This window comes from Phaeoacremonium minimum (assembly GCF_000392275.1).
Source record: "Phaeoacremonium minimum UCRPA7 unplaced genomic scaffold PA7_03_scaffold_371, whole genome shotgun sequence".
Taxonomy (NCBI): Eukaryota; Fungi; Ascomycota; class Sordariomycetes; order Togniniales; family Togniniaceae; genus Phaeoacremonium; species Phaeoacremonium minimum.
Window position 1 is genome coordinate 40,263 of NW_006921275.1, and position 116,868 is coordinate 157,130.

A 116,868-nucleotide genomic window follows, 5' to 3' on the forward strand; every position below is an offset into this window, starting at 1 on the left:
CTCAGCCTTCGGAGCAGGCAAATAGAGCTTGGATATACTGGGCGTACTGGTGGGATGTGGTTGGAGGATTCCTGGGAGGGAGGAGGGCAACTAACAGCCCCCCTAACTTGTCTGTTTAGCACCCCATCAGACCTGTTAATTACAGCAGCTGCGGCCCCTATAACGCTAACCCGACCCTTAATGTAGCACCACCACCACCACCTTCCCCCAACTTGCACTTGACCGACATGATGTTAAATTGACTGCAGCCCAGCATCCATATTGCTGATAAGTGCCCTGCCACAGGCCTGCTGATTGATGACATGGCAATATACAGTCATGCAGTTAGTTTATGTGTGCTTGATAGGAGAGGCGAGGAGATCACGAGATGGCTTGTGAATTGATCGTGCTTCCGGGCTGGGCAACTCCCAAGTGTCCCTCCCGCCCCAACGAGTTGTTGTCCGTCTCTCTACCAACGAGCCCAAATCTCGAGGCACAGTGGACTGTAGTGTAGCATTGAAAACAAGGACTGGACGACTGCCTGTAAGCAAAGTCCATTAATCGTTCCGGCAGCCGAGCCAAGCCTAAGAGCGCCTTGGATGCATTTCCTCTAACAATCCATGTCCCTGGCGCTCATTTGCCAGGGGCTAGCGATACGAAAGAGGGTGCAAGGAATAAGAATATTCAAGAATAATAAGAATTAAATTCAGTAAAGTTTTATTTTCTGATTTTCGCTGGGATTGCTAACCCCTGTCACAAGGCGACAGGGGTAGGTGTACATGGCCTTCCGCAACGATTAGCAGGGGCCACATGTTCCTTAAAGCAGCGCTTGCTTCTGGAAGGCCTACACCTTCAAGTATTGACAAAGTCACCGAAAAGCACCCCCCCCCCCCTCCTCCCCCAATGAGAGTGATGCAGGAGATCCCTGCTCTCTCATCGTATTCCCCCTTTCGGTTCTCTCTGTCCTCTATGTCACTCGCACGGGCGACAGAGATTGACAACGCACACAGCACAGTACTCGTACTATGACCGCGAAAATGCTGCACGCTGCACGCTGCAGTAGCCTGGCGCCTGCATTGCGTTTCCAGCTTCAATGGATCGGTTTTATTGCGACCTGGACACGGCCGTCGGATGCTGTGGGATACGGCCATCCAAAAACAGCGCCTAGCTGTCTTACCGCAGAGATCCTCCAACACGTCGTGGCGATTCGCAGAGCATTGAGAGCTGTAACGAGTGTATAGACACTAGCAATTACTTCCTCGCTCTTCACCAGTAGAGTGAGTGTTAGCCCCGCGCTATGAGGTATTATCACTGTTGATCACTTCACTTTCTTTAGCCGCTACTGTAGTTACTCAGGAGCTCCAACAAAAAAAGAACGCGATGGGATTTTGACATTGGCAGTGATGGACTTCTGTGAAAATCCAGCCTCGGCCGCTGGACAGTATCTTCCATCAGAGAGACGAAGGCCGGTGGGGTTCGCTCGTCCACGAGTCTTGAGGACCCGTCGTTCTCGTCAATCTTCTCAGAAATTGGCATAGCGCCAGGAGCTGCCCAGGCCACGCCTTGTGAGCCTACGCTTAGTACACTAGGCTAGAAGGCTGAGAATGATGATTGCGGGCTCGGTCCAGGGACAGATGACCCACGCCGTTGGGATTTGGCTCATAGCGCCAAGTTATCAATCAGCTCACTGTATGTGAGTCTAGACAGAATTATCTAAGCAGGCAGGATCGATCTCAATGTTAGGACACGAGCTCTTCAGATACTGCTCTGTATCTTGGCTCGTCCTCTCACGAGCATCGAGACTAACATGACTTGTCAAGCATGTCAATCAGCCTGTCAGAAGACTGCCGTACCAGGAACCAAGCACAGTGCAAATGCCGTGCATCACTTGGACAGTTCATCTTGACGTCAAACTCAAACATCTCGGTGAGGTCTGCACAATCTAGAGCTGCCAACACATCAGACATGTGATCCTTCAACAAGTTTCTCAGGTGAAGTTGTCCAAACTATCTCGCCACCCAAAGCAGCCATAATCTAAATTCCTGATATGGTTCTCGGGCGGCCAAGGCAAGCGTTGACATAAGTGGGCATAAGTGCACCATCGCCTATCGCACTTATGCGCGGCCATGCACAATATCGCAAACCCTCCAACGCTGAGTGGCCGCGTCCCCTTCCGGGCCAACGTTGAACGGGCAAGGCTCGTCTCCTGACGCACAGCGCACAAGCAGTAGCAGCCGCACAAACGAGGGGGAGGCTGTGCTATTTTTAAGAATGAGAGAGTGCTTGCAGGCCATCCACCCATCCATCCCATCCCTCGGAGGCGGGCACCAGTTGGGGTTAAGCAAATTGCACTCGAGCCGCATGAGGCCTGTCCGTTTTCTCGTATTCTTCATTTACCCAAAAGGTCGCGTATCTGGTCCTTGCATCCAGGCGACAGGCCGTTTTTCGCGTCTGAGCCAATCCGTCGACACGAACCAAGATTTCGACCGCAGATGCACCACCAGCAGAGCTTGAGCCGATGCAGGAAAAACTTGATAGCCCACAGATTCTGAAACATCGTGAAGGTCGCGCTGTCCACTGTTGGCCCCAGCGACCGCGACCATCTTTCAAAGAGTCGCCACTCTGGAAACCAGCGTGAATTCATGATGGCACGATGGGCTACTTTTCCGCCGTACCAAGTTGCACATGGCATAGATCTGTCCCACTTGCGGGAGCAAGGCCGGATTTACAGCGGGTTTTCCAACTTTTGTAGAAACGACTCGCCAGAGTTAAGCGATGCCGAAGTAGTGACATGGCTTCAAAGGTGCCATTCTTTGTAGAATAATACCGAGATGCATCTGCAAGATGCCTTTTACCATCTCGAGTCTTGTCGTAGCAGCCTCATCTCGGCGATCACCAGAAAAGAGGCGTCCCCATGCTAATTGTTAGAGACCGAACTGAACCGTACATCCTCCGGGAAGTACCATCTCCATTTTTGCAGTCTACCGAAGAGAATTCTCCGGCGCATCCGCAAGCCGGACAAGCTTGTCCCATGCCATGTCACCGAATGGTATCATTTCAATGATACAAGGCAAGGAATACCGGTAGGGCATCAGAGAATTGCGAGCTGCCAAGTCAGGCCAAATACCCGCGAGTACCGTAACGTTCTCGCTGATGAGGATTCCGGTATTATCGGCACGGAGATTTCCACAGAAAAACCGTTGCCAGGAGCTAACATTAACGGTCGCCTCGATGGATCTCACATGGCCGGTCCGGCGTGAGAAAGTGATTCGATGAACGGCCGATTGCAACTGTGATCTGTGATCGTGACGGTGACACGATAACGGCCCTGCAGCATTGCCCATCACGGCCAATTCCCTCCGTCGATTCTGACCAGGAGTGCCCAGCCATCCAGGCAATGGCAAGGGCTCCTGGGAGATCTCATTTTACTCATCTGCCGGGGCTCAATGTCGGCCGCTTATCGATTAGAAAGGGGCCCGGAAATTACACTGCGGTGCCGCCTCTCGTACCTAGATAAGATCGACATAAAACCCCCTGAAGCGATGTTTAAGCTTATCGCTGTATCATTTCCATTGCATATCACCGCTGTTGTTCTCGAGTCGCGAATATGGGCATTTCCTATGGCATTTGGAAACCCTTCTCTTAACAACCGTTTTGCCGTCTTTTGAAGGATCGCACTGTCATGGAATTGGCCGATATCGATCAAGCACGTGGATCGGCCTCCCATCAAAAATTTCGACACAAAAAATGGCCCAATTTCTACCGGCGCAGGGGGAGATTACCAAAGGAAGCGGTAGCTCGTGGGGGGCCTTCGCGTAGTCTCACTTTCTAAAGCCGCGAACTTCTGTGTTCTTGGGCCTTCCCCCACAGGTTCCTAGGTACCACTGGCTTAGTTAGCAGTTTTCCCACGAGGTCATCGCCCCATTGAGCGTTGCGCGAGTCACCTCGTGGCTTCTGGGCCATGTGAAAATGGGGCCGGAGAAAGTCGCATCCGAACAACATGTCTCCACGGCCGACTCGGAAGTGCTCTAAAGGCCATAGCTCTCTTGCCGGAGCTTCTTAGGAGCGACAAAGAAGCTCTAGAATTGCACTATCTGGGGGGGAAAGGAAACCGTCGTGCACCGAGGACGTGGTTGCGACCGTTGTTAGTGGCCCATAATTATCTTTCTGTTTCTGCGTTCGCGTTCTTTCGAGAAAAGGAGCTCGCGTCTTGGCCGCCACCACCCCTCTTTCAGCAAAATCAAGCGACTGAAGAGGGCATGAACCCATCGACGACTCATGACAAGGCTGAAATCGGCTCACCGGAAGCGACAGTCTTCTCAAGAAGTCTTGCTTGTACCACCATGAGAACTGTACCTGCGTGATACTTTCTCCGTTGAACCATCCCCTCGGTAATGCGTGATGTTAGCAATTAACGACGCTACACTTAGTTGACTTCATGATGTGACTAGACGAGTAGGCTTAGACGCTTGAACGGCACGTGCCGTGCATAAGTGGGAAGCTCTCATGGCATACCTCCGTTCGGCATCAAGAATGAACGAACGAAGAGCAGGAAGGAAGCGCAGTGATGCTCTGCTCGGACACAGTGGTACGAGCAATGAATAGTTCATGTGCTCAACTTCTATAGCCGACCATACTTCGAAGCCTATAGACTTGAAGAATTGTATAATCAAAGTCAACTCCTTTGGTTCAAAATTTGACTATCATCAACAGACGAATGTAATCAATTTGCATCTCTAATGATAAGATCAATCGAATACTACATATAACTCATAGAACAAGGGCACCAAGTTGCATGTCTATTGATTGATCCGGTGAAACGTGGCATTCGAAGTTCTTTGTGATGTTTAAACTCATATTATGGTGATAGAAGCAATATTGACATGCCCAATGCCGCGAGAAACACAATACTTGGCAGGGTCCGTTTCCTATCCAGAGACATGGATCCGAGGTCGCCTAGATAGGGGCAAGAGACTGTTCTGCAGGCTCTATATCGTATATTGCTATTCTACCGAGCCACGCGGATCGACTGTTCTGAGTTTTGCCTCAATACGACGCTCATGGGTTATATGCACCATATGCACTCGATCGCTTGGCCGTACCGTATCCAAGACGTTTGAAACGGCGCATAAGAAAGCAACCGGGGCATCAGGTTGCAGAATGGGCCCGGTAGTTGCCTTTGCTAGAACGTTGGGCTCAAGGTCGGTGAGGTCTCGCGCGGCTGAAGAAGCTACGCTGATCATCCGGCAAAAGGCATTCTTGGGTTTGATAAGGCGCGAGAGAATCTAGCCGGATTCATGCGCTCCACAAGCCGCGAGGCCCAGGATCGCAGCCAAGGGAACCCTGGCCAGCGATGATAATTCTGCCGTGCTTACTTGGCTCCTCGCCGACATTTCGCTGTTCCCGGATCCTGCTGGTCTGGTGGATATCGGACCGGATCGTGAAAGGAAACGGAACGCCCGTAAGCACAATTCACTAAGGTAAATAAGTAATAGATGATTAGCTAGATAGATAGCGGCGGGACTTGAGAGTCTGAAAGCCTGCAGCAGCGCGGATGCGAGCGACGATTTAGCAAGGCCGCCTATCGCTCAATAGCTGTCATGACGTTACATCGCACGTCTGAAAAGGGGACCCTGTCTCCTGTCTCTGGCCTTCAACTGCATGAAGCCCAACAACATGACACTGGACCACCGCAGACCACCGCCGCTAGGCGCAGAGAATGCCTGTTTCGAACTTTCGGGGGTCCCCAACAGCTGCAATAGAGTCTCGACATCCAGAATTATTGATTCCGGGCAAGAAAGAAGAGGCTGGCAACTTGGCGGGAGGCGAGACCCTCCTTCGAACGCAACCCCCACTCCAAAATGGGCAATAAGCCGATGCCGTGCTTCCGCAGTCTGTGGAATTACTGGCCTTCGCCGCACAGTCGCTTGCGCAAATGTTTCGATAGCGGCTTGTATCCGCATCTTCGACCCTGGCAGTCAGTCAGCCTCACGATATTTCCTTCAGATGGCGGCGTGCAGTGCGATATCGTCAACCCAGACTTCCACGGACTTGGCTATGCAGGTGGAGCTCGCTTGCATGCCTGTATCGTCCGACACAGTCAGCACCTCTCGCTGTCAAGCAAGTGGTGCTTAGTCTGCGACATCGTGAGTTTCGATCAGTATTGACAATGACTGAGGCCTCTTCCCACATTCACACAGTGTGAGCTCTGCGGAAGGTGGTCCAGCATCGCAACCGCAATTCTTGTGCTGTTGGCCCCAGTGCTGTGCCTTCTGTTCCGCCGTCCGACCAAAGGAGCATCGTAGACATTCCATTCGTTTCAGTCCGGGGGCCTGAGTGTATTCCTCGCAGCATCGCTCTAAGTCATTTGCACATTTTCCACGATGGTGTTGCTACCCACTCACTGTTCCGTCCCGCCGAACAATGCTGCAACCGAGTAGACGAGGACGATCTTCAATGCCGCCTTTCCCTTCGGCGACCCTTCCATCAGGCCAAAACGGGTTGAATCTGAATCTCGTTTTCTCAAACCAGGAGCCTTGTCGGATAAATAGGAACCTTGGTAAGAGCGCGCCATGTTGTCGTTCCGACTTCTCATAAGTGACTTCTCGATGCGAAACGTTTCAACAGCGCCGCTTTTGCAACCCAAGAAGAGGTTTCGCCATGGCTGATGCTCTGACCTTGTCTTCGAAATTGCTTTCTGCGCTGTATTCGCAACCGTTGGACGGACAGCTTTGTACCTCGTTCCGACACATTTCGAGGGTTGATATCTGACTGAAATTTGAATTTGCAATCATGAAGCATCCTAACTTCACACAATGGAATAAAACAAGAATAGAAAGCGAAATGCGTCAACAAATGCCCTCGAAAATATCCGTACTCTCGAGTGTAGGTATGGCCGGACGTCCGATGTGGCGAAGGCACGAAGCCGCGCTGACTAGACCCCGTGAGGATGGCTGTGATGTTGTCCTATTGGCTGCAGACTACACACCCATTGTTGTATAAGGGTTTGTAAGATGATAACATCACAACAGAGACACAGATATGGTCTCCAAATGCATGGATTGCAAAACTGTGCTAGAGTGACGTAGAATCTTTGTCGTTCAACCCGAGGAGCAGAGCCTCAAATTTGGTGTCAAAGATATTAGCGGTGGCCTCGTTACTGTGGCTGAATACGTGTCAAGGGAGGACCGAGAAACCAGAATTGGAAAGCGTGACACAAAGTGCGCAGCTGAGGTAGCCTTCATTCCAACGGCCACAGTCAAGAGGAAGTCAAGAACATTTAGAGCTTGAGTCAAATTTCGTCTATGTATCAATATTCATTAGATCCCCTGAACACCTCGATATCCGCAACACTCGTCATGCCAAATAGGTAGGACAAAAGAAGAATTAAGTTGCCTTGCATGTTTTCCGACAAGGAAAATAGTGCAACACACCACTGTGTCGCCATATCCGATGAGTGTTCGGCTTGAAAACCCCCTCATCACAAGAAAATCTCTCTTCGCCATTGGTAATCCGTTCAACCAATCCATCCATTCCAGGCTCTATGTATCCTCTCCCTGCATCCCAACAATAAGATAGTACCCAAACAGCAAGATAAAATGACCAGTCTATATCATAAGGTATATTTATGTCCCCAAATGCTTCGAACTTTGCGCCAACATTTACAGCTCCTCATTGCCATCGCATTGCTGCTGGATGAGGACTCGGCTAATCTCCATGGCAGGTTGCGTCCAAGTGGGATACCAGCTGTCGCGAGCTTGCCAGAAGTCCTTCTTGGCATTGTCGCTCCCATCCAGCCATGGCTTGCCACTCTTGCCATCCTCGAACCAACCGTTGGTTCCGCCGACGGCGACGTTGAGGATCAAGTAAAATTGCTCGTCAAATGGCGTATTGTCTCGGCCGGTCTGTGACCAGAGACTAGTTACGTTGTTGGTGGATAGAGGGAAATCGCCGCGCTTCCACAGAGGCTTGTCGAAGTTGGTGTACAGAACTTGAAGCAGGCGGGAGTTGATATATGTGAAAAGGTATTTCTGCGACCACTCGACGCCAAAGGTGTTGAAACCAGCAGAGTACGTGGTGTGGAGAGCGGAGCGCTTGACATTGGTCTTCCACCACGCATCGTTGGCTGGGTTAGGACCCCAGTGAAGAGCGGATGATGCAATGTTGTTGCCGCCTTGGGCATAAGTCCAGTTGTTACCACGGGACTCCATGATGTCGATCTCGCCAGACGCGGGCCATGCACCATAAGTATCCTTGACGGGCATCATCCAGATAGCGGGCCACAGCCAGTCACCTACGGGCAGCTTGGCAGTGACCTCGACACGGCCATACTTGATGGTGGCTCCATTCTTGGTGGTGATGCGACCCGACTTGGTCGGCGGGACAATGGTAGCATTACCAGACGTGGTATTAGTGACAGCAATGCAGTCGCTGGCGGTAGTACCCGTGCAGCCTTGCTTCGTCAGATCGATGACGCTGTCCTTCTCGATGAGAGCAGAATCCTGCAGAGTGGGCTTGATGAACAGGTGACCATTCTCAACATAGACGTTCTCCTCCGAGTTAGTGGTCTGCTCGAACTCGCCATTGCTACAAACAATTGGTTAGGTAACTTGCGCAGTTATTTATATGGAAAAGGTCTGTGTGTGCATACCCGAAGCCGCCAACCTGGATCTCGTGCGTCCAAACCGACGTGTCGAGACCATTGCCAAAGGAATCATCGAGGACCAGACAATATTTGTGCTTGACGACACTGCTGATACCGTCCCAGACAAGGAAGCCGGACAGGCCCAGACCAATGAAGATACCAATAATGGGCAGGATCGTGACCCACTTCTCCTTGGGGTCTCTCCTCTTCAACCACGGCTTCTCTACCTCACCCTTACGCACTCGGCGAGAGTGGAAATACCGTTGTCCCCGCTCTTCGTAGCGTTGGCCGACAGCTGAGGAAGAGCCGAAGCTAGAAGCAGGGCGAGATGCCGAGGGAGAGGCGAAGGGATTCGGTCCTGTGTTGCCAGTTCGGTGCGAGGCTTGGGACTCGACACCGTCGCTGAAGGGATTGCGGCCAACATCGTTGGGTGTGCTAGGCCGGTGGGTGGGAGTTGGCACTGCGGTGCTCGCAGCAGAGGGCATGTGCCGGCCACCACCGTAGTAGCCTTGTTGGTAAGAGTCGTTCTCCATTGCGGTGGATGTGAGACGGGGTTGTGTGGTGGAAGCCGGAGGATTGGAGCGGCGCACCGGTAGCGAGGACCGCGAGATGGCGGTTCTTGCTGTGAGGGCGATTACGGATTAAGGTATTATGCCACGCAGGACAGGATCCGTGGAGGGATTGTCGCTGTGGGAAGAGAGAATGCGGTTGTCGACAACACGGTCAGGCGACTGTGGTTGCTGTCTCTGGCGATCTCGAGGAAGAGAGTTGCGTCGAGGGTTCGACTTACACGAAGAGGCCGGAGACGGAAGCGAATGGAGGGAAGAAAACGATTGTAGGATGACCTGATGGAGAGAAAGGCACGTCAAGACCAGGCCAATTTGGGACGAGAGTCAGTCAGGCCAGAGAAGCGAGAGTCTGTCTGGTCTGTCTGCTTGTCTTCAGTCTCCAAAGCAGAACGAGGGTAGAGAGTAGTAGTAATGGCGGCGAAGGTGGTGGTGGGAGAAAGTGGGCGGATTTGAACGAACTGGTTAAAGTGGATGGATGCACGCCGCCAGCAAGCACCAAGCAGGAATAGAATACCTAGATACATACACACATACATACATACTCACATACAACTGACAACCCGTAAATTGATTGATGACTTACCTAAAGCAGGGGTGTGTTGTTGGGCTAGTCGCTACTTCCTTCTGGGCTCCCCTCGGCTGCTCCAGGTCGGGCAAGTACCTCCAATTGCTCTGTTACAAGATTGTACCTTCCTCGGCTGAGGTACTTCCCTCTCACTTCCAGGGGGTAACCTAATGTTCCAATCCAGGCCAGACCAGGCTGCTGCTGGTTCCGGGGATCCGCTGGAGACCAGTGCGGCAACCAGCCTGCTTTGGGAGCCCATTTGAATTTAGCGCCTATTTTCAGGCTTTGTTAGGCCACTGGCCATGCTGCTTTGCAGCCACTATCTCTGCTTTTCGTCGCTGCCATTTCCACCATCTGTGCAACCCGTCATTCAGCTGCTCAATAGTCGCCCATGACGTGAAAAAGAGCTTCCAGATGTCCGTGACGCATCAATATTGTCTGTCTATTTTGCAAATCGGAACGGGAATCGGAACAGCCGTTGGCCGCCCAGGACCTAGGCAAACAGCTCTGGCCCTATCTCTTTGTCTGCGACGATGGACCTCCCCGAGCTGAGGCTGATCGACGGCCGGCCTGTCGTCACAGCATGGCGATAACTCAACTTTTCCTTGTGGAGCTCATCGATAAGTCAATTGCTCGACACGACTAAGAGTGTCTTAGGCCGGGCCTTTCCCGTCGATCATGAGCGGACCACGAGAGACCCAGACCTACCCAGCTGGGCGGTTCAGTACACGGCTGAATCCACAGTAGGCGACAAGCCGAAGCACGGCGCAATTTCCACATATCTCAAATCGGTCATGGTTGAAGCGCCCGGCTAGAGGACCTCTTTGTGTGCCAAACCCGTCCTATCGCGACACCATCGCCCGCACGCACTCTGGTCGTCAATCAATGCAGCTGTGGCCAAAAGGAGAGTTTCAGCCACAGCTCGATTGACTGATTGGGGATGGAGTCTAGTCCTCAATACATACCTGGACGGATGGGACAGGCTGGAAAGAGCGCTGCACAAGTCTGCAAATCCTCTGCCTACAGTGCGAATGATACTTCGACTTGCAGCATCTCAACGCAGTCATCGTCGTTGGTCTTTACGACGGCGGGGTTACCTGAGTGAGCATAGCGAGGACTGAGCAGCAACTTTGCCATTATTGACGCATGGGAATCGCAGGTGCAGACACGAGGAAAAGCTGGCCGGAGCGCAACCTTGCAACCCCACTGTGACGGCTCTGTCAATAGTGTCCTGGATGGTGCTGGCCCCCTGCCTTAGTCCAGAATACCCATCAATGGCCATCCATGTAGGCTCTTTAATGGGGCTTCAATCGGTACTTTACACACTGGCCGTTCTTCCTAGCAGGCACGCATTGTGGCAATCAGCGCCTGAAAAGTTGGAGAGACTGCAATTTACTCCGATCAACGACCTGCCGCACTGCCGAGATCTCGATGTCGACAAAGGGGTTGGGACTTGGTGAGAGGGTTACCCTTCTGCTGAATCTGACCTCAGCAAAGGCTACTTCCACGGAATGCAGAGACTGGCCGAATGCCGTGGCCGGCTTATTCGATGACTTTGTTACATGGGGGATGCAAAGTTCTCGAAGCTTACAACGCCGTGCTCTAGAAAGACTGGTCTCCGGTCATTAAGGTGCTTACAGCTTACACTTTTTTCTGCCCCTTGCCCAGTGCGCTCCTGTGCTCACAACTGCTGAGAGAAGCAATTGACCAACAATATTACAGTTGAGCACTGTGGGGGCATACGGCACAGTGCGATCGGATGATAGCATCCGCCACGACACACTGCATTGTGCTGCGATTCCTGAGCATACAACGTGACAGCACAGTTCGAGCAGCGTATTCTGCTACAGAGAGGGCCTGCGAGGAAATGAAAAAGCAGCGAGGGGCGCCATTACCCAGATTAGGATGGTGTTAGTGGCTGGCATCCCGTTCAACGGTCGGCCCCTGTTCCTGCAGGAGAGCTCCATCGCTGTGCACCACTAGCGAACGTGCACTTGGTCGAATTGGGCATTAATTGATGCAATGGCGTGGCGAGACAGTTCTGATTGGATTTTGAGGTACTGCTCTTCACGGTTAGCCGAGAAACAACAACTTAACCCAAAGAGGCAGTGGCTTCCAATGTTGATCCCAGAAGTACCGGCCAGACAAAAACGTGGGTGGTGGTGCGTGCGGCCATTTTGACGCTTGGAGACCTCTTTAAGATCCGTAATTTCCACATTGACCGGATAGCGTGTTTTTGGCGCGCGCTGGGATGGCCAGGAGTCGAGGTTTGAGCGCGCGCCTTTCCAAGTTTCTGTGTGCCAAATCAGGGAGCTGGTCCCAGTGCGAAAGGACTCCATTACCAGATCTGCCACGGCGTTCAGGCCATGGTCCAGCCGCAAAAGGGGTCAATACGAGCACCAGAAACATCCACTGAAGCAGACATCACCGCCAAGACCTCGTGATCCTGCCCCTGATGCGAACCTGGACGCGGGATCCCGAAAACACAGGACCACAGACCGTAGATGGTAACTTACGGCGCAAGAACAGCAAGACGGGAAAGAATGGAGACGTGTAGGGCCTGTACTGTATGATTCCGGATGGGGCTTGGTCACCAGCAGGGGCAGGCCTTACACCCAAACTACCCAGTCCACTCCCTAAAGAGTTCGCCGTATCTTTCCACTACCGTGCCGATTCTCCTTCGCCACGCCTTGGCCAGTTCATGTCCGTTCAGTTCCATGTCCATCTGTATGTACCCACTTGCGGCTGTCCCTGATCACCTCCGGAGCGGGTCTGATAGCATTTATCAATCTTGGATTTGCCTCATTGGATATCTCCAACATCTCAGCTCTTTAGTCCGGCCGAGCTTCTTGCCGGTTCTCGCAGTGGAGAATCAAAAAATTTTCTCCGTCGAGATCTTGCAAGTTGTTGTTCATCAACAAGTCATTGGGTTTAGTGAGAAGAAGGCCTGGTTATTCGACAGAAGTACCTGTTCCACATACAACGGGCTATTCATCGGGTCGAGAAAAGTACCGGCAGCGGACCGTCCTGGACTGGAGTATTGACCAGGCTGACCTTGTCATAGAAACCTACCTGCTCTGGGTTGGGTAAATTCTCGCTCTATCTAGTTGTCCTTCCAGCGTTGCTGGCCATGGCACTTTCAGCCACGGCATGGGACCAGTCCTAGTGGGCTTTCGGCCAGCATGCCACTCGAAGCTGTCATGGCGTGAGGTCCTAAGCAGATCCTGCAAGTGGTTGTTGTCGTTGATGGCTGGCGGGATAGACTCACCGCGCTTTTGTGAACAGGTTTGTCAGACAGTCAGCTCTGCAAGCTTCCTTGATATCCATCGAGTTTGGCACTATGGCGTATTATTGCTTTCTTATCAGTGATAAGCACTGCATATCAAGCTCTTACAGGTCTGCATGGTGTTCTGACGGCCGCAAGCGGTGAACGACGTCAAGCTATTGCCAGCCTGCAGCCTGGCCATGCGGGTCATACAGAAGGCGAGATCCTTCATGCTTCTTGGCTCTCGAAGGGACACCACCACGATATTGTCCAACAAGTGTTGGGTTTGTCTTACACCGACATATACCCAATTGTGCCTCCAGTGATTAGTACAACCACTTGCAGTCTTTATTGCATACTCAGCTTGTCCCACGATGCGACATGAGTCGGGAACCCACCGTCTTGGTAGCCATCTGCGTCTTATATGCATCTAGGATGCCAAGTGCTAAGTACCCTTCAGGGTCCAGTATTCCCGTGTTAGCCTGGATTTGCTTCTCCAGATGCATTCGGACTGAGTGGTTCTGGTGTCACAGGTTACTCCTGCACACCTCGGGCTGTGTTACCATTACCTGAAGAAAGCGGTCGGAATGAGTTGTCGCCCCATAATGAGTATAATGACAGACACGCAAAAGCTGTGGTCCCAGATTGCGGGTTAGTACCTAGCTCAGATGTTGTGTAGCCCATTGCCCGAGGCGGTCGGCATCAGGCAAGACCTTCCGGCAGAAGATGGTGTCCAGCTGGTCAGAACCCTGATTTTCTGCATGCCACAGTGCCTTACACCGATCTAGTTCTCGAAGTCATCCCACCGTGGGGGTACGCAGGCATTGCAATCGGCGCCCACGATAACATTGGCTCGCTACTTTGCGATGGTGCAGAAGCTGCCCTATCAATGTCGTTGCGCATCGACTACTCCATCAGCCCGCTGAACGCATGTCAGCCATCGGATTAATCTATTGACGGCGAGAACGGCCACAATGAGTCTATCAGGAGCCACCATCGTGCAAACGCAGGTCGGTGAATGTCGCCGGCGCTCCGAAAACCGAGACTTCTGCGTCCTCCTTCTATGTGTTCTGGCCCTGCAGTGATCTCATGCAGCCAGCGCCTTCACTTCCAGGTTTTTCCGATACCAGAGCGTTGGCTTCCGGGCGCGCGACAGCCAATACTCGACTCCCCAACAGACCACCCAAGCTTTGCGGCTTGCCCATCCGGCCCAACCACCGCTTCCGCAACGCCATCAGAACTATTTTTAAAGGCCTTCTGTGCAGGCTGCTAGGCTAGCTCCCGCCCAACGGGCTCGACCAACTGGCGGCCAACCATCCACGTCACTGTCCACTAGGGACATGTGCTTGCAGAAAGCCCAGCAGTAGTGCCGAAATGTGGCGTCAATACGATGCAATGCGATACACACGACATGCCTACAGTACGGCCGACAGGTTCAGGATTTCAAAAGCAAAAATGGCGTATCGAGTATCTCCATCTGCAGAACGCCAATCGACCTCTCGCAAGCTAGAACGCCTTGGCCGCGAGGATGCTCGCTGGCGGTACATGGTTTCGCCCTACTAACTCAGCTGATGTGCCCCGATCTCGACATCCAGGCATAGATCTGGCGCAAAAGCGGCGGGTGTACTGTGGTCTGGAAGCTGCACACTCCCAATGTTCCTTAACGGCTTGCGTGCGCCTCTACCATGCTCGCGTGACCGGAAGATCCTGGCGTATCGTCCTCAGCTCCTGTGATGCCCTGTCAGCCATATCGGCCAACTTTATACGCCGTCATTGCGTGCGTATCAAGATACCTGCACCGACTCTGCATGCAAGAAAAAGGAAGTTTCCATAGTGTGCGCCAACTGACCGTCCAATACGTGTAGTGGGAAGGTCACGCAAAGTTCTCCTATGTCCCACAACCGCTGCCGTCTTGCTTGGATTGCATGTCCCTGGCGGGCTCTGTGCAAGCGGGCAATGTCACGAACTCCTGTTGCACGACGGAAGTACGGGATGTCTCTTCTTTCGTAAGTACAGTCCTTTTGCTGTAGGAGGTGTTTGTCTGCATTCAGTCTCTTGAGTGTTACCTTACTGCTAGTATTGCGACGCTCGTTGCCAGCGTTCTGCGCCGTGTCCATAGTTATAACCTGCAAGATAGCACGAGCACAGGTACCGAGACTCTGTAGCTTAGTGGTATTGTTGTTATTTTTGTTCAACTGTGTTGGTGTAATAAATGCTTTTACTGTGCGAATTGGGCCTTCTCCTGAAGGCTTTCCGGCAAGTAAACGTCGTGTAGATGGTAAGCCAGAGCACGAAGCGAAGACAAAGTGGACTGTCCGTGATCCAAACCTATGAAGCCTATTGCGGCGCTTACGGCAAGGAGCTTCCCTCAAAATGATCCTTTATTAGAGTGAAAAGTATGTCACGATAGTTTGTGCAGTGACATGTTGGTCCGGGCGGGAAAACCGGCGCCGGCTCCGTGAGCGGACGACAACCGGACTGTAACGTTCCGGGATACGGGATTGTCGCCGGAAACCAGAAGTCTACTTACTTAAAGTCCCCAGGGCAAACATTCCCATGTTCCGGTTGAGTTCGGCAGTGACGATACACCTGCTATGGCGCCATTACCGATCTCTCTGATCTCCGTATGCCCTGCTCTTCCTTTTCTCTCAACACGTTGGCGAGCCGCGGTGATGTGGATAGACTACAAGTCTACCTCTTCACGTACAGATTACTTATGCATCAATCCCCACGATATAGCTGTGATCACTAATCTGTAGGTGAAGTAAACGCCAATCATCAGGAAATGGGCCCCTATCTGACCGGGGAATCCAGCGCTGCCAGGTCTCCGTACCTTGCAGAAGGAATATTGCATACAGAGTGACAGCGAAACGTAGCTCAAATGACTCCTTGAAGTGCAGTAAATACAGTCAGTATATCGTTCGTGTCAAGCGCCCGGTGGTGCTAAGCAGTAGATAACATCTTCTCAAAGTGACTCGGGGCGTCGTCTCAAAGAGTGTTGAAATATACGAACCACGGCCTTCGCACAACAGTCTAATTGATACAGATGTAGTCATGTATCTCTAATACCACGAGCTTGGCAATCGCTACTTTGAGGCCATGCACGATGTAAGTGAGATGTAGTCCAGGCACACAGCCTGCACACACTGCGTGCATGACAATTCAGGGGTATGGGTGAGAACCCTGTACAGCCTACATACATTCTGCAGATGCACTGGAGATCCGCAAAGTAGCCATCGGAACGATCCGAGTGAAGTGAACAATTGTATATTACCCTCCTCTTCCACTCCCCGTAATAGTCTATACTCAATACTTGGAGCAGTGGAGCCTCGAGTGTTCTCAAGGTATGACGCCAACATCCATTATCGCGAGAAGAGAGATGCAAAGTCACTTTCTACCACAATCGTTGCGACTGAGAGTTTGACTATAATGTTTTGTCATAACATTACTCCCGTGGACAATGTTGGATCAGACGGATTCCCTAAACAAGCACTCAGATACTAGACAAACATTTGCATAGCGGCCGATCAACAAGACGACCCTTCTAGATTCCCAGTCCCGTAACGCCTTGATGCATATTCCTCATCATATTTATGGGATTACGTGGTGAATCCTCGTTCAACAAACTATATGGAGTCTCTGGGTAGGCTTCAGGCTTAAGAAAGGAAGTCATATATCACGAAGTATCGAAACGCTCCTTCGATGACGTCCACCGCATAGGTTTTGGGACGCAAGGCAGTATTGAATCGGACATTTGTTAGATCTCACCTCTGCTGTTCGATGCCGTGATTCATAGTAATGTTTGCATGTCATGTTGCATATTGTTCAAGATGTGGATTACACAGATTCATTAAGGACAAGCTGGAAGAATGGCAGAGAGATCGAATCAGATCTTTCACAAAAATGTAATCAAATTCAACACTATGATGGCACAAGACACTTCCGCATCTCATTGCTTCAACAACTAGACTCATAAGTTGTATAATGTATAATGGTATAGAGTGTCTGGCACCAGTTCTGAAATTTGCTGTTTTCGTACTCAATTTGCTTGCGATTTAGCTGTAGATGACGATCTCAGACAAATTGCCTGAGGAGAGGAGTTTCCCGCCGTGCAAGCTGGTATATCGTCAACAAATAGTTCAGACTTTCCTCATCTGAGTTCCAGATCCGCCAAGACCTTGGAAAGATGTTATCTTGATCCCTGGCGCGAGAGCCCTGTCGCGATGTTGAAGCCGGCGCTCTGCCGCACCGGGATGTTGCTGCCGAGGCGATTTCCGAGGCGCAAAGCCGGCCAGTCCCATACATGGGAGAGCAGCCCGCAGGGTTGCACTCTTCCTAGAGACCCTTGGCCCTGCAGGTTACCACGCAACGTCGATCGTTATTCTCGTATTTCACGTCTCCTATCACCTTAGCTCATGCACTCGCTCCCTGAGGCGTCGTCAAAGCGACGATTATGCCTGTCTGCTCTCCTCTCTTAATGGCATGTTCCGAGTACTCAGCGGTACAGTGCCTATCTGGGCTACCTAATCTGCCGCATGGCATGATATTCTCAATGGCCTTTTTCTCGGCGATATAGGCCATTTGTTGGAGTGACTCCTTCCTTATCCTTGGCTCCTTGAGCTCAAATATCGCCAAGATGGGGACATGCAGGAGATTACTCTTGTATTTACTATTTACAGGGGAAGAGTTTCCGCACGCTCGGTGCAGGCTGATTGATGGTGATCCTCTCCCGATGCATTTGTGCTCTTGTCACTCTATTGAAAGTGCGGTAATAAGATAGAATGATATGGGCCGGCCAGCTCTGCTATACAGCGGCAATAAAGATGTCTCAATCTCCACAACGCCCATCCGTCATGCCGAAAACGTTGAAGCCACCGGGCGTTTTTTTTCTTCTCGTAGTGCATCACAGCCTAAACCCGCCTCATCGTATTTTCCCTAAGTGCTCGATATGGGCTTTATTCCGCGCTCCATCCCCACTCTCTGTCTCAGTTTCTCTCTCCATTCACCGCTAAGATAGACCTAAATCACTAAGAGTCACTAAGATACTGGGAACCTTGCTCTGCTTGCCTGCGGCGTAACTCCACTGTGCCGAGTCCCGCGTGCTGGTGTCTCAAGACACAAGAATTGGATGCATTGGCTCGTCTCCAATCAACGTGCTCTTGACTCTTGACTCTTGACTCTTGCGCCGTCGTTCCCAGGCGAGAGGGCCCAGTGGCGGTCGCCAAGCCGTTCCACTAGCAGCCACGAGAAAGCCCGCTATCTTGGTGCCAACGAGAACAGTTGATGATCTACATCAGGGGTCCTGGTCCTGCCGTGTCCCCTGTAGTCGGCCGGTGGCCTACGTGTACAGCATCCGAATTGACCTGACTTGTGCTGGACGACTGGCTATGGTGTGCTAAGGTGAGATTCTGGAGACCTTGGAACTTGCAGCTGTGCGCGCGCGCGGGTCAATTCACCCATCCACTGCACTGATCCATCCTCCTATACCACTGCCGTTGTCTGGGTGGCCGGCCGGCACTGTACCGTATAATGCAAGGCACCTCGTAATCTTTTCTTGTCTGCATCTGGCGCATCGTTCTCGCGTTTTACTCTCTCCCCTTCTCTTCAGAATTCTGAGCCCGTTCAGACTCCAGGACGCTCATCGTCTTTCGTTTTCTGAGGAGTGGAGGAAGAGAAGTGAAGAGAGTTGAAGACTGTCGGACTGTCACTCGCTTGAGTCCGTCTCCAACTTTTACGCTCGCTGCTCGACCCGCAATTGACGCGGGAGCTTGAACCTTGAAAAGTGGTGATCGGCGGAAGGATCTCAACACCGGAAAAAAATCTCACGATGTTTGCTTTGAAGTCTCTTGGCCTGCCTGCGGCGTTGCTGGGTTTGCTCGCCGTCTTGGCGAGCGTTCCTGTCTTTGCTGCGACCGATTCCAAGGACCTGGGAGAAATCTTGGCGTCCAATAAGAACTTGTCAACCTACTACGATCTGATCCAGGTATGTCTACGCCCCGAGAGACCTTCAGATCGCAATTGATTGATGGACTAACATGGCTTGCAGAAATACCCCGAGATTCTGCTTCAATTGCCGAACTACGCTGGCGTCACGGTGAGCTTATTCCACTTATACGTCTTACATTGCACATCGTGGCCAAACTACCGCAGTGGCGGCCCACCAAGCGAGACTGGGGGCGGCCGCTCGTCAACCCTGGGTGCCATGTGCGCCACCGTTGTCGCGCATCTGATAGCCTTCTTGAACGAATTAGTAATCGCCTTGAGCTGTGCTGACTATGAGGTTAGATCGTCGCGCCTAGCAATGAGGCATTCGACAAGTATCAGGGTTGGTCGAACGACAACAAGACGCTCGTCACCAACATCCTCGAGTATCACATCCTGCAGGGGACCGTGGCCGCCGGCGCCATCCAGGAGGGCGTCCCGGTCTTTCCCTCTACCCTGCTGAAGGATACCAAGTTCACGAATGTGACCGGCGGCCAGAAGCTGCGCATTGACAAGCAGGCCGGGGATGTGGTAGTCTTCACATCTGGAGAGGGCTCGCGCAGCACCTTGCTGGAGCCCGACATCACCTTCACTGGCGGTCTGGTGCAGATGGTCGACACGCTGCTCGTTCCGCCTGCTCGCCTCGAGCCCACTGCTCGCGACTCTTACCAGGACCTGCGCGCCTTTCTCGGCGCTCTCTACGCCGCCGATCTGGTGCCCGAGTTCGCCAACTCGCCTAATGTCACAATCTTCGCGCCGCGGAACGCCGCCTTCCAGCTTCTGTCAGGCACGCTCTCCGGGCTGACCGACGACGAGCTCAAGCGCGTGCTCTCCTACCATCTCGTGCCCGACCTCCTGGTGGTTTCGACCGACCTGAAGAACGGGACCAACCTCACGAGCGCCGCGACCGACGCCGCCGGCAGCGCCATCGACATCCACGTCACGTCCGCCGGCAACAACCGGTACATCGACTCGGCGCAGCTGCTGGTGCCGGACATCCTCGTTGCCAACGGCGTCGTGCACATGATCGACAATGTGCTGAACCCAGACGCGGCCGCCGTCAAGCCCAACCCGGACATTGGCACGCAGCCACCTGTCTTCCCCCTGACCGGCGCCACGGCCACGGGCTCGCGCGTCGCCGTCCCCTTCACCACCGACCTGCCGTGCACGCAGGACTGCCCCGTCACGACGAGCGCCAGCAACAACGCAACTGAGGAGGCCACCGCGACCTCGACGAGCAGTCTGCGGAGCAGCTCGAGCCGCGGCGGGGGCGCGGGCCTGCCGCGCTGCACGGGGCTGGTGGGCGCCGCCGCAGGTGCGATCGGGATGGGTGTGTTGGGCATGGCTGCTGTGATCTGATCAGATCTGAGCTGCAATATTTTTGCTGCTGGGAGTTTCAGAGGATCTGCTGGCCGTGGAAAACGAGCCCCCGAGTCGCACAGGAGGACAGGCATACACACACACACACACACACACACACGGAATCAACGGATATACCCTGGATTATTTTGCATATAGCCTCGCGCTGTCCGAAACAAGACCCAGCACAGGCGGGCGCGGCCTCTGAACGGCATTCATGACCTGCAATTCGTGTATTTACTTGGCCCAAATATACTGTTATGATAATCTTTACGAACTAGATAGATAAATTAGGGGGCAATACGGCAAACCCAAGGGTGGGAACTAATCACATACGTACGTACATAGAGATGTGGCAATCATATGCTTTCGAATTGCCTATCGATCAATGCTTGCCCCCCGTTCGTGTAATGAAAATGACTTGTGTGTGAGAGTAAGTCCGTGACGCAAGCTCGGGTATCCAAAGACGATAAACGAAGATGGCTGGTTCTAGGTCTGTGGCTCGCACTCTCTCCCGCGCGGTCAAGAGTCATACGCAAAGAGAAGTGTGTCAAATCACGAATCGGTGCTGTGGCTGACGACGATTCGCAGGAAGCACTGCCACGCAGAGGCGGCCGCTGTGCGTGGGTGAGGCGTTGGTGGTTTTTGTGGGGTTTCATGGTTTTGGTTTTGACAATTGTTGGCGGTACGGTACGGACAGTTACGTGTGTAACACATTGGCGAGCGGCTAAGATAGATAAGGTAGGTAAGGCAGGCAAGGTAAGCGGGCGAAAGACGGTCGATCAGTCGGTATAGCCGCTTGTTGGTCCCAGCCCTCCAGCGGATTTATGGTTCGTTCACATCGGCGATTTGTACGACGCGTCATTTTACGGACTGCCGACTCCGTCCCAAATGTCCGGTTTGCATTCTTTTTCCTGTTTTCGGTGTAGATTTGCAAGTCGAATGTCTTCTCTGCTCGTACATCCTTCACAAGGTACACCGATGCCGAGAAAACCGCAGGCATCAACGGGGGGCGTGTAAGTGGAGAATTCCAACCGCGGTTCTGCGTTTAGCGACGTCGAGTTACGATGTTGAACTCATCCTGTATGCAACCAGGTGACACAATGAGAGATGGGGAACTAATTCCAATGCTTCTCCTGTGCCGCACGTTGTTTACTTGACACGGGAAGGTCAACGTTACCAAAAGCACTCCGAAGGATTTCAATGTCACATATATGCCTAAGGAATAGATTATAAACGACTATACGAGGCCAGCCCGGGGACCAACCACAGCCAAGAACGGAGTAGTATAGAATCTTGTCCTACATCTTTATCATGGCATTTCTACCCATATCTCGATCTACATGCACACACAACACTAGATACTGTACGCCCCCTATAGCAGAAAGGGGTCATCTGCCTCAATGACTTGTGGAAAAGACATGTATTAAAAAGACCGTGGTACCAGCCAACCGGCGAATGAAATGGAGTAGAGTACAGATAGGAGAAGAAACAACAAGCCTTGACTCACTCCAACCGTGTCCTTTCTATGCTGCCATCATTCCCCCTTGCACACCTGCGGTTCCGCGAGGAACATCATACTCTAAGTCCGGAATGCTATAATGGAGCCCACCACGCTATGCTCGCTTTAGGAAACAAGAAATCGTAAAGAAATCCTCTTTCCTGACCTGCAGGAAAGTCACCTATCGAACACACCTGTCAACACCTCTAGATGATCATCCATATACCCTCCCCAGTCAGCCCTACGACACCCATCACAGCCCTAAACCCCGGGAAGAAAATGTGACGACTTGTCATCCACATTGCCACTCTGATTGATCGGTTCGGACGTATAGTCGGCCAACTTTTCCAATTCCATCAGACCTCAGTTCATTGGTCCGAGCGGATCGCTTTCCGAAAGCTATCTAGTGCAAGCCGTATTTGATGTCGCCAATGAAAAACCCTAACCGTCTAGAACAAGTCAACGCTCAAACAGCACTGACAACGGCCCTTGAGAACAGTTCAGAGTCATTGATGGCCACGTATCCGGGAGTTGATTGCGTAGGCAGCGGCGTGGCATGACGCTAAGTCGGAGTCAATGGCCACCGGACCAAGAGCGGTGGCTGTCCGTCTTAAGAGGAACTATAGCGCACCGAGGCTTCCGAGTAGACTGAGAGAAAGGAAATGTGGAATTAATATAATAGCCAATGGAGGTTTCCAGCTCATGAGTGGTCCCAATGAGTTTGCAGGGGTTGATGACCATGTGGCGATGGGTCGAGAACCGGCTTCAGCTCTCCAGGGAACTTTGCCGTACTGCTGCGGACAAAGGCAACAGGTGCGTATCGATGCTATCCGTCGGGTCCGCCTCGAAGGCATGGGGGCGTAGTTGCTAGTTCCGGGCCGGAGGGATCAGGTGGGTCTCCGGTGTGGCGGAGGGTGCCTGAGTTGGGGGCCGCAGGAAGGGGTTGAGCTGGGACATTCCAATTTACCGCCAGGCACGAAGATTCGCTTAAAACAGCTTCCCACACTTCTGGATAGGTCTTCGAGGCGTTTGTGGGGGAGTGGGAACATCCGGAGGCGGGCGAGGTACAGGCCCTGGGCGAGGACGCGGGCCGGGACTAGGTGGAGGCTGGGGACGTGGACAGGCATTTGGAGTGACTAACACGTCTCCAAGGAGATTGAGAACAGGCGAATGTTGCAACAATCTCTTGTTGAGAGGCAAGTTGTGCAATTTGTAAGAACCGTGTGGCTTGCATGGCGAAACTTCATGAACTTCAGAAGGAACAGGAGCCACGAGAACAAAGTTGTAGATACCCATGGCTAGATGTTCCGTAGCAAGGGAAAAGAAGAATAATAGGCTTGCAGGGGAAACAAGGTAGTATTTTGTGGTATTTCAAAATCACGTTGGAAAGAGAGAGAGTTGCTTATATGCTTGCTACAGATTCAAAGGAGAGTGAATCTGAAAGAGACTGAGAGAACGGGTAGACAGCAGATGAGGCCCTCAACCCTCCTGGAGGATTCTGAAGCTTTATAGTGTCTGTCTCGATCAGGGAAACAGGTAGCCAAGTAGACTACTCTGTTTGAACTCTGAAGTTGGTCTTGGACTTTGGCAACACCAGGACAACGCTTGTGTCACCACGTCCAAAGCTTGTGTAACCGCCAACAAGCGCGGGCCATTTTGGACTGTCACCATGCCTCAGCCCAGCGTGAGGCAGACGCGAAGTCTATTCATCCCACAGGATCAAGCGCAAACTTCAGTCACAGTACCTTGAAGGGTGCTGCCCGCGGGCAAGAGTTGACGGAAGGAGCCACTTAGCTGGTCGCCAAGTAAGGAAGCACTAGCGTCCTTTGAGATGCAGACGTCAACCCGGTGAGTCGGGTCTGTTTACTGGAAAGACATTCGTTACGCGAGATACCGGCCGGGACATCCAATTGTTACAGCGCGGAGTGACAATGACGTCTCCGTCGTTGAAACAAGCCGCACCCACGAACTTGTGATGCCAATGCAGCCCTATCGAAAGCTGAAGATAGATTGGGATGCGGCGCAAACATGAGGCTTAGATGCCGTTTCGATCTGGGCTGTTGCCTATCCTTATGTCATGTGAAACGAGCCAGAGCGGTCGTGGAGGGTTCACCTGCCGCGCCCGGCTTGGGCTGATTCAAAATGCGGGACGGTATAAGCGAACTAACACGTGGAGTTGACGGCCGTCAGCATGGGGGCCCAAAGCTCTGGCAAGCGGGCGGGTATGGATTGGGCTTTTGGTGTTCGTGTATGTATTGTCACGAAGAACAGATTCAAGGAAACTTAGATTAACCGCTTCGCCGGCCGAGTCGTCGCCGATGGGCCTCTGGGGGGTTTCCAGGCTTCACTTTTCTGTGTGGCAAAGTCGGGAACGGCTCAGCCCTCGTAATGGGACCCAATCTCAACTTTGAGAGGCACGGCGTGCTCCACGCGGCCGGAAAAGCCATCTCACCGAATTCGTCTCCGATCTCACTTGCATCAGATCTGAAACGAAACCTCCGTGCAATTCGCCGGAACCGACGAGTTTAACATGATGATTTGCAGCAAAGATCACGAAATGCGGCTCATGAGGGCAGGCTTGGCACAGCGGCCGAGATGTGGGAGTCAATATAATTGACGTTTGCCTTTTTCCAATCCCCGCGTACTTTGACGGTGCTTGATAGGTAACACAGCATGCCAGCTCGGCCTTATGGAAAAATTAAGAGTACTGCTATTACTGCAGCCACGATTCTTCGAGCAGTCTCGTCTCTGATTTCCCCTCGACAACTGCTCGTGACGGGCTTGCTCCCAGAACAACACAAAGGAGGCGGACCCACGACTCGGTCCGATTCGCCCACCTGCAAGCAAGTCAATTAGAATCGCTCAACGCACTGGATTTGGACTAGGCTACCATGGTAGCGAAGTGGGCAGAGTCGGTGGTGACTTCGGTGAACCAGGGGCCAAACGTACGCGTGCATTGCTCCTCGCTGAACAACAACATCACCTTGGCGGCAAAGCGTCTCGGCGGCCTCGGCATACGTGCCCTTGCCATCGACAACATCGAAAGGAGCCGGTGGCGTCAAGACCGTCAAAACTCCTTCCAATACAATCACATAATCGGTCGACGACGTACGATGCTATTAAATTAATGTCAGCAGAGCTGCAGGACAGCGCAGGATTAAACGATTATGCACCCAACTAGCACTAACAGGATAAAAGCTGGGAAAGTTATCAGAGGTGCAACAACGTACCATTGGAACTTGACTACCCGGAGCAAAGTCAAGGTAGTAGATATTGGCACCTCCGGGAAGGACAATGCCGGACCCAGGGACCGCATCCAACTGAATCCTGCCGCTGACCGGCGGTTAGCTACATGACTGCGACCAAAGATAACCGCCCGTTCCGCCTAACCGCGCCGCTACAGAGAGGACACAGGCGACATGTTAAGCCGGAAAGGAGAATATAATAATTAGACTTACGGTCCATCGTTCGACGTGGGTATCGAAATGTGATTGGCAATTGGCGCTCTATCTAGGATTCCTTCCATGATCGTTGCCGGCTTCAATGGATCGACAATGACCTCCACCGCAGGTTCCATACTGTCCTTGCCACTAGGGGAAGACGGTATGGAGTGGTTAGATACCACAACTCGGCTTGGAGGAGGCAGGGGCGATGCCATCGTTGCGATGAATGACTCCGGAATTGGGCTAGTGAGGAATGTGTGATAGAGACCAGTGTGATCCAGAGTGCTGGGAAGGGCTAGAGGATGCAATAGCCTTCCAATGAGGCCTCGAGACGCGGGTTTCCAGCATTTTATGCGAAGGAGAGCTGAATCTCCAAGTACGGGACGAGGTTGCACGTGATATAGAATTGGGTGTGGTCGACACGGGAAAGAAGCTTATTATGTGAGCAGCGATGACAAATGAGAGGCTTGGTCAGCTCCGTGGGGCAACTGGAGGATCGCAGCTTGCCTATAATGGTCAAGCTTTAGAAGGTGATTGGAGCTTTCCAAATCGAAGGAATTAGCGTTAAACCGGCTTGGGCATGGTAACAGTGTATTGGAATCGATCCCATACATTGGATGACCGGAGACGACATCAACGGACTTGGTGATTGGATATTGTTGAGTTGCCCTCTGTCAAGCCCACATTGTGAGCGATGAGATGTCACAAAAGCGAAGTCGCGAGATGCCTGGCGAAGGATGTAGTGTAATCAAGGAAACAAAGCAGTGCAAAGTGGGCCAAGGCACAATTTTCACCAAAGCCCACTCACTCAAGAGATGCTCAGAACATGGCGTTTAGCACCGGTGGAGTATTTGATCGCATACATCATAGAATTCATGTCTATTTCGGGTGGTTGAACGTCTGAGCCCAAGAGGCGCATTGCACGCCTCAATGACCGATGAGCGCAGATTCCTGAGGTTCATCAGCCGGGCGTTCACACGCGGGTAGGGCTGAGATGGAGTGGTGGTGGTCAGCAGTGCTGACGTACATGCTCCTGACTTCCTATTCTTACCAGTCTTTCCTGGCACGACGTCCCGTTTTGGGGTATCATTTCCCTCGCTAACCGTTCACATAGAGTTATTGCTTCGTCGCAGGGCATGGCTGTCGGACGTGTCTCATCGTCTCAGAATTCGTGAGGTGAGGATTAAGTGGTAGTACGGGTTGTGAGCCACTGACGCCTTCAGCGATATCCACGACCACGACTCCGACTGCGACTGCGATAACTGTTATAGCTCTCGCGGCTCGGGCTGCGGCGTCTCGTGTCGTAATCGTCGTCGTTGCGTGCCGCGACCCGGCCGCCCCGTGCTCTGAAGGGAGGAGACCGTGATCGACTGGAATACGAAGCTGAGCGGCTGCGATATCTTCCCCTAGCCGCAGATGCGACGGGTGACCGAGATCTGGACCTGGATACTGACCGCGGGCGATAAGTATCTGATCTAGGACCATACCGGCCTGCGCCTGGTGGAGGCAGAGGGGATCGCCGGCCCCTGGGCCCGCCCATCCCGCCACCGAAGCCAGCTCCGGGAGGACCGCGTCCACGGAAGTTGGGAGGAGGATTCGTAGGGTCGAAGTTGGCGCCGCGGCGAGCAACAGGTGGAGAGGGTGAGAACTTCCGGCGCGGCAGTACAATAGATACGTTGATGACCGCCCCATCCAACTGAGCCTCGTGCATGTGCGCAATAGCCGACTCGGCATCCGTTTCATTGACGTAAAGTATGTAGGCAGTACCGCGGTTTGTGTTGACTGCAAAACACACTGGTTAGTGCTGGACAAGAATAGTCGCAAGGGTAGAGGGGCTGACATACACTGACGGTTCATCGGCAAATCCAAATCTCTGATTGTGCCATACTGGCCGAAGATTTCACGTAGATGATCCTCGTTCACATTCTTTGTGAGTCTCTCGACAACAATCTGGATACAAAATTCAGTCACTTGTTCGTAAATTCGCTGTCAATGGCCACTCACCTTGGTGCTCCTCAAGGGAGTCTCGCTCCTGCTCCTGCTCCTGCTGCGAGCTCTGCTTTCTCGATCACGGCTCCAGCTGCGACTGTCCCGATATCTACCATTTCGACGTGGGGACAGCGATCGAGAATCCCGAGAGTGACTACGACTCAAAGACCGGCGGCCGCGCGAAGGAGATCGAGAGTACTCAGAGCGCGCCGCAGCGGGGAATTGAGGATCCCGCGAGCGCGATCGAGAGGCCATCGGGGCAAGCTGTACTCGAGAGCAAAGCTGTTAGAGAGAGAACCAAGGTCAAATGAATGGGAGGATTGGTCGCTCAATTGCGGCTCTGTTGTTGCCTCGGACAGATGACGAATTTGTTCTCGGTGTTGAGGGAGGGCAAGAGTGAACGAAGCTTGAAAGCTGGGGTACACCTGCAGTGCGGCTCGGCTGAGATAAACGCGGGTCAGAAAAGGCTGCAGCGCGCTAGACAGTACCGACTTACCACTGTGAGAGCTAAATTTCTAGCATATGAGCACGTGATAGCATTCACCAGAAAGAGCTATGAATTTTCTCTACCTCAAGTAAAAAAAGGTGAAGCATTCATATCTGACAGGCAGGTCCTTCCTTCGCTTACCTTATATACTACAAAGCCAACAGAGCGACATGGTTTATTCGGACAGGAGTTCACGAAGGCCACAAGTCTTCCCAGACTCTTCGTGTCAACACTAAAGTACCTGCAGACTTCGCTTTGGTAAGGCGACAATGACGAACAGCCTTTCTGAAGCTATGTTCAGCTTTGAAGTTGATTTAGACAATCTGGAAACACCTGGTTTGTCATTGTGTTAAGGCTTTATCATAACATGGCGTTGGCATGAATGCCATAAGACATTCTCATCTGCGATAAAAGCCACTGTCTTATACCAAAGTGATCAGGCGTCGAAGACTTGTCCTCTGGGGGTTTTTGGGTCCAGAAACGTCACCTGTTCATTTAGGAAAATGCATCATATAGCAGTGCTCAATTGAACAGATTTTGATATTTCCATTACTGTAAATGTTGTATCAAGTATGGCCAATGACTGTCAACTGTTAAAGTGTTGAGGCGGGGGCTGCCGGGCCCGGTGTGTCAAGGTGAGAGCTGTCAAGTCTGGGACTCGAGCAAGTAAGCTTTCTTCGGCGGCCCTTACCGACGACGGCACAGCTCAAAGAACCTTGGAATACTCCTGACAGCAAAACCACAGGCGGAGCAAGGCAAACCTAACCTTAAAAATAGCCTAGGCAGGGGCTATGTGGAAACCCCAAGTCACCCAAGTAGTCCTTCTGTTGCGCAAGTCATCCTCGCAAACTACACCTTCTTGCCTTCGAGTGATGGGCGCGAAGGATGTTGTACTGCGGGCCACTTCAAAGTCCATTCGTGACAATCCCATGCAATATCGTCGTATTGCTGAGCATTTGATCTCAGGTCTTTCCCTGCTGCCTGCGTCTCGGCACTTACTGTCGGCCATCTGCCATCTGCCATCTGTATCCCACACTGCGCATCTCGTTCTCTTTCTGGGTAAAAGTGGCAACTGCTCAGCCCTGCCCGTGTCCTCGCAATCTAACAACCGCCCTACCAGACGCTCTTGGCACTTCAATCATCTGCTCGCATTGGGTTTGGCTGGAGAGCTTCAGTGTATTGTAAATTGCCTCTTTTGTAGGGGAAGCGAGACTAGCCCGCCGCCAGAAGCAGGTACGCCTACGAGGCCTAGCAAAAAATCTATCTAGGTATCTCGTGGCATGTTGATCGTGGCTCGAAACAGCCATGTCTCTCCCTTTGGTCCCTTAATACCTCTATCTTCCATAGGCACCTTGACTTTGACACTTGCAAGCGTAACGCGTTCGGGCAACGGTGGCCATGGCCTGGCCTTTCCAGCAACGCCAATACAATAAACCGACGCAAGGGCGGACATCGCCTAGCCAGTGAGCCCTTGCACGTAGGACGGCGCTCCGAACCGCGTTCTACCACAGCGCATCGCCTCCTCACGCATCATTGCCCCCATTACGGTCCATGGACTTTCACTACACTGGCACTGCAGCCCATCCATGGATGTGTGTTTCTGGCGCCGATCTCTCAAGACCCTGCGGTGAGGTGCGTTGGGTCTTGGGGCTGGGACGAGGTGCTGTCCACGGTATTCAGAGACCTCGAAGTAGGTATTATTTGCGCACGTTCTGTCGTGCCTACCTCATTCGTTCGGGATGGCTTGAACTTGACCCAATGGATCCATGCATGTCAGGAACACTCTGGGGAAGGCACGCCGGCACACCTGCTCATCGTTGCTTCCCAATTCCTCTCTTCAGGTATTTGCGGGGGCGAGTCTTAGTATATCTGCTCTGGCTCCCCAGAGTTGAAGATTCCATACATGCTCCCTTCTGCATTCCCTTTCAGGACCATCACCAGTCTAGTTGCTGGGTTCCCTCCCTTTTGTGACGTTTTCCATGTGGCCCTCCTAATATTCTCCGTTTCTCGTCCCTGTCTCGAGTCTCTCCTTCACCTCGGGGTACTCCCTGTCACTCATTACTGCCATTTTCTGATATTCAGTCCCATCTCGTTCCAAGTTCCTTCTGGTTCTTCTTCCTGTTCTCTTTCAGTCTCGTCACTCGATCAATCATCGTCGACATGCATGCCCCGGCCCTTCTTCTGGGAGTGGCCTCGGCCGTCCACACAGCTGCTGCCTTCTGGATGGGAGATATCGCACACCAAGGACTGTCTCCATTCAACACCGACGCGAGTTACACCGTCTTCCGAAACGTGAAGGATTTTGGTGCAAAAGGAGATGGAGGTATGCTCGTAGAGACTGGTACAATCGATCTGGACCTGTTTGACTGATGTGCTCCTGGCTGGTAGTTACCGACGATACTGCTGCCATCAATGCGGCCATTAGCCAAGGAAACCGCTGTGCTATGGGCACCTGCAAAGGTTCAACAACGACGCCTGCCGTGGTTTACTTTCCTGCCGGGTAAGTGTTGCGTACTGGATACTTGTACAAAGCCACAACAACGTCTGACAAATTTATAAAGAACATACATCGTCTCGGACTCGATTCTCCAGTTCTATTACACACAATTAATCGGCGACCCTACTGCAATGCCCGTCATCAAAGGCTCCCCGTCCTTTCCCGCAGAGGGCAGGCTGGGCCTAGTGGATGCTGATCAGTACCAGTCCTCAGGGGCTCTTGCCTACCAGGCCACGAACGTTTTCTTCCGCCAAATTCGTAATCTTGTCCTTGACACCACGAGTATGCCTGGCAAGGCTACTGCCCTTCATTGGCCGTCGTCACAGGCAACCACAATTCAGAATTGTGTATTCAAGCTTGGCAATGGGCATACAGGAATATTTATGGAGGAGGGCAGCGGTGGTTTCATTGGCGACCTCGTCTTCTACGGCGGTCAGTATGGTGCCCAATTCGGCAACCAACAGTACACGGCGCGCAACCTGACATTTTACAATGCGGATACTGCTATCTTGCAGGTAAGTCCAGTTTGACCAAGACGAGTCTCGGTGCCTCGATAACACATGACTTGTAGCTGTGGGACTGGGGATGGACTTATAAGACTATCAATGTGGTCAACTGTCGAGTTGGAATCAACATGAGCGCCACTACTGTTGGGTCTGTTACCCTTCTAGACAGCCTTATGATTGACACCACTGTCGGTGTCGTTACTGGCCGTGATCCTGACACCACACGTCTGCCTGGTCAAGGCTCTTTTGTAATGGAAAATGTGATCTTCAAGAATGTGGGGACAGTCTACCAGGGAATTGACGGTGTTATTATCGAAGGGAACAGCGGTGGCTCTATAATTCAAAGAGGCTATGTTATGGTGAGTCAGCTAATGCCTTGCGGTCACATCTGGTTTACTAAATCGCCTCAAGGGCAATGTGTATGTGCCAGATGGCCCCACCTTCTTCCAAGGCTCGAATATCGATTATTTCCCTGTTCCGACGACTCTCCTGCTGGGCAACAAATATTATGAGCAGTCGAAGCCACAGTATGAGAAGACGCCCGTAGAGTCGTTCTTATCGGCACGATCACAGGGGGCGAGGGGAGATGGACAGACCGATGATACCGCAGCACTCAATGCTCTGTTCCAGGCCGCATCTGATGGCTATGACAGCGGCGTCGTTGCTTTCGTGGACGCTGGCTATTACAAAGTCACTGATACCATTTTTATCCCGCCCAACACTCGCATTGTTGGCGAAGCTCTATCGTCTGTCATCATGGGCGCTGGGTCAAAATTCTCCAACATAGACTCTCCTTACCCCGTTGTGCAAGTTGGCAAGGCGGGTGATGAAGGCCGGATTGAATGGAGTGACATGATAGTCTCGACGCAAGGTGCCACTGCCGGTGCGGTTCTGATCGAATATAATCTCGCAACGCCACGCGGCACCAAATGCGGCACTGGAAATTACCCTTCAGGCATGTGGGATGTCCATGTCAGAGTTGGTGGCTTTGCCGGCTCCGATTTGCAGGTTGCACAGTGTTTGAAGACGCCCCAGAGGCAGGATTATGTGAACCCGAACTGCATTTGCGCCTATATGAGTATGCACATTACCTCAAGTGCTGGTAATTTGTACATGGAGAACAATTGGCTCTGGGTCGCCGAGTAAGTCTACCAAACTATGTTTACACGTGGAAAGGGCGGATGGAGAATATGTGCTAAAATCGCTCTAGTCATGACATTGAAGACTGGAACAACACCCAGATCTCCCTTTTTGCCGGACGAGGTCTGCTAGTAGAGTCGACCGCCGGTCCCCTCTGGCTACTTGGCACAGGGGTTGAGCATCACGTTTTGTACCAGTACCAATTTGTCAACACCGCAAATGTGTTCATGACCCAGATTCAGACAGAGTCTCCCTACTATCAACCTAACCCGCCTGCTCCTATTCCATTCACCACTGTCAACGCCGAATTGTACGATCCAGACTTCGCTGGCGACTGCGCGAATGTTAATGGTCATACCATTGGGGGGACTAATGAGACTGCCCCTTGCGAGATGGCATGGGGCTTGCGCATCATCAACAGCAAGAATATCAAAGCCTTCGGTGCCGGCCACTACAGCTTCTTCAACAATTATTCCACGGACTGTAGCGCCCAAGGCAACGGGGAGGTTTGCCAGGCCCGTATTGTCTCGGTCCAGGGTGCTCAAGGTGTAGAGATCTACAATCTTGACACAATTGGCAGTGTTTCGATGATCACGCGAGAAGGCGCAGATGTCGCCGTCTATGAGGACAATGTTGCTGGCTTCGCTGATACGGCAGCTCTATTCAAATACTAATGTTGCAAGCGGGTGTTGAACGATTTGGTAGATGTTCTTTTTATTTCTGAAGCGAGCCCTATTACCATGTTGATGATACCTTTGGACGTTATAATAGTTGGAGCTTGAGCCAAATCAGCGGAGGGCTTTCTCACGAGGAGATTGGGAGCATCTTAAGCAACCTTGGTCAAAGAAGACTAATTACACCTAATATAAAAAAATCAATGATAAAGCCATCTCATAACCTTAGTGGAACCTCAGTCCGTGCACCTACAAGACTGACTTGTCATTCATATCATGAGCTCTGCTAACCAGTCACCAAGTAGCAATTGTATGGGCAAGTCTTCGTTTTCACTTCTGTCATACTCTGTCGATGGAGGAAACTCCGTGTATTTATAGCCCTGATCGACGATTCCGATCTAAGGGGGTATTATGCTGTTCCCGATATCCCCGTCTATAGAAACAAAGAAAAAACAACCCATGAAGATGACCTCTAAATAAGATATGGCCTCTGCTATTCGATGAGAAGGCGCACTCTATCGAGGATTCTTGGCCGTGCTCTCCCTCTGGTCTCAACCGTCTCGGCCTCAGACGAAGGGCCGCATCAAAACTTTTTGGGTAACGGGCCAGTCGCTGAGGTCGCGCCATCCCCCCTTCTATCGGGGTCTCGTGTATGTGGATGTGTCTCCTGCAGCACCGTTCCCGAATTTCCTCGTACGAGACGCCAATTCTGTAGATCTAAAGTGGTGCGAAATGCCCGCCCTCCTGAGGGGGGAGCTAGCGAAACACCAAGTGACCCAAGAGGCCTCGAGGCTACACTGCGCTGCGCTCACTCGACCTGTTTCTCGCATCCAATGCGCCCGAGCAACTCCTTGCGGTCGCTGTGGCCCGGCAGGCTGACGCCGCTGGTCGACGCCTGCCTCTTGACGCCGGTCCTCCGCTCCCAGTTCTTCAGGTCGATCTCCTCGACGCCGACCTCCTCCTCGAGCGGCTGCGCCTCCTCGTAGATGAACTCCTCCTCGTCCTCCGAGTCGCCCGCCTCGTCGTCGCTGCGGACGTCGTCGGCGCCGGTGCCGTTGATGACGCGCACGGCGACCTTGACGATCATGAAGAACCAGACGATCATGATCAGCTGCAGGGAGACGAGGCAGGCGAGGAAGCCCTTCATGACCTTGTCGTCGTAGCAGAGCAGGCCGTCGGAGCGCCGGATCGCCTCGCTCAGGTAGGAGCGTGTGCCCTCGGGGATCTCGAAGGGCCCGGTCAGGTTGTTGTAGGCGCCCCTGAAGCAGCCGGTGGGCATGATCTTCGGGGTGTCCTCCCACACCGACCAGCAGATCAGGTTGTAGATGATGTGGCGGTTCACGAACCACGAGAGCATGAACAGCCCGAAGAGGGCATCGCACACTCTGGTGAAGCCGAGGTATTTGGTGCACTTGGCGACCTTAGGACGTGTTTGTTAGTGTATAATCCAAATGGGAATAGGGGACCAATAGATGACGTACAACAAGGACCACGTCAACGGTATCCATGAGCACCAGGATGACATTCCCGACGCGGGTGTGTCCAAAGCGGTATGAGCCGTAGATCAGAACAATGGTGATGAGGTGGTGCGAGAACATCTGCCAATGGTCCTTGCGCCGCTCCTCAATGTTGAGAATGAGGCACTGCTGCGTGTAGTACACCAACTCCCACAGCAGGTAGGCCTTCATAAGACCACCAAGCTCCCTGTTCGGCCAATCGGTCCAAAGCTCCTTCATATTCAACCAGTATGGCGAAGTGTAGTAGAGATACTGAAGTGCAGTGTTAGCAGATAGCACTATGCGGGCAATGACACCCCATCCCGGTGCTCTGGAGCGCTGAACTTACAACCCCAAGTGCGGATGAACCTCCGTACCAGACAATGTTCCATGCCTGCTCACTGAACCGGGTGACCTCTTTCTTCTTGGAGATGCCCCATCTCTTCGCGAGGGGAGCGAACATGTACTCCATGGTGACAGCCCTCAGGCCGGTGAGAAGGACAATGAAGAAGGCGATGAAGTAGCCATCATCGCTGCCAATGCCATATTTGCCCGTGTCTGCGTGGTAGTAGGACAATGTGAAATACTTGACGGTATGCGACTGAGCCTTGGGCAGGAGGAAGTGTGTGCAGAACAGAAGGGCGAGAATGTTGAAGCAAAAGCCTGGGGACGTCGATAGTTAGCGCGAGGACCTGCGACAATTCAAATGGCAATTAATCCATGTGTTGGGGCTGAAACCAAGTTGGTGGTACAGGAGATGCCGTGGAATGTCCTCCCAGTCAGGCATGCGAGATGTGATAAATCTGGGCAGACATGCCCCATGGATTAAAGGTCAGAGGAAGAGCATACCGATCTGATTCTCAATGAACCACCGAGCCAATTGCTTCATGGGGCCATCGCCCTTTCGTTTTAGACGGCGGACGAGGACTGTGTTGTTGGCTGTCTGCATGTACAGAGGGCCGTTCATCGACTCCTTCTTGCTGGAATACTGCCGGTGCGCGGCCGGTCTAGGAGACGCATTCTGAGCTCTTTGATTGGTGTAATTCACGCCGCCATCGCTGCTGGAGCTGGCCATGTTCGCCTGCAAACCGCCGATATGTCCGTCAATTGGAAGCTGCGAGGGGGGTTTAATCGTCGGCGACGTCGTCGACAGAGAGGAAAAGCGAGGGAGAGAGGCAGGCTGGCCGCCAAGGAGGAGAGGGGGAGGAGATTGCGACCGTTCGACTTTTGGTATTGTGAAGTAGGTAGATATCGCCGGGGGCCGAGGGTGTTTCAGCGGTGCACCGAAGGAAAGCTCAAGCTCGTTGTTCTAGATTCTAGGGCTGAAACAAAGACGACCTCGAGGGCGCGACTGGTCTCCTGGACTGGAGAGACAAACGAGCGACTGCGGAGAGAGTTGTGAAGCAGAAAAGAAGAAGGTCCCAAGTCCCAATCTTGCCTGAGGTCTGCTCGGTCCCTTTTTCGAGGTGATGGGCAGGTTGAGATTGATCTGGGGTGGGTCACCCTGTGGACTGTGGACTGTGGGCTTGGTTCCGTCCCAGCGCCCGCTCCAGGTAGTTTGCAGTGCGTACTGCGTAGTAGTGTCAGTAAAAGCCAAGCAAGAATACCTCCAAAGGTACAACACGCAGCAGCCGAACGGACGGGATGGCAAAGGCGGTGTGGTTTAGGGGCTTTTCCAGGGTTCTCCTACAGCGAATCGAGATGGCGGGGAAGGTCAGTGGAGGCAGGGATCTGCCACTTTAGCTTGTGACCTGCTGTTCCCCTTGCTTGCTTTGGTCTTGGGGACTCAACAGTCTCAGCTTCTTTTTTGCTGAGGGCTGGATGCTGGATGGAGCACTCCGTGTATCTCCAGCACTCCTTGAATGCCGTGAATAGATACAATATAGAAGGGGTAGAAACGGGCGCAATAAACCAAGTCAAGTCATCGACAGCATATAATTGGTTGTAAATAAGAACACGTAATACTTGTCCTTGTATCTTGTCTGTTTAAAAGAGAGAGAAACAGAGAAAGAGAGGCTCCGTGCATATGGGGCCAGAGAGTCAGAGACACATAGAGTACGCACACGGCAAGTTCCCCTCACTCCACCATGCAACATGCAACCAAGCTATCCATATTCCATTGTACTGCATAGTATCTCCTCTCTTTTTTCAGCGCTAGACCGCCAAAAGCGCGGCAGTAGGAGACTCAAGCGAGCCAAGCCACTCTGATGTACGTCAATACCAGTATGAGAGTTGACCAAAAACAGGCCAAGAGCGCGGGCGGGAAACTGAACGCGGTCTGGATCTTCAGCATCTGACTGCCCCGTCCATGTCCATTCTGAAGTGTCTGTGACTCTGTGCTGGCCTGGCTCGGTGCCCCGCGGGTTGCAGACTGCGAGGCTGGAGACTGGTGACAAGACACAGTTGGACAAGGAGGGGAACTCTTTGGGTCAGTTGCTAACGTTACCTGCAAAGAATATCGCATCCCAGCAAACAAACCAATCAAAGTCCTCAAATGAAACATGTCGCCCACACTTCTGCAGTTCTTTCACCACATGCTCGGCCAGATCACGCATGCAAAACATGTCGCTAACTGTCAAAAACTGAATAGTCAAAAAGCACCCGGCTGGAAAGGGGCATCATTGTAACGGCATGCTACAAACAATGCTACTGACCGTTTTTTCAATTCGACCCCCCAAGCCGAAGTCTCAAAAGAAACACACAAACACACGAACACCGACAACAGACTGCATTAGACCGCTTACTGACAAAAGATGCTGAACCACCAGCAGGAGAACGCTAATACAAATTAAGCTTTGAGCATCTGCCAGTATAGCAATCCGGGTAGATCCAGAAGAGAGCTGATAGTATAGCGAGATGTGTATGAGTGGGAGGGCACTTGTAATAGTGTATTGGTTGTCTGCTCAAAACTTCTCTTCACTTTTCTAGGTGAACCTCTAGGAGACTCTCCTTAGGCAATTGGAGCACTATCCTAACAAACGCTATTTAATCAATACATCTGATATGATCGCAATGTCTTCCAGTTGTCAACTTTAATATGTTTAACCATACAGACCACCACCGCCTTGTTAACAGTCCTGGAATTAATATGAAGAGTGTGTTGAAGAGACTCAAGCCACGAACCCAGTCAGGTGACCGGATGTGAGTTTACTGCTCTGGTGGCGCAGCATACGTTTGCCTGGGCTCCACCTTCCCCACATGCTCTCTCGGTGATGTGCTCATCCATCCGCCGACATCCTCACCCAGTCAGGTGTTCTATGATTCGACTGCTTTCTTTGCGCCTTCGACCTGTTTCCTCCGTGTCCTACCGGTATAAACACCTGCGCTTCCCCTGAACAGAAACATCGTCAACCTCAGCGCCCTACGACTTCCTACGTACGCCAGCAAAGATGTCCAACGCTAAGTATACTGCCGCTCCTCAGGAGGATCCCGAGGCCGCCACCTACAGCCAGGCGCCACCCGCATACCAGGAACCCAGTGCTGCCGACGACCAGGAGCGCCTCTTTGGAGCTCCACGAAGCAGCGAGGACAATGTGCCCGATGATTTCAAGGTAAGCGGGTCTATTGAGCGTCGCAGAGGCTGTATTACATAGGATGACTTGGCTGACTAAAATAACTACAGTTCGGCGGCTCTGTAGCTGAAGCCACCATCGACATCCGCAACCAATTTGTTCGCAAGGTTTACACCATCCTGACTGTCCAGCTCATTGCTACGGCTGCCGTGAGCGCCCTCAGCTTCTTCAGCGATGACTACAAGAGTTGGATCCAAGGCCATCCGGCACTCGTCTGGGTTTCGGTAAGTGACACTTCACCTTCCTCCCAACTGCTATTATCGCAATCATAGCTGGTGACATACATGCTGACTTGTTCCTCTCCTCCAGCTCTTCGGTTCCCTGGCTTTTATGATCCTGACCTTCTGGAAACGCCACTCCTACCCGACCAACCTGATCTTCCTCTCCGGCTTCACCCTCCTCGAGGCGTACACCATCTCCGTGATCGTCTCCTTCTACCAGACGCAGATCGTGCTCAACGCCGTCGTCCTGACCGCCGGCATCTTCGTCTTCCTGACCCTGTTCGCCTGCCAGACAAAGTACGACTTCACCTCGTGGATGCCCTACCTGTTCGGCGGGCTGTGGGCGCTGATCCTCTTCGGCTTCATGGCCGCCTTCCTCCCCTACAGCAGCACCGGCGAGCTCATCTACGGCGGCGCCGCCGCCCTCATCTTTAGCGCCTACATCCTCGTCGACACCCAGCTCGTCCTGCGCAAGCACCACGTCGAGGAGGAGATCGCCGCCGCCGTCAGCCTGTACCTCGACATCATCAACCTGTTCCTCGCCATCCTGCGCATCCTGAACAGCCAGCAGAACAACTAAGGGGCTTACGTGAGGAGAGTGGGATGGTCGTGAGGAGCTGAGGACATGGGAAATGTTGTGTCGGTGAAGTGCGATCTGCAGCATTGACTGGGAAGTTGATTGATGGGACGGGTTTGTGATGGATCACGAATTGGTATATCTTCTGGCTTCTCCGGGAAGCTTGTTTTAGGCTAGGGATGATTATGAGATTCACGGGAGTTTCTGCGTTGCTTGTACATCTAATTAGGAGTTTAAATAAACATGAATGATTTCCCCAGTCAAGATATGCCACTACGTGATGGAGAAATGCTACGCCACAATGTCAGCTCTGGGTCATGAGTTCGTTAGAAAACGACAGTTGATGAAGCGGGCTTCTGTCTTGCAACCAGAGGCCTAACACAAAGTCTCATCCGGTGTGAATCTCGAGGGTAGGATTATGGGTAAGACTCGATAACTACACAACGGTCACGCGAAAACACATAGCCCGGTGGTAGAAGCGTCGAATTTAGGTGATATCTGCATTAGAAGTTCACTAATAGAAATAAGGAAAAAAAGAGGCGTGAGAAAGGGGGCTTGACACAAGCTACAACCAACGGCCAGTAAAAAGAAGCCTATGACACGTTCCAGGGATTTTCTCTTCTCGGAATTCCTCCACCGACTCCTCTTTGGCGCCCCCCTTTTTGTGCCAGACATTAGCCCTCAAGCTGACTTTTCCGGGGGTAACTATGTTCTTTTCGTCGCAATTCATGTGCTCTTCCAGAGGATCGATTTCGTTCAAGTAGAAAAAGCAGTAGCAGCGGGGGAATATATCTCGACTTCAACAACAACTCGTAACAAGTCCAAACGCCTGGGGTGCAGGGACCTTGGGTCGTACTTTTCCAGTATCGGTACAATGGCCGTAGATAAGGCATATAATCAGTGGCGCAGCATGCGTGCCGCTTAGTTGCCGTCGTGCTCGCCGTTCGCCTCAGCGTGGCTGTTAAGCTGCTGTTGCTGAGCGGCGGCGGCGGCAGCTTCTCGTTGCATGCGGGCCTCGATCTCACGCAGCTGGGACTCGCGGGCAAGAAGCTCCTGTCGCTTCTCGTTGATCTCACGCTGCACCTTGACCTCAATCTCGCGAAGCTTCTCCTCCTCACGACGAAGCTGCTCCTCCTTGAGACGGACGGACTGGGATGCGAGGTCCTCAGGGTTCATGGACGAGTCACTATGAAAATTTCAGAGTCAGTTCTGCGTACCAACATTCAAGCAACAGAAATGGGTAGCAACTTACACTCCAGCACCACCCTCAACGCTCTTGCTAAGCTTCTCGGTACGGTAGTTCTCGTACAAGAAGTCGTGGGTAATCTCCTTCAAGTCGGCAAGATGGCTGTGTAGCAGGGCAGAGCGAATAGCCAAGAAATCGGAGTGGCGCGGGTTGTCAACCTCAACCACACCCCAAGGATACTGACGAGCGCGGACTTTGCGACCACCAATCTCAACGATGTCCTCCGATCCGACAATAGCGAATGGCATGAGGCCCCGCAGCTCAGCGTTTTCCTCGACGGTGTCCTCGTCATCCTCCTCGATGTCATACGGGAAGTTGTAAACGGGGATCCGGTAGTGCTCGATATCCTCCATAACCAGCTTCTTCGACTCAGCAAGCTCGGCGGGCGTGAGGGAGTCGGCGCGGCCGATGACGGGGATGACGTTGACACGGGGTGCAAGACGCTTCATGAGCTCAATGTCAAGCTCGCGGAGGCTACATGGCAGATCAGCGTATGTTTTTTTACGGACAAGCTATGGAGCTTCGACTTACCCGTGACCGGTTGGGGTGATAAAGTAGAGAAGGGCGTGAACACGGTTGTCCCTGAAGCGGGGGTTACGCTTGATACGGGACTCCTCGGCCAGAATATCATCGTATTGTCTCTCAAGGTACCCAACAATCTCTGAAAAGCTGCAGGATGAAAGGCATCAGTAAGGTTCGGATCAAAGGCGATGCAGCTGGGAACGCATACCTGGCCTCGTTGTCAACTTGGTCTCCGAAGCCCGGGGTGTCAACAATGGTCAGCGAGATACGAGTTCCCTCCTCGTCGAGCTCAAGCTCTGTTGCAAACCGTCAGTGACTTTCCATTTCCAATCGAGATCTCTATGTATCCATACCAACTGTGATGGGCTTGATCTTGACGCCTTCCTCGATGTGTGCGGCGTTTGCGTCGTCAGATTCCTTGTGAGCAAGAACGGACTTGCCGCAGAGCGTGTTCACGAAAGTGGTTCTACCTGCAAAGGGAGCGAGGACGCCATCAGCAAGCTTTTCTCTACCATGTCAAGATGCATAGTATGCCATTGACAGGGCGATGATAGCACTTACCAGTCCCTGATGCTCCGCAGACCATCAAGCAGAACTGGATACCCTTCTTGACATTCTTCTTCCGGCGGATCATCTTCTATTGAGACGAACAAGGTCAGTATCGGTCAGTAGATGGTGAGGAGGAGATACAATGGCGCATGCGACACGAGATGGGGGCGGTGGGTGAAGCTCGCGAGACCAGCTGGAAGCAGGTTACGGAAAGGAGGTGTAGCAGAGACGTACAGCAGGAGAAGACATGGCGGATCACGGAGTCGGGAAGAGGGAAATGAATGGATAGATGCGATCGATAATTAGAAGATGAAGGCAATTCTATCGCGGCGGTCGAGTGGGAAAAAAGAATACTCCCGATTGAGGTGCAATCGAGGTAAGATGAGGCTCGAAAATGTTTCGAAAGGAGGTGAGCGGAAGATTCCAAGGGTTCGGCTGCTGTTGACGGGGGATGTGCCAAAATGCAATTTCACACAAAATGTTGCGGTGACCTTCTGCTTGCTGGGCTTGCTGCAGGAGCAACTCAGGGGACGCACTTACCCTTCGGGGAGAGGACGGGGGTTCTTTCCACTGCCAGGGTGGAGAGACAGCAAGCCAGCAGGCGGGGCACGGGCCACTTCCCTCACCCAAAAGCTGCGCAACACGGCAGGACCGTTGCTGGCCAATCTGTCAATCTGTCCCTGTCTGTCAGGCTGGCCAACCCAATCGTCGCAAGCCTTTCTTCAGGGGCTGGGGCCACTCTGCTCTGCACTACCTCCATATCCCGACCTAATTCAGGGGCTTCCATTCACTTCACTTCCCGAACCACCTTGATTCACGCCTCCAGCCGGCCGGAAACTGGAAAAGGGAAAGTCCGACCCTCACTCACCAGAAACATCGTACTGGGCAGGCGGTGAACAGCTGCCACTGGATAAGAACAGGTCTGGCAGTGGCCTACCTTTTGCCGGGCTCTCCTTCCCCAGGTAAGGATTCGGTGGTCCGTGCACGGCAAGCTCTCAAGCGGAACAGGCAAGAGCTATGCGATTTACATCAAGCTAATAATAAGGTACCAAGACACACTGATCAGCTGCAGCCATCTGGCGGGGGTTTTACTGCCTTGGAGGTTCCAATTTCCAAGACTACCTACGTCAAACAACAGCTGAAGTATCTTGCGATGAGAACGTTGCGTCGCAGAACTTGAAGCTGGAATGACTTGTTTTGGCTCCGCTCAAAGAATCCAATTCGTTGCTTGTTTCAGGGCTCTTGGTGATAAGTTATGATTCAGGCAGGCTATCAGAGACAATCTTCTCTTTGCTTGCATCGGCTCACCACGGCAAGTTGAGAGCCGCGCAGCCACACCCACGAGCCCCCGTCCAACCCGGAGCACCATGATTCTATAACACATGCCGCAACTGTTCTATCTATCTGCCTGCGCGAGTTTCGTCTCAGAAACAGTGAATGACGTCGGCCGTTTACTCCCTTAACATCAACCTGGAGCTGCTAAAGCGCAGTTGTCCTTTCCTAACAGCTTCATCGGACTTAAGCTTACGCAGCGCCATCTCACCATGAATACACGGCCGCCCATCGAAAGCCCCAACACCACGGCGGTGTTGTCAGTTGCTTTCAACGATGACTGCAGCTATTTTACCGTGGCCCTTGACACTGGTTTCTGCAGTAAGTTATAAAAGCTCCAGGACATTCTCAGCTTATAAGTTGACACGTCTCCAGTATTCCTTTCAGAAGAGTGCCAGATGAAGACATCTCGGGGTAGGTCAGGCCTCCCTCCATTAAAATCCGCACACTAATGTTGTCAGAAGACTTTAATGGCGGAATTGGTCTTGTGCAGATGATGGGTAAGGCCAATATCATGGCATTAGTCGGGGGTGGGAGGCAGCCCAAGTTCGCACAGAACAAGGTATGAGGTGTCCATCCTAGTCCACTCCCTAGACTTACATAAAGATAGGTCATATTATGGGATGACTCGAAAAGTAAAGGTGTTTTGGAAATTACCGCGATGACAGCCGTTCGTGGTGCTCGACTCGCTCGAAACCGCATCGTGATCGTACTTCAAAACAGTGTGCGAGTCTATTCCTTCGCCAAGCCACCCGATCTCGTTGCGAGCTATGAGACAGCCGACAATCTTCTCGGCCTGTGTTGTCTATCCGAGAAGATGATTGCTTTCCCTGGGAGAACACCTGGCCAGGTCCAGCTCGTTGAGATCGCAACTGGTAATGTCAGCATTATCCCAGCCCATTCATCGGCTCTCAAAGCTATCACCTTTAGCCCAGACGGCGAGCTACTCGCCACAGCTAGCGAGACCGTAAGACCTTCCCATCTATTCATGTCTTGATAAATACTGATATAGATAGGGAACTCTCATCCGAGTGTTTAGCACAAGCAATACGGCCCGCGTGGCCGAACTTCGACGCGGTGTTGACCCAGCGACTATCTTTTCTCTCGGCTTCAGCCCATCGGGGACACTGCTTGCTTGTACATCAGATAAATCGACATTGCATATATTCGATGTTCCTCATCCAAAGAAACCCGCACGCCAGCCTGCTTCACCGAGAAGTCCCGGTTTCCCATCTGCTGGCGCAGACGGGGCGGGTAATACTCCGCCAGATGATGGCAAGGGGAAATGGGGTGTTTTGGGCAAGATCCCATTCATGCCGCGTGTCTTCTCAGACACTTACTCCTTTGCTACTGTTCCATTCGAGGCTGGTGAGGAGCCATTAGGTGCTCTGAACGAGAGCGCCACCATTGGAACTACTCGGCCGCCCAAGGGAGCCATCGGCTGGCTCAAAGAGGATATCCTCTTAGTGGTCGGCGCCGGCAGAGATGCTCGTTGGGAGAAGTTCCGAATTGTGGAGGGCGAGGATGGCCGCCGTATATGCTACAGGGAAGGTTGGAAGCGGTATCTTGGGAATAATTGAAGGATGATTCACTTGGAGGGTATCACATGTGGCGTTTTGGGCGTTGATGTATCGGTATACTCCCTTCTATGGATTACGACGCTTATGAGGAAGGCTTAGGCAATGTGATAGGACGACACCCACGCTCCAAGGAAGCATTTGGGACATAAATGAAGTATGACAATCATATGGGTATTTCAAATCCTAGTGTCTCAAGGCGATCTGCTGCGACTTCTCCGATACCAGCGGTCTCGATCGTCCGCGTCTCTATGACGCCCGTTGGCGTAATCGTCACTGCCTTCTCGGTGATGACGTCTCCGTTCCTTCTCATTGCCTCGTCTGCTGTCACGATCATTGCGATCTCTATCTCTCCCACTGTCGCGCTCACGGGAATCGTCGCGGCGCCTTGTTCTCCTAGAGTCATGATCTCCATCCTCTCTGTCACCGAGCACAGGAGTGTCCTCTCTTTGCGATCTCTTCCTGTCCTGATCACGCTCGTCACGGTCCCTCCTCCTATGGCCATGTCGATCCTCCGCCTCGCTGCCATCACGCCGCGACCGATGCGATCTCTCGTGCCTATGTCTATGTCTGTGTTCGCGCTTGAGCTTTTCTGACCTCTTCTTCTCCTTTCGCAGAGCTTCAGCGACCTCCCTCTCCTTCTCTTCAATCAAATATGCCTTCATCGGATCATCGTCGTCGTGATTCTGCTTCAGCAGAAGCAGCTCCCTCTCCTCCTTCAGCATTGGCCGACTGGGCTCATCCTCAGACTCCTCGTCGGTATCAGCTGCCTCTCCATCAGCAGCGCGCTGCGCCCGCTCTCTCTTTTGTATGTCCTCCCAGCCGACCTTGCCCTCCTCGGGATCGTCATCGTCGCGTGGCTTGTACCGCGCATGGTCCACGCTGATCATGCGGCCACTAATGGTGGCGCCGCCCAGGTTGTCGACAGCGAGGTCGGTGCTACGCTGGTCCTCGTACTTTAGCCAGCCGAAGCCGCGGCTCTTGCCCGTCTCCTTGTCACGCGCAAGCTTGAGGAATGTAGGCTCGCCGAACTGCGAAAATATCGTAATCACATCGCCCTCGGAGAGCTCGAATGGTAGGCCACCGAAGTAGACGAAGGCCGTGTCACGGTAGTCGACGTGCCATGAGGCGGAGGGAGATATGCCATTCTCTATCTCCCGCTTATTGAGCTCCTGGATTGCGCGGATCTTGTTCATTGTGGCTGTGATTTCATGGAGAAAAGTGGTCCTGGAGCACTCAGAAGAGCTGAGGCTGATGATGTTGGCTTGTGACGACTGCAAGGCTGAATCGCCTAAAACAAAATAAAATCTAGGCGGGCTGTTATACATCAACGCCCTATAGAGCGCAGCCACCAGTGTAATTCCCCATTAAGCTTGGACTGTTTGGCGGCACCTGGCTGCCATTATGCGGAAGAATTAGCGGGCCGCGTAGTAACATTAAGGTCGACGAATGGGTACCGATCCCTGCAGCAGCGGACATGAAGCGCCCCCTGCAGGGTTGCTGCACTGAAATGGGAGCCGCCCCAGACATTTTACGGCAGTGAGCACAAAGGATCAAACAGATCACCTACCTACTTACCTAACATGAGAGCTTCCTCCTGACTTCGTGATAAATCAACGCCAAACGGGCCTGTGATACTGGAAAATCTGAACGATAATCAACAAGCCAAAGCATGCAATCCACCCACCTTGCTCTCACGCGTCTGCCGTCATAAGTCCGTATCGTATCGCGTCACTGCGAACGCCCAACGACCGCGGAGACGTCACCAGGGATGCTTCGCAACCTGCGCCGAAGCTGATCCGTGCTATCGATGAAGACGAGGCAGAATGACGGCTAATACCAACCGATTCTCTACCTACACCTCCGCCTCAGGCGGCTCCGAGGGCAAGAATGGCGAGTCCAAGAAGGACATGTGGAGCTCCATGCTCGACTCCGTCGCCAGTGGGAAGCGCTTGCCGGAGAAGAACATCCTCGTTATGGGTATGCTGCATGGATACAGCTCCAGCATCTGCTAGGAATCAGTACTGATCTTGTCTCCAGGCGGGACTGTCGATTCTCAGCGTGACTTCTTAGAAGCGCTCTCAAACAACGAGCTGCGACGGAACCTCGATAGGCAGAATAAGATACCGCCTGTCGCCAACCAATTTGCGCTCGGCTATACCTACTACGACCTCCTCGACGCTGATCATGAAGGTCTGTGCCATCGCATGTTGATATGAGGGCTACTGATACTGATTTCCTATAGATATTCTTGCTCGAATCTCCCTTTACCTCCTTACAAGCCCGTCCCCGTCCTTCGCTTCCCTAATAAAACCACTTCTCACACCTCAGTCGATACCAAACACTCTATTAGTCGTGCTCTTGGATTGGTCAGAACCCTGGCTATGGCTAAGGCAGCTACGGGAATGGATGCTTCTCCTGCGGACTGTTCTAATGGCTTTACCTGACGAGAGCAAGGTCGTTATGGAAGAAGTCATAAGCCAATGGAAAGATAGGGGCCGAGGTGGCGGTACAAACCTGGATGGCACAATTGCGGTGACCTCGGGGGAAGGTGATGTTGCCTTACCGTTAGGTCCTGGAGAATGGGAAGACGCTCTAGGACTACCACTATGCGTTGTCTGCCAGAATGTGAGCTTTGTACCGACCAACATAATTTTTATTTTTACTGACAAGGGGCTCAGGCCGAGAAAATGGAGGTTCTGGAGAAGATGCAAAGCTGGAAAGAGGAGGAATTCGACCAAGTTCTTCAATACATGCGAACTATTCTGCTCAAGCGTATGGTTAGACCTCCCTATTACTGGCGTTTATGCTAATATATTGGATAAAGACGGCGCATCACTCATCTATACCACGCCCTCTTCACCATCGCAACTACCTACTCTCGTACATTCAAGTCTTGGAATCCACTCGCTTCTCAAAAAGCAGCCGCTCAAGCATAATACTATCGATAGGGACAGGGTGACGGTGCCGCCGAACTGGGACTCATGGGGCAAAATCCGGGTTTTGCGAGAAGGATTTGACGTCGAAGCTGTGAGCCAAGGATGGACTGTTGACCTAGCTTACCCCTTCCCTCCCCCCGGAAGGCAAGCAACTCTGGAGAATGGCGAAACTGTGCTGGGGGATAAGGATGTCGACGCGGACGGATATGAAGTGGTTGATAACTCAGCAGTCACAATGTTCGAAAATACGATCAGAAACCCCAGCATGGATGCTCTGCAAATGGCGGGGAGAGATACACATTCAACAAAGCTGGAGATCGAAACAGTCGATACGCAAGCATTCCTTGGGGGCCAAGTCAAGGTTCTTGAGGCCTACCGCCAAAAGTTCGAGGAGGAGAACAAGGAAGATGACCGGAAGATCCGGAGCAGGAAGCCAGCTGCAGACGAGTTGGACAATGGTCGCATCAACGGCACGGAAGGCAGAGTCAACGAGCACATCGGTCCGGTCCAATTCAACATGGGTGGCATCCAGGTGGATGCTGATGACATGCTGCAACGTCTGAAGGTGAGATCTGTTACCAGAATTGACATGGTTCCTTATGCTGACCCCCTGGTAGGACCGTCAAACATACGGGTCCTCCCCTGAGCCTACTAGTCCAGATCTTGAGCCCAGCGCGGAAGAAGCTCCTCAGGAGATGAATAACGAGAATCTGCAGGCGTTCTTCGCTGGTCTGATGAATCGCAAAGGAGGCGCAAAGGCCGGTGCCTCTTGAGAGCATTTGATCGAACAACCCCTGAGACCCTCACCTGCATCCTTTCAATCCTATCAAGATGCCCGAAATGAGTGCAGGTTGGGCATTCAAGGGGGGGGGGAAACGACTAGAGGTGGAGATTCGGAGTTCAACCGAGAGGCTTAGCTCCCACGAGCCATGTCACGTACGACTGTTTCATTTGTACAATAGTATCTGCCGACAACCATCTTAGCCCGTGATGGGCCAGACAGATTTGTTGAGACTGGTGAGAGCTCGTCCAGAGTGACGGCAAAGTATCTGGCAAACAGTGTAGATAAGATACCCAATGAGAGGAAAAGAAGAACAAATGACTGCTCCCTCTGTGTGCTCTGGCCATGCCTACGACCAGATGCTGTCAATTTTGCAAGACTGCTTGTCATGCCCAGTTCTCTGACACATGTTCATGAATCAGCAAGAGGCTCACCGTAGGTTGGCATCATAGGGATTTGCAAGTTGACAGAGGCCTGGTATGAATTGTCTTGAAGTTCTCGAGTGATACATAAGCTAATTTGACCTGATACAGATGACACTGGAAGCAAAAAATACCGATGGGCCCATCATCCACCTGTTCCAGGACCGAGAGCCACTCAGTCCATGACAAGATTCAGCTACTCTGAACAGGTATTGCTTTTGAAGAAGCGTGGTCCTCCAAACTCAAATGCATCAAGCCCTCGAGTGGAGGGATATTTGAGAAGCACAGACCCTATGGATGAGAGCATATTGTGTTCTTGGACTTGTTTCGCAAGATTCTGATCTGCTTCTGTCCATAGATGTCGAGAGTGTTTCAACCCAGTCCACAGTACTTGGACTCGACCCAGTGAACGTCGAATGAAATGCATCTTGAGTTTAGGTATATTAACCGTGGAAACGAGGCGAGCCCTAATCTCTTGACCGATGCGAAATTCCTGAAGCATTTCAGTCTCGTCAAAGCATGCGGGACAGCCTGTTAGACGACGCCCACATTCCCAGTATGATCTCAACTAAAGAAAGACCAGCTCGGGGCAAACATTAGCAAGAAATTCTCCAGTCCGTTGGCGTAAAAGCCGATTCTCGTCATCCATATCACCGGTTCCTAAGGGCTTCTCCATACATCTGTCGCGCGCCTGTTCATTCCAGGATATTCGTGCGCTGTCATCTGGATAGCCGGCTGGGATAGTAACAGACTTAAGTTTGGCAAGCTGCGATGGCGGGGCCACAAGACTCAGGTTGACATGTGAAGTCACCTCAAGATTATCCAGGCTGAAGTTGAAGTAGACATGGCTTTCATTGCCCCAGAGAGCAAAGGCTAACTGGTAATGCTTCAGGGTCTCAGTTCGGGCTTCTGAGTTGATGAACAGGGTAACCGGCAGCTTTGCTGTAGTGGAGGTGATAGTCTTGACAAGCTTGTACCCTTGGGGAGCCGCTTCAATAACCAAACCTCCTCCTTCCAATGTTGACAGTGCATCACGCTGAACTTGCTCCGAGAGGTCTTCTGCATACCGCTGAAGAAGGACCATGCTGGGTCGCTCGCCAACGATGGACCGGGTGATGCAGACACGTCGGTACTGCCATGTGGCGCGCCAGATTGCCAGGCGGATCTCAGCGGGAAGAGAGTTAATGGTAGTAGGCTTAGAGCTCTCCATGATTTGCCGTAGCTCTAGGATGATCTCATTTAGGGGTTACTGGTCATGCTGGTAAGCAGATGGTATGTGACAATGATCCAAGAACATACTCACCAGATTATTTGGTAGGATCAAAGAGTCACAACAATCTGCAACAATAGCAGAAAGAGACAAAAAACAGTTGTCTTCGTGTGGGCAAAGGGTGTAGAGGCAAAGAGGACATCGTTATTTCGAAAAGGGGTGACGTGTCCCGTGACCAGTTCTTTCCTATTGTGGTTGCAGCACACCTTTTCTAAGGTTCAAGAAAATCTCGAGAATGTCGGCGCTTTTTCTTTATTTCTTCATCTGGAAGTGGATTGAGGTAGCACATGAGGCCTTTGAATACCCACTGGATCCAGATGTTGAGGACAAGAGCACTATGGTGTTGGATGTGGAGGAGGATATTTGAGGCCACCTGTGTGGAGGCAGAAACTGGGCGTGATGCTGCTTCGATGGGTTCCATGCCAGCAGCTTTGCGCTGGGTATCTGATGCCATCATGGCTTGTAAGGTACTCTACCTAGCTTACCCAACCGCCTTCGCACTGTCTCTAATTGTCGATAGGCAGTGAGTGTACTCGATACCATCACCTTCTACACAATACCCTACCCGTTATCCGAATCCCTATATCAGCACCACCTGGTTCATGAGATGCTGGACGTCTGATGCCACCATGTTGATCCAGGACGCTATATAGCTGGCCCAATTCCATACACAACTTCACCTACTTGTACATTATTTGTATATATTTCAATACACCCAATCTCCCCTTGAAAACTTGAGCTTTATGACCAAGTGAATGGCGTGCCACAGAACATGCTTACTGGGAAGGACGCCACTGAGAAGAGTTTTTGTGATATAACCAAACACATTCCCATGTGGACATGCCTCGACGAACCGGCCAATAGAAGCACACAGCCAATGTAGTTGATCCAAGACTACCAGATAAACCAATCTTAGCACTACTATGGCCCAACTGTTCCACCATAGACTTTATGTTTTCTAAGACCGCCTTGGTCTAGATATTTCTGTTGACTTCTCCAATCATCCTGACGTACTTTATATCATGGCGACTTTGTCTGCTTGATATCTTCTATAGCAATGTCGTTGGACACTGCTCCTGTCGTACTCCCTGTGATACTTAATGATGTCATTGAGTTGTTTCTGATAATCGGTATAGTGTTCCTCAATGTCTACAACTCTGCTGCCGCTCTTCTAGAATACTTCTCAGAGACAGTCAGTCACGCTTGCTGAAGGCTGCATGGCGGTAGAGCTGATAAGCAATGCTGTGGGTCAGGTACCTACACCTCCGCCAGGGTATTTAATGTTAATTAGACGAGGGATCACAACTCTTCAAACAAGGGGATTGCTACTTTTGTCGAGATCAGTGGGGCTATAGAAATAAACAGAAGCTTCGAAACTCAATCAGGTATTCTCAACCTGGTTTTCTGGTATATTCAACTTGCTAAAATAACGTTTATTACCCTGGCGGAGGTGTAATAATCAAGCAACCAATGGTAGAGTGGCGCCCCTGAAGCCGCTATCCGGGGCAGCTACGAGTGCCGTCTTGGCGAGCCCCTAGGGTGAACCTAAGCGTAGAAACGTCAAAAGCCGAGATACCTTGCAACATCATGCTGATGGTCATGGCCTTTGCTTTTCAAAGGCTGTGGTGGAGCATCATGATCAGAGTATACCGATCGTAAGTGCCCATGTTCAAGTGATCTGCGCGCAACTGGTGGCAACCTGGTTAACTTTCCATGACAAGCAAATTCGAAGCGCACGAACCGCAGTGCAGGACACTTAGAGCTGCATCGGGGGGGATCAGGTCTGCTTTGATGGGCATTTAGCCATGATTTCTCCGTGAATGCCCGGCCGTCATTGGGGACATTGCCATTGTAGGTAGGTAGTATGAGCGACCCCTCTCATCCGCATTACTACCTCCCGATATCCTCAGAGCTCATCCCCGCCTCCTTCGGCACCGATCGCCCCGCCGGCCAGAGCGACCCCGTTATCAATGGAGCATCGCGAGTTGCGATGCGATCTTGGGCGCCAGACGGACTTTCGGGCCAAGGCTGTTCCGAGGGTCTTTGGCTTAACATGACATCGTCGTCGACGAGTATGGAGTATGGACTCTCGCCCAGACTGGTCTCTCGAAAAGCGCCGACGTGAAGATGTTGAAGCCAAATCTGGTGCTTGCCCTTATCTGGCTCTTCGTGCCCTTCAGTCTCGGCCAAGGAGACACTCTGGGACTTCGCAATGGCTATACCAAACTTCAAACCGCCAACTTCGACATACAATTAGTTCATGATGCTCAGGTGCTGGCATCATTACGACCCCTTGGGCAGACGTTCGACTTTCTGCCTTCGGATTACTTATCCCAACGAGCAGGAAATGGGCAGTATCACTGGGGAGACATCACCTTCCGGTACAGGTCCGCCGGCAGTACGGCTTGGATCAATGGCGACTCGGCGGCTTCTCGTCATGCAGTCAGCGCCGTACCAAGCAACGAGTCGCTGGCTGCATCAAATCTCAAGCCGACTCTTCCTTCGGGGATTGCCTTGAACGTAACTAGGGAGTGGCTCGATGTCGAAGGCGACCTCGGCCTCACCTTCACTGTCTTGAACTCGGGCACCACAGCATTGGAAATCGGCAGCCTCGGATTCCCCGCCGAGTTCAACAGCATCTTCACGAATCGTACAGCTGAAGAAGCTCAGGCGAAATGTTCACTCTCGGACCCGTACATTGGCATGCATGGAGGCTTCATTAGAGTATCCCGTCTTAATGGCGAAAATCCAGCTCTGGTGGTGACGCCGCTTGGAGATACGCCCCTGGAAGCCTACAGAAATCTTGACGAACCTTACTACGACGCCACGGCATACGAGAGTCAAACGTTTGAGGGCTTCTACGAATGGCAAATGCTCACTAAAGCCTGGGCGGAGAAAGAGTGGAACAATACAGATCCTTGGAATCAGCCGTCTTCTCGGATTTTACAGCCGGGAAAGTCTCTGAAGGCTGGTCTGAGGTTCTCTATTGCCAAGAACGGTATCCGAGCGATCGAAGACACAGTTCAAAGTACAGGGACACCATATGCTCGTTGTGTTCCTGGGTATATCATCCCTCAAGATATGCCTGCGCAGCTTCTAGTGCGACCTGGGCCTGGAGCAGAGGTAGCTGGATTTTCAGCCGAACCAGCTGGCTCTCTTAAGACATCCGAGGGCTCCAATGGTGTCTACAAGATCACTCCATCCGCTTCTTCCTTTGGCCGAGCACGTCTGACGATTACGTACTCGGACAACAAAATTCAGACTGTCCACTACTTCATCACCAAACCGGCCCCTGATACCATCAAAGGCCTCGGCCAGTTTCTCACGACCAAGCAATACTTCACCAACACTAGCGACCCATTTGGCCGAGCGCCCTCTGTCATGACCTACGATTATGATGTCAAAGCCATCGTGACTCAAGATGATCGCGTCTGGATAGCAGGGCTGAGTGACGAAGCTGGCGCGGGTTCATTTCTGGCTGCGGCGATGAAGCAGGCTGCCCAGCCTGATGCTGAGGAGATCACCAAGCTAGAAGCTTTTGTGAGCAAGGTGATGTGGGGACACATTCAGACATCAAACTACGCTGTACGCAAAAGCATCTTCTACTACGACCAGGCTGCGTTGCCAAACTACACGTACAGTCCCAGTATTGACTGGACAGGCTGGCAAAGCTGGAACAAGCAAGCGGCTTATAGCACGGATCGAGCGTATGATTACGTCCATGTAGCAGCCAGCTATTGGGCCATGTATCGCGCTGCACGGGCTTACCCGCAGCTTTTCAAAGAGCATGACTGGGCGTGGTATCTAAACCAATCATACAGCACGGTCATGGCATGCATGGCTACTGACTCGTCTGGCAATCCGACTGTGGGATATTCTCGTGTGGGTCTGATGGGCGAGACCGTCTTTGGAGAGCTTCTCAAGGACCTGGGACGAGAAGGACTGGCCGAGGAGGCAGAATCGTTAGAGGAGAAGATGCGTGTCCGCGCAGCTCTCTGGGATACCGAGCCTGTGCCCTTTGGGAGTGAAATGGCGTGGGATTCCACAGGACAGGAAGGTGTATACTACTGGTCGAAGTACTTTGGGTACAATGACACCGCATTGAAGGCATTGGGCACAGTCTTGGGTTTCCAACCTACCGTTCCTCACTGGGGATGGAACGGCAATGCGAGACGGTATTGGGACAATATGTTAGTGCTACCCGTGGGCTCCTAGATGCAACTTCCTGGTACATTTGCGCTGACACACATAGATACGGAGGCAAGCTCCGTCGAATCGAAAGACAGATCCATCATTACGGCTCAGGGCTCAATAGCCTCGTAGCTCTGTCAGCGTTCCGCAGTAACCCAGACGACCTATATCTCTTGCGCATCGGCTATGGAGGGATGAACGGACCACTCTCGAACATTAACGCTGAAGGTTTTGCGGCGGCATCCTTTCATTCGTGGCCTGAAACACTCGCCTGGGATGGCTATAGTGGTGACTACGGCCCTAACTTCTTGGGCCTTACGCTTGGCTCAGCTTCTTACTTGGTCGAGGACCCTGATATCGGCATGGTTGCATACGGCGGTGTCGTTACGTCAGCCACGGCCGATTCTGTGACCTTGGAGCCTCGGGACGCGATTCGCAAGAAGGTCTTCATTGGACCTGTCGCGGTCCTGATTGAAGTTGACGCAGGAAGAATCTTTGAGGTCACATATCAGCCTAAAGATGAGATTGTCTTAGTAAAGCTTGGTCAGGACATAGTCAGCCCACAGGAAGAGTCTGCATTGTTGTGGATTGAAACGGAAGGGCAGGATCTCGATTTCACGATAACACCTTATTCAGCTAGAGATACACGGGGCGGTTGGCAGATTGCTCTCAACGCCGATCCAGTTGTGATTAAGATAAACTGGACGAGGGTTGCAGGCTTCCACTAAGTTTTGTGCTATTCTACCGACGACCTTCATGCCTCTTTCCTCCAGCGTTCTTGATATTGACGTTCACTAGCTTTGAAGTATGGCAAATGAACCCAGGCATTCCAAGTGCTTTCCAGTTCCAAATTAAACAAGCCGTTGTCCTGGAGAGGAGTGTTCGTAGACAGTGGATCCTCCAAGTGCCAAGATAGTGTCATGATCCAGATGAACTCCTGCCATTCCTCGGCATCTCGCATCACGGTTCGACCGAGTTGCATCCAATCATCAAATGTCCCCTCGTCGGTTATTGTAGGGGTGATAACCGTCCAGCCTTCTTGGACAAGTGCTTGATGTACTTCATGCCTATCGATCCGAATCCTTGTGAGATCCCGCAGCTCACGAGTGTATTTATCAACCAATAAAGGACGTAGAAACTTGGACATGGCACGTCCTTCCTTCTCGTGCTGTCTTCGGTAGGCGTGCCCGTTGGAGGTGGAATATAGAAAATCATAGGTATTTATGAAATCATAGCCCTCCTGTAGACCAGGTTGTTCCACTTCGTACCAGTAAGTGTACTCATTGTAAATCTGGACAACCAGAAGCTCACGTAGTGATGGAAAGGCTAGAGCGATCTCCTGGAAAACACTGGGTCTGCCTAAGCATTTGAGAGACCAGGGACTAGCAGGGTGGAAGTTTTCATATCCCTCTATGTAGATTCCTAGAGGATGACGGGTAGCGACTGATTGAAGTCGCATGAGGTCCCGATGGTGGTACTGCAGTCGTACAGATATGTGCCTCACCTCTAAGGTGTCCAGGTCGAAGTTGAAGTAGATACGTGATTCGCCTCCGTCCAATCCCCAGCAGATCTCATAGCATTTGAGTGTTGCAGTTCTGGACTCCTGGCTGACCCAAAGAGTCACCGGAGACTTTGCCGCTGCTGCTGTGATTGTTTGGAAGGCCCCACGGTTTTCTTGAAGATCAGGGTCACGCTTGCTGTAGAGTATTTTGCCACTCTCATCGTGCACATCTCCCCAGTCGCTGAGGAATGCAGCTGTTTGACTGCGACGCAAACCCCAGCAGGGTTGACCATGCTTTACAAAACAGTGATCAAGCCGCAATGAGTGCTCACAGCATTTCTCTTTGAGTATTCGAAAAGGCTCGACAAGTCTGGGCTCCCAGGTGGACTTCCAGATCTTCAGGCGGAGTTCGGCTGGAAGTCGGGGGAACAGGTAGAATGATCCATGATTATCCTTATTCTGAACTCGGCTGGATGACATCTTCTGTATATTCAGTCCTGGGGCTTTTATTGGATGAGTATGACACTGGTAATCAAAGGCCAACGACGTGGGAGAGGGGAATGTAGGAGATATGTAAGGAATAAACAACGCGACTTTGTGATCGCAGTTGCGTATAAAAGGAAAACCAGTTGTGACTGACTACGTGAGCGTTCCGGAAGAAAGAAGGAAGAGCTCACGTGCAGGTCTTTGAGGATGAGTAATGGCTTGTCGTTCCTTCCTCACGGGTATGAGATTGTGGAATGTTGCCAGCTGGAGGGTAGAAAGGGTAAACACATCGACGAAGCTGTCCGGGAGGAAGGTGCAGCTTCAGCAACAGCTCCACAAAGCTGTCTGCATCTTTTGTTTCCTGTCCTATGTAAAGCAACCATATAATGCCAGATAGAAGCCAGACTGTAAATGAGACTTAATTCAATTTCTTTTTCATCTTAATTGATGAGCTTATACTGACCATTCGTCCTTATCTCCACCACAAGAAGGGGATCAACACCTACAAGCATTATGTATCATTGATACCAAGACAGGCTCATGATGAGTATACAAATCAGTTTTGACAAACCATAAGTAGTTGGAAGCGAACAAGTATCAGGGATCTTTTGATTCGGTCTTGAGAATCTATCGTGGCTCATTGTGTCTACTGCTTTCCGGTTACTTGTAGTAGCCTATTGCCGGCTCACATCCTATCACACCAAATGACCTATTGGTCTTTGGCAGGGAACGCATTAGCAATGCCACACTTTTGATCGCTTAATTCTATTTCTAGCTTCTCGGGTAATCGTATAAATTGTGTGAGACTGGATTGTGCCTGTCGGTTGGCGCCTGTTCCGCGAATAGCCTCACACCTGTCTAAGCCAAGCTGCCATGAACACACAGCCTCAATTATCTCTACCTCAACGTTCTCACAATGAAGGACTTTAATTCAGAGGTAAAAAGACCTCCGAGGTCTATCCCTTCAGTGAAATCTGAAATCGGGATCATTTCAAAGTACAAGATCATTGAGACAGACATCGCAAGTCTTTCGGTCACTGAAACAACACCACCTTTCGCCTCTCAATCCACAAAATGCTTATAAATCTTGCCATATTTATTCTCCTCGCTGGCTCTGCTATTGCCAGTGATGACATCTTAGATTTGGAGGAGAAGGAGGTCATAACCGATGGATACGACTTTGGTGCTATGGACAAACAACTCTTGGAGTATCTGCCGACGAAAAGTTACACTCAATATCAGCGGCACCCAGGATATATCCCAGGAGGTTGCAAAAACTCCACCAAAACCTACCACTATAACCCTCAGGATATCGAGGTCTACACGGTGACATACGAGGACTGCGAGGACCCATGGGTCATTTGCCGGCACAAGGACTCTCCTGTTGCAGCGGATGATATCTTCACTGTACGCTCTCTCCGGGTATTATAGATCACCCAGATGGCTAACTTCATTATCTAGATGGTATCACGAGTACCCGTTGGCATGCGTCAATACGTGAAGAATCTCGTAGCATACCCTAAACTATGTGACAACAACGGCAACAACTGCAACTACGCCATCACAACCGAAGGATCCATCGTCAACGTCTGGGACACACATTGGACAATCGGCATCCTCATCCACGAGATGTCACACGTGCTAGACTCACTTGCCCTGCGCCGCTTCACCCCGGCCTCGCTACCTTGGTTCAGCAACACGAGTCTGTGGCAGAACGCCGAGGGAAAGGACTTTGCCGTCCCAACCAACTATGCCAAGAGGAGCTGGCAGGAAGACATTGCGGAAATTGGCAGAGTGGCCATGTCTGACATGGTGGTCCCCGGGGGTCTGCCATCGATCAACAAGAACAGCCCCGAGATCAGCTGGCAAGTCAACACGTACAAGATGTACCTCCGCGACATCATTTTCCCCGACTCGGGACGCTGCAACGCGAAGAACCCGAGCGGGAATCCCGTACCAGTTCTTGATGGGGTGAAGTTCAACCCGGATTCGTTCGGCCCTGTTCCCAACACTACTCTGAGCGGCGCTGTGCCGGAGATTGTTGTGCCAGATGTCGTGGTCTCCGCAGTGTTGTTAGGCTATCATGAGCACTAATGTGCATACTTCGGGACTGTCCTTTACAAAGCGGGGGAGTACAGAGCGTATTTTGTATAGAGAGCTAATATTTGCATGTTTTGGAGTTGGTATGGGAAACTTGAACATGTCATAGCGGGTAGCGTTTGGGGGTGTTGCAATTCAAGAGTGCATGCTTTACTTCGATGTTACATAATGACGAATGGATTAAGTTTTGAGTATCTCATTGCTTTTAATATCATGTAGATGTACGTGTGTTTGAGAAAGTAAAATCTTTCCACTCCCGGGCACAAGAGGACTGGAAGTGAACTGCCAACTAGTAGTACTACAGTATCATCGAGCTGTGCAGTTTCTTCGCACAGATCAAGGCATGCAAGATCCTCATGACATTGTCTGGCGAGTCCGAGCATGAGAAATGACTCCTACAAAGACCAGTACTCGCTGATGCCATGTAAATGTCAAAGCATCTATCGAGGAACACAAGGGGACGGCCATGAATTCGTCGCGGGCGGTAGTTTGTATGGCGAAACGTCACGGCCGCCTGCTTAGCCTTGCCTGTCTAACGACCAATGGACTTGAGGTCTGTGTGAAGACAATTGATGGAAACAACCTCGCAATAATGAACATAAAGCGTTGAAGTAAGACTACCGAGACAACTTCTCTTTTGCATAAGAAGACTCTAAGCTTACGCTTAATAGTCACCTTCTCTCTCAAGACTACAATGGGAGAATCAATTGTGAGTAGTGTAGTCTCCAGTTGCAGAAACATACTAAAGACTTCAAGGCTGAAGAGCAGGTCCTTCCATGGATGGCTCAACAACCGAGGAAGATTCAAAAACAGGCGTCTCAACTGAGCCACTAATTTAGTCTGTCAGACAAGCCAGACAAGTGAGAATATGGGGGAATTGGGGAAGAGAGGGGGAGAGGAATTGAGTGGCTTCGGCCCACCGCGGTAAAGCATTTCCCCTTCCGTAGGAGCGATGCCAGACTCGGTTGAGTTGCCCCCACCAGAAATGCTGCAAAGCCGAGCTCCCCTGGCTGCAAGACGAATAAAACCATGGTCAGACCCTACTTAGCTGCTTGACGCTCCAAGCAACATCATTGTTCCTCGCCCGTTGATCGCGTGCATTCAGTCTTTCGTCTTTAGAACTCTGTATCAGCGGCTGAAGAAGAGCAGGATTGAAGAGCCTCGCCGGGGGATCGAATACTGCTCCCCAAGTTAGACGAGAAGAGACGAGACGAGAGAGAGAAAGATGTCGGCATCAGTCCATCGGGGTCTCCGAACCGCCTCCAAGTCGCTGCGTCTGCAACAGACCTGTCTCCAGGCTGCTCGCCCGCTGGTAGCTTCACGAGCTGCTGCACTCCTCGCTGCCCCTCGCTCTTCACCCTCCTCCTCCTCCTCCTCTTCCCACATCACCAACTTCCACACCATGGCCTCGCTACAGTCCAATGCGCCTGCTGCACCTTCTGAGGGCAGAGGCTACGATCCCGAGATCAAGGACATTGCCGATTACATCCACAACAAGCCAATTGACTCGGAGCTGGCTGTAAGTCCTTATCGACCCGCCCAAATCTTTTACCCCGCGCACTTTTTTTCAGTTTCTTGTGAGAACCGCGGCTAACCGAATGCCCCCCTTCAACTCCAACAGTTCGACACTGCACGATGGGTCTTTCTCGACACAATCGGCTGCGGTCTCGAGGGTCTGCGCTTCAAGGAGTGCACCAAGCTGCTGGGTCCCATTGTCGAGGGCACTGTAGTCCCCAATGGCACAAAGGTCTTCGGTACTCCCTTCCAGCTCGACCCCGTCAATGGCGCCTTTAACATTGGTGCCATGATCCGGTGGCTCGACTACAATGATTGCTGGCTGGCTGCCGAGTGGGGACATCCCTCCGACAACATGGGTGCCATCCTCGCCGTCGCCGACTGGATCAACCGGACCAACAAGGCCGGCGGCAACCTCGCGGGCGGCAAGACCTTCACCGTCCGCGATGTGCTCGAGGGCATGATCAAGGCCCACGAGATCCAGGGATGCCTGGCCCTGCTCAACTCTTACAACAAGGTCGGCCTGGACCACGTTGTGCTCGTCAAGGTCGCCAGCACAGCTGTGGTCTCCAAGATGCTCGGCCTGAACGAGAGGCAGACCGCCGATGCCGTTACCCAGGCCTGGGTGGATGGCCAGAGCCTGCGCACCTACAGACACTCCCCCAACACCATGTCCCGAAAGTCATGGGCTGCTGGTGATGCCTGCCAGCGTGCCGTCAACTTGGCCCTGAAGGTCCTCAAGGGCGAGCCCGGTGTGCCCACCGTTCTCTCTGCCCCCGTCTGGGGCTTCTACGATGTCCTGTTCAAGGGCAAGAAGTTCGAGTTCCAGCGCCCCTATGGCAGCTACGTCATGGAGAATGTTCTGTTCAAGGTCTCGTACCCAGGTAAGTCTCTTCAAGAAATTCTGGAGCTACTCAGAAGCACGGAACTAACGCTGCGCAGCCGAATTCCATTCCCAGACCGCCGTTGAGGCTTCCCAGAAGATCTTCAACCAGCTCAAGTCTATGGGCAAGAGCGCCGCCGACATCAAGGGTGTCACTTGCCGGACACACGAAGCCTGCATCCGCATCATCGACAAGCAGTTTAAGCCCATGGACAACTTCGCCGACCGTGACCACTGTATCCAGTACATGTGCTCGGTCATGCTGACCTTCGGCCGCCTGCAGGCCACCGACTACACTGATGGCTCGGAGGCAGCCACCTCGGAGCTGGTCGAGTCGCTTCGCAAGAAGATCAAGTGCGTCGAGGATCCCCAGTTCACCAAGGACTACCACAACCCCGAGCTGCGCACCATCTCCAACGCCCTGACCGTTGAGCTGAACGACGGCACTGTCCTCGAGGAGGTCGTTGTCGAGGCTCCTCTTGGCCACCGCCTTAGACGCGAGGAGGCCAAGCCTGAGATCCTCGCAAAGTACAAGAGGCATCTTGAGCCTCACTTCGACAGCTCCAAGGTTCAGCAGCTCGTCGACCTTGGTCTGGATGCCAAGAAGCTCGAGTCCACACCTGTGGATGAGTACGTCGACCTGTACGTAGTCAAGGAGAGCAAGTTCGTGTAGGTTTTGGTTAGTAGGGAAGCGAGCAGCGGAGGAAATAAGGATGCATAGACAACCATTTAGAAGTACGGTATAGCATGAATATTCTTTTTGAATAAAATTAGGAGTTCAAAACACACTTGAAGGTCTCTCGTGCGATTGTAAACTGTCAAGATATTCTCTATTTGCATTCCTTACTCGCCCAAGTTAACAGTGGGTGCTTACGGCGCATGATGCCTGTAAGAGCACACCGTAGTGACGAACACCTGGTGCCATGATTTTGCCCGCCAACGTCTGTCAGCGTGATAACAAGACATGTGAAGCCGTCGGCGAAGGAATTGAATATCCCTAGTGTAGAGCTTGACCGGTAGAGTGTTCCTGTAGTTTTGTTCGCCGTTATCGGTGCTCCGTTCGGTGATCGGAGGCCCGCCGAGCCCGTGTTGCCGGGACCTGGAGACCCTGAGCCAAAGCTGGGGACAGCCGCCAGTGGTCGTTCACTAGCCCCAGAACACCCCTCGGGATTTTTTTTAGGTTAATATAAGGGTGAGGTGTCAAGCACAGCCTCACTGCGCCACTGCTAACGCCTTAAGGTCCCTGGGCGGCCGCCCCTGCTCAGGTGTTAAACGACATCTCTATCACCAAATTCCTCGACGCTGATTAGGCAGCTCCAAGATACTCCTTCAACGACAATAACTGTATCTGATCCTCTCGATATCGAACTCTCTCGTCCGATCTTGTGCTGAGAGTTGTTCTGGCCCATTGCGACCATGGCTGAACGCCAGAAGATCATCGAGTCGAACCGGTCTCTCCGGCTCATTAAGAATGTGCGTATTGGGGACTATCACAGGATGTCCATCCTTCCCGGACGATCATTGCTAACGCCAGCCTCAGGAGCTGGAAAGCCTCCTAGAAAAGGGCGTCATCGGCGACGATGTGTTCGACAGCATCTCCCGCCTCCTGCCCGCCGAGTCCTCGCTCTCCAGCGCCGGCACGCCCGCTACACGCACCGCGGGTTTCCCTACCCCAGCATCCACCGCCAGCGCAACGCCGGCCTCGCCGCAGCCTCCCGCCGCCGGCTTTGCCAACCTCAACCTGAACAACAATAGCAGCAGCCACGAGCCCCCCTCCTACACCCAGTCCACCGGCACGCCGTCCGTCCAGGCCCAGGCCCAGGCCGCGCACCCGCCGCCGCCGCCTCCGCCCGCAGGCAAGCCGGTGATCGCGCACGCCCGCGCGCTGTACAAGTATGCCGCCTCGGACGCGCGCGACTGCTCGTTCGAGCGCGACGACCGCATCGCCGTGCACGAGTACATGAACGCGGACTGGTGGATGGGGCGCAACCTGCGGACGGGCTCCGAGGGCATCTTCCCCAAGAACTACGTCGAGCTCGACGTCGCGCCGCCGCCGGGCCCTCCCCCGCCGCAGATGACGCCCGCGGGCTACCCCGTGGACGAGAAGGCCGGGTACAACGGGTACCAGCCGCCCGCGCAGCCGCAGTACGGCGGGTATCCGCCACCCCCGGGACAGCAGAACCCGTACAATAGCAACGTCCCCCCTATGGCGGTGGCGGAGCAGGGGTCCGGGTCTGGCCAGGGCGGCGATGGCAAGGTGGGCGAGTACGGCAAGAAGTTTGGCAAGAAGTTGGGGAATGCGGCCATCTTTGGTGCGGGTGCGACGATTGGTGGAAACATTGTCAACTCGATCTTCTAAGGCTGGTATGTGTCTTTGTGGGCTGGCTTGGACCGAGAGAGCAGGCTACGTGGAGGTGTAATGATTCAGACAATGAGCCAGGTTGGAAGGCCGAATGGGAATAGAGCACCGGGATTGACAAGTTGCATGAACCTTTGGGCGTTAGGGAACTGATATATAGGCCTCTTAATGACAAGCATTTTCATCATTTGTCTTTACCATGCTTGACATTGAATGTACGAGCAGGAATCTTTTCACTTGCAATTCTTCCACCCCAGTCAGCAAAGAAAGGGCAGTGATCGAAGTCGTGATTTTTGGTATATTCTTGGTATCATGGATACAGTGATTATTATACAGTCAGGGTTGATACCGCTTGATCCAGTCTAAATCCCCATGCCGATTCCAGTGAGCCCCGAGGAGCTGGTACTGCCCCTATTGCCCTGACTATTTGCCATAATGTACTAGGTCGTATCGTAACATCACATCGCATCACATCGGTTGTAGATGTTTGCTTTAGAAGATCTTCCAGGCGGCGTCGACGACGAAGGGAGCTGAAACAGCCATACGAGATTAGCCCATATTTGCGTCAAGCTGCGCATCCAACAGGAGACAGCCAAGATACCTAAAGAAATAGAGAGCAGAGGGAGCGTACATAGATAGAGCATGACGGCCGAAGCAACGACGCGCTGGACTGTGAAAGAAGCCTCGGCCTCAGCGGCCTTGATCTCCTCCGGGGAGGCTTGAGGGGGTGCGACTAGAGATGGGCCATTAGCATTGACTGGGGGAGGCTAGCAAGCGTGATTGGTAGGGCTGTATCGTAGCTTACATCCTCCGAACATTGTGAGAGTTGTTGATTGTCTTTTGTGGTTGTGATGCGGTGTCGGTGGTTGCAGAAGCTATGGCGGACAATGACCTCCGTTTTGGATGTTCACCTAAAGAGTGAGGTCGAAATTTTTGGAGGAGCTAACGCACCTAGCGATAAGTGACTGCTAAGAGCCGCCTGCCGCGCAGTAACTAAGGACAATCGGTGACGCTATCTTTTTCCTGCTTTACTGGTCAATGTTAGGGGGGACAGCTTCCTGCACCGTGCGCGGACTGCAGCTGGCCAATGGGGATTCTCACATGTCTCCCTTTTCGCCGGTCCGAAAATAACCGATCTCTTATCGTGCGTGGTGGGCTTCACTCGAGTCTCGTCGCGTGCCTTGTCGGTGGCCATGGCCGATCGCGCTCCTGGTCTTTTTGCCCAGCAACTTGACCAGGTATTAGGTATTAGATATTAGGTATTAGATATTAGAAAGGCAGGCGCATAGGAATGCTGCGTACTGTGCTGTACTGTGCATTGTACCTGCGGGAGCTATCAAACATCTAACATCTAACTGAGCGACTGTTTGCTCTGTTGCTAGCTCCATCGTCCCACGGCGGTGCCCAGGGGTCCCTGTTCCTGACTCTCTCTTACACCCAGTGCCGCTTCCTCACCGCGTGAATCTTCCCTCACCGTCTTCTCTTCCTCTTCTTCTTTTGCTGTAAATCAATTCCTCAAGCTGTCAATTGCTTAGGATTCGGTGCGTGGCTGCCAGATCTCGCGAGCTTATCAGGCATTGGAGCTCCTCCATCACTTACATACAAGCGCCCTTCATTCCCCGTGGCAAAATGCTGGCTTAGAGCTTTGGACAATTGCCCCTCCATCCACCACGACCTCAGAATCGATCATCTCTTGACCTGTTGAAGGGGGAGAAGACTGCTTGACTTGTTGGAACACAGTCGCAGTTTCTCATCATTATTATTAGCCTACCCTCACGCCCTTGCCCGGCCTCTCGATAAGATGGCATCAAAGGGCCTGGCTATCTCCCGGCACCTGGGCCGTATGGCCCGCCCATCTGCCCGAACGCCCATGAGCGCTCGAGCTGCCATGACGGCATCACAGCCATGGGTTTGCCAGTCTTGTACTCGCATTGCCACTCTGGGCGCAAAAACCATTGTACGGACTAAAGCGACGGTCGCCTCTAGCCATTATCACATGCTGGACACGTTCCCTCGCCGTCACATTGGCCCCGATGACAATGACACGGCCGACATGCTCAAGGCCCTGGATCCACCCGTCCAATCCCTAGACGAGTTCGTCGCTCAGGTCATACCACCTGATGTTCTGTCGTCACGGGAGCTCTTTCCAGCTTCCATCTCGCCCGATAGACAGCCGGGTGACAAAGCTGTCAAGGAAGCCCTCCCCGAGCATGAGGTCCTGGCCATAGGAAGTAAATTGGCGAATTCAGTAGTGACAGGAAAGACTTACATCGGTGCTGGTTACTACGGTACTCTTACTCCCGAAGTCATCAAGCGCAACGTTCTGGAGAATCCAGCTTGGTATACGAGTTATACCCCTTACCAGCCCGAAATCAGCCAGGGCCGTCTCGAATCACTGCTGAACTACCAGACGCTTGTCTCCGACTTGACCGCGCTGCCCATCTCCAATGCCAGTCTTTTGGACGAGGGAACTGCCGCTGCCGAGGCCCTGACGCTTTCCATGAATGCCCTGTCATCTTCGAGGGCCAAAAGGGAGGGAAAGACCTTCCTCATCTCTGACTTGCTTCACCCCCAGACCGCTGCTGTTCTGCGTAGCCGAGCTGAGGGTTTCGGAATCAAGATTGAGCGCGCCAACGTGCTTTCTCCGGAGTTCCAGTCGCGTCTAGACGAGCTCGGTGACGACCTGGTAGGAGTCATGGTGCAGTATCCCGATACCAAGGGTGGCGTAGAAGACTTTAGCAGCCTGGCCGAGGCAGTTCACGGCAAAGGAGCACTGTTGAGTGTTGCTACTGACCTGCTGGCACTGACGGTACTCACTCCGCCTGGAGAATGGGGCGCAGATATTGCTTTCGGTAACGCTCAGCGCTTTGGTGTCCCAATGGGCTTCGGAGGGCCCCATGCTGCCTTCTTCGCCGTCACCGAGAAGCATAAGCGGAAGATTCCTGGACGCCTCATTGGTGTCTCGAAGGACCGTCTGAACGGAAGAGCGCTCCGACTGGCGCTGCAGACACGAGAACAACACATCCGCAGAGAGAAGGCCACGAGCAATGTGTGCACCGCCCAGGCGTTGCTTGCAAATATAAGTGCACTCTATGCCATTTACCATGGCCCCGAGGGCCTAAAGGCCATCGCTGAGAAGATCATCAAGGGTGCTAGAATTGTACAAGCCGGAGCACAGCAGCTAGGCTACAAGACAAGATCTAGCGGTACCGATGCGGATGGGCGAGTGATTTTTGATACTGTTGTCATTGAGGCCCCGGGCGAAGCCCAATCCATCGTTGAGCAAGCGCAGCACGATTTGGTCTATTTCCGCCAACTGGGTGCGGATGAGTTTGGCATCAGCATTGATGAGACCACGTCTGAAAGGGATCTTATCCGGATCTTAGGCATCTTGCGAGATGCTAAAAACCTGGGATCGGGAGACAAAATCAGTGCTGTTGTCTTGTTCAAGAGCCTCGCCAAGCAGCAGATCACATCTGCTGAGCTTCCTGAGAAGTTCGCCAGGACTTCAAGCTATCTTACCCATCCTGTCTTCAACACGCACCATTCCGAGACCGAAATTCTGCGCTATATCTACCACCTGCAGTCAAAGGATCTCTCACTCGTTCACTCGATGATCCCCCTTGGTTCGTGTACTATGAAACTCAACGGAACGGTCGAGATGGCTTTGATTACACAGCCCGGGTTCGCTAATGCCCACCCATATCAGCCACTTAGCCGGTCTACTGGATACTTACGGATGCTTGGCTCTCTGGAAGACCAGCTGAAGCGCATCACAGCCATGGATGCTGTCTCTCTGCAGCCCAACTCTGGTGCCCAGGGTGAGTTCGCCGGCTTGCGCACCATTCGCAAGTACCACGAGAGCAACGGCCAGAGCAAGCGTGACATTTGTCTGATCCCTGTTTCCGCCCACGGCACCAACCCGGCATCAGCTGCGATGGCAGGCATGCGAGTTGTGCCTATCAAATGCGACACCAAGACCGGCAACCTGGATCTGGCAGACCTAGAAGCCAAGTGCGAGAAGCATGCCGACCAGATTGGCGCCATGATGATCACCTACCCCAGCACATTCGGCGTCTTTGAGCCGCAAATCAAGAAGGTCTGCGAGATCGTGCACTCGCATGGCGGCCAGGTGTACATGGATGGCGCCAACATGAACGCGCAGATCGGTCTGTGCTCTCCCGGCGAGATTGGTGCCGATGTCTGCCATTTGAACCTTCACAAGACCTTCTGCATCCCTCACGGTGGTGGTGGTCCCGGAGCCGGCCCCATCTGCGTTAAGGAGCACCTGGCACCTCACCTTGCACCCAAGGAGCTGGCGTTGTTTGATAAGCAGGACCCCATCAGCAGCGCGCCATATGGCAGTGCTAGCATCTTGCCAATCAGTTGGGCCTACAATCTGTTGATGGGCTCTGAGGGCCTCAAGAAGGCAACGGAGATTACCCTTCTCAACGCAAACTACATCCTTAGCCGGCTCAAGCCTCACTACCAGATCGTCTACACGAATGAGCATGGCCGCTGCGCGCACGAATTCATTTTGGATGCTCGCCCCTTCCACAACACCGCCGGCATCGAAGCCATTGACATTGCCAAGCGTCTGCAGGATTACGGCTTCCATGCACCCACTATGAGCTGGCCGGTCGCCAACACACTCATGATCGAGCCTACGGAGAGTGAGAGCAAGGAGGAGCTGGATCGCTTCATCGATGCCCTGATCAGCATTCGTGAGGAGATTCGTGAGATTGAGGAAGGCAAGGCGCCGCGCGAGGGCAACGTGCTCAAGATGTCGCCCCACCCAATCCAAGATATCATCCTGGGAGACGCAGGCGAGAAGTGGGATAGGCCGTACTCGCGAGAGAAAGCGGCGTACCCGCTACCGTGGCTCAAGGAGAAGAAGTTCTGGCCCACTGTGGCTAGAGTAGATGATAGTAAGTTCACCCCTTCAGCGTGGACAACAAAAGACGCGTGCTAATATCTTGGCAGCATATGGAGACCTGAACCTCTTCTGTACATGCCCTCCCGTGGAGGATACCACCGGCGGAAATCTATCTTCTGTGCACTAAGCATTGATGGTTATTGGCTGTAATCCATACCAAACTAAAAGCTTTGGCCTCTAAGAAAGGCAATCACATGGATTGCCTCGGCGTTATCGACTCCAGTCGAAGGCGTAATGGTCCATAATTACCTCCTTTTCAACACATCAACTAGATACCAGACGACGTGGATTGGTCTTCACACGCAATCCAAGGGACGGAGTTTCAACAATATGACTCAGGGTCTTACTTAACGTAATGAATGGATATTTCGCTTATTTAGACTGGTTCAGGGCTGCTCGGGTGGCCTCAACTGCTGCTTCGCAAGTAAGGGTTGGCAGTGATGTGGTTAGCTTTTGTGATCATATAAAAGATGGACAGAGTACATTCGAACTGGCCCGACTTCAACATATCAAAAATGACCGCATAGGCGAATCTGTATTGATCATGAACCCTTGAGTATATTTGTAGCTTGCTGAGTTTCCAGCAGCATTATCATCTATCGCTTTTCCGCGCAGCCCAAATCATCGCAGATGCACACGTTAATATGCCTATGCCTCAAAGACCAACACCACACCGTCATCACCAGCCGTCACGACCCGCTCGCCTGTCTCCCCCTGAACGAAACCCAGCACGCCGCCGCCCTCGCCATCTCCCCTGTGGCCGCGCCATTCCTTAACGAGCCCAGACGCGTCTGAGCTGCTGACGTGCTGGCTCGCCGTTGCACCGCGTAGATCCCATCGCTTCACCACGCCGTCCATGCCGCAGCTTGTCAGCGCCCAGCCGTTCTGCTTCACAAACTCCACCTTGACCACGGAGAACTCGTCGTGGGCACCCTGTGTATGCCTCCTCAAACCGAAGGACCTTGATGTGTCGAAGATCGCTATACTGCCGTCCACTGACCCCGAAGCCAGGAGTGTCTGTGGCGCAGGTGAGAAAGATAGCGTCTCAATACCATCTGACTGTACTTGTATCGCCGCCAGGATCTGTCCCGCTTGTGTACTGCTGTCTGCACCTCCCGCGCCCGCTGAGCGTCCTGCTTTGCCGGCGCGAGCTTTTGACTTGGTCTGCCCTTGGGGAGCCTGTGCCTGTTCTGAGAGCCGTGGTAGGCCAACGATCCTGATCGAGCCGCCCGCTCCGCCAACTGCGAGAAAACCGCCTCTTGGCTCTATGGCTACTGAGTATAGGCCACCTTCGACTTCAAACCGCTGATCCTCGCCAGTCAGTGACACGACGGTCATCCCGTTCGAGTCGATGCTGCCCTTCGCCGCAGCAATACCCCATACATCGTAAACGTATAGACTGCTATCCTCTGAAACAGTGGCAAGCAGTGCGCCATCTGATGTCCAAGCGCCGGCCGTTGCAGAGCCTGTGTGAAGGAAATAACTCTGGACGATCTGTAGGGGGTTCGAAGCATCTGAGGAATCGATGGTATACACCCATACTGAGCCGTCGGATGCGCCGAGAGCAATGGTATTCGGGTGAGACGGGTCGGGGCATGCCGAAAGCCAGTTGATCTCGGGCACCTCTTGCGACTCAGCAACAAACTTGAACTTTGCGCTGGCCGGCGCACTGGGCGAAGCCGCGACGGCGTACACGCGCAGCCGCCCGTCCATGCCGCCCGACAGGAGGAACTCGCCCCGCGGCAGCGTGAACGCCAGCGCATTGATGCTGTCCGTGTGGCCCTCGATGGTGAAAACCGGGCTGATCTCCGTGCTCCTCTGCGCGCCGCCGCCCTCGCCGCCGCCGCTGCTCCAGCTCGCCGGCAGCACGGGCCGCTCCCTGACGCCCGAGATATCAATCACGTAGCCGCGGCCGGGGGCGTCATCCGCCTCGCCCTCGCTGCCGCCCGTCGCAATCAGCGAGGGGACGGTGGGGTGTTGCGCGATGGCGAAGACCGAGTCCTTGTGTGCGTCGAAGTAGGCAATCGAGTCGTTCTGAAGTGTGATTTCCTCCTGCTGCTCGTCGCCCTCGTCACCCGAGTCCATCGCCACATCGCCCTCGTCGGCGACGACTTCCTCGAGGGCGTCGTCGGCGTCGAGCATGTCCGGGTCCGAGTCGACATCGTCGGGATGTTGGTGGGGGTTGGCAGACATGGTTTCTGGCAGTCTTTCGGAAATGAGCTAACTGATAAAGAGTCAATGATCTGTTCTGTTCCTCTACCTAGGTAGCTGAAGACTCGATGCCATATTTATGTGTTGTTGTGAACGAAATTTCTTGCTTGATAAGCGTATCGGACGGCGGGGCAAAAATGCCCCTCCAAGCACCTACCGTCATCACTGCCCCACGTTTGGGGTGCCCCTAGCCCCTGAGCCTACTGATGTGCGCCTCCGCCAGAGTAATGTATGTTAGTACGGCAAGAGTATCATTACCTCCTCATTAAGGGATTACTATCTTTAGAGAAGTTGACAGACCCACAGCAATAAACAGAACCTTCGAGATCTTGATGAGTATTATGACTCTCAGCATTGAGTATCTCATACTTTAAGAATTAATGTTTATTAGCCTGGTGGAGGATTAAGAGAAAAGGGCATGGATTCAGAGAAGCGTAGCCAAAAATGCCCAAGATGAAGCAACATTTAACGTCATGCGAATGCATGAGAATCTTGATCATTCAAGTAGAGACATTCATTCCGTCTATTCTCTAGATGTTGCCTTCCTTTACCTTAATTCCAAGCCAGGAGTTAGATGCAAAATAATGGATATCTTCACAAAGCAACCATCCAGCCAACTCCCCTGAGAGCTAAGCTTCAAAATTCTCTCTTTCATCACAGCCGTATCCACATCTCAGTAACATTCTCGAATCCAGAATTGTTGTCCCTGTCGCTCTATCCCTCACTCAAAGATCCTTCAGCCACCACAGCTGAATAATAGAAGGCGTGTCCGCGTCATGGATTTACATCATGAAGTCCTCAGTTATGAACTCGGGTCCCACGTACCGCCTGGCCGGGGCATTGCTGATGCTGAGGAATAGTCGTTCAATGAATCCAGCTATACGCAACTAGTCGAGCTTGGTTTCTTCATACTCCTGGTAAGACCCATTGTTGAACTGAAAAGCCTTGCCGACCTTGTCTTTCAGCCCATCCAGTAGCGGGTTTCGCTTGAGCAACCAGTCGTCGCCTCCAAGCGGCTGTACAAATATCAAGCTGCGCAGCCCAGCACGAGGTAGCAGATGGTATTTGTGCCATGTATCACCCTCAAATATTTCTGAGGCGCTCGAGGTCCTGTGAACTAACCAGCACTTGCCTCCTAGCCGAGCAGTCACTACACTTCCAAGGAGGCCGACAAAGAGCCACGGATACTGGAGCATCTCGACTTCAAAGGCATTGATTGTCTCTCGAGCCAGCTTGGTGTACTTGGAATCCCCGAAGATGGCTCCGAGGCGGAACAGGTTGGATGTTGACACAGAGTTTGTTGATGGCTGTGCTGTGTCCATACCATCCTTGAGACGCAAAATAGCTTGAGGTGCATCATCAGTTGTGGAATAAAATCCACCACAAGATGATTGTTGTCCACCAGGGGTTGCTGGTCGACTTGCGGTGCTGACGGAGTCGTAGAATAGCTTGATTTGAACACCTGAAGTTTTGTTAGCCCACCGTCTAGTTATCGAATCGCAAGAAGTCCTTACTTTGTAATTCATCTGCCCACTCCAGCCAGCTCTCCACGCCCGTCGCACTATAAAGCTCCAGAAGGGCTTCGATCAGGAAAGCATAGTCCTCCGAGAAGCCCTTGGTTGATCCTCGCCCATCGTAGTATGTCCGGTACAGGACCTTAGACGCTGAGTCCCACAACTTCTCTTGAATGAAGGACGTAGCTTTCTTGGCGGCTGTCAAATACTTCTCAGCCCTCTCTCCGTCAACGCTCTTGATGGCCACAGCGGTTCTAGCAAGAGCAGCTATCACCATGGAATTGATGCTTGTGACCGCTTTGGCATCGATTTCCGGGTGAACGCGCTCTTTCTCTCGATGCGCCAATAGCTTCTCACGCGCGGACGCAATCAGCTTTCCCACTTCCTCTGTCGCAATGCCAAACTGTCTACCCAATTCCTCGGCATTCTTGACAACACGTAGGACATTTTGGTTCAAGAACTCGTCATTCGGATCCTGATCCCGCTCGATATTTCCATGCTGAAGCACGTCCCAATGCGCTGCAGCGACAGCACTTGTCTGACCGTCTCCAACGACATTCTCGAACTCCCTGCGAGTCCATAGGTAATAAGCGCCTTCGCGCATTTGCTTGTCGCCCTTTCTGTAGAAGGAATCAGCAGCCTCGCTCGTCGCGAATCCGCTGTCCTGTTCAGTAGATCCAGCCAGGGATTTTGACGTCAGATAGTCTGCAAGCTCGACCACGATGTCGGCAAACTCGTCCTCCTTCTTCAGCTGCCCCTGTTTGGCTGTAGTCAACCAGGCGTCCAGATACACTCCCAGTAGCAGAGCGTTGTCCAACACCATCTTCTCGAAATGGGGCATCGTCCAGTCGACCGTAGCGCTGTAACGGAAGAATCCAGCACCAATATGATCTCGTAGCCCACCATCTCGTAGCTTTCGCAGTGTGTGCAGAGCGATGTGAGTAGCTTGTTCGACTTCCTTCTCTCCAACGACATCGTGCACCTCTGTGGGGAAATGAGCTAGGCGGAGGAGGAAAGATAGCTTGGCAGGTGTAGGGAATTTGGGAGCAAGTCCAAAGCCACCGTTGACAGAGTCGAATGTGCCTGCAATGTGAGTAAACGCCTCTTCGACTTGGTCCAGGTCCACCTCCAGATCAGTGCCTGGAGTAGAGGCGGTTGCACCGCCAGACAGATCTGTGGGCACCGCCGCACTCGATGTAGCTGGTTTAGCTGGTGTGCTAATGCCCTTTGTCCCGAGAGTCCCCTCCGCAGCAAACTCACGCAACTGGGAGAGGATCTGCTTTGCCTCTTGCCGGCATCGCGCCTCCTGCTCCTCCCAGACATTCTTCATCTTTTGCAGAATGACAAGAAAGTCCAGCCGCTCATCGTCCGGAATCCTCTCTCCGTCAAGCCCCAGCAGCTCTGTACCTGGGCCGGGCCAGTATGTGCCGCCAAAGACAGGCTCAAGTTCAGGCGTCAGGAACACGTTCAGTGGCCAGCCACCGGCGCCGTTGACGGCCTGAATATAGTTCATGTAGATAGTGTCGACATCTGGGCGTTCTTCACGGTCCACCATGATAGGAATGAAGGATGAGTTGAGGAGGCTGGCGACAGAGGAATTGGAGAAGGAGTCTTGTGTGGTGAGTTTGCAGTCTATGAGAATGTGGTCAGCCTCGTCAATCTCCAGTATAGTTTAGGTGAGGCGGCACGCGATCACTGACAATGGCAGGCCCGAAATCCTATGTTTAGGAAGATGAGCTTGTTCTCGCTCTTGGCTTTCTGAATAGCCTCATCGTCGAGTAGCTGCCAGGCGACGGGAGACTCGGTATGGGCGCGCAGGTACGGGCTGGTGCTCTCTGCAGCTCTGTTCTTCAGAGGGACGGCGTCCGATAAGGTCGCCTTGTCCAACTGCTCAGAAAGTTCAGCTTCGTTAGACGGATCGGCGGGAGGATTTGATTGAGGAGGAGTCGAGCCCGTGGGCTTCTGCAGCTGAGCGGCCATCATTTTTGCTGGCGATATCTAGTATCGCATGCGACAGAGAGGTGGCTCGTGAAGCTGGCTGAAGGGTGAGGAGGCTGTCGGGGAAGTTCGGCAGAGGGAAAGACTCTGGAAAGCTGAAGGCGACTTTGTTCCTGGCAAAAGTGAAGACAGGTCTGAGATGCTTATGCCATGTATGAGGTATGACTCGGGTGGAGAAGGCGCTGTAGATGGAGCGACGGAAGAGGTAACGTGCGGTGGATGGGAGATGATGCAGTGAAGCTCCAGAGAGCGAGTCATGCACTCAGAGGTCTCTAGGTAGGTAGGTAGGTGGGCATTCACGATAAGTTCACTGTAGCAAACAGAAAGGCCGTTAATTCATGAATTACCCCTCCATTGCCAGGCTTATCGCTGTCAGCCCCGGCCCCACTGTTTAAAGCTGTCCCGCCTCGACTACCACATCACGTCACTGAAGCGCATGGCAGGCATCTTGCATGCTCAGCATGGATGACACACAGCAAGCTACCTACCCTACCCTACCCTAATTCACATGTTTCTCAGATCAAATCATATCACTTTAGCTTTAACCAGCTGAGAAGGAGTCTTTGCTTGGCTATGTTATGCCCAAGACTGACATTGTCTCAAAGGGCAGGTTTCGAATTGAGCCCATTTGACTTGTCATTTTTGTGAAGCCGCAAGTATTACAAAAGGCACTTTAGGGCCGAATGAAAGATCAACATCTAAAATGCAGGATGAGCCACTGCAGAAGACAGCAGAGATCGAGAGAGCTCTGGTAGAGTCACGCCGGTGAGTTGTCTTTTCAATTCAGTTGGTAGGCTAGCGCCCGTTGGATGATATTACCAGGGTTCTCTTAAACTCTCATCACTCTGTCCAACGGAGCCGTCCTTCTCAATTCTACCAGTCTTGAGTAACAAGAAGATGCGGCTCATGCCTGGCTCTAAAGTTTGTTTCGGTGAGCTATTCTAGTTAGTAGAATATCCCATGCCTTCCATATTATTTTGTCCCGTTGTCTTTCTCGTTATGGTATAGACCAGACATAACAGAATTTGGCTCTCTGGTCGGAGGAAGGTGTGAGACACAGACGACGAAGTTTTCATCCGCCACATATCGGAGAAAGGTCATCGTGATTTTTATTTAGCATCCTATAAATACATATTTCTTGGCTCTTAATAGCCAAATGGGTTGAAATTTTACAACTTCGTCATATCTCGTTCTCTCAAAATTGCACATCACAGCAAACTTGTTGGATGACCTCCCGTTGAGCCTCACCCTCTCAAGGAATCATACACTACCAAATCGCGTACAATAATTGTCTTGTACCATGGAGGGCCTGTCTTACTATGAGGCAGCTGACCGGCTTATACACAAGTATCACACCACCTACTTGTCCGCTGCACGAAATCGCTGTCGCCTAATGAGGGCACTCTTGCAATTGAATGAACACAAGTCGCTCGACGATGACGCACGCAAACGGCTGGGACAGATACTCTCTGGCATTCACGCCGACAGCAACCGTGACAAATCACTCTGTGATGAACTTGAGGATGACCGAGAGAAACTCGATGCCAAGATGCATGGCGAGACTCTAGGCATCAAGGTTGAACAAAGCGACGCTAATGCTGAGATCGAAGGTCTCTCAGAGCGCCTGGAAGACGAGCAGTGGAACTGCAAGGAGGCATGGAAGCAGATCGAAGGGCTGAACCAGCTCATCTCTGGACTTGCAGGGTCAGTCACGATGCTCGAAACCCAACTGAGCAAGGCCAAGGCAGATGCGGAAAGGGACAAGCAAGAAGATGTTCCTCAACTGAGGAGAAGAATCACCGACCTGGAAGCACAGCTGCATGTTTCAAGCGTTCAAGTTCGCGATCTGAATCAGAGAAATTACACCCTCCAGGTTTCTCAATATCAGAACAACAGCGTGCTTCACACACAGTATAGCTATATTCACACCGCCAACCAGAACATTCAGTTGGTCAATTTTCGATATAGTGAGGCCGTTCGCGAGCTCCAGGAGAAAACAAAAACGCTAGCAGAAAAGGATTCACAGCTGAAGGCGGAACAAGAAACCGTGGCGGAGCTGCGCAAAGAGCTTGACATGGCAAAGTCGAGGCAGGAAAAGGTGGTGCCCTTTATTCCTGTGCGGATTATAAACTCTGAAGAGTCCAGTCACAGTCTTCCATTCATCGACGAGGAATTTGAGCTTGTTGGTGAACGAACTGACGAATGATGTGGACGAAGCCACTAAGACCATCCGTTTACTGTTACACGATATTGAAAAGGAGTGCAATGCATATTAGCATGCATCGGCGTCTATTGAGAAATAAAGTTTTTGGGCCATGAGATGTTGCTGGATAATGGTGTCTCATCAGGGGTTGTCGGGATTAAAGGAGGAGTTCATAGAGTATTTTAGAGCAAAAGAGAGTGTATCGACTAAATAAGACTATTGTAATAGAATACACAAGAAGTCGGAATGTCGAATCGTGTTCATTCGGTGTAGGTCAACATCAGCCCCTCTCAATCTCATTGTAGAGCGCCACTTCCTGCATATGACCATCTGCTGAGCATTCAAGCCGCCAATGTGATTTCACTGTGGTCCATAATTACTGATCCTAGAATCCCTATATGATGAGACCTCATATGCTTGTGACTGTGGGCTGACAGATCTATGATGATCTGGTGACGGAGATGGTGAGCCATAGCTTGGCACTGGACTCCCAGACATTTCACTCGCGGCAATTGGCACAGGCAGCTCTGCCGGTTCCATCTGCATCAGCGGTGGCGGAACGCCGTAGCTATGCTTCTTGTCATAGACGTATGACGATCCCCCAGGCATCTCGGACATTTGGCTTTGTGTGCTTTGTCTGTTGGCCTCCCTACGCTTCTTCCTTCTGACAATGAAGAAGATAGCGATGAGGGTGATGAGAATAAGACCACCAACGACTCCTCCCACAACACCACCGATCAGAGCACCTTTATTGGATCCAGAGCCAGAGCCACTGGGCTCCGTAGCTGTACCATTTCCAGAAGGAGTGTCATTTTTGTTTGGGATGACAAGTTCGTAAGGGGGATTGTAAGGCGCTGGAGCAGTCAGAGCCGGGTTCATCACATATTGCAGCCAGGTGTCGCTCCATTCGAGTGGAGATGTCTTGTAGGCACCACCATCGACAGTACCTCCAATCGCGTTGACTACTTGTGATGGAACTGGCGCTTGACGGTTCGCTCCTTCAGCATTGAAGATGCCAGTGTAGTTTTGTGAAACCAGGTCAAAAATCTCTGCGGGCATGTGTGAGGAGCAGCTCTTGACGTTGGTGCCGCCAGCTGTCTTGTTTGTCTGCATGCCTCCAATTATGAGCAGGTTCTCGCCTACCACATGGTAGGTGTGGCCTGCGATATTAATTAGCCTGACTCTGGTAATGAAACGTCGCAAGTCACTCACCGTACATGCCGTCAGTACGGGTATGCACCAGGACCCATTGGAAAGTTGGTAAGCTAAGGACCCAGATTTCTTCGGATGTGATATAAGTAGCATAATTCTCAACACCAGCAACCATGTAGATATTGTATGAGGAATTGTCCTTCGCGGGTACCACGACTGCACAGATATCTGACCGCCCACTTGGAATATCAGGGATGCCGAAGGTCTTCTGACGGAACCAATAGCCAGTTCCAATATCGTAAATATCGACAAAGGTATTTTGGATCTGTGATGATGTAAGTGACTACGAACAGCGAAGTAGAATTGTAGTATATACATTGTCATTGCCCGCGTTGGCTCCTTTCTTTGGTATGCCGTAAGGAGTTGGATCGACTGTGACCTGGCCACCAAGAAAGACAACGATTCCCTTGTCCCCAATGGGTACGTGCACCATTGCTCCATTCATGCGTGGCCCGAAAGGCTTGTTTTTATTATCGCCCAATGAGACAGGCACAGAGGTGTTTGTCAAGGTTGGCCTTGCAACTGCAGGGCTCGTGTCCAACACAAGCATTCCCTCTAAGACTATTATAGATAAGTATCAGAATAAACAGCTTTGTGTGATTATGATACATACACTTGAACTCGCTTGACTGATCATATGTGATGTAGTCATGATCTGATCGCTGCTGGACATAACCCTCAAACACGAAGCTCTTGTTCAAAGCCGGAGCATCACAGTAAGCGGCCGCACCTGGTCGATCGATTTTTGTTCCAACACCAGTGTAATTAAAATCTGTCAGCTTGGACCATCTCTCTAAATCGATATCAAACTCCCATATCGCGGATTCTGGGATATCATTCAGCTGCATGAAGCCTGGATCCGTGTCGCTATTGAAGGAGAACCATCCACCTAACTGATATATTTTTCGTGTGGCTGGCGAGTACCACAGACTGCCTTCAATCAGGCCGTTCGGCACATCGGGGCTCTTCAGAATGGAGGAATAGGGGAAGGTATCTTGGTTCGTGAAGTTCTGAGACAAGTCGAGAACGAGCAATTGATCATCTGCATCGGATCAGCGAGGCCTAAGTCTCATAGATACAAGACACACTCATTCCCGCAGTCCAATCTCCTATATCTGTAGTTGAAAATGTTCCGTTGTACTTTGGCATATAGGTATTACCGCCATCAATGTAAATCTTGCCATCAGCAAGAACGCCTTGGTGCAGTGTCAATACATGCACTTTCAGGAGAGCTCCATATCAACCCACTGGAATGTCTATATATGCGACAAAAATGTTGCGACAAGTCATGGTCACTGCTGTTGACTGTCGAGCCTGAGGTCGGCGTTGGTGCCACGAAGACGGATGAAGTTCGAGAAGGGCTTTGCCTTGCAAGTATGCTCGCGCTGCAAGCAGTACTCGCAAGAGCAAAACAGAAATACAAAGCCCGGAGGCCGATCATGACCAACGCAAGCAAAACGGGCCTCAGAAGTCATGGAGAATGAAGACAGGAAGAATTGGTCGACTCGAACGTCTTCGTACACGTACAACCGATATTATGTGAAGAGCCGCCGGAAGCCCCCATGGTTGCCAGACGCTTGCTTTGCAACCTATCCAAAATCGGGCATTACGGAACGCCTTGCATATGGTGAAAGCTTCTGGAAGCCGATAAGACGACTGAAATCCTTAGAAACTTGCGCCTTTCTGCGGGATCGTCCTTCGGGTAGAAGTTCATTGGACATGTTATTGAGGTGGTGTTGCGACTAGCTTGCGGTGTTGCCGGGCTGAGGTTGGAATCTGCAGTTGGCTTCTAATCCACCATTCACATTCGAGCAAATCGACACTTTCGAAAGAGGCTTGCTTTGGTTTCAGACCCCAAGTATGCAGCAATGGAGCGCACAAGAAGGCTGTGGCACCTAGAATGCAGTCTTATCAGTCATTGTCAGACTCATTAGGTGCAACGTTATGGGTTCCATCTCCGTCAGATTTCTCGTAGCTGGGAAAAAATGGCCAAATTGCGCGTGGCGACCTTATCGAAGACGGTTATAAGCCAATGTCAATTCGAGCCTCTGTCTAGCAATCAAGCAAAAACGTTTACGAGCAGTTGCCGTCTGGGATGGTTCACTTGAACGACCATGTGAGCGCCATGCACCCTCAAGTTGCATCCCTTAACGCCACACCGGGCAGATCTCGGTCGCGTAACTGACCCCCGGTGACCCAATAGCAGCCTTGTTCGCACCTATCATCCTATCCGAAAATGATTTGCCGACTTCCCGATCAGGTGGGTTTGTCCTTGAAGTGGTCGTTCTCACAAGGCTCCGACTCCAATTCCGACAGTAAATGGGAAGCATCGGCTAGAGCCTTACTTAAATAGTCTCAAGCTCCCATCAGAGTACAATTGTATCGAAGCAGCGAGAGCGATTTGCTGAATATCCTTGCACATTGACTGTTCCACGAAATTTGCAAGTTGTAAGATGAAAGGCACGTAGCACCATGCTAATGGGTACAGGGCTGAGGCGTGAGCGCGCCTCGCCCGGTGCCTTTGAATAGCTCGACAATTGAACTAGTATCTGACTAAGTGGTCCCAGGCTGGCTGGGTGTTGCCATGAAATCCACGATGCCTTCGTGCCCTAAGCGGCGGGTCCTGTATCTTGATTATGTCTCACATGCCACGCGGCATCTCCACTGAAGAGCTTGCGTCTTTTCAGCTACAGCACTCTGCACATACCTTGCCCTATTCGGATATAAGCTTGACTACACGGCGGGAAAGCTTCAGAATATCCAAGCGCCTTGAATAGTTAGGTATAATGAAAGACAAGTTAGTATCAGCGGAAAACTTAGGATCACAAGCTCAGAGCAAATATCATGGAACGAAGTATGTGTATATGTATATTTAAATTTGAAAGAGCAATAACTCGTAGCGGGGAGAACCCCTGTTCAGTAGGAACTTACCGATATAGCTTCAAGATAAAACAGAGCTGGCTCTAGAATTGGCGCAGCCCGTCCAAACTTACCTCTGCTCCTTTTAAAGCCATACCAGTCCTTCCGCTTTACTTTTAGCACGAAGCAGGCACGTTAGACACTCATCCTTACCTACCTCTGTGCAGAAACACAAGGGCTGAGTGCAGTATATATACTCACCAGACCCAAGCAGCGGAGCGGACTTACACTCACGCTCATCATCGGAGCTCGGCGGAATTGCGATTTCGTCGAGACAGATGCGCTTGCACTCCTCGCAGTCCCGAACAACGGCAGTCTTACCATGTCGAGAACAAGCTGCGAGCCGGAAGCTTGCTCGCGGCGGAGCAGTCTGCGGTGATTGACGGGATGGCACTGGCCTCGGTGATGCGGCGGAGTGAGATTGGGAGGAAAGGCTCAAAAACGGGGGTGCCTTCCGCCGACGCTCCGGGTTGATTTTGTCGACGTTGCCATCGATTGGAACCTTGACAAGTGATGGAGAGCTTGATTCATAATCCAAACGGAAACAAACCTCAATCGTGGTAGCATCTGAGCCTGCTGGTGTTGAGACACCTCGCTCTCGGTGGAGCTTCACAGAGTCTTTGGGATCCTGATGTGGTACGGGCACGGAGGGTGGCGGAGAAAGGAGCCTCGTCGACCGAGATTCTGGAATGACGGGAAGGCGGGTGAACGGGTCGAACAGCACTGGATATTCTTTCCCAGGTTTGGGATGTTGTGGGATATGGGCGAGAAGAGGTGCGTGAACCTCCGGTGTGCCAGCAACACCCGCCGGAATTCGAATCCAGTTCTGATCCCACACAGTCTGAGCCCACTCGAGTGTGGCCTTGCGCATCTTCACGGCAAAGGTATACTTGGCAGCATGCTCCGCGTCAGAAAAGGGCCAGCCCTCTTTTCTATACACTTGTATATCGGCAGGATCCGCTTTGTACTCGATCGCTTGCAAAAATGCACTCATGTCCTCCAGGGGCATGGGCCAGTCGAGAGTGTCCCGAATATCCGTCAGCGTATCGAACAAGACAGCACCACAGACGCTTGACTGCGGGACTGCACCGATTATCGAATAGTCGCGCTTGAATTTCCAGAACTTCAAGATGCAGTGAACATTTCGAATGTCGTAGCGGTAGTACTCCGTGCAAGCCGGACACCACCCGTACGCACCTTGAACTCGCTTCGGACCGGAGGATTTTCTTCTGGACAGGAACGCGCGAGCTTTCCCGACACCATGGGTTTGTGTCTTCTTCTCGACCGCATGTCCACACACCGTATAAGCTACCTTCATTACGTTGGAATCGAAGGCCATTGTGACGAGCCTTCCGTTGATGCCAAAGAAGTAAGCCTTGTAGATCGGTGTGCTTTCCGTACAGAGTCCTGACTCCGGATGTAGTCCAGATTGTCTGCTGGACACAGAGCTACCGTCAGTGGGATTGTTGGGTGTTTATATACCTAGGTAGGCATTCCGAAGCGGTGCACTTTTTGATTGCGAGTGCTTGATCAAAGAAAGCCAATGTTGGAACTCTATCCGCAAGACAGCCCGATAAGGCACAAAGCACGGCATTGTTGGCAAAGAAAGGCATTGTCTAAGAAGGCCATGATAAACAGTTACATTATTGAATTTTGATAGAAATGAAGATGAACAAAGACTGAGAGATCTGAAGTAGTGATCTAAGGGAGAGAAAAGTGAAGTGACAAAGGAAAAGGTGTCTCTGCTGCCCATTCCTAGACTTCCAGGTTGCTTGTAGAGCGAGCAGGGCGCCACGAACTGCCTACAATCCCAGTGACAACCCTAGCAGGGAGGTGCGTGCAATCAAGTAACGGAGACAGGGTAAAAAGCTCTCATGCGTGCCGACTGGGACCGAGAGAAAAGGCTGCCCTGCTTCCTGAGACCTCATTGCGACGTTGACCGTTCAATCTTGCTTCTTAGTTAGACGAGTAATTACCTTTTTAACTTTGGTGAGACAAGCGGGTACCAATTTCCTTCAACAGAATGGCAATCCCCAAGAACCATCAGGGTATTATCGCCGTTTAGTGTTTACAGTTGCAAGAAGCGACGTAGAAGGCTTGTAAAAAGATCGAGGAATCGATGATTTGACAATGCCATGAAGAGCAGCCGTAATGCAAGTCGCGAGCACATTGTGATCGACCCTTTCTTCTTTTAGCACTCACATCATACTGCCGTACCTTCCATGGGAGGGCAGGAGCGATTGTGTTGTTGGGCGTGGGGCGCACGTGATGCGCGGATGGAGAAAAGGAGACTGGAGAAGGATCTCAATGCCAAGTTTTTTCTCGCACAGAGCGGCCGGGATCATCAGCCGCAACAGCAAAGACCCTCTCGGACCCTCTCCTGATCAGCTTGATCCTGTCTCCCCCGCCCATTTGCAGTGTGTGCTGGAGACAAAACTGCCCGAGCTGCCCTATCCGCCCACAGGAACGGGCAATGATTTTCGCTGCCAATCGAGATCCTGGCATTGAGCGACACTGATAGCCAACAACAAGTCAATCGCTCGCAACAAGCCCCGATCCGATCTCGACCGTACGGTTCTCGGCTTCGTATCATCACTCACCAGCAATTCCATCAGTCGATTAATGAATCCTCGAAATGAAGCAAATAATGATGATGACACTTGCCCCAGTGCTCCAATGAGTTATTTCCAGCTGTGCCCGACGCTAGACCGGCGCCGTTTGCCAAGACGAAATTTCAGGGGTGTTTCCGTCTCCTCGCTGTGTAGGCCGGCGCGTCTGGATTTCTGGAAGCCGCTCGCCACGCATCCTCCCTTGATACCCTTGAGTACCTGCGGGGGCCGCCTGTCTCTGTTAACGTTACTGCGACCCGGTCGAGACACAAATTTCCGAGTCCCTGGGCGCAGGTCTTGGTTATGGCCTCACCTCTCAGGGCTCTCACCGCATATCATTTCGCAAGCGAATCTTGTCGTCCTAGTCAACACACAGACGAATTCATAGCCTTATGGGCTTGAATTCTTTTGATCTCAAGTATAAACTGACGGGCCATTCAGTTGCATCATGCATCGAGATACTCAAAACCTGCTGAAACTCCAGGCGCGACCGCTCGGCGTTCACCACACACTTGCGCTTAGTGCACATCCTCAAGTGCCCTAGCTCTGCCTGTCTACATCATTGACTAACACTAACAAGGCCCGGCTATGGTCCTGGAAATTAGGTCAACCAGCGGAAGTCGACTTGGCTATTGGCCCTGGATCTTGTGTGGCCTGGTTCTTCCAGACCACCTTGGCCAGACCGGGGTTAGGTGTATGCGGCGACAGCCAATTTCCACCTTGCCTGAACGGGCCAATTTCACGCTACTATTTTTGCTAAGCAAGTGTGCGGCGCAGAGACGGAGCTCACTACTCGCAGACCGGTGCAAAGGAGGGTTTGGACGAGCCGTGGGAGTGGCACCAAGGTTTAAGACACCGTGTTGCGGTCGTTCCCGCTCAAACGGCATTCCATTGTCCCTCGAGTTCAATTTGCACGTGCAACTCGGTGATACCAAATGGCCCTTGAGAATGCACTGCTTCTCCTGTGATAATCAAGAGACGATCACTTTTAATCGCGTTAAGCTTCTCAGAGCCACCGGGATTCTGTCAAAAGGACGCAAATCGGATGCGCGATCCGCCAAATAGGGCCGCACCCTGTCTCATGGCTGTCCCGCCGCATTGGCGCTTTCCAACAACACCCCGGCTTCGCCAATCAGCTTGCGTCGTTACCCCTATTATCCCGGTCAGCTTCATCGAACTATTAGGACACACCACACCCTTACCCATCTCACGCTAAACTTGTTCCTGAACGGACTACCTGCCATTTTAGACCATCACCCATGGCTTCTCCTCACAGCAGGTGGCTCTCCTCCAGGCAGAGAAGCACCCTCAGGCCATACAGGATGTCGAGGGAAATTGACCCAGGCTGGAGCCTGCACATGAGCAGGCATGACTGTGCGGCGATGTCTTGTTAGCTTGAAGAAACGGTAAGCCACCATCGTGACGGTTCCCCCATGACGCCTCCTACCAAGCCCATTGTGGTAGGGGCACTACTCTATGTAAGTAAGCCCAACGTCTCGTCACCATGTCTCCCACACTCTTTTTCCTTTCTTCTCTTATCGTCTTGTCAAGTCAACCCATCGACGGCGTGCTCTCTACAGCCGTGCAAACGATTGTTTGCGTCCTTTCGTTGATCTCACGATCTTCCCTCACACTCCTTTCGGCTTCGGCCATATATACATTCATTTTTTTATACCCTATATAACACCTATTTGTACAAAATGCATTTCCGGAAGGCTTTCATTGCTACGGCTCTTGCGGTTGCGCCAGTGTGGGCGGCCGGCAAGAGTGTTAATGTTTACTGGGGTCAAAATGGTATCGATACTTTGGAAAGCGCTTGCAACACCGACGGCTTCGAATACATCACCCTCGGCTTCATCAACTCCTCGCCCGAGAATGGCAATGGAACTGGTTATCCCGGAAGCAACTTTGGTGCTCACTGCTGGGCTGACGTGTATTCGAACAACGGAAAGACATCTCACCTGTACTCCGAGTGCAAGTCTATTCAGACTGGAATTTCAAAGTGCCAGGCCAACGGCAAGAAGGTTCTCCTCTCCATTGGTGGAGTGTACAATGCTACCACAAGCAACTATGCCGTTTCCAACGCCGCTAAGGGCGTCGAATTCGCCGACTTCATGTGGAATGCCTTTGGACCATACAATGCTTCATGGACAGGCCCCAGACCCTTTGACGACACTGACTCGGGCACTATCAACGTTGTTGACGGATATGACTTCGACATCGAGTACGCCTTTGCCGATGAGACTGGCTACGTTGCGATGATCAATCGACTCCGATCAAAGATCACTGCCGCCAAGCGCAGCGACATCATTACGGGAGCCCCTCAGTGCCCCCTCAACGACCCTTATGTTGATATGAAGTACATGCTTCAGAATGCCCAGTTTGATCTGCTGTTCATCCAGTTTTACAACAACCCATCGTGCAACGCTGGCAACACCGACTTCACCTTGAACTCCGGATTCAACTACGCCGCGTGGGAGGATTTCTTGAAGACTACCCCTAACAATGCCACGAAGCTTTTCATCGGTCTTCCGGGTAGCAGCAGTGCCGCCGGCAGTGGATACATCACTTTATCTGCCGCGAAGACTCTCCTGTGCCAGTACAAAGATTACCCTCAATTTGGTGGTGCCATGATTTGGGACCAGTACTATGGTGAGCTTAACACGGGCTTGGACTTGAAAACTTACTATGAGAGCATTCATGACATCCTCAACGGTGGATGTGGTGGCTCATCAACGACCACAACTCGTGCGACTACCACATCCTCGTCGTCCTCAGTCTGCACTACCGTGACCACTCCCGCCGCTGTTCAGTCTGGCATTGCTACCAACTGTGTCAAGTTTTACAAGGTTCAGACAGGAGACTACTGCCAAGCTATCGCCGATGAATTCAAGATCTCCCTCGCCAACTTCTACGCATGGAACCCGGCTGTTGGCAGCACCTGCGGCAATCTCTGGGCTGACGAGTACTACTGCGTTGCTGTTGGCGTTAACTCTTGCCCAGCTACAACCACTACACGATCTTCAAGCTCAACTTCATCACATGCCACCACAACTTCGGTTTCTAGCACTCGATCGTCATCTTCTAGCATCGTTTCCAGCACTAGCTCAACCCGAAGCAGCTCATCAAGCTCAACCGTCTCATCCACCAGCAGCCACGTCACCTCGAGCTCTTCCAGCTCCTCGTCGAGCAGCCATGTCACTTCCAGCTCGTCCTCTAGCTCTTCCAGTTCCTCGTCAAGCAGCCACATTACTTCCAGCTCGTCGTCTAGCTCAAGCTCTACCAGCTCATCCACAAGCAGCCACGCCACCTCGAGCTCTTCAATTTCCAGCTCCAGCTCCAGCTTGAGCTCAACGAGCTCCACTGCCAGCTCAACCAGCAGCTCATCTTCGTCAGCGTCCGCATCGTCATCCTCCAGCAGCAGCTCATCTTCATCTTCCAGCTCAATCAGCTCCACGGCCTCTGTTGATCCTACCACGTCGACATCCGCGTCTTTGAGCAGCAGCACTTCCGCATTTTCGAGCTCTAGCTCAAGCGACGTATACGCTACGACTTCAAGCACCATCTCAAGCTCATCAGTCTCTGCAACAACCACTGAGGCTTCCTCTACCAGCTCCGAAACTGATATTTGCGATGAGCCAACAGAGACCAGCTCGTACATCGTGACCAGCTCAACCATCAGCTCTTCAACATATGCCACAACTACCGAGAGCTCCTCCACTAGCTCAGAGACCGATATTTGCACCGAGCCGACAGACTTCTCAAGCAGCAGCTCAGAAATCGTTTCAAGCACATCCGCCTTTGAGCCAACATCATCTGTTGTCCCCACGACTACCCAGAGCTCCTCATCTAGCTCTGAGACAGAGACTGATATCTGCACTGAGCCAACTGACTACTCGAGCAGCAGCTCCGAGACTACGTCAAGCACATCTGTCGTTGAGCCAACGTCTTCTGCTGTGGCCACCACTACCCAAAGTTCCTCATCCAGCGAGGAGCCAGACTACTGCACCGAGTCAACAGACTATATTTCAAGCACATCTGTCGCTCTGCCAACATCTTCCGTAGTGTCCTCCACATCAGCTACCGAGGGTCTGAGCAGCTCTAGCCCGCTTCCTACGCTCTCAAGCTCGCTTAGTGCCACCAGCACACCGTATTCCAACGGGACAATCACTTCAACCACCCAAGGACCCTCCAGCAGCCTCCCCGTGTCCTCCACCGGGGGCGCAAGCTCCAGCTCTGTGGAGTGGACAACCAGCACGCTGTACTCGACAACAGTTTACACTATTACGTCGTGCGCGCCGACCGTGACAAACTGCCCTGGAAAGGGCCACGTTACGACCGAGGTTGTTGCGTACACCACGACCGTGTGCCCGGTCACTGAGAGCCCTGCCGGGCCGAAGACCACCAGTGCTCCCGCCCCTGTCTCTTACAGCACCAGCACTGTTTACACAACCAAGGTCTACACGATTACCTCATGCCCCGCTGCCGTGCCCGATTGCCCAGCCAAGGGTTCCGCTACCACGGAGGTTGTCCCGGTATCCACAACTCTCATCCCGATAGTTGAGGTTCCCGTGACCGTCGTTCCTGTCAATCCAACGACTTCTGCCAGCAGCCCTGAAGAGGAGTCCACCACCACTACTACTCAGAAGACATTCGTCTACAGCACAATCACGATCCCCAAGCCGAACCCGACCGGCATCGTGGTTAACCCAGCCACCAACGGCACTCTGCCGAGCTTTGTCAGCTACTCTACACCTACGCCTAGCACGACCTCGGAAGGCAGCGGCCCGACGAGTTCCGTTGTCACAGCAGGTGCAGGACATAGCGCTGCCGCCTTGGCCGTGCCGGCTCTGCTAGCTGCGCTTGTGTTGGCGCTGTGAGCTTGAGTGGGGAGAAGGGCTTATCGCATAGTGTTATCTGCATATTACTGGACATATTGCATCTTGTGGTCTTCGGGCGTTAGCAGAAGCTACATCATTTTATTTTATCAATTCTCAGATATGGTATGGAATGGCCTGCGGCTGATGGACAGTAGCCCGCCGACTCTGGGGAAGCCAAAAAAGGGGGCAGTCGCAGGACAGAGCTAGTGGGTGTCGCACCCTCAAGGAATCGCCTGCCGTATAAAATGTGTTAGTACAAACAGGGCGTCAGAGATATGTAAATTCATGATATGACTGTACAGAATATATCAGCTCCTGTGCCCGCTTTACCAAATGTAATTGTCCAAGATCTCGGCTCCATATGCTGAGGCCACTAGTTTTGGCCCGTTGGGGGGTCATTGTTACATTAAACAGATACCAGGTCTCCTCTAGGAAGCTCTGACAAGTGTGTGAGAAGTACCGTTTCTCATTATGCTCAAAGTCACTTCTTTGATTTATCTGTTGACTAATCCGAATACCTCGTCATGTCTAGGGATATTCTCAACCGTCTTAATTATCCCGATAGGGTTGGTCCTCTCGTGCATCCGGAGGCGGGTGTTCTAATACGGCCAGCTGTCAACAGCTGGTAAGATCCGAATCGGCGCTAGATTGTGGCTGACTGATGGCAACCGCTAAGGCTAAGCCCGACAAATTAGCGGGCGGTATGCTGAGTAACACTGGCAAAGCAGACTTACAGCGATATCCCTGCCCCGCAATCAAAGCTCTAGAAGATTGGTGGGGCCCAAAGTCAGCATGAGATAATCACAAGTCAGCGAGACAGAATCGTGCATGCAGCCAAAGGCCAATCGCCGAAAAAGAATTACCCACCGCGATTCAGACCTCCCAGATGGTATCTAGAGCGGCCCATCCCTAAGTAGACGCATAATCGCCGACAAATGCATCTGTAAGTTGCTGAATGACGATCGAGCTAAGGCAAGAATCTATCCAGCTAGGCAAGATCAAGCAAGTACTCCTCGAATCATCTATTTGCAATGCTCACTTGATTGTTTCGCGATCATTTGAATTGATTTCGTATTCCCTTCCTCGTCACTTCTCGACCTTTCCCGAGAAGCCATCCCCAAAGTCTATATATGAGGCGATTCATTCTCGCCTTGTCTGTTCTCGTTGTTTCAATTTCCTTCACCATCTACAACTCAAACACACTTCGAACAATAGCAGATACCTACTTACCCACCAACATCTTCAAGACACAACCAATCGTGGATTCCCACAGAGCAACACACATCAACAACAACACCACCGCAGAGAAAGAGTCTATGCTCAACTCCGTCAAGAACACCATGTCTAAGACACTGCACAATGCCAAGATCACTCCGCACCGCTCTGGTGCCCGAGGACACGGCGACCACGGCTGGCTAAACACCTACCACAGCTTCAGCTTTGCCGACTGGTACAATCCCAAATTCAACTCCTATGGCTCCCTGCGTGTCCTCAATGAGGATCGCGTAAAGTCGAACTCTGGCTTCCCTACACACCCGCACCGAGACTTCGAGATCTTCAGCTACATCCTGTCCGGCGAGCTGACCCACCGAGACAGCATGCTGCGGAAGGGTGCCGAGGGTGGGCAGTCTGATCGCTTCTACAGGATGCATAGGGGGGATGTCCAATTTACAACGGGTGGCACGGGCATAGCGCACTCCGAGTTCAACGAGCACAACAGTGACACAGTCCACTTCCTCCAGATCTGGGCCATCCCATGGAAGCGCGGCCTGACTCCAAGATATCACACACGGCACTTCGATGAGGAGGATAAGCGCAAGGGCTTCGTGCACATCCTCAGCCCCCTCAAGGCCGGCGAGGACGCCTCCGCCGCCGAGGAGAAGGAGGCCGAGCCCACCCTCCCGGGCACGATCCCCATCCACGCCGACTTCGTCATGAGCGCGGCCATCATCCCTCCCGAGGCCAAGTTCGAGTACAAGATCGGCGCGGACGCGGTCAAGGCCAACAAGCGCAAGGTGTACGTGCACGTCCCGATGACCAAGGGCGGCAACGCCAAGATCAGGCTCGACGGGCGGGAGGACGCCGTGCTGTCGGAGGGCGACGGCGCCTTTGTCGATAGCGTCAACGTCGGCGACAAGCTGTCGTTTGAGAGCGTTGGTAGCGCCGAGGCGGAGGTCGTTGTCTTAGACACTGCGTGAGCATGAGCATGCGCATGTGTCCAAGACAACCTCGTATTGATGCAATGCCTCATCTCTTGTTTGTAGATAGTTAGCTGTATATAGCACGCCGCAAGGCTTGACAGAAGCGATCAATCAAGTATAATCATGTATCAACGTTTTAGGAAGACATATCGTGCAGTAACTCCCATGCATGTTACCAAAGCGCAACATGTCGTATGGCGCGCCGTTTGTCCGCGGCTGCTTGCCGAGAACCAATGCTCCCAGCAGAGATCGCAAGTAAGTGAAAATAGCAAATAGATTGAACGTAGCCTGGTCGGTGTTGGATGGGCCTCAGCCAGTGCATGGTCGTAGTAGACATCTCTTTTGCGATATCCAGCCTCGGCTGTTGAGAGAGCTCGAACCCATAGCCAAAGACAGTGGCGGGCAACGTTTCGCAAGAACGGCATCATTTCTCACCTTCGCCGTATAATTCATAGAAGCTTCAGTGTAGAGGGAAAGACACAGTTGATAGGTATAGGAAGGCTTGTCTGCGTTGATGCCCGTCAGGCGCGCGTCTCAGAGTCGCGTCCCCAGCAAAATTTTCCGGCGCGTCGAGATGGACGGAGTACATACGGCGAAGCGAGTGAGCACAGCACTTCATCATGATGATTTACATATACAAACCTATCTACATGGTGGAGAGTGCCGTCACGAGCCTAATCTAGCTGCTACAAAATGGAGAGGGCCCCTTCTTCATCGCCATCCGCAGACAGCAGACAATGAAAGGGAGAAATCCTGCCAGGAGGAAAAATGGGCCAAAAATTCTCTCGCAGGCCGAAGCCCACGAGAAGCTGGTCGGTTTATAGTTTTCAACTAGCAAAAATCTCCACTCAGACGAATCTTCACGGTGAGAGATCAAACCCTTGCACTTGGATGGGGAAAGAAAAGAAGGAAAAGCAGGTAAAATCTCGCGGGGGGGCCGCCGCGTTAAATACCTGCGGATGGAGATGGTCCGTGCGAGCGTGCAAACTCCAAGGCAGATGCTGCACACCGCCCGGCAGTATGAGTCACCCCTGTCAATGAGTAAGTAAGTGATGACTCGATGGGGTAGGCGTTAGAAAGCTGGTTCCTGCCGAAGACTAACACCGAAATCAACAATCGTGCTTGCCACAAGATTTGCTTGAACCAAGTGTCTGTCACTTCAGCTATTCTACTTGAGCATTGTCTCGAAGAAAGAAGCTGAGGTCACAGGTTGGGTGAAGTCCACAGCATGAAGTTGCAATGGCGACACACAGCTGGTTTGGTTCGTGATGGTCTGCTCCTAGATTTGCAGAATTTCGGGGCATCAAGCCAATACAGATGTTCGCAAATACAGTGGGCAAACTCAGGCACTCAGAGTTCCCTAGGGAGCCTGCAGGCTGCCTTGTGAAGCAGCCTGGCAGCTGAGCCGCGCGGGGATCCAGCTTCTGCGCTGGTAACGTCGTACTTCCTCGAACCCGAGTTCTTCAGTGATGCTCACGCCATCAGAATAGTGAAGCAAAAAAGAGATATCCATGGATATATTCTCGCTATTGATGCAGAGATAGCCATTAGTTCTTAGCTTTGAAACTAGTCCTGGCTATCGCAGTCAAGCCGAAAAGGCAACTCCATTTCAACTTTCTTCTCGGTGTAGGGCCACTGAGTATTTCACTGATGATGATATTTCTACCTCAATAGCGAGGGAATGATTGCTCTGTCACTTTTGAGCTGCACACACATCGCGGTTTCGAAAGCATGGCCGAACTTGTTGGTGTCGTCGCTGCTGCAGGGCAGTTTCTCGAACAAGGCTTCAGAGTCATCCAGCTTGTGAAAAGGCTAAAGGATCAAGTCCAAAATGCTCCAACTAAAATCCAGGAAGAGAGTGAGAAACTCAGAGAAACTGACGACTTAGCCGCCAAGATCAAAGCTACCAAGAGCCTGCAAATCAACGAGGTTGAGAAAATTGTCAAGCGGAGTGCACTTTATACAAGCGAGTTGGCAACAATCTTGGCAAATCTGTTGCCACAGCCGGACGCCAACATTGGCGAGAGAACGTGGAAAGCGGTTGGTGGGTTGGCACAGGAAGCTGCTATCCACAAGCTTTTCAGCAAACTCGAAATTGAAAAGAACTCATTACAATCCTTGATGCACATGTAATGCTTTCCAACTCTTTGAGCAAATTGCTCTTTCCAGCCACGGCTAATCAGTCATAGTGTCTCGATTCAGCAGAATGCCGAGGGCTTTTCGTCGGTCAACACGAAATTGGAGAGTTTAAAAATAGCCATCGACCCATCACCCGAAGAGCAGAAATGTCTGCGAGATCTATTCGTTACGGATCCTGTGAGCGATCGTGAAGGCCTCATTACTGCCAAAGGCGAGATCGTGCCTGGTACCTGTGAATGGGTCGAGACCCACGTTAAGTACCAGTCCTGGTTAAGATCTGAAAGAGGCCTGCTTTGGATATCAGGTGGGCCTGGCAAAGGCAAGACAATGCTCTCTATTCATCTCTCGAAGCGACTCGAAGAGGCAACAAGACAACTTGAGAATCTAGGTCAGAAATGCCTAGTCACGTACTTCTTCTGCGACAATAAACAACAGACTCGTAACACTGCCACGTCGGTACTTCGCGGGCTTTTATACCTCATGTTGAAGCAGGATGCAAGTCTCATGTCCCCGTTGCTTGAAACTTGGAAAATCCAAGACCAAAGACTCTTCGAAGAAAGTGCTTTTGAATCATTATGGGGCGTCTTCACCAGGATCATCCAAGCGTCTTCCATGTCAACGTTATACGCAGTAATTGACGGATTGGACGAATGTGACCAAAAATCCCTTCAACTGTTACTGAAGAAGTTCCGTCAGTTGTATAGAAGCCCATCACCAGTAGGAAAGGTGAAGCTCCTTGTCATAAGTCGGGAATATCCGGATGACCTACTAGGTCTTCTTCATATATTTCCACACATTCGACTCGATCCAGACTCCACCGAGGAAGTGAACAACGGCATCAGACTCTATATCTCAACAAAGGTCAACGAGTTAGCTGAAATGCCTCATAAAAATTATTCCCAGGAACTTCGACAGCTCGTGAAGAGAGCACTGCTCGATCGCGCAGATGGAACGTATTTATGGGTCAGTTTTGTCATTCAGGATCTCGAGGCCAAAAGTGCTAGTGAAGTCGAAGAGTGCATTGAGGATCTTCCCAGAGGTCTCGATGAGATATACGAGCGCATGCTCATCCAGATACCTCCGAAGCACCGAGTCATCACCCGAAAGATCCTTCTGTGGTTACTATTCGCAAAGCGCGCGCTGTTTATTGAAGAACTTGCGTATGCAATCGGGGCTGAGGCAAGCCGCACAATGAAACTGTCTGATATTATGCGGGACTATATTAGGCAATGCGGGCATTTTGCGAACCTGGCTGATTACAAGGTCACATTGGTACATCAGAGCGCCAAAGACTTTCTCATTCAACGCCGGCCGGACCCTCGAGCAGCTCTATACTTTGATGTCATTGATTTGGAGCAAGCGCAAGCCGAATTGGCGGTATCTTGTCTTACCCACATCCAGCTTGCTCTCCAATCCGAATGTGCTGCGATCATTGACCTTGAGGACCTGAAAAGCTCTCAGAACTTCAGTTTCTCCGAATTATCCGATCGCTACCCATTCGTTAACTACGCCAGCATTTTTTGGTCTGTCCATTCAAGGGAATGTGGTCAAGGAGGTGTGAACTTGATCGAGAAGAACCCCGAATTCTTCGCTAATGAATCTCGAATACGTGAAAAGCTCACATATATTTATTCTGTCACAACAACTCTGAGATCAGATTGGTACATGCTCTTGCGCTCTTACAAAGGACACTGCCCATTAATGCATTTCGCTTGTTTAAGCGGGTTAGTTCCGTGGATTGAAAAACTGCTTCCCAATGGCGATGGGAAAAATCAGGCACTTCGCCGAAGATCCATCCTCGACCAGCAAGATGAGTTTTCTGGGAGAACTCCTTTGATTGCTGCGATCTTAGCGAACCATCTGCCCGTAGTCAGGGTTCTCGTGCAGCACGGAGCAACTGTGAACTTTGTCGATGGCATCGGGCGAACTCCTCTAAGTGAGGCAGTTCATTATAAGAGAAGCGAGATTGTGAGATTCCTCCTTGAGCATCATGCAGATCCAAATACTAGACTGTCTCATATTCCTATTATTGTCGAAGGGACTGCACTTCATATGGCGTGTATGAATGGGGATTTTGAATGTGTCGAGCTTCTGGTTAATTCAGGAGCAGTTTTTCTCCACAACGATGGAGACACTCGACTGTCAGGCCTACAATGCGCAATCAGAGGACGTGAGACTCGCATTCTCCGTCTACTCTTGAAAAACCTTTTCTTCCAGGGAATAGAGGGACCTCTTTGTAACGCCAAGGATAAATACCAAGTTATTTCTATTGCGTGCCATTCATATCAGGCGGATTTACTGATGCGGTGGCTAGTCGAGGAGCTGCATTGGGATCCCCGGCAAGCAGACTGCCACGGCAACACCATGCTCCATCTTGCTGCATCAGAAGGACATACTGCTACTCTACAGTATTTGATCGAAGAACAACATCTAAATCCCAACGAAACAAATAACTACGGAAAAACGGCACTGCACAAAGTAACGAAGCGTGGTATTGAACTTGCGCGCTATCTCATTGAAGAACAAAAAATAGACCCCAATACTAGAGACATGAGCGGGCGGACAGTGTTGCATGATTGTGCAGCACGGTATCCAGATATGAAACTCGTACGCTACCTCATCGACGAGCTTAGGATGAACCCTCTGCAAATGGACAATAATGGTATGACGATGTTACACCATGCCGTTCGTAAAAAGTTTGGCGGGGCCTATATTGTTCGATATTTGATTGAGAATCAGAAAATGGAGCCTTGTCAGGCAGACAATAATGGAGACACAGCATTGCACCATGCAGCAAAGTGCATGAATCTTGAGCTCATGGACTATCTACTTGGAGAAAGCAGGATGGATCCTAATAAAGAGAACAAGCATGGAGACACAGCGCTTTTCTCTGCCATGGATGGCAGTATGTCGTCAAAAGGTGGGCAGGCTAAACTTGTGGAATTCATTGAGGAATACCCTTTAGATCCTTCATATCGAAACAGTTCAGGAGAGACTGCATTGCATCGAGCTGCGCAGAATGGACTTCTCCAGATACTACAGCTTTTGATTGCAAAATATCATTTGAGTCCGCAAGTCACAAAAGACAACGGAGATACGCCACTACATGTCGCTGTTTATCACAGTCGTCTGGAAGTCATTACATACCTGCTTGACGAATGTGGTGTTGACGTAGACATACGTGGGCCCAGTGAGAGAACGTCGCTTCACTTGTTAGTGGATATAGGCTCTGGTCTGGTGTGGAACATGCACAGAAAGCGAATTGTACAGGTTCTACTTGACCATGGAGCTAATATCAACTTACCAGATAGCTCTGGTTTGACAGTCAAAGACTATGTCTTGAGAAATGGCGACCTCTACGACATCATGAAGCATTCAGAGAAGAGATCAAGATCAGTAAGTCAAGAGGCTGAGAGTCGGTCAAAGCACTGGAGGGTAAAAGGCAGAGCTTTCATGGGTGAGCTCACAAAAAAACTCAAGCTAGAGGGGCCCAATGCCGTTGCATCTTATAACTGATACGATGTATCAAGGCTAAAACTAGCGAGTGTTAAAGGTTATTTCTAATAGTCAAGGTAGCTAAAACGACGTCAAATAGGTTGATAGGGTGACGGATGAAGATGAAATACTGACCCTGGTATAAGACATGTGAACTACACCTACATATGCCCAATGGTTATCAGGTACTGCATTTGAGAGCAGCTGTAGTTAGTCACAAAACATATATCGTGCTCAAGTCAATTGACTCTTCATAGCCGCTTATGTCTTATATTAAGTCATGAGATATTCCGACCGCAAGGTAAGTTCTGTGCAATGACCAGTAGCATATTCTTCAAAGACTTTTCAATAATGAGAGGGAGATTCTTCAACAATGCGGCATGTGAAATTTAGGCCTGATCTCACTCGCCGGTTTGCATGAGGAGGATGAATTTAGTCCTGGCTCATATCTTGTGCTCTTATTAGCGCTTATTATACGAACCAGTCATTTTAGGAAAGTGGGCTGCTCGGACTTCACAAGAATGGTTGACTTTAGCGGCACTGGACAAAGGATTCCATTCAACTGATACACGAAGGATCGCTATAGCTCTTACGCCAAGTGTCCATAGGGCATGGAACGTCATTATCAATAAAACGTTCACTTCCCCCATGATTGCAAATCGACTGCAGCTGACAGGCGCTCAGTGATTCACGTCGCCATGTTGCTCTCGCCAGCTTCATTGTCTATATCGTGGCTTGCTGTTACCACAGCAATCCTGCCGCTGACAATCGCGCTGTATCGACTGTACTTTCATCCACTTTCCGGAGTCCCCGGTCCTAAATTGGCGGCTGTGACGCAAGTATGGCACGCGCAACAACTCCGAAGGGGAAAGCTGTTCGCATTGGAGCTGCACGCAAAATATGGCCCAGTAGTACGGATAGGTCCGAACGAGGTCATGTTCAATAGCAAGGAGGCACATGATATTATCTACAGTATGTGACGGAGCTCATCAAGTGAAGACCTTTGACTGATTCAGAACAGGGGCTGGTTCTCCATTCATCAAATCAGGCTGGTATTGTAAGTAGTTACTCACTGGTATCGTGAGTAATTGATGGCTTACAGTGCTAGGGATCACCAAAACGAACTGGGGCACAATGGATTGGCTAGGACGATGGCATCTACCAAATACTCTGAACTTTTTTTCCGAGAACAATCTCCCGCGAATGAAGATGCAAAGGCGGTATGTAGGCCAGATATACTCGCCCAATAATCTGAAGAAGCACGAGTCTGCCATCGACCGTGTGATTCAACGATATTCACTGAGGCTGAGAGGTCTGGAAGGGAAGGGAGTGGATCTGCTAGAATGGATCCATATACTGGTTATAGGTCAGTGAACGATGCTCACTGTGCATCATTGAGAAGTGATTAACGCAACATTAGAGTGTTTGTCGGAGATTACTATTTCAGATTCACCGAAAATGATTGAGGAAGGAAGCGACCGCCATGTAATGGACGACAGCTACGATATTTGGCGCCTTCACAGTGTATTAGGACACTTTCCAGTACTGGTCTACATCATGTACTTGAGCAAACTGCTTTATGGTCTCGTCCCGCTGTTTCTGGGGGTTCGGGTCAAGTCTCCTGCCAACATGATGAAGTTCTATGGTGTATGTGTCCTTCCATGATTTATCCCCAGGAGATCTAAGAACTGAAACATTTTGCAGTGGGTCATGACCGTCGTCAATCCTCGAGTAGAAGCTCTGGAGCATTCAGAGGACTACAAAGACCGAAGAGATCTTATGGATGATCTCATGTGTTTGCACAAGGAGAAGCCGGAGTTCAATCAACGTTATGCAGTCAACATGGTACAAACGAATTTCGGCGGCGGTCATGAAACAGTCTCATCTGCGATGGTCTCGACCGTTTTCTTTTTGACCCAGCACCCTCGCGTTATGAAGCGGGTATACGAGGAAGTAAGCGCACTTGGCGAAGCACCATCCATCGATGAGTGTGCGAATCTCAAGTACACGCAAGCATGCATTAAGGAAGCTATGCGCCTGGTCCCGGTCATCGCAATGAATCTCCCGCGTGTAAACCCCCAGGCGGGTTTTGAGGTGAACGGATACTATTTTCCGCCTGGAACAGTTGTTGGATGTAATCCATGGGCTTTGCACAGAAATACGAGTGTTTTCGGCGAGGATGCGGCAGAATTTCGACCGGAACGATGGCTCGATAGCAGCAGCGAGAAACTCAAAGCCATGGAACGGACAAACATATCATTTGGTGGTGACAGTCGAACATGTCCGGGGAGGAATCTCGCGGAGTTGATCCTTGGCAAAACAATACCAGTCCTGGTCAGAGATTTTGCTATTGAGACCTTTGTGTCTAAGGATATTGAGGATATGAAGTACTGTTTCATGTCTATTTTGACAGAAGTTGAAGCACGATTCGTCCCGAGGGTGGAGTGAATAGCGAATGCCCGGAGGCTGTCTACTAGATAAATTTCAGTTCTGGAAGAAGAAAGAAACCGTTTCGTCGATACATGAGGTTTTATGTACAATTCATACCTACGGAGGCTGATATTACTTTGACTCCAGTTACGAAATTCTAGCAACCTGGCTTGCCGTCTACCAAGTCCTTGTCCTTTGGCTCGGTCCGTGATAGGTATCACCGATTGCATAATAGCTTTGTATATAGTGTTTTAAGGGCGTTGAATCATGACTCAGCAAAGCTAGGGCTAAGAAGTTCATTGCCTTTAAAACTATAGACAGCCGTCTATCTAGAAGAGTACTATCGTTGATGCTGTGTGTTGTCTAATCTGGCGTTGGTGGCTTGAGGACTTACACCCACTCCGCCGCACTAAACGGCTATCCCCCACTACCACCCGCTTATACACCTTGGTACCTCTAACCCCGCAACACCAGATCATATCTCCTAACGATGGAACGCGTCGCTTTGCTAATTGAAGAACGCGATTCATTAGAACTCAACGCGCCTTGGTCGATATTCTCGGTGGGCATTTAAGGACCCAGTGCACAGGCATCTTGGATCACACCATATTTTTATCCTGGCTCTAGCCTCGCACTGTTCCTGATCCTAGGGCGTCGAAGTAAACAACACCGAGCCAAACATGTCGACCCAGACAACGACAACATCGTCTAGCTACGGCGATTGCGTGGCTTCGCTGCGCTCGTCCCTCACCTTCCTCGAGTCGTCAGTCAACACACTTGGAAACGGCGTGTCAGACTTTCCTCGTCTGGTTTCCGTGCTCAAGACAGTCCGCGTATGTTCTGGCCTTCTTCCGTAGCCAACCGCCCCATCATTCGCGCCATGCGCACGCTTGCTAAATCTAGACAGCATTATGAACTTATACCTCAACCAACACTTGCCGCCGCTGAGGCCTCACTCCGCGACGAGATAGGACCGTTTATCGAACTGCTCCTAGACCGTGCCGATCGACAGCTCGAGCGACAAGCGCGACGCATCGAGACATTGAAGGCGAGGAGCGACCTAAATGCTGGAAGACTGTCACAAGGACCGGCCAGCCCCTCGCCACGAAAGCACAGTAGATCAACATCCCGATCAGGTAGAAAGACACTGGACGGAGAGGCGGCGCTGAGAGCCAGAGCAGTCAAGCAGAGGAAAGAGGCTCTCCAATACAGCGTGGAGAGATTGGAGCTGGAGGTTGCACAGAAGGAGAGGGAACTACGTATACGCCTGGAGAAGACTTGAAATGGAAACTTCAGAAATCCTGTCAGACCTTCCTGTGCTCTACGGATGAAGCAACAGAGAAAACATGATACCCCTTAAGAGCAGACGCCGAGATGAATATGGAGCTTTCCGGTGAATGGAGTTTGAACCTCCATTTGCCTCTGCGGCCAGGGGATTAACGGTTCTATTGTCAGATGTATTGGACGCACAGCCGCTGGAGTAGAGTCCCAGGATGAGACCTTAGGTATGAGAGAGTTGCTTCGCCAGGGACCTCGCTAGACATGTATGTACCGCAGACTCCTAAAAAACTTCCAATGTGGCGGAATCCATAAAAATTAATTATGATTCTGAGCCAAGCAAGACTAGTACCATCCCGAACGCACTTCCATATCAGCAGGCTTACGTCGGAGTGTCACATTAAATGTCCACAGCTCTCTCCGGTCTTATACAGTGTATTCTGCTTGCCCTCAGACTTGACAATGAGAATGTATCCTCCGTGGTCGCTCGCATGAAGACATGGAAGGGTCGCCACGGAAAACGAGCGAAACAGCTGGGTCATGCAGAGAAAGACGTGAATCGGGATGAGATTGCCATATCTTTGACTATCTACGCCGACGAATATTGTATGAATTTATGTAATCCAGTATAATACCATATCTAGAGGAATAAAAAAGGGTTTATTACCTCGTAAGCGTTTGATTTTATACGCGGTGTCGTGTAGTAAACGGTGATGAGCGTCATACTCATAGAAGCTGTTAGTTCGAACAGCTGACTGGCAACTAAGTAGTCCAGGCAGGACGGCATTACAAAGCCTTTCAGCAGGGTCCTTCCTAAAATAAGAGACGTTATGTGCTCTGACTAGATAGCTTATATCTCCAATCTCGTGAGACCGGGCCCCTTGGGCCCGGCAGCTCATGAGAAACTCTCAACTGTGAAGCATGAGAGTCATGGATGTTACCGCGACACCATGCCCGAATTTGTTAGAGACAGGAGCTCCTTATGCCTTACATAAGCAGCCATGCCTGCCGGCATCTCCAAGCCTCAGTCCCACCCATATACGTCCACCCATGTCTCTCACCACCGACAGCCGCCCCAGCCGTCCACCGACTCATCTAGGCCTCAAGAGATCAAATAAGAAGCTCCTCCTCCAACAAATTCGGGTGTGGTGTAGCGGTAACATCCATGACTCTCATGCTTCACAGTTGAGAGTTTCTCATGAGCCCGGGGTTCGACTCCCCGCATCCGAGATGCCTACAAACCATCTAACACTCATCGTGGGTGAGCAGTACCACAGCCAGACAACTGGTCTGTAGTAGGGCCATATCCGTTTAATTTTTTTGCGCTTTTTTTATTATTACCTTTTATCTTTATATATATCACCCACTGGAAAAATTGGCAAGAGTTCTCCTGAGACCAAAGACAATTCTCATGGCCCTTTACATTCGTTTTATATGCCTAACAATTCTGCAGAGAGAAATGCATTCGATTGACCACCTGCAGGCCCTTAGGGCTTTGGTAGTGACTGCTTTCAAGTCCCACAATGCCCGAGTTGCCGCCTTTGGAGCCCCTGTGATCCCCCACACTGAGTATGGTCTTGTCCTGAGGGCTCACACTCACCATACTACGGATGACCGCAACCTTCTCAGGCAAGCGAATGACTCTCTTGCTATCAATGAATCAGTTTGAACTCTCAAGATTTAACTTCGAATGAACATATATAGTCACACTCAATGACCCCAAAGACAGGTGCTGCAACGGCCTAAGGAGAGCAGGAAGGCCAAATACTAGCTCGTCTCTGCTGGGATATCTCAGCCTGCACAGATGTATTGAGAGCTGGCCTTCTTTTTTTACGATGTCTATACTCTAATGCCATGGCACGTGTCGCTTCGGTCTCCATCGGTGTGAGTCGGTGGGAGAGTCAAAGTCTCTAACCCCTTCCACAGTCACCCTGATGGTTAATAGACGAGTCATATTGCCAAGTAGTCACGGTTTGGATAGACACAGAAAGAGTTCTTTTTCAATATCATTCAATTCAACCACCCCAGGTCTGATATTTATCTTGCCCAGAAATGCCCCTTTGATAGCCATGAATCGTAACCCCGTTCGAGACGGACGGTAAGACGTACCCTAAAGTACTGAAGTTTGGTTCACATACAGGATGTACACACATAATAAAATAAAGTAGAATAGAAAAAGGTTGGTGATGGTGAGTCCAGGGGGATAGAAAGAAAAAACAAACACATAGTCCCAGTGATCCGCCCGGTTTTACTCCAACAAATCCAAAGCACAGAGTCGGCGTTTCTAAAAATCCCCTGGCCAACGTAGCGCACCGCTCCCGTGGTCGTTCATCCATCAATCCGTTCGCACGAATGTGTAGACAGAAGTCGCCGTGAGGTCTTGCCCTAATCGCAAAGGGCCGCGCCACGCCGGCCTTTCCATGTGGGTATAGGTATAGGTAATAGCGAATAAGACCCACGAAGGGGTTGTTTCAGGCCAGCATCGGTCCGCATCTCCAAACTCCACGTTCAATCATCCGCACAAGCAATACTTTGATTACTTTGATTTCGGGATTCGCGCTGCTGCTCCTATAATAGGATGAGGTAGTTGCTGGGTGCGATGCCCGTCTCGCCGCTCTCTTTTCGTGCTTGCCACCACCGTCCGCTGACGTCGCTAACCTCAAGGATCTCGTGCTTGGAAAAGGAAATCTCGTTCGCATCATCCGGGTTTGCCTCGTAGCTATAGATAGCCTTGGCGCGGTATGGGTACTCGGTGGGAGGAACTATTTCCTCGTTGGTGGTTTGACCCGGTGCCTTAGCAGGCGGCTGGGCCGAGAAGGCTGGAGGGGGGGCAGCACTGTTGCGAGCGCCGCCAGCAGTAGACAGACCACCGACTGGAGAGGGGTTCTCGAAACCATTGAGCTGAGCCGATGTGTACATCTGAGGTGGCTGCACCGAGGTCGAGGTCTCAGGACGACCCTGGCCGTACCCGTTCATGGTGTGGCGGTTCATGTGGGAATCCTTAGCCAAGGCAAAGGAGTCAAGGTAAGCGCGAGGGACGGCTGAAGGTGCGGATCCGAAATAGAATATCCACACGATCTGTGATAAATCAGTCAGCATAGATTCGACCCTGCATTCTCGGGTATTGCATTGCACGCAGCAGTACAAGCGCTGCCGTGAACATGCAAATAAGGGAATCAACATACCGTAACCATGGAAAGGAGAATGAATCCAGCACCTGCGGCCTCCTTAGCACCGTTGGAGGAGTAGACTAGTCCATTGACGGATGAGGTCGATAGAACCAGTCCACAGGCAAGATATCCTACGACCGCAACATGGTAGGTCTGAGTGGTGTCCGAAGCCACGACGACGAAAACCCCGATGATCAGGAAAAAGTAGAAGATAACCGACCACCAGGAGTAGGTCGGGAAGGCGCTCCCAGTCTGGACCTGAGCGATAATCGAGGCAATGAAAGCGATGACCCACGCGAGCTAGATGATTGTCAGTACATCATTGCGAGAGGCATTCGAAGGTTGGGCTTGGCGCCGGAGGCGCTTGCTTACCGCTGAGATTGAAATAGTGGCCAAGGCAAAAGGGTCGCCGACAATGTTGCCGACGCTGATGCCTTTGCGGCGGTACTGCACTCTTGAATTCTCCATTTTGCGCAGTGATGGTGAGTGGAGAGAACCGTAGGAGGGCATAAGTGGCAGATTGTGTACCCTAGATAATGGTGTTGATTAAATGCTGGCGTGCAGCGATGCGGGCGTGGCAATTGAAGTCAAGAGGTAGCCCGGGTGTGCATGCGGGAGAAGGTGATCGCTGTGGCAGTGTGCAGACGTTCGCTGATTTGCCGGGCGGTGGTTGGTGAAATTGAAAGGAGCGGCTCTGGAGGTTGGCCCAAAGAAATGACTGTCGCAGATGTCGGCAGTCCGGTAGAGAGAAGAAGACCGGTGTCCAGCAGGAAGCCTCTTCCCCAGATGATATCTAATTGTTGAAGAAAATGAACGACAGTATTGAATTGCACGAAACAGAGACCCCTCGTAATGGCGGATCGGATTGATGATCAGGTACAGAAGCGGAGTTCCACTGAATGATGGAGCGGCGTCGACTGTAGAGTATTCTTTGTCGGAGTGATGGAGTCGGACGGCCTAGATCAATCCCTTGAATGATCAAAAAGACGAGTCGACTCGGGTAGGGCGCGCGTCGATGTTGGTTCGATAGCGTTTCCCTTGTGGTGAATTGAGGTCTTTATTCCAGACGCTCCCTAATAGACTGTCCTTCCAGGGCGGCTACCAGCGCAATTCCAATCGTCTCGATGCACGGTCGAGATGTGTGAACTCGTAGCAGAGATGGACGTAACGAGGCGAATTTCGGTATCGAGAATATCGAGAATTGAAGTTATCGTCGTCGTGTTGGCGGCGGGTTAGGTAAGATGGTAGAGAGAAGAGAAGGAGAAGGGGTAGTAGGAGAAATGGGTGGATGGATGAAGGGATAGGGTAGGTAGGTAGGTAAGGATGGTGGGAAGAGGAAACAGAAGACTGGTAAGGAAGGTGTGTGTGGTGGTGGTGTGTGTGGTGGTGGTGTGTGTGGTGGTGTGTGTGTGGTGGTGGTGTGTGTGTGAGTGCCTCTTCGGAAGGAAAGAGCACCGTGGGTATGTAAGAGATACACTACACAGGTAGGTATGTAGAAGGAAGGGGTGGCCCGGGTGGGTTGGTTTAGGTGGTGGCGTGTGCAGGTGCAAAAAAATGCAGGTGCAGGGCCACTCACTGGATGGTGTCGGTGTCGGGGAGGGAAGGAAAGAAGGAGGACAACGAGGAGGAGAAAGGAAAGAAGGGAAAAGCAGGCAAAGGTCGGCTGGACCGGACTGGGATGGGGGAATTGCTCTGGCTGGGGGGTCTTAAACCACCCGTGGACGGTGGACCACCTTGAAGGTCGGGGCGGGTGGCCTAGAGCGCGTGTGCAGTGTGCAGAGGGTAGGCGTGCTAAGGCATGTAAGGATACGGGGGGCAGGAAACTAACCTGTCGGTACCGTACCTAAGAAAAGTACCTCTCCCTAAGATTGATTGGCATTGGCACTGGCATTGGCATGCCATGCTTTCAAGGATGCTTCAACCTGTGCCTGCTCCCGAGGTCATGGTGCCTGCAGTGGCAGCTCGCCAGTGCGTGCGCAATCTTCCCTCACTAAGCCTGCTAGAGGACCCCCTTCGAGCCCCCTACCATACACTAATCCCGCTGCCGTTGTTCGTGGTGGCAGTGGAGGGCATTCCAGCGTCTCCACTCCTTTTGGAGCCGAACGTTGTCCCGGTCGTGTTTCCCAATGGTCTTCCCGCTGTGGCGCCTCCCGCAAATCGACGGCTGTCAGGTACGGGTGAGATACTTGCCGACAGCTACATGTACAGTCCATCTAACGGCGACCCAGAAAAATGCTAGCGACTTCAAGATTGGCACTGTCAAATCTTCCAATTGGCAATGCTCCATCCTGGTGGGCATTGGGAGATTCTCGGAGGTTGCTGAGATCCAGCTATTCCGGTGTCGTCAGCACGTCTCTAGACTCTCTCCTGTACGCAATCCCCGCCGTCAAGAGGCAGCAAGGCGCTGCCCCTGTCGAGCAGTCGGCCTCTATGACGAGAGTGAATGGCCTTGAAGCTCCATGTGTCACTTTGAAGCCACGCCGGAGCCTTGTGCAGGGCGGTATCACGACTTGGCCTCGGGTTCTCTGGAAGAGCAAGACTGACTGATCTCCCTTTTCCCACTAGGGCGGTTTGAGATGCGACAAGGATGCCCCAACGAGTGCCAAGGAGGGGGACTCGACAGCATCAGGCGCGTGGTGATAGGCTGAAAGTGCTAAAATGCTCCTACTCAGCCTGCTGCGTCGGCCTCTGCCAGTGGCTCTCTGGTGCAGAAATGCGTGCCTCCGCCTCCTATCACGCTTCATTCCGCAGCTTTGTGTGAGACCTGGGCGGGCGCTCTGAGGCCCGTGTGTCACGGTGTCGCTGTTCCTCGTCTCTACGTTGGAGAGGGGCGCGTTCAGCTCTTTGGCTTCTGGGCTTGCGATATGCAGGGATGAACATCTCAGGTTTCACAAACGGTGCAGCACAGAATGGGTGCGGGAGCCTTGGAGGTTCGACCGCACGGAAAGCACTCACAATGCTGACACAGGTGACCATATGTTACAGCCAAGGCAACAGAAATGTGCTGCACGTAACCAGAATCGATGTCTGAACGCACTATATCGGCCGCCACACAGACCTCCGTCGTTCTCTATCGCTTGAGGCTCTACTACGTACCGGCCATGTTCTCAGAGAATGCGTGTAGGTCATGATAATCCCATTCTAGATCGGAATGGCCCAGCTGCGTGCCATCGAGATATGCAGCCGATGTGACGCAGGGACCAGGAGGAATTGTTCGAAAAAGAGCCGATCCTTCTCCACCACCGATTCTTCACGCCGTTCTGGAGGCTGGAGCATTGGTGGAGTAAACCACTACCTGCCTTCCCACCCGAAGATCATAGTAGGAAACCTGCTTCAACAAGACATCACTTGGCATGGTCAAACCTCTTCGTCGAATATAGAGCTTGCCCGGGTTCTCATCTGTAGAGGCCACCGACCCGGTTGCCATACTGCCTGCCTCAACGATGTTGTACATACAGGTAATCTCTCGACTTCGTAACACAGCCCCTCCGGCGGCGGATTCAGTCTAGCGGAAGTCCTTCATCAACGTCTAGCGCACCCAGCCTGCGTTAGCTACAGCCGCGAAGAGCTCTGGCGGTTTCGCGGGACTGATAAGCTCCGTATGATCGTCCAAAATCTTTCCACATCGAAATCCAGCAAGGTTCCAGCTGGCGAGAGGTGCATGGCTCCTGGAATGTGTCTTCTCACGAGGCCAGCCTCATTCCAGTCACGACCTGTTAGCGTGTCTGGTCTTTAGACGACATGGCGCCAAGTCCTCTGCCAATGACCAAAAGTCAACTTCGAACTCAGCATAAACTGTCTCCTTCCCAAGTAACTTTTGAAAACATTTTGAAATACGCATATTGAGCTCTGACTATAGATGAGGAGACTATTGCCATTCAACAAATCCCAATCATGCGGCAAAAGCATCCGAGACTGCCTGTGATTCATATGGCCGTGGATCTCTAAGCCTGGGCACTACGACCTAGACTGACCGAGCCAACATTCCCCAGAATACCGGTGGCGCACTTTATGGTCTAGGATAGCTTGCATCGTGACTTCGACAATATCGTCATCGCTCTTCACGGACCAACGCGCTCTGGCGCCAAGTGGTGTCATTAGTCTCAACAAACATGCCTCATATATCCTGAGCTTACCGTGCTCCCGTGGTGTATTCAGCCACCTCCACGTATTCAACCCCTGTTCAAGTCGTGTCACGTTAGGTGGTTAGAAGCCAATTGGGCACTTTAAAGCACTCGCCACATGTGGCTGTGTATGATGTGGCTGATGTTCAATGTGCATCTTCGTGGTTCAACAACTCGGGACCATTCAACACTCCGAGTCTGGCCTTGCATTACATACGAAGAGAGTTCCAGACTCTGCAGATCCGTTATTCTTCTGATGTTGTTGCTCAGAGCCACCTGGGCTTCTGCTAGAAGGCACCAGGGGCGCACATCATGGTGACGGCTCATGCCTGCTCTACTCGCCCCTCTCACCAATAGTTCACTGAAATAGTAATTCTTTATAAGCAATGGGAAACAAAAATGATGTTGGTTGAAACATGTGGGCAAGCATGGGTATGATATCATGCTCGTCCTACAACGAGGGGTACACCTCCCGAAACCAATTGATCTCACAGCCTCGATGTTAGAAGCCCCACGAGTCGCATTGTCAGAGGTCCATTCGTCTCTCATGACAAAAACTTGTCAAGCATTTGCAACTCGAATAGAGGCTAGTAGATTAAATGGTCCTTGATGAAGAAGAACATCCGTAGGCGCGTAATCGATAGCTTGAAGATACCTAGTCACGTCACTCAATCGCTTACACTAGCTGGCTCAGAGGTACAAATCATTGCATCACGAAGAGCTCAACTGGGCCATAATCCCAGGACGTTTCGTCACAAATTTGAAGTCATTGACATCTAGCTCATTTATCCTGCCAGGCGAATCGGATCTTCTTTGCATGGCATGATGTAGGATAAAGTGCTATGAAACACGGAGTCGCACATCCCGTTCGTGATGCACGCCCAGGTGCGATGGCCCAGTGCGTATCTGAAGCACCAGATTCGGGCTCTCTGGCCACCCTAAACTAGTAGCACACGACTTGATCGAGCCTGGGACGCTCAGTTCATGATCAAAACGGATCTTGCATCTCTCATCCTTCCGAACTAGGGATGGGAAGTAATGGATAGGTCCGGGGAGAGGTCTCCGGCAGTGTTCCACCTTTAACTAACCATCGAAGTCCGATGCTGTGCAACCACCGGCTTGAAAGAGACCGCATCCTCCGTAGTAAAGTTTTAAAGCCGACCGAGGCCCCCGAAGACAGCTATTGCACCTGCCACAATGCTATTACTTGACTTTGCAAGACAGAGGGTTTCCAAGGGTTTCCCCTGGTATAACAACAGGTCCTTTGTAAGCTGACTGTCTTGCGCACCACAAAAATTCGATTGGTCAATAGACACCAACCGATTGTTTCATCAAGTGACATGTTCGGACCATATCCGCAGATACCGAAATGGGTGCAGCTTCCCGGCCGAATTCTCCATGGTCCGTCCTGCTTGAGGAGCTTGGTAGCATATTTGTAGCCCGAGGCCAGCTCTCAGATGCCATCGTTGCCGTCTCTGGCAGATAGAAATGGAGCACTCCTACAGATCAAGTGCTGATTTGGACTGACTGGAAGATGTTTGAGATGAGCAGATCATCGAACATCTCTCATCCTTGCTACTGTAGAGCTTGAGTTGTCTCATAGGAGCATTTCAAACTTCTTCAGCAGCTCTAGCGCGTAGTCCCTCGGCCCTCCGTACAGCACGCTCCACCTTCTCGACGCGGCCTTCAACATCTGCAATGAAGTTGCCGTAGCCAAGGACGCGGCTCTCGTACCATTCCCTGATCACGTTTTCGCTCCGTGCCCGCAGTTCGGCAATCTCATTTTCCTGCGCGAGTTGTGTAGCTTCGATGCCTTTCATACGTGGCAACAGCGCGATCAAGTCGGCACTTAGCTGTGGATCTGGTATGGGGGTGTCCGAGGTCACGGATGTAAGGGAGGATGCCGTACTCGGGAAAGAAGAGGCGAAGGACAGCACTGTTGAGCGGAGGGCTTCTGGGGTGAGTTGCGTCGGTGGTTCCTCAGGTTTCGGTGCTTGGAACAGCGATGGGTGTGTGCGATCTATAGTTATATTAGATTCTCCCTCTTAAGGGCTTCAAAGGTAGATTTGGTTGCCATACAGATTTTTAGAAGCTCGCCATAGACACGAATTCGTGAGAGCAGGTATGAGAAGCGTCGCTCCAAGTCACCGAGAGAGCTCGCCACGTCCTCATTAGCAGGCCGCGATGGGGCCGAAGTTGGCCCATAGAGTAAATGCTCAATGCGCAGAAGCCGTGCCTCGAGGAGAGCGATGGTGGATAGTGTCGTCTTATCGAGACTTTCTTCCATCTTCCGGTAGCTTGTCGAAGCTCCCAATGACTGCCAAATCTAGTAAATCGGTGTTATGCAAGTCTCTAAAGACGGCTCAAATTCGATAATGTATTGTGAGTAGAACTGGGCCGTCGACACAGTGATATGTCATCTGGGAAAGCGTGGAAGCACGCGATTGACGTGACGTAGGTAAGGGAGGCAGGAAGCTCAAGGTCGATAATAAGGCTGATGGTGTACCTGACCTAAGGTGACAGGTGACAAGCTCAATTTAGCACACGTTTTGCTGATTGGCTGCCCTGAAAGCCACAACCGGACAAGGGGGGGTCCTCATTAGAGGTGTGGCGCGCGCCTGAAAGGCAAACGTCACGAGCGACCGATTGGGAATAACGACATCTGTCATCCTCCTCATTCGACAGAGAAACTGGCATATTTGCTTGCTGGCTGCTACAACCTTTCGAATCCGAGCAGGTTCAACTGCTGACCCACCTCCTTGAGCACATTTGGGGCGGGCCGGAGTTCTCTCCATCTAGTGCGGGCCTCCGGCTTGACTGGGAACGGCTGGCGCAGACTATTCACACGCCGATTCCCGGCAACAATTTGCGACTCTTCCTCAGCTTCGATACTGCGCGCCTGGATACGATACAGGCGAAGAACCCCGTTCTACTCAAATTATTGATTTGAGAGCGACCGTGCTGCGACAGGCGCAGTTGACAGTTTTGCTGGGCTATGACGAATTATTCCACGATCTCGCATGGAAGCGCATCCAGCGTTGACACGGCTGGAGACATGGCTCGACAACGAAGAGTACGAAGCCAAAAGGAGGGAGGTGGTCAGGCGTCAATGTTGAGCAGCAACATCAACCTGCTCAATACCATCGTCGGCGCTGGAACTCTGGCTATGCCACTTGCGATGTCACATATGGGAGTTATGCTGGGAGTTATCATTATCCTCTGGTCTGGATTTACCTCCGCCTTTGGCCTGTACCTCCAAGCTCGATGTGCTCGATATCTCGACAGAGGCAACTCGTCATTCTTTGCTCTGTCACAGATCACATACCCAAACGCTGCTGTGGTGTTCGATGCAGCAATTGCTATAAAATGTTTCGGTGTTGGTGTCTCCTACCTCATCATTATTGGCGATTTGATGCCAGGTGTGATGAGAGGCTTCGACAGTCGTGTCGATGATGTGCCGTTTCTAGTCGATCGGCACTTCTGGATTACAGCATTCATGCTTGTCATCATTCCGCTTAGCTTCTTAAGAAGGCTTGACTCGTTGAAGTATACAAGTGTCGTGGCTCTTGTTTCGATCGGCTACCTCATCATCCTCGTGGTTTACCATTTCTTCGCGGATTCGCATCCAGACAGAGGTGCGGTACGTTTAATTGGCTGGGCAGGGCCAGTTACCTTCTTAAGCAGCTTTCCAGTGGTTGTCTTTGCATACACATGTCACCAGAATGTTGGTATTCACCTTCCCCATTCTTCAGATAACTATTTGCTAAGAGAAACATTAGATGTTCTCTATCCTTAACGAGATCAAGGATAACTCCCCTGCTAGCATCGTTGGAGTTATCTCTTCTAGCATCGGTTCAGCTGCGAGCATCTATATCCTAGTAGCCATAACTGGGTATCTTACATTCGGCGACACGGTTCTCGGCAACATTGTGATGATGTGTAAGCCTAGAAATAGCCAATTTCTTTTCATCATTTACTGACAGAGATCTTCAGACACCCCTTCTGTTGCCTCAACAATCGGCAAGGCCGCAATTGTTATTCTGGTGATGTTCAGTGTACCGCTTCAGGTTCATCCTTGCAGGGCTTCTCTGGATGCTGTTTTGCGATGGCGACCGAATTCACACAGGTCTCCAAATAATCATTCGTCATCTCCGAGCAACCGGTCTCTTCTGCCGTCTTCTGGGCCAACTGATAGCCATGGAGCGCCTGCCGTAGCGATGTCCGATCTACGATTTGCCCTGTTAACCACCGTCATCATAGTACTAAGCTATATGACTGCCCTGACTGTGAGCAGTCTCGATCGTGTGCTTGCATATGTCGGTAGCACAGGCTCAACTTCCATCTCCTTTATTCTACCTGGTCTATTCTATTATAAGATCAGTGACCCGGAGAGCATTCATCATCAACGCCTCACGAAGGAAAGCGACGACATTTCAGATGACGAGGACAACGAGGACGGGTTTGAACCAAGCGGCTCAGCGTTGTTCGAGAGTGTGGCTAGCATGCATTCTGTCGCGAGTGCTGCTAGCGGGGCAGGGTCAAGGGCGCCGTGGAGGTGGAGGCGGAAGTGGAGATGGGACCTCGAACATATCGAGCATGGCGTGTTGAGGAAGGCAGCCCTCTGCTTAGCCATCTACGGTATATGCGTAATGGCAGTGTGCCTTGTGATGAATACGTTCTTCGTCGCATCACATTAAGACTGAGACATCACAAAAAGGAGAAAGTTGACAAGTTCTATGACAGCGGATGAGCATATTTTTGGTTGCATAATACCTTCCTTGCATATATAGGAGTCGGACCCTTGGCATTGCTCTTGGATTTTGGGTCGAGAGATTGGTGTCTCGCCAAACGGTGCGAGTTTTGGATGCACATACGTCTTAGGATAGCTTAGGATAGCAGTCAGAAGACAATGAAAGTTCCTGCCAGATCCAGTTCGCCCGAAACACATGGAAAGTATATTAGACCATTGGGATCGTGCACCGGCAGCGTTGTATGGAAGATGCGAGTTCAAAATAATTGGATATCATTCCTTTGATCTCATGTAGTTGACTCTCGAAAGTGAAGAGCCAGAGATTCGTGACTCTTAATAGTCTATGGTACAATAATGTCGCAATCTATAACGCCGTCCTAATGCATTTTGTACACTTATCAAATACCAGTAAGCAACGATAGCGTCTCGTTAGACCTTCGCGGGGATGTGCGCGTCTTTCAGTGGCGGTGGAGCGTCAGCACTCGGTTGTGATGAATGACTTTGCCCGGGGCGATATTTGGGCGCAAGTATGCCGACCTGTCGATGAAGTTAGCATACGATAGAGAAATCCTTGGTTCGAGCTCGCAAACCATTGACAGCAACCTCCAGACCGTATCGGTTGGTTGCGCGCCCACGCCTATCCAGTACTTCGCCCTCGTCAAATCCAGCTTGATGTCTTTGTGTAGCTTGCCTGAATCGTCATAGAGGTCTTTCTTCGGGATAGGATCGTATGTGCCGATCACTTCGAGAGGCTTGCTGTTTCTCGCGGTTCTAAATTCGAGGATCGTCAGTCATGGAATTTCGCTAAAAGGGCTCGACAGAGAGCCGTACCGGGCGTGTGCAACTACGATGTTGTAAAATGGCGAGTTCTTTCGCCCGAAGCGAGCGAGTCGCAGTTTTACCACCATGGCGGAGATCAGGACAAGGGCACTCTGAATGGCGATGTTCTGAGGTGGCCTGCACAGGAGGTCGTTGATGCGCCAGTAGCTTCGCCCGTTCCAAAAATTTGTGGTGTTCAGGCCGGCAGTCACCTCAACCAATCACGGGCCTCAATTGCTTAGTCACACGCCCCAGCATGATATTTACAGGGCGAGAAGGGGTGTGATGTCACTCGGCTTCAGCCAAATAGCTTCACAATATCACGTCGATCTCGATTTCTGGCATTTTCTCCTCCTCTTTTCTCCTCTGGCCTTCAATTTCCCTAGGAACCCCATCGACTCCATCAAGCAGCACAATGGCGTTCAAGGTAATTGCCCATAAGACTGTTTTACGCTGTGCAACAACCACTGATCATCTACTACTACTAAGACACTCTCCGCGAAAGCCGCTGCAGCTCTAGATAAGGACCTCATGAGCACCGGCGCCTTCTCCATTGACCAGCTCATGGAGCTCGCAGGGCTTTCCGTATCTCAAGCTGGTAAGCTTATTTGAGCCATATTCACATCCCCGGCACGCCAAAATACGCATGTAATGAACCAATACCTCCTGTTAGTGTATCGGGTGCATCCACCAAACAAAGGCCGAAACATCCTTGTGGCATGCGGCCCGGGCAATAATGGTCAGTTCCCCCTTTCTCTCACCTTTATCGAGAGTGTAGCGTCTCATGTCATTTCCAGGCGGCGACGGGCTTGTGGCGGCTCGCCATTTACGGCATTATGGCTACCAGCCCACCGTGTACTATCCCAAGCGGAGCAAGAACGAGCTATACCAGGTATGTTTTTGTGATGAGAAATGGTTCTCTATCCTCTAGGGGAAATTCTGAGGCGAGTGCCTGTACATATTGGAGACTACTTGGGACCTCTCCAAGTCGTCGTCACGAGAGCAATAGGTCACAGCTTAGTTGATTTGGCCACACTTGATTAGTCGTATTTGGTTTTTTTTTTCTTCTTTCCTTTTTTGGGGCTGCTTCAAATTCGTCAAATTCGTTCTATTCTGAAGCATGCCGCTGGTTGAATGATGATGCTTTTCCGTATGGTGCTGTGCACAGCGTCTCGTGTACATTATGCTGCTCAAGCACACGCCCTCGCTCGTTCATCTTTCCCTCGACCAGTCGCTCATCGTATTCTTAGCGACTAGCCAAACAGCTGGAAGATCTCGAGATACCATTCGTCGAAGACTTCCCTGCAGCTCTCGACACCACGGACCACATCGTGGATGCTATCTTCGGTTCGTCGTGTCCCTCTCTTTGACTTCGTTTACCATCACCTAATGGTTCTTAGGCTTCAGTTTCTCCGGCGAAGTTCGCGAACCGTTCCCTGCTGTGATTAGAGCCCTGGAGGAGACCAAGCTTCCCGTCACAGCTGTCGACGCTCCATCTTCGTGGGATATCGAGGATGGTCCGCCAAAGTCTGGCCTGGGAAGCACATTCAATCCTACCGTCCTTGTCAGCTTAACAGCTCCGAAACCTCTCGTCAAGCACTTCAGGGGTCGGCACTTCATTGGTGGAAGGTGCGCACCGTCTTTCTTTTCTCGGCTGTCGTCGCAGACCGTGGCTCTAACTCTGTAGTAGATTTGTTTCGCCAGCTATCGCCAAGAAGTACGATTTCGATGTCCCTGAATACGAGGGAATCGACCAAGTCGTAGAGGTTGGTCCAAGTGGACAGAAGCTATGATCCTGCGTTGGTTTCCAGCAAACCGTTTGCTTGAGAGGCAGCAACCGGATGTTGTGGGCTTGTGGTGTGATTCAAATAACGGCACATCCTCCCGTGATACTGTTCGGACAAACAGGACTTGGACATAGGCCTTCTTCCATGGAACTTGTCTCTACCGTCTTGCCTCTTGGGCAGGCCAGTAATGGAGGATGATACTCGTGGCAGAACTCGACAAATATCAAATATTCTTTCCCGCAGACTGGGCAGTCGGCAGTGTGCTCAGTGCACATTAATTCCGTGGACCCCGGGTTCTCCAGCAAGGCTTGAAGAGTGTGGACGTGGCTGAAGTTGGGGATGCGCATCGTCGTTGGACGCCGATGTCTCTTTGGTTGTGGTCGTCCGCTGTGGTTGTGGTGTGGCTTGATATAAGGGATGATGTGGCTCTGCGTCCTGCAGTCCTCTCTCCTTAAAGATCGACTCTCTAAGGACCGATGACACAAGACAGCAGAGCCAATGGATGGAGTGATGTCAAACGGTCCTATATGGCAGCTGCCGGGTGCTGGCCTGTGGTTCGCCACCAGATCCCTGGGATGGATTAACGACAAGCCTCCCGCAACACCGTGTGGCAAAGCGGGCACATTGTGACACGTAAATGGACAGGGCTGAAATGGGTAAGGAATCAGCTATGTTGTCCGAAAATGAGAAGACCATTATTTTATTCCAGCGCGGTTATATTCGCTGCTGCCGTATTCCAACTCTCAGGGCTTTCTCCAGCCCCGTTTGGGGCACCTCGAACAGGCATATTGCCCGGAGCTTTTGCTCCTTGGCCCCTCCCATAGGCTCGCGCGCCAGGCGGCGCTTACGGCACCCTTACAGTTCGGGCATCAGAACCAGTACAGGTACAGCACGTTCTAGACCGTTTTGAAAAGGCTCCTCAGAAGCTCACCGTCCGGCACAAGTGCAGGCTGCTTCTCCAGGTGCAATTCCTATGCCATTCCGTAACGGTGACGATGCCGTTTTGTGCTTACCCATCCTGTGTTTTACAGGACCGGCCCCAGATCCGCATGCCAGTGCCTCGGCGTCGAAATCGCGAGCAAACTCGATACAGATACCCTAACCCAGTGGATGCTGCTAGGCCAGGCTTGACTTTTTACATACACTACGCTACACGTGTACCTAGGCACTGCTAGGTTACAGCACCGTTCATGGCCCCAATTTGGAAGAGACCAACAGCATCCACGCCCTGTCCAGGTGTGTCAGTTGCCCTTTCCACACAGACGGGAGGACGGGAATGTGTGTCGAGGCTGCCGTTTTTGACAGAGAGGCTCTCTTTTTTGGCTCGGGCAATGGCCCCGTACCGAGCCGTCACCCGCGCTGGCGTGCCTAGGGCGGGCCCTTGAACCTTCGAGAAACACCCAAAAGCATCGACAGCCCACCAGCAGAGTTTCTGGCGCCCCCACTATCACGACGACGCTTCGCTTCGATATATAAGAATCCTGTGTCCGGCAGTCATCACGTCGTCGTCAGTTCAGTTGCTTCGCTCAACCCAGCGAGCAATACAGTAGCTCCGCGAACGGAACCCCCAGAATGCGAGAGACTACTGTGCTTTTTCGGGCCGGCCTTCGCTAACTGCGCCATCTCCCGCACATGAGAGGATTTGACCCCACATAGACCGAGCAAAGGTCAACGGGCTCGAGTCCAGCATCAAGTGGGCGGAGAGTATTTCCTCTGGCTTTTGCCGGACTCCTGGCTCGCCTGTTCAAGCACATGATACAAATCACTCACTCATTTGACTCTTGATGCAGAAGATCTGCGCTGCCCCCGCGGCGCGCAAAGAGTGCAGATGACAGCCCGTACTTGAGCCATCTGGAATCCCACTGGCAGATCGCTGATGCTCGGATTCCCTTGACTAGCATTTCGTAGGCCCACTCACTGTGGCACCCCGAGTCTTCGTTTTGGTTTGTGGGCCACTACTCCTGCCCGATGTCCTATCTGATGGTCCTGGTGGGCGTGGCAGACAGAGTGTATGGAATATGACAGGCTGGCTGCTGGGAACCTGTGCAAGTTAATATGTGGCGTCCGCCAATGGCAGAAGCAATGCCAGTGGCTCAGTTGGCGTTGCACACATGCTAGCCCTGCTGCCGTGCCAGCCGACTTCCACAACCAGGGATAGCACATCACTGTGACAGTTTGATGATGGTTTTCAACCGGGATCGCCTTCACGTTCGGACGATCCCTGGTTCTTTCTGTGATGAGGAAGTCAGGAGGCAAAATAGACCTGTCCCCTCTCAGGTAAGCGTGCGGAATCATGGTTGTCATGGCCTGGCCGTATATGCCTGGCCGTATATGCCTGCCTAGCCGCAACACCAGGTCGAAAGGAACAGTCTCGGTGGAGGCCACTGCACCTACATCTGGTCTGTCATTCAGCATACCAAACCCGCTGTTCCGGGAAAGATCAGACACTCAGATGATGCAGGGATCTTCGCCGCAGAACTCCCAGGTGTCAAGCTACCGCGAGAAGTCATTTAATCTGCACAAGTAAATGCATCTTGAAAGATGCGGCTTCTGGCAGCACGTGCGGCAAGGTACCGCTCTGGTGACCACCCATCCTGCAGACGTGTGATATCACATAACGCGCGTCGACGTATTTGCCCCTGACGATGAACACTCCCCTGGTGTTTCGCCAGACTTAGACGATGATATGCCTGGTCAAAAAGCTACCTAATTGGGAGTTCAAAGGGCACCGCCACAATTGTCCACACTGACTTTGCCACCCTCGGTAGACTGCCGGCATTTCCGGTGCTCATCATTGGCTTCAGCCACAGCACTCGCCGAACAACCGAAGTCGACATGGCCACGGATCCTTGACCAGGGAATCAGAGCCCTGGTCCATGCTGCTGCTTCAGCCTCCTCCACATCTGATCGTCGACAACACGCCTTTCCGCGCGCTATCGTGACAGATTTTCGAGCCATATATTGATTTCTTTCGCCACTCCCATTCTACCGGATGCACTAAAGTGGTCACTCCAGATACGGTGGAGACGGGCTTCTGGACCGCTCTTCTCGTATGACTATTCAGCTGCCTTGGACTCCTGCACGGTACACTACGTGGTGATGACCTCAGTCCGGCAGAATTCTTTTTGCTCTTACTCCACAAGGCAGGAGGTTATCTGTCACCAAGTGACTGTCTTTTTTTTTAGCGCCGCCAATCTTGGCCCAGTTGGATACCTTTGCCCAATAGGACATGAGTTTGAGAATCATTGACAATGGCAATCTCAATGCACCGGTGGGCCAAGACACGCTGAAAAGGCAATCCCATGCAAAGGATGCATGAAACTAGAATCCCGGTTTTCTTTTTGGAAATGTCAAGTTGCCACGGATGCGGGCCTAAGTGGCCCTAACAACGCTACCAATCCCGTCTCCTCACCGACCTTTCACATGCTAGGCTGAAGAGCTTGCCGGTGGTCCAACCCGGGCACATTTCATGCTTACGCTCTCGGTGCATTTCAGGAACCAATGTTCATCCTAAAGCTTCGATTAACCCTTTCGCATGGTTGACTAACGTCGAAGTTGATATCCGAACAACGATGTGTCGACAAATCCTATCACTATGGACCGAGGCGTTTACTGCAATGGCGCATCGTCACACACTCGGCTCTATGATCCCGGACTGCAATTGTGAGAGACGAGATCATATCATCTGGATGACCTGGTGAATTGGCGGTATATCATTGCTGTCTGTCGCGGGTGCTTTGGCTTCTATTCATGGGAACACGCATGCCGGGCTTCTGGACAACCTATCTTCGGCGGTGTCGACCATACTTCAGTCAAGATAGTTTGTTCATTGATTCCCAGGCCTTCCAAACAAGCACCATGCCTGAGTAGCATGTTGCGGCCTAGACCTATTCTACACCAGACAACGATATCACCAACTTCTCTGTACATCCAGCGATGTCGGCAATTTCTATCATCTGTTGACACACCATGTATTAAATTACTTACCCAAATATGCCTAGTTGTCTTCTACCTTGCCATGGCAAGATGATATACCGTTTTCTAACCCTATTTC

The 116,868-nt window shown here is 51.8% G+C and overlaps 24 protein-coding genes across 24 annotated transcripts; 14 read left to right on the plus strand and 10 right to left on the minus strand.

Moving 5' to 3' along the window:
* Positions 1-7,640: 7,640 nt before the first annotated feature.
* Positions 7,641-9,156, minus strand: UCRPA7_4809 (putative beta- -glucan-binding protein; the record flags this gene model as incomplete). Its single annotated transcript, XM_007917360.1, has 2 exons — positions 7,641-8,565; positions 8,630-9,156. The coding sequence occupies 2 exons, from the start codon at positions 9,154-9,156 to the stop codon at positions 7,641-7,643; spliced, it is 1,452 nt and encodes a 483-aa protein (XP_007915551.1).
* A 9,693-nt stretch (positions 9,157-18,849) lies between these two features.
* Positions 18,850-20,363, plus strand: UCRPA7_4810 (putative fasciclin domain-containing protein; the record flags this gene model as incomplete). Its single annotated transcript, XM_007917361.1, has 3 exons — positions 18,850-19,005; positions 19,069-19,116; positions 19,308-20,363. The coding sequence occupies 3 exons, from the start codon at positions 18,850-18,852 to the stop codon at positions 20,361-20,363; spliced, it is 1,260 nt and encodes a 419-aa protein (XP_007915552.1).
* A 9,580-nt stretch (positions 20,364-29,943) lies between these two features.
* UCRPA7_4811 (putative glucan -beta-glucosidase protein) lies at positions 29,944-32,600 on the plus strand (the record flags this gene model as incomplete). Its single annotated transcript, XM_007917362.1, has 6 exons — positions 29,944-30,106; positions 30,172-30,283; positions 30,345-30,795; positions 30,852-31,145; positions 31,198-31,928; positions 31,997-32,600. The coding sequence occupies 6 exons, from the start codon at positions 29,944-29,946 to the stop codon at positions 32,598-32,600; spliced, it is 2,355 nt and encodes a 784-aa protein (XP_007915553.1).
* An 808-nt stretch (positions 32,601-33,408) lies between these two features.
* On the minus strand, positions 33,409-35,063 carry UCRPA7_4812 (putative longevity-assurance protein; the record flags this gene model as incomplete). Its single annotated transcript, XM_007917363.1, has 4 exons — positions 33,409-34,020; positions 34,082-34,369; positions 34,446-34,759; positions 34,946-35,063. The coding sequence occupies 4 exons, from the start codon at positions 35,061-35,063 to the stop codon at positions 33,409-33,411; spliced, it is 1,332 nt and encodes a 443-aa protein (XP_007915554.1).
* A 2,422-nt stretch (positions 35,064-37,485) lies between these two features.
* Positions 37,486-38,469, plus strand: UCRPA7_4813 (putative transmembrane bax inhibitor motif-containing protein; the record flags this gene model as incomplete). The annotated part of the gene is made up of 3 exons (XM_007917364.1): positions 37,486-37,647; positions 37,719-37,892; positions 37,978-38,469. 3 exons carry the CDS (start codon positions 37,486-37,488, stop codon positions 38,467-38,469), a joined length of 828 nt encoding a protein of 275 aa, XP_007915555.1.
* Positions 38,470-39,387: 918 nt separating this feature from the next.
* UCRPA7_4814 (putative cell division control protein 11 protein) lies at positions 39,388-41,032 on the minus strand (the record flags this gene model as incomplete). Its single annotated transcript, XM_007917365.1, has 7 exons — positions 39,388-39,652; positions 39,719-40,186; positions 40,244-40,381; positions 40,443-40,530; positions 40,588-40,740; positions 40,796-40,871; positions 41,018-41,032. 7 exons carry the CDS (start codon positions 41,030-41,032, stop codon positions 39,388-39,390), a joined length of 1,203 nt encoding a protein of 400 aa, XP_007915556.1.
* A 2,826-nt stretch (positions 41,033-43,858) lies between these two features.
* Positions 43,859-44,888, minus strand: UCRPA7_4815 (putative u2 snrnp component ist3 protein; the record flags this gene model as incomplete). The annotated part of the gene is made up of 2 exons (XM_007917366.1): positions 43,859-44,159; positions 44,290-44,888. 2 exons carry the CDS (start codon positions 44,886-44,888, stop codon positions 43,859-43,861), a joined length of 900 nt encoding a protein of 299 aa, XP_007915557.1.
* Positions 44,889-45,518: 630 nt separating this feature from the next.
* UCRPA7_4816 (putative dynein light intermediate chain protein) lies at positions 45,519-47,404 on the plus strand (the record flags this gene model as incomplete). Its single annotated transcript, XM_007917367.1, has 5 exons — positions 45,519-45,672; positions 45,733-45,885; positions 46,366-46,467; positions 46,520-47,196; positions 47,249-47,404. 5 exons carry the CDS (start codon positions 45,519-45,521, stop codon positions 47,402-47,404), a joined length of 1,242 nt encoding a protein of 413 aa, XP_007915558.1.
* Positions 47,405-48,402: 998 nt separating this feature from the next.
* On the minus strand, positions 48,403-49,044 carry UCRPA7_4817 (putative quinate permease protein; the record flags this gene model as incomplete). The annotated part of the gene is made up of 1 exon (XM_007917368.1): positions 48,403-49,044. The coding sequence occupies one exon, from the start codon at positions 49,042-49,044 to the stop codon at positions 48,403-48,405; it is 642 nt and encodes a 213-aa protein (XP_007915559.1).
* Positions 49,045-51,231: 2,187 nt separating this feature from the next.
* On the plus strand, positions 51,232-53,319 carry UCRPA7_4818 (hypothetical protein; the record flags this gene model as incomplete). The annotated part of the gene is made up of 1 exon (XM_007917369.1): positions 51,232-53,319. The coding sequence occupies one exon, from the start codon at positions 51,232-51,234 to the stop codon at positions 53,317-53,319; it is 2,088 nt and encodes a 695-aa protein (XP_007915560.1).
* Positions 53,320-56,356: 3,037 nt separating this feature from the next.
* On the plus strand, positions 56,357-57,376 carry UCRPA7_4819 (putative conidiation-specific protein (con-13) protein; the record flags this gene model as incomplete). Its single annotated transcript, XM_007917370.1, has 2 exons — positions 56,357-56,689; positions 56,744-57,376. 2 exons carry the CDS (start codon positions 56,357-56,359, stop codon positions 57,374-57,376), a joined length of 966 nt encoding a protein of 321 aa, XP_007915561.1.
* Positions 57,377-58,784: 1,408 nt separating this feature from the next.
* UCRPA7_4820 (putative 2-methylcitrate dehydratase protein) lies at positions 58,785-60,453 on the plus strand (the record flags this gene model as incomplete). The annotated part of the gene is made up of 3 exons (XM_007917371.1): positions 58,785-58,901; positions 59,004-59,781; positions 59,840-60,453. 3 exons carry the CDS (start codon positions 58,785-58,787, stop codon positions 60,451-60,453), a joined length of 1,509 nt encoding a protein of 502 aa, XP_007915562.1.
* A 743-nt stretch (positions 60,454-61,196) lies between these two features.
* UCRPA7_4821 (putative sh3 domain-containing protein) lies at positions 61,197-62,139 on the plus strand (the record flags this gene model as incomplete). The annotated part of the gene is made up of 2 exons (XM_007917372.1): positions 61,197-61,253; positions 61,321-62,139. The coding sequence occupies 2 exons, from the start codon at positions 61,197-61,199 to the stop codon at positions 62,137-62,139; spliced, it is 876 nt and encodes a 291-aa protein (XP_007915563.1).
* A 1,996-nt stretch (positions 62,140-64,135) lies between these two features.
* On the plus strand, positions 64,136-67,111 carry UCRPA7_4822 (putative glycine dehydrogenase protein; the record flags this gene model as incomplete). Its single annotated transcript, XM_007917373.1, has 1 exon — positions 64,136-67,111. The coding sequence occupies one exon, from the start codon at positions 64,136-64,138 to the stop codon at positions 67,109-67,111; it is 2,976 nt and encodes a 991-aa protein (XP_007915564.1).
* A 612-nt stretch (positions 67,112-67,723) lies between these two features.
* On the minus strand, positions 67,724-69,268 carry UCRPA7_4823 (putative ribosome biogenesis protein sqt1 protein; the record flags this gene model as incomplete). The annotated part of the gene is made up of 1 exon (XM_007917374.1): positions 67,724-69,268. One exon carries the CDS (start codon positions 69,266-69,268, stop codon positions 67,724-67,726), a length of 1,545 nt encoding a protein of 514 aa, XP_007915565.1.
* A 905-nt stretch (positions 69,269-70,173) lies between these two features.
* On the minus strand, positions 70,174-72,783 carry UCRPA7_4824 (putative spermatogenesis-associated protein 20 protein; the record flags this gene model as incomplete). Its single annotated transcript, XM_007917375.1, has 3 exons — positions 70,174-70,748; positions 70,801-72,432; positions 72,501-72,783. 3 exons carry the CDS (start codon positions 72,781-72,783, stop codon positions 70,174-70,176), a joined length of 2,490 nt encoding a protein of 829 aa, XP_007915566.1.
* A 1,408-nt stretch (positions 72,784-74,191) lies between these two features.
* On the plus strand, positions 74,192-75,004 carry UCRPA7_4825 (hypothetical protein; the record flags this gene model as incomplete). The annotated part of the gene is made up of 1 exon (XM_007917376.1): positions 74,192-75,004. The coding sequence occupies one exon, from the start codon at positions 74,192-74,194 to the stop codon at positions 75,002-75,004; it is 813 nt and encodes a 270-aa protein (XP_007915567.1).
* Positions 75,005-75,342: 338 nt separating this feature from the next.
* Positions 75,343-77,777, minus strand: UCRPA7_4826 (putative cell wall anchored protein; the record flags this gene model as incomplete). Its single annotated transcript, XM_007917377.1, has 6 exons — positions 75,343-75,364; positions 75,498-76,161; positions 76,214-76,478; positions 76,530-76,774; positions 76,827-77,255; positions 77,741-77,777. 6 exons carry the CDS (start codon positions 77,775-77,777, stop codon positions 75,343-75,345), a joined length of 1,662 nt encoding a protein of 553 aa, XP_007915568.1.
* A 5,664-nt stretch (positions 77,778-83,441) lies between these two features.
* UCRPA7_4827 (putative glycoside hydrolase family 18 protein) lies at positions 83,442-84,808 on the plus strand (the record flags this gene model as incomplete). Its single annotated transcript, XM_007917378.1, has 2 exons — positions 83,442-84,716; positions 84,770-84,808. The coding sequence occupies 2 exons, from the start codon at positions 83,442-83,444 to the stop codon at positions 84,806-84,808; spliced, it is 1,314 nt and encodes a 437-aa protein (XP_007915569.1).
* Positions 84,809-84,818: 10 nt separating this feature from the next.
* UCRPA7_4828 (hypothetical protein) lies at positions 84,819-85,402 on the minus strand (the record flags this gene model as incomplete). The annotated part of the gene is made up of 2 exons (XM_007917379.1): positions 84,819-84,843; positions 84,900-85,402. The coding sequence occupies 2 exons, from the start codon at positions 85,400-85,402 to the stop codon at positions 84,819-84,821; spliced, it is 528 nt and encodes a 175-aa protein (XP_007915570.1).
* Positions 85,403-87,556: 2,154 nt separating this feature from the next.
* UCRPA7_4829 (putative pirin domain protein) lies at positions 87,557-88,819 on the plus strand (the record flags this gene model as incomplete). Its single annotated transcript, XM_007917380.1, has 2 exons — positions 87,557-87,564; positions 87,895-88,819. The coding sequence occupies 2 exons, from the start codon at positions 87,557-87,559 to the stop codon at positions 88,817-88,819; spliced, it is 933 nt and encodes a 310-aa protein (XP_007915571.1).
* An 8,747-nt stretch (positions 88,820-97,566) lies between these two features.
* On the plus strand, positions 97,567-98,168 carry UCRPA7_4830 (putative mitotic spindle biogenesis protein; the record flags this gene model as incomplete). The annotated part of the gene is made up of 2 exons (XM_007917381.1): positions 97,567-97,719; positions 97,794-98,168. The coding sequence occupies 2 exons, from the start codon at positions 97,567-97,569 to the stop codon at positions 98,166-98,168; spliced, it is 528 nt and encodes a 175-aa protein (XP_007915572.1).
* Positions 98,169-100,732: 2,564 nt separating this feature from the next.
* On the minus strand, positions 100,733-101,802 carry UCRPA7_4831 (putative osmosensor protein; the record flags this gene model as incomplete). The annotated part of the gene is made up of 3 exons (XM_007917382.1): positions 100,733-101,242; positions 101,350-101,634; positions 101,707-101,802. The coding sequence occupies 3 exons, from the start codon at positions 101,800-101,802 to the stop codon at positions 100,733-100,735; spliced, it is 891 nt and encodes a 296-aa protein (XP_007915573.1).
* Positions 101,803-111,591: 9,789 nt separating this feature from the next.
* On the plus strand, positions 111,592-112,820 carry UCRPA7_4832 (putative ai-bp family protein; the record flags this gene model as incomplete). The annotated part of the gene is made up of 5 exons (XM_007917383.1): positions 111,592-111,625; positions 111,825-111,919; positions 112,278-112,374; positions 112,428-112,656; positions 112,718-112,820. The coding sequence occupies 5 exons, from the start codon at positions 111,592-111,594 to the stop codon at positions 112,818-112,820; spliced, it is 558 nt and encodes a 185-aa protein (XP_007915574.1).
* Positions 112,821-116,868: the final 4,048 nt, after the last annotated feature.